Consider the following 144,179-nt stretch of genomic DNA (forward strand, 5'->3'; position numbering starts at 1 on the left):
TTGTGATCACTCACAACACACCCTCCCTTTAGGTTGGAATCTAGCTTTGCTACTTCCTAGCTATGTGTCCTTTGGCAAGTCTCTTAAAATCTCTTTGCCTTCAGTTTCCTCATCTACAAAATGAGGCTGTTGGACGGGATGACTTTTAAGGTCTTACTCTAAATCTTATGATTCTATGTGCTGGTGGAGGAATTGCAGTTAGTGGTTAGGGAGAAGACATTTTGGGTAAGGTTGGGTCCCACATCATACTATACAGCTGGTAGCCAGCCAACCCTGCCTCAGGGCGTAGTCCTTTGGGGAAATGAGGGCATTTTATAATCATTTTGTTATTCTTCCTACAAATACATATTATTCCCAAGGACAATGCATCCTTCTTTCCTTCCTCACCTTCCCTATAGAGTCATTATTTTCTATGGAAGGAGAATTCATCCCTCATCTCCTTGACCTAGTTATCTGTGTCTGCCTGTCTTACTCCTCAGAGATAGAAGGCACCGGAGGGGGTAGGCCAATGCTGGGCAGGGGGCCCCCTTTTCTGCTTGCAGTTTCATACAGTGGAAAGGGTTTAAGAGACAGAGTCAGAGGACATAGGTTCGGATCTTGGCTCTGCTACTTACTAGCTGTGCGACCCTGAGCAGGTCTCTTTCCTTTTCTGGGCCTCAGTGTCTATAAAATAAGGGAGTTGTAGGTAATGATCTCTAAAGTTGTTTAAGCTCTGACATTCTCTGTTCTAAAGTCCCTCCCAGTTCTGACATTTTCTATTTTCTCTGTTCCAAGTCCATCTCAGCTCTGACATTCTTTATTCTAAGGTCCCTCCCAGTCCTGACATTTTCACTGTTCTAAGTCCATCCTAGCTCTGACATTGTCTGTTCTAAGGTCCCTCCCAACTCTGATATTTTCTATTTTCTCTGTTCTAAGTCCATCTCAGCTCCGACATTCTCTGTTTTAAGGTCCCTCCCAGCTCTGACATTTTCTATTTTCTCTGTTCTAAGTCCATCTCAGCTCTGACATTCTCTGTTTTAAGATCCCTCCCAGTTCTGACATTCTCTGTTCTAAGGTCCCTCCCAGCTCTGACATTTTCTATTTTCTCTGTTTTAAGATCCTTTCCAGTTCTGACATTCTCTGTTCTCTATTCTAAGTCCATCCCAGCTCTGACATTCTCTGTTCCCTGCTCTTTCATCCTAGCTCTAAATCTTCTGCCTTCCCACCTTTTCAGTCTCCTTATACTTTATTCTCCTTGTGACTGGCTGACTCCACAGGTACTTGCAGTTCCTCAAACATGACCCACTCCCCCTACCCCCCCATCTTTGTGCCCTTGTTGCTGTCCACCATAGATGGATTGCTCTGCTTCCTTTTTTTTCCACCTTGGCCTTTACAATTCCTTAAGCTGCAAATGCCTCCCCTTTGGGATCTTGTATATGCCTAGTTATTTATATGCTGTCTTCTCCATTAGAATGTCAGCTCCTTGAGGGACAGGGACTATTTTGGGCTTTTCTTTGTATACCCACTAGAGGTTAGCAGAGTGGGAAGAACCTGATTTGGCACGTAGTAAGTTCTTAATAAATACTTGTTGACTGATTGATTTCCCCAAGGGCAAGACTTTAGTTCACTCCTCATCCTTCTCCCTTCTCTCACCCCAGCGTAGAACAATACTCAATAAAATCATGTTGATTCATTGGATATTTCTGGCTCCTTTTGTTCTATACCTCAGGGAATGGTTGGTTTATATGGTTTGGGCCTGGAACAAGTCCTCCTGAGCTATCCTTCCAGTAGTCTTTGGGTAGGCATCAAGTTCTTCGGCTGTTCCTTTCAGTCTAGTGATCCAGGTGGGAAAGATGAACATCAGGGTCCAAAAGGAAGAATAATTATAGCTAGCATTTAAATAGCAGCTTTAAGTTTTGCAAGGCACTTTACCACTATTAACTCTTTTTATCTTGGATTTGAACTCAGGTTTTCTTGACTCCAAGTCCAGTGCTCTATCCACTGTGATACCTCAGAAGCTCAGAGCTGGAAGGGTCCCTGGCTCAGGTTACCCTGCCCACTGCCAGAACCTACCATTGTCCCTCTGGATCACAAGCTTCCATTATTGTTCAGAGTGTTCTGGGATTCCCTCTACAGCATTTGCCAATGTTGTCATGTGATCATTCTGCTAGGGCTCAAATATCTCCAGTGTTGGGAAGCACATAATCCCCAGAATTAACTCTTTCCTTGGTTGGATAACTCTTTTATGAAGTTATTTCTTATGTTTAGTTGAAATTTGTACATTCCCACCGCCTCTTGTCCCCTAACTCCACTGAATCCCCATCTCCCCTCTGATATTACACCAAATGAGTCCTGCTCTAGCCATGGTGCTGAATTGGTTTCTCATAGACTACTCTTCCTTACAGCTATATCTGCCCATGTCACTCTTTTCCTCAAAAATCTCCAGTGGTTTCCTAAAGAGTCCAGACTCTTCTGCCTAGGGCCAGCCTGCCTTTCCAGCTTTATCTCCTATTACTTCCCCTCCAGCACTTGATACTCTAGCCAGACTTGGATGACAATCTCTGATGCACACTCTGCATTTCCCTGTTTACAGGGCTTCACACATTCTTCTTCATGACTGGAATGTCCTCCCTGCCTTTCTTCACCTTTTTTTGAGTTTTTTTCCCTATTATTTAGAGCCCAATTCAAACACCACCCCTCTTTCCAGGAAGCCTTCCCCTCAATTGGTAAGAACTTTCTGCATTGGAGAGCCTTGTCTGCACTTCCCTATACTGTGTTTTAGCTATCTGTACTTGTGTCATACCCTCTTTCAGACTGTGAGCTCCACAAGAGCAGGGCTTTAGGTCCAGATTCTCTGTGCCTGATCCCTAGTCTCTAGATGTCTGGCACCCCAGTACTTATGACTTGACCCTGTCTGATCACTCACATCCTGGACTCCTACTGATCTCTCGTCCCTCCTGTTTGGAGCCTGGGCTCAGGTTGTATTTTCAGCTAAGGTCTCTCACATCCCACCTTATTCTTCTTTCTTTCTGCATGTCCATCTCTCAAATGTCCAGCCTCAAGTCTATATTCTATGTAAAGCCTTTTCTGTCCCCCTCCCCCAGCTACTAGTTATTCCTCTCTCTACCACCACCTTCTCTTTTGAACACTCCTAATTATGTCCATGTTTGTTTCTCCCAATAGAGGCCAGATAGCTCTTGGAGGGCAGGAACTCTTTCATTGTCTATATCTCCAGCACATAGCAGAGAAAAACAGCACATAGTAGATGTCTAATGAATACTTGTTGATTGGTCCCTAGTTCCAAATCCTCAGGTTTAGCCCGGATTCCCAATCAGCCCTTTTCTTATAAGCAGTCAATCTCAGCAGCAAATTTTGGCTTTGCTTAAAGTTAGCACCTAAAATATTTTGCTTAATTACTCATCTCTTTGATGTGACATTTCACACTCTTCCTCCAAGTAAGGGGAGGAGCTCTTTGAAATGCTAACACTTACTCTTCAGTGCAGCAACTGGGAGGATCTGAGAGAGCTCAACTCTGGAGCCTGGTACTTTGCCTTAATCCAAGAGGATATTTGTCCTTTCCCATCCTGGAGGGTGTGTGTTTAGGAAAGGGTCTGGGGTTTGAAGTCAGGAGACTTCTTAAATATCAACCCCCCCCCCCTCATTTTACAGAGAAAAACTGGGGCTGAGCAAGGGGAAGGAACCTGTCCAGTCACAGGTTGTAAGGAGACAACCTGACCTTTCAATTCCCATTTTCTAAAAAAAGCCAGTGGTCTTGCCATTACAAAGACTGCCTTGAGAAAATGGCTAACGACATTGGTAATGTAAGCAAACACATTCCCAAGTTATTTGGATGACTTCTAGGTGATAGATTCTTTGTAGTTTTGAGTGTCTTTACTCTCCTTGGTCTGGAAACTTACCTGGGCCAAGGGGTCAAGTCCTGACAGGCATCTCCCTCCTTACCCTTCATCCCCATGTTGACTTGTCTTCTCTCCCCAGGAAGTTGCAATCCCGGATTTGTCCCTCCCACTGGCCATGAGACAGACATGAGTGGGGGTGGTCCTTGAGGGGATTGGAAAAGGGGCTGGAGGCCCAAGCCCTGAATGCTGGAGCAAGTAGCAGATCATGGTGATATATGCTTAGTACTAAACTCATTTTCCTGGTCAGTACACCTTCTACCTCCCTCCATGTCTGGACTATTTTAGACAGTCTGGAACCATGAACTGACTCTTCTATTGATTATTTTCTATTGATCCTGAATGTATCTTGTCTGTACATAGTTGTTTACATGCTACCTCCCCCATTAGATTGTGAGTTCCCGGAGGGTATAGTCTTTTGCTTTTCTTTGTATCCCCAGAGCTTAACAGAGTGCCTGGCACACAGTAGGAGCTTAATAAATGTTTACTGATTGAGTGACTGACTCCTTCACATACCTGCTCTTGGCTGCCCATGCCATGCAGAGGGTTTGGAGAATGATAAGGATAACCAGATAACACTCCCTTGCACTTGTGTATGTGTTATGGTTTACAAAGTGCTTTCTACACATTAGTTCAACTGACCCCACCAGAGTCCTGTGAATGGAAGGGATTTGCCTAAGGTTGCCCAAGGAGTGAGTGGAAGTGTTGAATTAGAATTCAAGTCAAGTTTCCTAGTCCATTTGGTTTGTGGTCCAATTCTGGAGGAAGGAGCCCTTCCATGTTAGACCCAGAGAGGCCAAGGGGTGAGGCAGGGGGTGGACATGGACATATCTGGGCTCAGAGTCCAAGGCTACCAGAGGCTCTCCTATCCAAGAAGAAAGGCTATGATCGTTTTCATCCCCTCCAGGTGCTGAGGGCAAGATGGCTGAGCCTTCATGGGCAGAGGGGGAATGGGGAGAAGGCATTGCATGCTACAAAGCTCTAATGATGGAACTTTCAACATTGTGACAGGTGAGTAGAGGAAGGTATTTCTCCTCAGAGGTGTCTTCCTGGAGTTCATATCCTATCAAATACTGTAGGAAGCTCTTATAACCCTTCCAGCTATTGTGTCTCTACAAGGGGACCTGCAAGAAAGAGGCTAATAGTAAGTGCAGATAATAAAACCATAGCTTATATTTCCATGTTACTTTTTGGCTACAAAAGGTTGCACATACATCATTTCACTTGATTCTTACAACAGCTCTGTGAGGTAGGTGACAAGTATTATTAACCCATTTACAGATGACGAAACTGAGTCCCAGAAAAGGGAGGTGACTGGCTTAGAACTACACTGCAAGTAAGTGATAGAGCTGGGTTTCAAACCCTGGTCTCCCAACTTTGAATCTAGGACTCTTTCCCTTACCACACATTGAATGTGACATCTCCAAATGTTCTTGCCCATTCCCTATCCTCCGCAACTCCTCCCTCTTGTCTGAGCGGCAAAAAGCCCAAGGAGCCCAGCAGAGAGTGTACAGACTCTCCTCCTTGAATCTGTGGGGAGGTGTATCCTAGGTTTCAGCTTTCTGCCCTTTTCCCACTTCCTCAGTCATATAATAGAGATGGGCTGACCTCTTCTCCTCATTGCTCTGCCATGCAGATTAGCTATCTCCTTCCCATACATATGTGTACAGACACATATACCATTTTACAAACTTCTGCCTTTGCCCAGGCTCTTTCTGCCAAAGGGCAGTTTGCTTTCACCATCTGTGAGTGGCAAAAGGAAGAACTGGTTCCCTTCAGAGAGGGACAGAGGGTTTCTCTCTATCTGTCCAGCAGTTTCCTCCAGGGACCACATGGACTTGCCAAGGCTAGAGAGGAATTTGTGAGCTTCCCAGAGACCTGAGCCCTTCCCACTTATCCCTCTCCCTTGGCCCCATGTCAGGTGAGCTGTGGTAGCTCCTGGGTCTGAGGACCAGGATAGGGGACAGCTCATGGGATAGGACCTGGTTAAGTCTGGGGAACTCCAAGAATGTTTGAGCTTCCAGACCATGGGCTATCTGTGCCTCTGGAAGCCAATCAAAGGATTCTAACAGAGCAGAAGAATCTAAGAGGCATCCTGTCTGAGGCAGGCTTTCCTCCAGCTTACAGTCTTCTCATCTGGAGTGCCTTTTGCCTGTCCCTTGCTGTGAGCAATACTCTGATATATAGGGGAGGGTTGGGCACCCTGGGGTGAGAAGTGCCCTGGTCAGACTAGCGAAAAGTCAGCCTGGAAACTGGAGGAGCGTCGGTCCTTGGGGCTGGTCCGTGTCATCATGGAGATCTGTGTGCTGAAGTTGGAGCCATTGCTGGCCACAGATGGGTGGTGGTACTTGAGATCCGGGCCCAAGAATCGTTCCAGGCGCCACCACCGCCATTTACGTTTGAACTCTGCCTGGACCTAGTGATGTGGAAAGGTTGGCAGAGAAGAGAGAAAGAGAGTCCTTTAGGTACAGACATCATGAGGGAAAATGCTCAGACACTGATAGGGGTAACCAAGAGCCAGTGGGGACTCAGTGGATGCATCCATCTCCATTTTTACTGAGGTTAGTACTAGTTGTGGGTAAGAGGGCAGAGTAGGGCTTTAAGTCAAATACAATTATGGCCTAAGGGAGTAGGGAGCCACTAACAGGCACCATGGGGCACAGGATTTCATTCAAAGCCTGCTATCTTTAGAAATATGGGACTTTTCCTAGCCTTTGACAAACCTTGTTTCCATGACCTTACATCAGCCTACTCGATTATCTGGGACTAGTTACTTGGTTTGCAGATTATCTAGACCTTTGGTTTTATTCATCCCTTCATTCAACAAGAACCTACTGTGTATATATTAGAGAGATATAAAGTTTAGTTGAGACAGGTCCCAGCATTTAGGAAAAAAATGAATTCTCCTCATAGGAGGTTATTCTTTCAAGGAAGAGTTCACTTTACACATGGGGACCCCTTAGTGCCATTTATTTGTTCTATTGAACTGTAAGCTCCCTGAGGTCAGGGATTTGAATATCTGGGAGCTACTCCTTCTTTTCCCAAGTGCTTAATATGAAACCCTGCCCATACTAGGTACCCAATAAATATTTGTTGAATCACTTTTTTACAGACCACTAAGCAAAGAGGCTGAGATGTTTGAATGAATGGGAGGAGAAGAGAGGCAGAAACAATGAAAGGTGAATGTTTGGAGTTCCAACTCACTGAAGACTCATTAAAAACAATGATGTGTCTCAGCAAGAGTCATGAACTTAGTGGGGAAATCCACTTTACATATACTCAATTTATATATATTCGCCTTATAACATACTTGTTTTTACGTGGCTTCACTTTAACATACCCTTATTCAGTTTTACCCAAATTTCACTGTAGGCTAGCCTTTCTGGACACTGCATCAGGGTACAGTGAAGGCTGCCCTTACTTATTCCCATGCCACAGGATCACCCCATCATCTTACCTCCCCGTTGAGGAAGCAGTAGAGGACAGCTACCACAAAGCCCTGATGGGAAAAGAGACAAGCCTTGAGAACTAGATTGGATCCAAGAGGTCTCACTCTTAGCTCAAGGGTTGATGAGGAAGGGGGCATGTAGAGGCCAGTCTGGGAAGTGAGATGGTCTAAGGAGCATGGGGAAACCATTTTACCCAGTTAAGGGGCTGGGAAACTGGGAATCAGGGGTATAGAAGACAAGCAAGGTTGCGATTTAGAGATTGGGGAAAGAGGGAGGGAGTTGAGATGAAGTGTCTTTTTTCCAAAAGCTACCCAGTCCATTGGACTCCTAATCATCAGAAATGAGAGGGAAGGGCAGGGCAAAGGAATAAGCATTTGTTAAGTTCTCATTATATGCCAGGTACTATGCTAAGTGTTGTACAATTTTATTTAATCTGCTCTACTCCCCCATTCTTTTTTGCCACTCCCATCTTCAATTCCCACCTTCCCCATCCCTCTCAGTCTCCTTACTTCTCTTCAGCTCTCATTTCTCCATCCCTGAATCAGCTCTTTCTTCCAGACCCTTTGATTCCTAATTGACCTCCTCCCTTCCTTTTACCTCATTACCATTACCCATTACCAATTACCTCCTCTCTATTCTCTGCTTGCTTCCTTCCCTCGCTCCATCTTCCCCCACCCCTCTCTTCCTTTATGCCTTTCCATTTTGCCTTTCCCTTCAACTCTTCATCTCCTTCTAGTGACCCCACATTCCTAAATCCTCTGCTTTTCACCAGCCCTGAGTTCTCTCCATCTCCTTTTGGTCACTTTCTCCACATTTCCCTCCCTCCTCTTCAGTCTTCTATCTGTGTGACTTGGCAAGTCTAGATTCTAGCCCTCTGGTCCATGAGCATAGGGCCTGGTTATACAGATGCAGCTACACCCGACTCCCTCCTTTACTTTAAGGTCAATTTCCCTGTCAAAGTCACCTTCCCCAGGTAGAAAGAAGGTAGAAAAATCACCTCCACTCTTTCCCATCCCCTCCCCCTTCCCCAATACATATTTCCTTATTCTATAGCTCTGGCCAAAGGCTGGAACAGAGGGCCAGTTATAACCCTTTCCAAATTATGAGCTTGAATTAATTATTCAGGCTATAACAGTTACACTGAATTAAACTCTGGCCTTGAACCCACATCCATTGAAAATCACCAGCTGTGTCCTTTCCCACTCACCCCCCTCCTCAACCGTGGACCAATCCCTGCCCCTGCCCCCAGACTGAGCCCTCAACCTTGGGCCCAGCTTTGTACCTGGAAAGAGCCAAAAATAAGCTCAAAGAACACCTTCACTTCTTTCTTAAAGTTGTCCGGGAAGAAGGCAAACATGATATAATGCACCCCAAAGAGCGGGATCAGCAGCAGTGTTGATTTGGCCAGTCTCCTAGGGACAGAGGTACAAGCAAAGGGTCGGCTGGGGTACCTACCGTGAGTCTGATTAGGTGTCTTTACTACTTGAGAACTTTCCATGATTTCCCATTGTCTTCAGAATAAAGTCAGAGGATTTTAGGATTTAAAGCTTGGAAGGCTCAAAATGGATTATCCATCCTAACTGCTTCATTTTAAAGAAGAGGAAACTGAGGCCCACAGAAGGGAAGGTGTTTGTCCAAGGTCACCGAGCTAGTAAGTGTCAGAATTGAAATTTGAACCCAGCCCCTTGGATCCCATAGACTTTGCCACACTACTTCCCCCATGACGAAGGACAAAGCTACAGGTAGAAAGGTTAGCTGGGTTATCGAAGACAAATTACTTTTCTTGTAGACTGAGCCCCAACCCTGGCCAAAGACTGAGTGGTCTCCAAGTATTAGAAGGGCTATCATTGGAAAGAAAGCTAGGTTTATTATCCTTGTTGCTAAAGGGAAAAACTAGAAGCAATGGGGGGAGGGGGAGAAGGGAGGAAGGGAGAAATTTGCAGAGAAATAGATTTTGGTTCCATGTAAAGAAAAACTTATTAACAACTAAACTTGTCCAAAAGTTGAACTGGATGCTTTGGTAGGTAGTGAGTTTCCCATCATTGGAGATCTCCAAGCAGAGGCTGGATGATCACTTACTGACGCTGTCCTAATAGATTCCTACTCAGAAAGGGGCTGAGTCAGACACTTTCAGAGATCCTTTTCAGCGGCAGCCATTTCAGCTGCTGGTATTTTCCAGCTTGATGCATTATTACTTCTCTGCCTCCTACTGTCTATAGGACCTCAGGCAAATCTCTATTTTCTGGGGCTGTTTCCTGCCCTATAAAATAAATAGACTGGGCTAGAAGATCTCTCTGGTCTCTTCCAGTTCAAAATTCTATGATCCCAGACTCTGTCTGCCCCTACCAAGCCACATCTCTCCCCCTCGTTTCTCAGTGTCACTCTCCAGACCTCCCCTCCCAGGTCACCTCACCAAGGACAGGGCTAATGTGACAAGGGCTTGTCCACTCATATAGGGGCTCCATCATCCACAGCTGGCCCTGACTTCCCTTTCCAACTTGGGATATCTATTACAGGCGGCTGGGTAACATAGTGGAGAGCGCACTGGGTCTGACGTCAGGAAACCTCAAGTTCAAAGCCAGCCTCAGACACTTACTAGCTCTGGGCAAGCCATTTTTCCTTGACTGTGAAATTGGGATGATAATGGCATCTACCTCTCAGGGTTATCAAATGAGGTGATATTTGTAATGTGCTTAGCACAGTGCCTGGGCACACCGTGAATGCTATATAAGTGTTAGTTATTGTTATTATCATCCTTACTACAGCCCCAGGAAAGCCCAAAGACTCAGCCAAATTTGCACCCAGGCGTCATTGTAATGGAGGAGTTGGGACTCAAGCCTAGGTCTTCTCTCTTACTGTTCTTCTCTGCCTTAGGTGACCAGGTTTCTCTCATGAATGCAATTACATTCCTTCCCCACCAGTGCTGGGTGGAGGACAGCATTCATGATCCTAAATGCTTGATACAGGGAAAAATACAGTGGTTCCCTGCTCAGGGATCTCCAGACCTCCTCCGTCTGCCCTCCCTCTCTCCAGCTTTCCTCATTCTGACAGAACATCGTTTCCCATCCCACATATACAGGTCTGTTTGAGTCTGTATTAATTGGTTAGCTATTTCTAGAGCTGGCTGACAGGCTCCATGAAAAAATGGAATTATGAGCAGGCAGGAGGTATAACTTGGGTGCACAGGCACATTATGACATGCATTTTCACCAGGGTCACAGTTCCAAATAGTAGATGACCATTTCTCTTGCCCCAAACCAGGCTGGCCTTGTTGTAATTAGACATAGTTGGAGTAAAATATATCTGCACACATTTTGTAGAATTGAGGAATGGAATACCAGAATAATAGGACCCTAGAAAATCATGGGATGGAATCCCAGGATCCTAAACTCAGCATAGAATACTAGAGGAGAATCTTGGAATCATACAACAAAATCCTAGAATCAAAATAGAACTCAGAATCCCAGATTCCTACAACAAAGATTTTAAGAGACCACTTGGTTCAAATGCAGAAGTGACTAATAAACTCCCTCTACTCAGATGTTCATCCATTCCCTTCTGGGGAGATGCCCTGGGAAGGAGACTACACATTCCTCCCTCTTCCCTCCAGGATTGGGAGGGGATGTGGAAGATGAAGCTGAGGAGCTTGATCATCAATCCTGCGGACAGCTCCAGCTGTGGGTGGGGAGGGGAGAGGTATCACCATACTCACGAATAGTGGCTGTTCTCATTTTTCCCCATGTCTGGGGCATGTAGCTTCTGAACCAGAACTCGGATGATGAAGATGAAGAAAATAAAGTTCACCTGTAGGGCCGGGGTTGGGCAAGGGCATAAAGGGGAAGGGTGTGGTTAGGTACCCTCTTTGCCTGGGGACCTCCCTATGCCTGGGTAGTCTTCCAGGCAACCTATCTGAGTCCAAAGGTATGCCTTGGGCTAAGAGAGAGTGCTTTCTTGCCATTCCTCAGTGGGGGGAATGATAAAGCCTGGATCCACTGAGGACTGATGTGGCATTGATATAGACTGGTAGAGTAGAAAAGAACCCTGGACTTGGGAATCAGAAGACCCAGGTTCTTGCAAGGTACAGGTTCTGTCACTTAGTAGCTGTGTGACCCAGGGTAAAGCACTGTCCTCATCTGTGAGATGGGGACACTTCCCCTTGCACTGATTATCTCACAAGGTAGTTGTGAGGAAATTATTCTGCCAACCTTTAAGAGCTATGGAAATGTGGTATGTTGTTGCAAGTGACATTATTTTTGGTTTTTAATCCCCAGGAACCCCAGGTCCAAAGAATCTGCCTAGTTCTATCTACTTAGGGATCAGGGGGCTCTCAGCTTCTAGGAAGGGCTGGGGCCTTACCAATATAGAAGCCAAAATGGGTACCTTGATGATCCACCAGGATGGGGACTGAATGCTATCCCAGCACCTACAAACCAGCAAAGGGGACTCTGAGAAGGCTGGAGACATGAGAGAAATTAAAGCATCCCATGACCCTCCCTTCAGAAAAGTGGCTTTTCCTAACCCCAAGTGGTACCCAGGGCTAATCTTTTTCCCTTTCACAGTGGTGGGAGCCAATGGGGTATTTGAATTTGGAGTTAGGAGTCTTAGGTTGAAATCCTGGCCCTAACACTTCCTATATGATTATGTGATCATGGGAAAATTATTTTTGGTTTGGGGACTGCAGCTTCTCCATCTGTAAAATAGGGTTAAAACGTGTACCACCTATCTCATTGGTTTAGGAGAGGAAAATTGTTACTTACCCCTCCTCAAAATTCTTCTCTCCCCAGGGCCCTGCTCTCAAAATCTCTTACCCACTCATTTACAATGAAGTATTAGTGACTGAAAATAGACCTTCCTCAGGTCTGTTTGCTTCTTAGAACCACAGAACATCGAGGTTAGAAGAAATCTTAGAGACCATCGAGGCATAATATATAGACATCCATAGCTCTGACTTCTTCCGTGTTTTTATGCTTACAAAGCTCTTTATTCACAGCAATTACATGACTTGGGCAGCAGAAGTAGTATCAACATTCTCATTTTACAGATGGGGAAACAGGCTCAGAGTGAAGAATCAACTTTCCTAAGACCATGTAGTGAATGTTATCAGGTCTGAGATTCAAACCCAAGACTTCTGACTCCAAGCAAAGGGTTCTTTCCGCTAAAATATACTATCTTTTATAATTAGAGCTATATAGGAGGGACCTCATAAATAGAACCACAGCCCTTTAGAGTTGGCTGGGAATTTAAAAGTCTGGCCTCATTTTAAAGGAGAGGAGACTGAGGTCTAGAGAGGGGGTGGAAGGTGCCCAAGGTCACAGAAAGAATCCATGGCAGTCTTGGGCTTCCTAGTTCTGAGGCTTTTCCCACTATACCACACTGCCTCTAGTATGACAGAATTTTTTCCAAACTCATTCAGGGACTCAGGTTCTGTTAAACAGGGAGCTAGAGATTCTGGATCCCCAGGTAGGGGTGAGCCAGGTGATTCCATTGCTCAAGGGATATTCCAGACTAAGCAAAAGACCCAGGTCAAGGAAAGTGAAGGAAATCCATTTTCTGAGCTGGGCAGAAAAGAGAGCTCCTTTAAAGGAAGGGAATAAGGGAATCCACAAATGAGTAAGATGTGTGCTCACCCAATGTTGTAAAAATGGAGTCTGGTGAGTGCCCATGCAGTGATGAACAAGCCAGGGACCCCTGTGGATGAGAGAGAGGGTGAGGGGAAGGAGGGAGGAGGAGAGAGGGAGAAAGGGAGAGAGAGGGGAGGGGGAAGGAGAGGGACAGAGAGAGAGAGAGAGAGAGAGAGAGAGAGAGAGAGAGAGAGAGAGAGAGAGAGAGAGAGAGAGAGAGGAGAGAGAGAAAAGGAAGAAGGAGGAGGAGGAGGAGAAGAAGAAGAAAGAGGAGGAGGAGAGGAGGAGGAGGGGAGGAAAGAGACATAGAGAAGGAGACAGGGAGAGAGGAAAGAAGAGAGATGAGAGAGGCAGAAACAAACACTGGAAGTTAAATTATTCCCTGAGTCTCAGACCAGTCCCTTGTCACCGACCCCACCAGCAAGTAGCCTAATTTATGGAGGAGTAGGAGGGTATCCCTAGGGCCAAATTCGGGCCAGACAGGCACTGACAGTCATCAGTGTTCTGCAGGTGAACATTTTGATGACTGAATCCCTCCTGGATACTCTTCTATCAGTGCCTCATGCTTCTCCTTAGTCCTGTTAGGGTCCTTGGTCGTCTCAGTCTGGAACAGGTCCCTGAGTCCAAGCCCTGGGGGAAATGGAGAGCAGAGTGGAGGAGGGAGACAGGGCTAAGGGGGAGGGGAGGAATGGAGGGAGCAAAGGAGCGAGAGAGAGAGAGAGAGAGAGAGAGAGAGAGAGAGAGAGAAAGTGAGAGACAGAGACAGACAGACAGACAGACAGACAGACAGAGACAGAGAGAAAGAGAGAGAGAGAGAGACAGAGAGACAAAAAGAAACAGAGAGAGAGAGAGACAGACAGAGACAGAGACAGACAGAAAGAGAGACAGAGAGAGAAGAGAGAGAGAGGGAGAGACAGAGAGACAAAAAGAAAGGCGGGGAGGGGGGGGAAGAGACAGGTACAAAGAGAAAGGCAGAGAGAAGAGATGAGACAGAGATAGACAGACAGGCAATAGAAAGACAAAGGCAATCAGAGAGGGAGGACAAATGGTGCCAGAGCCAGAGCCAGAGCCAAGGGGCAATAGGAGGCATGAGGCGCCCATCCCTGTAGCCATCTTATGAGAGAGACCCTTCGGGTCACCCAAAGGCTTTTCCACGCACAGACATGAGGCAGCAGCCAGCAGACTCAGGCTTAGGTGAGCTGTCTCCAAGAGTTTGTTCTCTGGCATGACAGATAAGGCTGACTAAAGGCACTCCCTTCCCATCTTAAAACCACACACTCCTGGAACAGGCAGGGTCCGATTAGGATTAGTGGTAGATTAGGTATCAAGCTAACCATAAGGTCAGAGGTTGTGCAAAGTGTGACATGATTCTCACCCCCCCCCCCACCACATCAACAGTCTCAGCAAACGATGACAGGTTCTGCAAACAGTGACATGAACGTGGTCACTTTTTTGACTATAAGACAGATTTGAGGAGGGAAGAAGAGAAGGGAATAAACATTAATTAAGATCCTACTATGTGTTCGGCACTGTGCTAAGCATTTTACAAATACTATCTCATTTAATTCATTACAGGGATTATCTCTTGGGGGGAAATACAATTTCTCAAGGCCAAGGAATAAATCTGAACTTGATATCAGTGATCTCAAAGACAGAGGTCTTTGATGCCTCTGGTGTAGGTAGCAGGGGAATAGGATCCCTTGTAGGCCAATTCTTACCCAGTGAGGTCATTTCTCAGCATTCCCAGTCTCTGGAACCATGGGAGGTTACTTTCCTTCCCCTCACCTCAAACCCAGGGCCTTATATCCATGCCCCCCCAGGGCCCTGGATTTTGTGGGGGAGCACCCCATCTTATAGCACTCCATCTCATTCCACCCAAGTCTTTACATACCCCAGCCAATGAGGATGTACCACCAGAAGTATTTTCGTTCAGAGAAGAAGGAGATGGCCAGCAGGGTGTGAAGGTAGAGGCCTTCTACCAGCAGCCAGAAGAAGTTGGCCATAATGCAGTATTGGAAGAATACTATGGCGGCTTTGCAGCCTACCTGCAAGACATGCAACAAGGTCATTAAAGTACTTTTTTTTTTAAATGAAAACAAAAAGCTTTATTTGATACATGGCACGGTAGTTTTTTGCTTGTGACAAATTCGAATCTAGGAATCTCATGTCTTCTTGATATATGTATGTCTATATATGTGTATATATATATATATATAATATATATATATATATATTAATTATACATATTTACCTAAAAATAAATTATTTGAAAGGGGAAATGACCAGTCTGGTCTACAGGAAAATGGATGTTGAGATATTATCAACCATTATGTCTGGCCTTGAACTTAAAAACAACCCCAAAACAAACACCATACCAAAAATTACACAATTCCACTTTCCTAATGCCCTGATTTATAAATAAGAAATGGGCGTCATAGTCTCTGTTTAAAGTGAAAATGATTAGGGATTATACTAGGATTTTTATTGTGTCAATTTATCTAGCTTATCCTTATAATTCATTGGGTACTCTCTGCTTCTCCTCCCCATCCCCCAAAACTGGTTCACCAAACACTGTCATTTCCTATGTTGGTCTTTGAAAACCTACCAGTTTGAATGACACGAGAGTTTTCCAGTAGCAGAAGGACTGATTTCAGCTCATTTCCTTTCTTCCTCAATAAATTCAAAATGCTATCAAACGTAAGCATTTTAAATAATCTGGGTATATTTGGACCAGAAATCTGATCCCTCCTGGCCATTCCTTCCATGACTTTCAGGGGTGCAGGGGAATCATTTGGCACCAAGTGAGGCTTGGATGAGTGTGGGATTGGCCATCAAAGTGATAACCGAGGATCCACTCTTTTTATCATCCACTCTTTTGTTCACCTGGCTTGGCTGGATAGAAGAAGAAAAAGCCTAATTTCCAGTTCCAGAGATCTATGTGGCTGTCTTGCATAGCTTAACTTCACCCGCTAGTTAACTGTCAAACCTCTAGCACTGCATGCAGAGTGAATCCTCTGTCTCTGCTACAGACTTACATTGTTTTAATGGTCATACATTGTGGGAATGTGGAAACTCCAATCACATGGTCTTCCCACGTTAGCTCAAGAAGGAAAGCAGGCCAGTGCTGCCAGAGTGTATGTTCTGGCCTAGAGGATGAGAGGCATAAGGCAGGGGGCAGGGCAGGGCAAGAAGTGAGGGATGGAAGGAGAGAGAAAAAGAGACAGGGAAGGGGATGGAGAGAGGGAAAGGGAAGGAGAGAGAGGGATGGGGAGATGGAGAGAGGGAGGAAGAGACAAGGAGAGGGAGGAGGAGACATGGAGAGAGAGGGAGAGATAGAAAGGAAATAGGGAGAGATAAGGAGAGATAGGAAGAGGGAGGGAAAGGGAAGGAGAGAGGGACAGGGAGAGATAGGGAGAAGGAAGGAGAGGGAGAGAGACAGACACAGAGAGACAGAGATGGAGAGATAGAGAGAGGGAATGTGTTTTAGATTATGAGAGAGGCCAAACAAAGTGGGTGAAGTATCTGATGTGTCTATACCACAGGTTCTCAAACTTATTTGGCCTACGGTCTGCCTTTAAAAATTATGCAGTGCCTCCCTGGAAATCTTTAACCTTTTAGCTTATTTTTTTGAAATTTGCATCATCCCCCAAAATGTATAAAATATATATTTTTAAAATGACACATCTTATATTTAATAATTTATTGTAAATTTGTAGTTTTTTCCTGCACTGAAATTTTAATGGTGCAATATTGCATCATGTGATTGTACAATATCGTATTGTAAACAAGTCATTACACACACCTATTTCTGCTGATGAATGCTGGACTTTCTGACAATGTGTGACATGCTTGCTGCCAATATTTGCTTGTTAAGACCTATCGGCGGACTTGACCACTGATAAGTTATACCGTGCATTTTGTGTGTTCATTTGGAAAATAATTTAATCACCGTGACTTTAACTCTGCTACACAACAGAGGAAACATGTACGAACGGTTTTTCAAATTTTCTTTTCTTCTTTCCTTATGCTCTCTACCACCCCCTTATTTTCTTCAATGCTCCCCAATTGTACCCGAGGCTACTACTGCCCCCCAGATCATTCCAGCACCCCTGAGGGGGTAGCATCACCCACTTTGGGAACCTGTGCCTGTATTGGTCCCACCATGGGCCACATTTTCCCTCACCCCTGTATCTCCTACAACTGACTTAGCTTCTATTATCAGTGTTATTTTTCAGGGCACACTTAGATATTGTTTTCCTTTTAAATAAATCTCACTTTAGAGGTGTGGCCTATATTTGTAGTGGATGTGTGTGTATTAGGCCTGCATAGCCCATGTATTGATGGTGTGCCTGTATGCTGGGGGGATGTTTGTGTGGTATGGGGTATTAGGAATGTGTGTGAGAAAGAACTTTGAGAGAGAAATGCAACCTCCTCTCTTTGGAATTAAAAATTCTTCCCAATCTGGCTCCAACTTAACTTTTTTGATTTGTTTTACAAAATGCCTTCCTCACTCATGATTTTCTATCCACACTGGCCTGGTTGCTATTCCCCATATATTACATTGTGCATTGGCCCTGGCTTTCCCCCATGCCTAAAGTGGCTTCTCTCTTCACCACGATCTCTTGGAATCCTTGACTCCATCCAAGGCTCAGCTCAAGTGTCCCCTCTAATATGAGTTCCTTCCCAGTCCCCTTAGTTGTTGGTACTGCTACCCACCCACCCATCCCCACCTTACCTTGGCCACCAAAACAGCTTTGTATAAATTTTGTACTACTAAGTGTATCTGTGTATATGTTGTTCTCCCTTCCCTGGAAGACTATAAGCTCCTCAAGGGCAGACACCGTTAGATTCTTTATTTTTGTATTCTTAGTGCCTAGACCATAGTAGAACAAACATAAATGTTTGCTGAATTGAACTGAATATGGGTAGAGACAAAGCCAGAAAGAGACAAAGAGAAAGAAAGAGACTGAGAAAGAATAGAGAGACAGAGAGGGAGAAAGAGAGAGGAGAGAGAGAAGAAAAGATAGAAAACACAGAGAGGGAGAGATAGAGAACAGAGAGACAGAGAGAGAACAGAGACAGATAGAGAGGAGAGAGAGGACAGAGACAAAAGAGAAAGGAACAGAGGAGACAGAGAACAGAGAAACAGAGACAGAGAGAGAATAGAGAGATGGAAAGAGACAGAACAGAAAGATAGAGAGATAGAGAAAGACAGATGGAGACAGAGAATGAGAGACACACATGCACACAGTGAACAGAGACAAAGAGACAGAGAAAAAGACAGAACAGAGAGATACAGAGATGGAGCTGAGACAGAAAGTGAGAGATGGAGTGGGAAAGACAGAGAGAGGTGAAGTGAGAAGAGCTAGAGTTAAGGAGAGGCAGAAATATGAAAGAACAGATTAAAAGAGGGAGAGAGGCAGGCACAGAGATAAAAGAGACAGGGAGAGAGACAACAGAGAGAGACAGAAAACCAAGAAGACAGAAAAAATATGGAGGCAGAGAGAAATGGGGGAGAGCAGAGACTGAGAGATAGGGAGAGAGGAAAAAAGGATGTTGGAGATGAGGGGTGCCCAGAGCCCCCCAACCTTGGCTTCAGAAATTCCTTGTGTAACAGCTTCGATGCCCCTGGGGATTTTAGCTGTCCCTTACCGAAACCCTAGAACATCCATCAGTCTCGCTGCCTGGGAAGAGGACCATGTCTTTGAGGAAGACGGCAACTGCCCGAAGGATGAAGGATGTGAACAGGTGCATGTGGATGTAGTTACGGGTGCAGTGCAGCTTTCTGCGGGCAGCAAAAGGGCAAAAATAGTCCTACCTGTCCCAGATCCCTCCTTCCCTCCCTTCTCCCCTTCCTCCCTGCCCCCCAGGCCATCCTGCTTGGTTTCTCACCACTTCCAGACCACAGGATCAACCAAGACCCTCTACTGACCTCCCCCAGGACAGAAGCATTCTGAGTGTTTGGTTTCTAAATGAATTATGGTTTAATCCTGATAACACGAGGTAGTGAGATATAAAGGACCCTAAAAAACTACTCTTAAAGGAAGCACTAGAGCTAGTCTTAGAGATCTCACTCCCTCTTCTCCCACACCCCTCCCCGCTCAACCCCAGCCTCACCTGAACCCACACAGGATGACCATGGCTATGGTGAGGGCAATGAGGGAGAGGCTGTGGCCGATGGTGTATCCAGTCTTCACTAAGCCAAAGAAAGATTGCTTCACGTGAAAAGAGGAGGGGGAGGAAAGAAAGATGCATTAACAAAAAGGTGGCTTTGGGAGTGGGGGAGAGTTAGGCCCAGCTTTATTCCTCCCAAGCTGCCCCACCGTACATCTAAAGCTGCCTCACCCCACCGACAGTCAGCATGAGAGACCTGGGCCCTACTATCCACTAGCTGTGTGATCTTGGGTGAGTCTCTTTCCCTATTCAGACATCTGTTTACCCATCTGTAAAATGAGGAGATTGGACCAAATGATTTCTAAGGTTTGATTTCCAACCTTGAAGTTCTATGCATCTATAATTTTGGGGGGATTATTATCTATTTGAGGCAATGCATGTCATCACAGTCCCAACCTGTGAGAATGTATCATTGACTATTGGCTGAATCCAGGCCTGAAACTACTTTCCTAGTTCCCCTCATCATCTAAGACTCAGAGTGAAATGCCCAACATGTACTGAGTATAAGCCTGGAGGCATTCCCCAACAGAAGGCTCCATTCTTTGAACTGACAAATGGTCGTCCAAACTGTGCATTCCTTGAAGTCAGGGATGCTTGTCTTCTGGAAATACCACACCTTGCCTAAGGCTCTTTATATGGCAGATATTTGATAAATAGACATCATATTTGTAGACCACAGATATTATTGGTCCTAATCTACTTCCCAAGGTTGTTGTGGAGAAAATGATTTGTAAGGCTAAAAAGTCCTATCGAAACGCAACTTCTCATTTTCATTATCTGTGCCCTAAGTTTTCTGCCCAGTGAATAAGAAGTACTTGCTACCTGCCTGCCTGCCAATTTTGGTTCAGGGAAAAGAATGTCAGCTACTTGCCCCTTTCTGGTGTGAAGGAAAGGAAAATCAAAGAAAAAGGGAAAAGTAGTAAGCTTCTTCCTCTCTCCTGACCAACCCCCCTCACCCGTCCCCCTTCCCCAAAAGCTCATTAGGCCATGGAGTTGGGTTGAGTGCAGTAAGGGAGATAGCCACAAAAATGCAAACATGTCCCTCCTGCCCAGGGAGTGCAGGCTTACTGTGGTGGAGGGACAGTAGACCCCTTTAGACAGTAGCTTATACGGGACCAAAAATAATTTGAAATCAAGCTTTGTTCTGCATGCTATAAGCTTATAAGCACCCACTCACCCCAGTCTCAACTGCTGCTTAGCAAAGGTCCAGCATCTGGGAAGCTCATGAACCTAACTTGTTTAGGACTCTTGATTTCATACCTAAATAAGACCTTAGAGGTTATCTCCATCACTCCTTAAATTGTGGATCATGACCCCATATGGTGTTGAGAAAAATCCGGCAACAGTAAAAAGTTTCTTAACACACAATGACCAAAAATTAACTAAAAATCAAAAGCATAATGAATCCGAGGTGCTTCTGGCAGCACTTGCCCATGGTTCTTTACACAAAGCGTGTGCACTTTGCACTGTGCATGCTGTCATACCATGCAATGTCAACAAACATTGCTGAAAAGGGAAAAGGGGTCCCAAGTGGAAAAAGTGGAAGAAGCCCTGATCTATGTGACCCCTCCCACTTTTGCTTTCATAGCATGCAGAGGTTTTCATGTACTAAATGCTTTTGATTGAGACTAGTAATGAGTGTCAGACACTGGTCATCGTGAGCTGAAGCTGCAGTCTCTGTCACTGGACACTGGTAAGTCACAGTTCTGGGGGAAGAGGTTGCCTGGGGGCTCAAGGAGGTCTCCATCCCCTTTTCCTGGACAGTGCTGCTTAGCAGAACCAGGAAGCATGGGGTCGAAACTGCCAAGTGGTAAATTTAGCCTTGAAGTCAGGAAAAAACTTTGTAAAGATTGGAGCTGGAGTTCCAAATGGAAGATGTAGCCCCAGGACTTAGGAGTTTCCCACACACCAAAGGTCTTTAAACCAAGGCTGGATCTCCTTGTTGGGAAGCGTACAGAGGAGTACTCCTGTTAGCCAGCCTCTGGGGTCCCTTTCAACTCCCCGATGCTGAGATTCTGGATTTTATCGTGTAATTAATCAGACCCAGAATGTGCCTTAAAGATGGATAAGTAATAGAATCAAAGAATCTCAAAACTGGAAATGACCTTGGAGGGCACTGGGTCCAACCTGCACCAGAAACATAATCCCTCTCTACCATATCCTTGTCCAGTGGCCATCCAGCTGCTCTGCTCCAGGATTTCTAGTGCTAGGAAGCTGCTTCTCAAAGCAGCCTTTTCCACGATGGGGCAATACAAAGTGTTAAATTTTTTTATGTTGAGCTGAAATCTCACACTATGCAACACCCTATCAGTCATAGCTCTTCCCTCCAGGGCAGGCCTGTACAACCTGCAGCCACAGGCTGCTTGTGGGCATGCCAAAGGATTTCGGGGGGTCCACAAAAATGTAGAGGTTCCTCTACATTTTTATGGGCCACCCAAAATCCTTTGGTGGGCCACAGGTTGCACAGGCCTGCTCTCGGGCAGCAAAGGAGTCCATTTCTTCTTCTACGTTCCCAGTGACAAATGATGGCAGTTGGCCAGAGCTGTCCCTCTGGCTAGGATCCTTGTGTTTTTGGTCTTTGTCTGGGTAGAGCTAATCCCTGGGAACTGGCATGGTATGGCAAAGATCACTGGATTTCTAGTCTGAGGACCAGCATTCAATTCTTTCTCTGGGATTTGGAGTCAGAAGGGACAGGTGTTTGAATCCTACTTCTGACGTGGCTTGTGCAATCATAGGTAAGGCATTTACTTTCTTTGGGATTCGATTCCCTCTAGCTTTGACATAGAGCAAATATCTGGTAATTACAAAGCATTTTAAGGTTTACAAAAAGCTTTGCATACATTACCTCTTTTGCTCTTCTCAGTCACCTCAGGAGGTTCGCAGTATGGGTATTATTCTAGTTTTATAGACAGGTAACTGAGGCTCAGAGGAGTTAAGCGAATTAGCTAAAACCACCCAGAACTCATAGGGCAGAGCTGGGTGGGATTTAGAACCCAGCTCTCCTGGCCCTTAGGGTCTCGATGACTATGTTTTCTCATTCCTTGGGGCTAAAGGACAAGATGTGACTCCAAAGTCCCCTGGAGGATAGGGAGAATATTTTGAGAGGAGGGCTCAGCATAACCCACCTTATCACTGGGTCTTGTTGAGTTGGCACCAGAGCTACAGGCAACATTGTAGGGAGCTGGGACCAGGTCTGTCCATCCTTCGATGGTGCAGTTCCTGGTCACATTACCACCTGGGTAGAAAAAGGGAGAAAAGGGTCATGCAGAAAAGGGTCCAAAGCATTGGGCTGTGACTGCACCCATAAATACCACTCCTCCCTACCTGGAAAGACCTGTCTGGTCTGCTTGTCACGCTCCCCACTGGCCCTGGGCAAACTGTTTGATTCAGGAAGGGCAGCCCTCTCTGCAAATGTTCTAAGTCTAAACAGAGGCATTCTGAGGATTGCAGGAGAGAAGCTTGGAATAAATCTCTTCTTTTCAGGGATAACAGCCTTATTGTTAGCCCAAAGCATGAGTTACTCTCTTAGGTAATGAAAGGCCCATCCCTATGGTTCAAGTTCCCTACCTCATCTTCCTACACAAGTTCTCTAGATTTATAAGCATCTACTCAGGTCCTGGGGGCCTTACTCAAGAAGGTCATTTTCTGTCTGGCTCTTCCTGCCCACCTGTAATTCTCTTGGAAAATGTCTAAATATATTCAAACCTAGACACAAAGGTTTCCTTAAATGTGGATCGACAGATCCCTGACTCTTACATGAGCATTCAGTGCACTAAATGCATATTAGGTTCGGGACAGACACATAGAAAATGCAGAGGGCTCATGAGAGCCTGTGGACAGATAGAAAAAACACACTAAGTACCCATACAGCTCATAGACTCCTTGGGAGGTTAGCATACTTTTGGGGTGGCTCAGTAAACACTCCCTTTTACCATGGACCTGCACTGTCTCAGCAGTTCATAGCAACTTGGGGGAAGATTGCCAAGCTCTAGACCTCCTGGCCTTCTGGAAGGCCTGCCTCCGGTCCTGTCTTCAGTTGCCATCAATGAGATCCTTTCCTTTCTCTAAGAAGCTATGGTGTGATTGCAGAAGTCTTCCTCTAAGAGGCTGGTGGTACCCAAACTCTGGGATTCTGGAGCTTTGAATTTGGAGTATCCCATGAGGCAACTCTCCAATGTAGGGAAAACCACTCTCAGGGTATCCCCTCTTAGGCTACTATCCCTCGAGACTTCCATGTCAAGTTGCTGTCACCTTGTTTGTTGCAGCCAAGGTGGCTGAAGCTGGCAGTATGGTCTCCATTATCCCAATGCCAGTCTTGGTCACAGGAGCTAAAGGTGCAGGTTAAGGCCACCAACAACACAAAGGTATAGGACCTGAAAGCTGAGGGCTGCCTGGGCCTGCATGGTGGACTACAGCCTGATTCCCTCCTCACAGCAGAGAGAGGCCCTGGTCACAGTCTCAGTCCTAACCCTCCTGGTCTTGTTACAAATACATTCACAAATGAAACCATCAGAGAGCCTGTGGACAGCTCCAAATGAACCAGACTCCTCCCTTCTGGAGACATAGCTCAGTGCTGTGGTTCTACCATTCTTAGTGAGCTAGAGTCAGTCTGAGTGTGTTCAAAGCAATCCAGCTTCCATTTGGTAGAGGTGCCCAGGCTGTCCGTCATTCTCCTTCTGGCCCTGGGGCTTCCCTCCACACCTGGAGTATTCTTGCCCTGGAATATAGAATCACCTCTGTAGCCTCCTTAACCTGGAATAGCCATCTGCCCCCCTCTCTTTTTGGTGGGTTCCTCCTAGGACATCCATTTTGTGAAGGGGCCCAGGATGGCTTTTATTTCCCACTCTGCCATGTTCCCAGCTTCCAGTCTTCAAAACCACATACCTGAGCTAGGTACCTTCATCGCCCATCCCATTCTCCCTTTTAGGCTCCTTTTTGTGTACTGTCTTCTCCTATTAGAATGTAAGCTCCTTGATGGTAGGTACTATCTTCCATTTTGCTGTATTTGAATCAATCCCTAGTGCTTAGCACAGTGCCTGGCACATATTAAACATTTAATAAATGCTCCTTCCTTTCTTCCCTCCTTCTTTCTTCTTTCTCTTCTTTCTTCCTTCCATCCCTCCTCCTTTCCTTTCTTTTCCTTTCCTCTCCTTTCCTTCTTTCCTCCCTCCCTCTTGTAAAAAGACACCAGGGGAAATTTGTGGCCTATATAATCAATCCATCAATCCTCTCTTCCTCCCTGCCTTATAAGGAGATAGGACCACTGCCATGGACCCTTACTTGTACTACCCTCCTCCTCTACCCACTCCCCTCCATTGTCTGGATAAGCCAAGGACTGCTAAATCTCTCCTTTTGAGTACCCCTTTTACATGGCTTTGAGATCCATGGTGAAAAAACACTCACCAGTTATGCGACCTGAGCAAACCACGCGTTTCTGAAGTCTCCCTCTATGGTTACCTTCCATCTAGTTTATATGTACCTTATATGTATATAGTAATAACTACATTGTAAAGAGAAGCCACCTTAAAAGACTTGGGAACTCTGAACACCACAATGACCAACCACGACTGTTGACACACTGAGGGGAGATGTATTCAGGGGACAGAATGAAATATACATTTTCTAGACACAGCCAAAGTGGGGATTTTTTGTTTTACTATGCATTTGTGTCAAAAGGGCTTCTTTTTCTTTTTAATGGAGGTGGGCAGGAGGGAGAAGGGTGAATGAAAAATTGCCCAAAAAAAGAAAAGAAAGAATAGAGAATCATTTAAGAATTTTGTTTTTTAGATTGCACAGAACAGGAAGAAACATAGACAAGAAGGGAAGTTTTAAAGGTTATGCATTGAAAATATATTTACTTAAAAAGGAATCATTAAGAGAGGTTCACAGCTGCGTGTGCAATTTTCTTTCTCTGTTTTACTTTGTAAAAAGGAAATGTACGTTTTATTTGGTGTTTGTTAAGTTCAGAATAAAAAAAAGTCCATCTGTATGTATTTATTTACAGGTTGTCTCCCTTATTAAAATATTATCTTCTTGAGGACAAGGGCTGTGTTTTTGCCTTTCTTTCTATCCCCATAACTTAGCATAGTGCCTGGTATGTATTAAGCCTTAATAAATGTTTGTTGATTAATTGATCAATCAGGCCAGGATTAATTTCCATTATGTCCTGGGGCTCAATCTGGGTTCTTTTTCAAAGTACTATTAAATTATAACTTAATGTAATGAACTTTTAGTCTCTGAGGGAGAGAAGAGGTAAGTAGAACAAAAGACTACCTAAAGGAAATCAAGATAGTTGGTTCAGTAGGGGAGCAGGCATGGCACAGTGGAACCTAGCTAGAGTTGGAGTCAGGAAGACCTGAGTTCAAATTTGACCTCAGACATTTACTGGCTGTGTGAGCCTGGGCAAGTCACTTCACCCTGTTTTCCCCAATTTCCCCATCTGTAAAACAAACTAGTGAAAGGAATGGCAAAGCACTCCAGTATCTTTGCCAAGAAAACCCCAGATGGGGTCGTGAAGAGTAGGACGTGACTGAAAAAATGGCTGAACTACAAGTTGTGTGTCCCTGAGCAAGTTAAAAAATATGTTTGCCTCAGTTTCCTCAGCTGTAAAATGGGGATAAGAACCGCATCCAATGAGATAACATTTGTAAAATGCTTACTACAGCGCTTAGCACATTGTTGTTATTTGTTCTTCATCTTTGAAGAGGACCAGTGACATCACGGGGTGATCGATGTCTTGACTCGTTCGTGAATTGGATTTAAGTGAGGCCGAATTGCACAAATTCATCAGCCGCAATCTCTCTTCCAGAGTCACCAAAGTCCAGCGGCGAGACAAAAGTCAGGATGACTGGTGCCAGCCTACGATGCAGTGGATGACTTTCATGTCTTCGAGGTCTGACCAGACTCTAAGCGTTCCACAGCGCCTGCTTCACACACCTTTGTGGCCGTTAGAACGAATTGTTCTTATCTGCACTTTCCACTGGGGGAGTCTTCACATGCTTGGTGTAGACACGCCCCAACTCACCGATGGGTTTATGGCCCATTGGTTACCTTAATTTGGCCTGTCTGCCCACATGGTTTACTGGGATGTCTGCTGTGCAGCTTCTTGGAGCCACAGGTGAGAGTTGAGTGCTAGGTGGACCCCAAAGGTGAATGAGTGGCCTTGAAAAGGGCTCAGCAAGCCCTCATACCGGCAGGGCTAGTCCTCCTTGGGCATCCATACACATAGTGGGTGTGAAATAAATGTTTATTCCCTTCCCATTCATAGGAGTTGTTCAAGGGTCCCCTGAATTGTCTTTTTGACTTGCCATATTTTCTAGAAACATTGGACCCGGGGTACTCGGGAGGCCCTGAACGTATCAAGGACAAAGCCCCGCTGGGTTGACACAATTTTTTCCCCAAGCTGAACTCCCTATGTGTCCTTAGGAGTCAAGACAGGTGCCAGCCAGCCTGCACCAGACTGAGAAACTGTTTCTGCATCTGGGCCCCTTGCAGATAAGTGGACCATCACATCTTTATAGTCTAGCAGTTCCTGAGGGAAAAGAATGCAGCTTTCACCATTTTACTTATTCAGGATTTCTCCTCCGCTTTGGGAGGGGATCAGTTCTTTCTCCCTCCCCTATGACTTCCCCTTTCCCTCCACCTCTCGGCTCCTTGGTATAGGGAGTTGCCACTTTCTCTTATCATAAATCCAGCTGCAACACATATCTCATGGACTTGTGATATTGCTTTTGGTTAACAAAGTATAAGATCTAAAGGGACGTTAGAGATCACTTAGTCTGATCCCCTCATCTGAAGAGAAGTTAAGTGACAACCAAAGTCACAGAACTCGTGAGACAGGGAGGATTTGGGCTCTGGTCCTCTGTCTTTAAATCCAGTGTTCTTTCTACTCTATGCCCTAAGAGGGGCATATGACATGAAATAGGATCTAAGCATGTTTGGAAGATTGGTCCCAAGGAATGACAGAAGAGAATCAAGGGAGTGTGTGTATGTGGTGGGGGGAGAGTGTGGGTGTGCGCTTTCCCCAGTCTACAAAGACAGCATCAGAAAAGACAAGCCCAGATTCCCCATGAAAGTGGAGATAAGGGCTGGAGAGTGCAGGCTTGGAGTGATGGCTCATAGAAAAGAGATTGCTTCTGGATGAAGCTCAGAGGTGCCCATTCATAGTCACTGTGAGTCTTGGTGGAATCTGTTTCTGAGCTCTTTATCTCAAAAGCTAGATCCTCATCCACTGAAGGAGATGTATAGGCAAGCTGGACTAATTTCTAAGAAAAACCAATCTTTGTTTTCTTGAGATTAAATAGAAAAACTATTTAAAAAAAACAGGTGGTGGGGGAAACTCTCCCCACCCCACCTGGTCCAAAGCATCTCTGGGTTGAAGGAACAGAGAGTTCCTCACTCTCTCTCTTTGACTTTGTCTCCTTCCCTCTCCTTAATCATGTTGATCAAGGACTGAGGCCAGAAGGAGGACCTTTCTGTATCTAGGCAGGGGTAGAAGGATGTGGTGACTCAGGAGTCAGAAGATCTGAGTTCAAATCCTATCTCCATGACTAATAGTGTGAAGATGGGTAGGTCATTTCCCATCTTAGAATTCAGTTTTCTTACCTCTAAAATGGTTTCTTACCTTAAAGGCTTTTGAGAAAATATATTTGGTAAACCCTCAAGCTCTACCGACCTGGGAGATATCACTGTTGCTATCAGCTGACCTGATGATTGGTCCCTTGGCAGTCCTATGTTCTTCTCTGATCTGATGGCAGGGACCTTTGTCTCTGAAGAGCAGGGAGTCCCCAGTCTTCTGCATAGCACAGGAGCTCCCTGAGGACAGGCACTATGTCTCCCCAACAATATGAGGATTCTCTAAGAAAAGGTGCTATGGCTCCCCCATAGCACAGGACCTCCCTAACGGTGGGCAGGAACTATGCCTCCCCACCCCAGTGCAGTGGCTCCCTGAGGGTGTCTTCTCCCATAGTCCAGGGCTCCATGACAGAGGGTGCCATGCCTTCCCTATAGTACAGGGGCTTCCTAAGTGTGAGCAGGCACCGTATCTCCCCTGTAGTGCAGAGGTGTCCTAAGTCCTGGACCTCATCTCTCATGTAGCTCCACTCCTCAGTCACCCTGCCCTCAATCACCATGGTTTTTAAAGGCATCTTGAGAGGCAGAAACACCATGGATAAAGGGGTAGTTTGTGTGTTTGACACTCTGATTTCAGTTCCCAGCTTTGAAATGAGGCCTCCCCCCACCTATCCACAACTTCTCTTTGTATTGGCAATCAAGATGGGCTCTTAGCACTTAGTCAACCAAGTGCCCTTGAAGAGTTTTGGCCTTTATCTCCTTGATTAAATTAGGAAACTAAGGCAGGGCTCCAGGTGGGGCCCATGAAGGGAGGTCTGATTATATTTTCTTTCTCAAGTAGGCCCAAAACCCCTAGCTATTAGGTGCTAAGTCGATGTGGGCATGAAGCCCTCAAGGTCCTAGAGGGAGGTGCTAACTCCAGAGCCAATAGTGAGAGCTTAAGTTCTGGTGACTCAGATGACGTTTGGTGATGGCTAAAGAGAGCATGAAAAGAGAAGACAGAGCTATTTGCTTAGGGCTCTCACTCTTGGTGGTGTGCTGATGTGGAGACTCTGGGCAGCTGTAGTTAAGAGCCCTCTAGCTAAACTCAGATGTTGATGCTTTTTGGTGACTATGAATTGTATTTGGTCTGTTTGTAATTTGTTTGTATTTGCTCTGAAGTTCAGGGTGCTGGGTTTTTCCCCTGAACTAAGTGGATGACATTTGTATGTTGGATTAAAGTAAGATTGTTAACCCTTTAACATTGCTTTCCTTAGTAAAGCAGATCAAAAGAACCTGTGCTGGCAGCATTCTGTGAGCTGGTTGTTGTTGGTTTTACACCCCCCACAGCAGCTGCTAGCCAGATTGTTGAAACACTCTTTCACAAAGAGAGAAAAGGAAAAAATACAAAGCCTCGGCCAACAGGCTCCTGCCAGATCAGAGAGATCAAATCCCACAGCCCAAGCCTCTGTCACTGCTAATGACTTAGAGCCAGCTCCCTCTTATGAGACTCTTGAGTCAAGTACCCTGGGGAAGAGTATAGTCATGAGCTCTCAGGACAATCGGCCTCTGTCCTTCCAGGGTCCTCAGATGGCCTCCTAGCTACTCTCTGGTGAGAGGAAAAGAAAATGTGTGTGTGTGTGTGTGTGTGTGTGTGTGTGTGTGTGCAGGGGGGTTGGGCATCTCAGAACTTTGAGCCCTATCTATCTATCCCTCTATCTATCTATCTATGTACTTACCTCCCTATCTTTTATTGTAATCGTAGCTGTACATGGGAACTCCCAGGGTGGACACTTCTTCAGTGGAAGGAGGCAAGCAAATGGTTGAGACAGGCAACTCATCCGTAACTTACAGCCTTAGAGAGGTGTCCGAGGCATTGAAAAGTTAAGTGACCATGTCCATGGTGGGGATGGGTGAGAAGCAGGACTTGAATCCAGGTCTCTCTGCCTCCAAGGCCAGCCCTCATTCTACTATGCCACAATGATTCATTATCCATAACACTCTAATTTTGATCTCATTGCCTCGGGTGTGCCCTCCAACATTCACATCATAATAATATAATTTGATATATAATGATACAACATAATATATAATGTGATACGGCATAATCTAATCTATGTCACGTATCATATCATGTTATATCATATATTAGCCATTTTGATGAGCAGTAATATAGCTTGGTGGATGGAGTTCTGGGCCTGGAGTCAGGAAGACATGAGTTCAAATACAACCCCAGACATTTACTAGCCGTGTGCTCCTGGACAAGTCATTTAACCTGTTTGCCTCAGTTTCCTCAACTGTAAAATGGGGATAGAAACAGCATCCATCTCGGGGTTGTTGTGGGGATCAAATGAAATAATATTTGTAAAGTGCTTGGCACATAGTAAACGCTCTATAAACATTTACTCCCTTCCCTTCCTGTTCATATCGTAGCACAAAAGAGAACAATAGGTTCCATGTTTATAATACTTTAAGATTTATAAAGGACTACTCCCACTACAACTCTGTGAGATAAGGAATACCATTATCATTAACCTCATTTTTCAGTGTACTCAGTGTCACACAGCTAAGGAGTGTCTGAGCTTGGGTTCCAGGGCGAACAGAAACAAGGCACCAAGGTAGGATTTTTTTCCAGATACCACAGAAATGACCTCTACTGATACCTCGTCATAGAAGCTGGGGTGACCCCAGGCTCTGTGTGCCTGGAGAGGTCCTACACCAAGGTGAAAGCGCTTCACAAGAGGCCTAGGACTGTCCTAGGAGGACCAGCCTGGTGAAGCTTGGAGAGACCCATTAAAAGAGAGCAAGCCACCTTGTGATGATTAATGATTTTGGGGCTTAGAAGCACAAGAGTCTACTGCGTGGTGGGGGGGGGGCCAGTGTCCAAGCACTTGGAGGCCCAAGCACTCACATTGATGAAGTCACGCACCCCCAGAATAAATACCCCCAGTAACCAATAATAGTCCCTGCCCTAAAGAAGTTTACAATCTATTCAGTAGGCACACAGGGAAGTATGACACAGGATAGGGTGGGATGGTGGGCAAAGACAAGATGAGAAGGGAAGAGCACTTTGTGTGTGTGCGTGTGATCATGGAATCCTAGATCAAGAGATGCACGGCCCCGCAGAAGCCATCTAGTCCACATTTCTCATTTCGCATGTGGGGAAACTGAGGTCCAAAGAGGTAAGCTAAAGTCACATAGGCAGTAAATATCAGAGGCTGAATTTGAGCCCAGGTCCTCTGATTCCTGAATCATTGCTTTCTTCCCCCCTCTCAATGTACCACAAAAGCTGGCCTTTGAAAGAAGAGAAGGCTTTTTAACAGGTGGAGGTGGGAGTGAGGGGTGGGTTCCAGATCTAAGAGACAGACAGTCTGTGAGAATGACTGGCATCAGGAGAGGGTGGGACAGATTCCAGGTCACACAGAGTCATCCCATCTGACTGGAATAAAGAGGGTCCAAAGGGTATAATCAGTGTAGTTTGGAGGCAGATGGTGGAGGATCGAAAGTTTCTATTTTATTCTAAAGTCATCATTCAACAAACATTTAAGCACTTACTGTGGGGAGAGTTAAAAGTGAAATAAGATATGATCTGAGCATTTAAGCACCTAGTGTGGGAAGATTTAGAAGTTAAATAAGACATGATCTGGGCCCAGTTTTCAGGGAGTTGTGCAGTCTAGGATGGGGAGAAGACCCAGGCCCTGATCCTTAAACCTTGCACTACTCTGCCTCTTGGGGCTGCTCCAAGGTAAGTGATTTGTAAACCACCAATCCCCGTGGAATGAGAAGTTAGTTATTCTTATTGTTCAATGGCCAGGGCTGCTCCTTGGGGTTCATTTATTTGGAATGATGATGCTAAGCACTCCTAGCTACCCTGACCACCCCTGTTCCTAGGCTCCCCCAGACTTTAGACCCATCCCATCACCACAGGACCGGACAACTGCTCCCCACCCCACCCCCACCCCTCAGGGCCTGGACAGCTCATCCTAACACTAACCCATGCTTCTTCCCACTCAGAGGTCTGAAGTGGGCAGACACCCTTTCCCTCTCTCTTCTCTAAACCTGAGGTGAGGGTTTGTCAAGGCATTCTTTTACAAAGAAACAAAGAGAAAACAGACAGATGCAAACAGAAGCTGGGGAACCAGGCTTTTGATCTGTACCAAAGGAACCACAGCCCCACCTTGGACAGGTTTGGCTAGTACTGCTTAGGGGACTGCTAGCCTTCATTCTGTTTAACCTCATCTGGGAGACCTGCCCTCAAATCCCCACCACTTCTCACCTTGGACATTCTAACCCCTCCCCTAGCTCAAAGAAGTATCATATAATGGAAAGAACACTGGTCCGGGGTTCAGATCTTGAATTCTACCACTTAAAGGCTATGTGACCTTAAGAAAATCCTTTCCTTACTTGAGTCTCAGTTTCTTCCATTGTACGATGAGGGTATTACACTAGATCGGGACCCTTAAGGATCCTTGAGGGGTCCATGAATAGATTTCAGGGAGTCTGTGAATTTGGATGGAAAAAATTCCATCTTTATTTTCACTAACCTCTCTCTGAAACGGAGCATTTTCTTCAATTAAGAATTTAGGCAACAGTATTAGCAGCTAAGGGAAGCAGCAGATAGAGCTCTGGGGCCTGGAGTCAGGATGACTTGTTTTCAAGAGTTCAAATGTGGCCTCAGACACTGTGACCCTGGGCAAGTCACTTCACTGTTTGCCTTAGTTTCCTCATCTGTAAAATGAGCTGGAGAAGGAAATGGCAAATGGTTCCAGTATCATTGCCAAAAAAACCAAACCCCAAATGGGATCACAAAGAGCCCAACACAACTGAAAAGAACTTAACAACAGCAGTAGTAGAGTACCAAGTCTCACCAGACTGCCTGAGGGGTCCACAACACAAAAATGGGTAAGAGCCCATGGCTAATGAAGATCTTTCTGAGGCTCTTTTGTGTTTTCAACACTCACTGATTCCTCTCTTTTTTTCTCAGTCAGTTTATGGTCTATTACCCATTTTGTGTGACACCCATCCCTGGCCTTAATTAATTAAACCTTGTGGGTTTAATTGAGATCACAGGATCATACATGGATCTGCAGAACCGAAAGATGCTTCAGCCCTTAACATGGTGCCCAGGCTCTTTACAAATGTTTGTTGACTGGAGTAGACCCACCTTCTCACTTTGTAGAAGAGAAAGTTGAAGCCAGGAGAGGGTCAGTGAGTTGCTTGAGGCCACACAGGGAGGAAGCAGAGCATGGATGTGAACTCAAGGCCACACCACTCTGCCTCAGCTCTCTTTCTATCATTTGATCCAACTGCCCTGGGGCACAAGCTCCTCAGTTTTTCCATCTACAAAATGGAGATGTTGACTCTTTACACCACTGACTTCACAGGGTCGTTGTGAGGAAAACATTCAGAGGCTCTGGAAATGGGAGTTATTATGGTTATTGTCTAGGGGACTTCTGCACCCAATCCTGGGGCTTTCCCTTTTCTCTAATCTCTGGGTCTCTGTGATCCCTGAACACTAAATCAAGCCCTCAGCCCCTGTCCCCCCAGCTCCTAGGCTTGGAGCAGGGGTATGCCAGTCTCTGGAAAATGACACATTTTCTGTTTACTTTGCATTATTAACACTTTCTTCATCATTTTCTCAAGTCTAGACAATTAACAGAACAATACATCAAGCTCTCATGGGTGGCATCTGCTGATTTTCTTGTCAATGCTCATATTCAAAATTTAACAATCAGGTTCGAGCTGGCCCCAGCACATTCTACCTCTGGCTCTGAAGGTCACATCTGGTCAGTAATTACCCTTCCTCCTCCTGAAGCTGGCAGCACAATTCAGTGCCCAAGTCTGGTACCTCTTTGCCTTCTAACCCCTGTCTCCAGGGGATCGAGACCAGGGCAAGATTTCTTAACCTGAGGCCCATGGACTTTTTTTCCTTTTAAAATATGTTTTGATGACTATTTCCATAGAATTGGTTTCCTTTATAATATATATTTTTTGTATGTGCATTTAAAAAGGGGTTCCATGGGTTTCACTAGATTGCCAAAGGGGTCCATATCACAGAAAAAAGTTAAGAACCTTTGCTCCATATCACAAGTATTCCTCAGGGTTTACTTGAAAGGGAAAAGGGAAGGTACGAGTGCAGAAATAATACACAAAGGAAAGGCTAGTTATGTAGATAAAAGCAAATGCCCTGTCCCAGATGGGGGTCCCTGAGCCCTCTCAGGGCTATAGCTCCTAGGCTTTCCTTGGCCCCCATGATCCATGTAAGGCTATTCTCTATGGTAGAGTGGACAGAGCTCTGGATCTCTTGTTGAAAGACTCCTGGGTTAAGTCTTAACTACAGGACATTGTGTCCTTCACTGTGTGACATCGGGCCAAACTCTTCCCTTCTGTAAATATGCCACATACCTCTTGGGATGAAAGGACTTTGTCAAACCTAGAGCGTCAAGAGAGGCAATTATATGCCACTGGATGAAAGACTGGCCTTGGAGGTGAAATAAACCTGGGTTGAAGTCCCTGACAAATACTCATTGTGTGACTATGGGAAAGTCTCTTAACCTTACAATGTCCCGGCAACTCCCTCTAAGAGTGTAAATCACATAGGTACTGTCAATCTGCATTAGGGGAGGGAATCTCTGCACTGGGAGATCCCCAGATGAATAAAATCATGGGTCCCACCCCCCCCCCCAAAAGCCCCAAACTATAGAATTGGGAGTGATTATAAAATGAGATAATAGCTATGTAACACAAAGAACACAAACCTGTGCTCACTCAATTAAGTCTGCCTGGAATGCCTCCCCACTTCCCGCCATTTTTGCTGAATCCAGTCCTTTGAAGTTCAGCTCAAAAGTAGTCTCTTCCAGGAGGCCTCCCTGAGGTCCTCCCAGGCCACACCAATCTCTCCTTTTTCTGAATCTGCATTAGCCTTTAGCCTCTCTCTCATGCCCTTTCTTACATTCCACCTTATGTTATAATTATCTATGTGTTTTTTCTCTCATGTTAGACTGTGAGCCCCAGGAGGCTGTTTTATTCATCTCCATCTTCTCCTGAGTGTCCTGCATGTAGTAGATATTTGCAAAATAAGTCCTGGGTTGTTGTTTTTTTAAGTACTTTAAGCGTATATAAAGCACTTTCCTAAAATCGCCCTCTGTGAGATAGATAGCTTTTATGTCAGTTATTTTGCAAACCTTAGAGTGCTACATAAGTTTTAGCTATTGTTATTAGAAGGGCTATTTTTTACAAGTTTTCTTCATTTCTCTATCCATTTTACAAGTAGAGAAACTGAGGCATAGAGATGGAAAGTGACCTGCCTGTGGTGACAGACTTAGGAAGCATCTGTGTATTTTGTGACCATAAAGCTATAGAAATATGTTACTATCATTACGACTCTCAGCAAAATAGGTTAGACTTCTTGAAGTCTTAGAGGCCCTCCTAGGCTTTATGTTTTATGTCCCTAAGACTCAGGTGGAAGTGCCCTCCCTTCAGCTCCAGGAGCGCCCCAGCACATGGGTCATCCAAGCCGGCGTCACAGACCGAATCCAGGGATGCCCAGGCTTCAGAGGGCCATCTTCCTTGGAAACAAACCCTTTGGACTTGGAGGTCAATGCCCACTTGCAGGCCTCCTCTCTGGCATCCTGAGAAGACTGGATTCTCTTACTAGTCCTTTTGCTTTCCCCCCAATTCAAGCTGACCTGTTCATGAATGTTCTTCACAAGCGGTCCTCAGCCTAGAGGAAGCAGCCTAGAGGAAGCATCTGGTTCCTTCTCCCCAGCCCCTCCCAGTCTTCTAGATCAGGGAACATTTTTATTTCCCTCAGATTTAAGAACTCCTCTGGCCCCTAGATACCACAGGAGTCCCCCTAGTCATAGGAATTTGAGCTTGAAGCAGGGCTATTTTAACAACCACTTCTGGTGGAATGGGGGAGGGTGGAGAAGAGAGGGGAAATGTACTTTAGACACCTAGGACACACTTTAATTTGCATTATTAACACTTTCTCCATCACTTTCTTAAGCATAGAAATCAACAAAACAAGAAACCAAGTCCTGGTTTATAGCATTTGCTGATTTCCAAGGTGTAAATGTTACACTGAAAACTGAAGCATTAGCTCTAGAGTAGGTGTGAGCTGGCTCCAGCACCACGGGCTGGAAGGGTCCTAGAGGTCATCTAAGCCAAACTCAGCTGACACTGAGTCCCAGGGAGAGACAAGGACTTAGGAAAAGTCAAACACCTCAGAACCAGCATTAGAAGCCAGGGTTCTTATCACTCCACCCCCTTCCCTCCTGCCTTCTGCCCCAACTCACCTCTGGAAACTGGGCCCCATTCTCACTGAGGTATCATGCACCTGGAACCAATCTCTTCTGGTTTAGCTAAAACGAGGGCAGCGTGGTGTAATGAAGGAGTGGCAAACTCAAATGAGAACAGCCACTAAATGGTGGGTAATTATGGGCTGCATGGTCACAGTTTTAAAATGTATTATGTGTGTTTTATTGCATTTTTATTTATTTTTTGTTAAATATTTCCCAATTACATTTAGGTCTGGTTCAGTGCACTCTGAAGTGCTCCAGGCCTCCCTCATGGCTAAGTTTTTGACATCTCTGGTATAATAGATAAACCCAGGAAGACCTGAGTTCAGATCTTACCTCTGATTCTTATGAGTTGTTTGACCCAAAATAAGTCACTTCACATCTAAGCCTTAGTTTCCTCATACGTAATTTGGGAATTAAAAACTGATCAAACGACCAGGTCATACAGCATACCTTGACAGCACTCAGAGCTCAAGGGAGGTCAGGTACAGTGGTGGTGAAAGAGGGTATTTGGTGGGTGGGGCCTGTAGAAGGTTTGGGTGCCAAACCCAATGTTGGCCCATTTGATTGAGTTCTGGGATTGTCTGACCAACCAAAATGGGAAACACTCTTGAGGATCTGGGCATAAAGGCTATCACCATGGGGATCCCACTAACAAACCTAGCCCAGTAGTGAGGCACATTCACTATTCGGTCCCAGTAGAGAGAGTTCAGGCTGGCCTGGACTCACACCCCTAGGAAGGAGGCAGGATTTTAACCCTTACTACCAGAGAAAGAGCCATCTTCATTCCCGCCTCTCTCCCAAAGTGTATCATTAGTACATTTTCCTCCATACCTCCCAGAACTGGTCATTAAAACCTTCACCAGCTCGCACCCCTGCTTCCAGCTCTAACTCCTATGGCTAGAAGAGACCTTAGAGATCACTTAATTGAACCCTCTCATTTTACAGAAGAGGAAACTAAGTCCCAGAGAAAGGAAGGGTTTTTGTTTAGGGAGCCAAGATCTGACACAAGTTAACTCAATTTTATAAGGCATTTGCTGAGGGCCTACTATGTACAAAGCCCCATGTTTGGTTCTAAGGATGAAAACATAGATATAGAGCACAAGTCTTACTCTAGAGAACCTATGTGTGTGCATGGTGGTGGAGGGGGGAGAGAGAGACAGAGACAGACAGAGAGACAGAGAGAACAAGAGAGACAGAGATAGAGACAGAGACAGAGAAAGAGCGGGAGAGAGAGAGACAGAAAACCAGAGACAAAGGGAAAAGGAAGGAGTGGGAGAGAGAGAGAGACAGAGAGAGAGAGAGAGAGAGAGAGAATGGGAGGAAGTAGGGGAAGGGGAGAGACAAAAACAGTACAGTAGGTCACTGTTCTTTACATTTGCATTGTTGTGGTTACTGGGTACGTTGTTTTCTTGGCTCTGCTTACTTCCCTCTGGATCAGTTCATACAGATCTTTCCATGCTTCTCTGTATTCATCACACACCCCCTTTCTATTCTATTACATCTGTGTACCACAGTTTGCCATTCTCCAATTGATGGGCATTTGCTTTGGGTCCCATTTGTAGCTATCGCAAAAAGTGCTGCTATTTAAATGTTTTGGAGTATATGTTTTTTTTTTCTCCTTATTGACTTCCTTAAGGCTATAAACCCAGTAATGGAGTTTGTGGTTCAAAAGGCATGAATATTTTAGTTATTTCATTTGCATGATTCCAAATTTTCTTTCCAAAATGTTTGTACCACTTCACCGATCCACCCACAATGTATCAGTGTGCCTATCTTCTCTGGGAAGTCTTTACAGCTTTCAAGGACATTACATCATCCAGACAGGCTGACTCTTCATCCTGGATATGCCATGCAGTAGCCTAGCCACAGCAACCCAGTGAGATCTGGGAGCAGATCATTTCCAGAAAATGTCCAAAGGGTAAGCTCAAACTTTTCCCTCCAAGCCTAGCAGGACTCCCTACTGGTCCTTTGGGCCTATTACTAATGACCTAGAAGGCCTTTTTCTTTTAAGTTTGGCCCATGACTTTTATTCTTATAGTCATTTCCAAATATACTGCTCCTTTCATATACACACCAAGCCAGTGAGCTTTCCCTAGTAACTGAGGAAAATAGTTAAGTCACACCAACTGATAAGAGCTATTACCTGCATCTGAATACTGTATGCAACATTTCCCACCCATGTTCCTTCACCTCTCCAGTGAAAGGAGAGAGGCACATTTTCTAGGAAGCTTTTGATCTGGCTCTCCTGGGCAGACTGTTTGTTACCTAACTTACCTCCTCAGCACCCTGCTATTTAAGGACTTCTGCCTATCCATTATGGACTTATAATCTCTGAAAGACCCCTAAATTAGTCTCAGACCAAATCTCTACTATACTAGAGTCCTCATCCCACCCCCAACCTACATGCCAAACATACCAGTATGCACTTTTAGTAAAAAAATGTATCTGGGTAAGATTATGGAAGGGGCAGCTAGGTGGATAGTGTCAGGCTTGGAGTCATGAAAAATTCATCTTCCTGAGTTCAAATCCAGTCTCAGATAGTTACTAGCTATGTGATCCTGGGCAAGTCACTTCACCTGGTTTGCCTCAGTTTTTTCATCTGTAAAATGAGCTGGAGAAGGAAATGGCAAACCACTCCAGTATCTTTGCCAAGAAAACCCCAAATGGGGTCATGAAGAGTTGGAGACAACTGAACAAAAAGACTAAGGATGCCTGAGTATGGGTTACCCACTCTGCTGGAGGAATAAATTCAAGTCTCATGGAGAAAAAATATGTCTCCCAACCTTGGGAGCCCGTAGCTCAGAGGGCCAGGCCCTCATGTAGTGTCTAAAGGAGAGGGGCTCAGCACAATCGTCTCTCATATCTAGCCACATTTCTCCATTTACACAGCCGCCCCTTCCCTGGAACACTGAAATAACTTCCTGATGGGCAACCCCACCTCCAATCTTTTTTCTTTCTGATCTGTCATCCATACAGCTACAAAATTGATCTTCCAAAAGCACCAATCTGCCCATGTCACTCACATGCTCAAAAAGCTTCTTTGGCTCCCCAGTAAAATGCACTCTTCTGTTTGGTATATCATGCCCTTCACAAGCTGTCCAGACTTCCATTCATACTATTCCCCACACACTCTAATTTCCAGCCAATTGGCTCTTTTGCTGATCCCCACACATGACATTCCTTTTTCTTTCTCCATGCTTCATATATAGGCTGTCCTCCATGCCTGGAATGCTCCTCCTCCTTAATTTCATCCCTTGGAATTTTTAGCTCCCTTCAAGGCTCAACTCAAGAGCCAGCTTCTACGGGAGGATTTTCATGATCCCTGCTCCATTCCCTCCTCCAAACCTGCTCAAAGGTGTAAGGGCTCTCCCCACTCCAAAATTCCTTTCCTCTCCAGCCTAAACAGGAGGGAGAAATAGATATTTGAGTGCTCAGAGCCCTGGGCTAAGGTGGAGAAGTCCAGAGCTTTTGTCTCTGTTCTGCCATTAACTCTCTAAATGCCTTCACTTCCCCTTTCTGGATCTCAGATTCTCCTCAAAAAAATGAGAAAGTTGGGCTAGATCAGCGGTTCTCAACCTTTTTTGTGTCATGGACCCCCTTGGCAGTCTGATGATGACAGCCTATAGACTTCTTAGAAGAATGTGTTTAAATATATAAAATAAGATACATAGGATTACAAGGGAAACAAATTATATTGACAGTTATCAAAACACTTACAAAGCAGGTTAAGAAGTCCCAGACTTCTAAGGTCCCTTCCAGCCCTAACATTCTATGTTTTAAAGTCCTTTCCATTTCCAACATTCTGAGTCTATGCCCCCCACTTAAGCTGAGAAGGCGGTTAGGTGGGAAAGCTGGTGGACCAGACTCCTCAGGCTTTGGAGCAGCGACTAAGGAACCGGATGGTAAGAATTGAGAATTTTGTTCCAGAAATGTAGGATCATCAGTCATTAGAACAAGAGGATACCTCAGAGGCCATCTAGTTCAACCCCATCACTTTATAGATGAGAAAACTGAGGCCTAGAGATTTGAACCCAAGTCTTTCTGACTTCCTTATTCACTATGCAGTGACTGCAGATAGCCCACTTTGGGACACAGAGGGTGACAGCTGATGGAGCTTCTGCTCCAGGGCAGCAACCAAGGAGTTAATATCATTTGGCCGGCAAGAAGCCAGGGCCCCTGAGGAGAGGAGAACCTTTCCAAGTTCAAGTAGAAAAAAAAATCAGAACCTTAATGAGAAATTTAATTAGCCCCAACTATTCCAGGAAGCTGAGAGAAGGTGAGGCTAGGGAATTTGACAACCAGCTAATGCTTAGCTATACTGATGCTTTCCAGCCAGGAGACATCACTGCCTTGTTCACTCAGGACCGGAGACAGGTTTGATCTTCAGCTCAACTCCAAAAACATCTCTTCCAGGCTGCCTTCATAGATTACCTCCCACCCCCAACCATGAATCCATAGCCTTCCCAGTTAGATGTAACACAGCACTTTGTTTGCAACCATCTGAGGCTTCTGTAAAATGTATCATGGTGATGGATGCTAGCAGCTAGAAGCTCAGTAAAGGCAGGCCTTCTTTTCCCCTAGTTCTGGGCATAGGGGTTTAATAAGTGTGTTACGTCAGAAAATACCATGGCCCCCCACTTTTTCCTGAACTATTGTAATAGCCTTGGAACTACTTCAGCCCCACCCTTCAATCTAACTACTTCACCTATCACCTGAGTAGTCTTCCTAATACACAGCTCTGACCATGGTGTTCAAAAACCTTCACTGGCTCCCTAAGAACCATGAAATAAAAAACTCATTCTAGATTCTCTACAGCTCCCAGCACACCCATTCCACTTTATTCCCCTTTGAGGATCCTACATTTCAACCAAATTGGATTTTACTAGCCCTCCCCTAATCTTATCTAACCATCTCCTACCTCTGTGCTTTTGCCCAGGCTGGTGCTTATGCCTGGAATTCCATCTCTCATCTTTGCTTAGCGAATGCCTGAGTCAGGTGCTACTTCTTCCATAATCTCTTCCTTCCACAATCTGCTCAGCCCAAAGTGACCTGTACCTCTTCTAATTTTTCTGTTTTGCCTCCTCTTCCTTTCTCTGTATCTCTGTCTACCTTTTATTACCCTTCATTTGTCTACATGTCTTATGCTTTCTGCCAGATTGTAAGTTACCAGATGGCAGGGGATGTGTGGTTTTTCATCTTTGTATTTCTAATGCCAAGCAAGGTCCCCGCACATAGTAGGCATTTAATAAATATTTGTTGAATTGTCTGGTTTGCATTAGCACACCCTAAATATTGCTCCCATCCTAACTACTGACATTTCCATCGAGGACACATTCCTTCAATTTTGTATTTTCCCGACGATCACAGCATAGCATCATCCTAGAATGCTATGGCTGAGCATTTGTGATGCTTTCCAGGAATGAGTTTGCAAGACTGACCCTTCAAAAGGCAGTTAATACTAGGACATCAGACCTGGAAAGAACTTTAGAGAAATAAAGTCCAGCACTGTCACTTTACAGATGAGGAAATCAAGGCCCAAAGAGGGGAAAAAACTTCCCCAAAGTCATACAGGGATTTAATGCCAGAGCAGAGCCTAAAGGCCAGAATTTCAAGTATTAATGCCTATGATTCAGGTAGCTGCTGAAGCCTAGGTTATGGTTTTGTAGTCTATATAGCTGGCCTTTTCAAAGATCATCTGAACATCGGGTTAAATCATATGACTGCAATTGATTTTGCCTTTTTTTAACAAAAATAAATTTTACTAAATTAAATAAATTATATTCTGCTCTATAAACTTTAATTAAACATCTTCTATGAACAAGTATCTGTGCTGGGCACAAGGGATATAAAGATGAAAAATGACATAGTCCCTGCCCTCAATGAGGTTACAAACTTTTTGGGGTGGGTAATAAGTATATATAATTAATAAATTGTAACAATTAAATGATTACAGTTATAAATAAATAATATACAATTCATCGTTGGATTTAAAAAAAACAACTAGGTACAATACAGTACCACTGTTACTAAACTTCCATTGTTATACAATCATCATATAATCTTTTCTGGTTTTATTTTCAAATTGGAATCAATCATTTTGCCTTTCCTGGAATTTCTATAGCACTTACTGTCTAAATGCCCATTTCAATCCTGGGTCACACTCAGTCCTAACTTGTTCCTTCAGAAGCTAGCTCTTTTCCTCCTCTATTTTCCCAGTCTATGAGGTTCCTGAGGGTAGAGTCTCAGGCTGCTATCCCTCTTTCTCTCCTTCTTAGACTGTGAGATCCCCGAGGACAGAGCCACCTCTGCCTCTCCTCTCTGCTTGATCCTCCTCTTTCTCCTCAGATGAAGAGCTCTCTAAAGTGGAACCTAATTCTATCTCTCTTCCTATCCACCTCCTCCTCCTCTCCTTGGTCTCCCACCCTCCACTGCAAACTCCTTGAGGGCAGGGTCTCTGTCTGCTCTTTCTCTATTTCTCTCACACTCTATGTTCACCAAATGCCTTTTTCATTTCTTCTTCTGTAACCCACCAGACTGTAAACTCCTTGAGGGCAAAGCCTACCCTACCCTACCAACTACCTCTTCCACACTGTAGCTGGTCACATCACAAGGCTGGATACACAGGGATCTCAGGAAAGTCTTGATGACAGGTTAATTGAGAGATCAGGTTAAAGCCCATCATGTTCCAGGGATGAGAGTTCTGCATACTGACTGCTAACCCCTCTGCTTGCCTGCCCTCCTCCCCACCCTCAGACCAGACTCTTAATGTGATGTCACTTACCATGGTTTGGGAACAAGAGTTCAAAGATCTTGGGGCAGGGCTTGGTGACCACCTGGCCCCAGGCAGCTGGTGGCCAGCACGTGATATTGTCCCACATGGGCTGGCAGCCTGGAAGGGAAGAGCAAAGAGAGAAAGGAGAGAAAACGTTAAACATGGCCCTGGCCATTCTTGACTATGCAAATCTCAGCTTTGTTATTTATTAGTTGTAGTGCTTTGGGCCAGTTACCTCCTCTCTTGGGGACTGGTTTTTCTTATCTGTAAAGCAAGAGTATGTGGGACAAGGACTAGTCTTGATCAGTGGTTCTCAGTGTGGCCCAGTGATTCCTTGGGTTCCCTGGGACCCTTTCAGGGCATCTGTAGGGTCAAAATTATTTTTATAGTAATAAGATATTTTAATTGCTAATATGGTACATATCAACAGATATAACCTATATAAGCAAAAGTTCTTTAAGGAGTCCTCAATAATTTATAAGAGTATAATAGAGTCCTGAGACCAGAAAGTCTGAGAAATATTGGATGATCTTTAAAATTCTTTCCTTTTGAATGAATGACTTTATGATTCCTCCCCACCCTCTTCTCGTTCTTCCAACCTCTCTGCCTTCTTCCTCAGCTCTTATCCCCTCTGCTACCCCAAGCTCAGCTAACAACATTTTATATAGACCTTGAAAGTTTCCATCATGATTTCCCCACAACAACCTATGTGGTTCATGGGTTATTATCCACATTTCATAGATGAAGGAACTGAAGCCCAGGGTCACAGCTAGTGAGCATACTGGTGAATAATCAGTCCATATTTATTAAGCATCTCCTATGGGCCAGGCACTGTGCTAAGTTCTGGAGATACAAAAAGAGGCTGTGAGCTCACAATTTGATGGGGGCAACAATAAGCAACAAATATGTACAAACAAGCTATTACAGACAGGACATATAGGAAACAGTTAAAGAGAGAAGGCACTAGAACTAAGAGGGTTTGGGAAAGGTTTCTTGTAGTAGATGGAATTTTATTTGTCTCTTAAAGAAAGCCAGAGAAGGCAATAGGCAGAGATGAGAGAGAACATTCCAGTCATGGGAGACAGCCAAAGAAAATGCCTGGAGCCCAAAGATGGAGTGTCTTGTTTGTGTAACAGCCAAGAAGCCAGTGTCACTGGATGGAAGAGTATGTGTCCCTGAGCAAGGTGTAAGAAGACTGGAAAGGTAGGAGGAGGCTAGGTTATGAACACCAAATAAAGGATTTTGTATTTGGTCCTACAGGCAATGGGAAGTCAATGGACTTTATTGAATAGTGAGGTGATCTGGTCAGACCTGCACTCAAGGAAATCCCTTTGGTGGCTGAATGGAGAATGGATTGGAGTGGGGAGAGACTTGAGGCAGGCAGACCCACACAGTAGACTGTGATAACAATCCTGCTGTGATGTGATGAGGGCCTGCATAACAGTGGTGGCAGTATTTTTCATTTCTTCCTCTGTACCCCGCTGGACTGTGAAGTAATAAAGCAGAAGAAATAATGAAAAGGCAGAAGAAAAATATGGAATACTTTGGAGAGTCCTCACTGAGCTTGGTTCTGTGATTAATTTATTGATTTGCCTGTCAACCTGTGGCTTCCCATCTCCTAGAGTGTTTTATAGAGGGCCTACATCACAGTCAGGGATCTTTAGAGTTGGAAGGAAGAAAGGAAAGAAGGAAGGGAGGAAGGAAAGGATAAGGAAGGAAGGAAGGAAGGAAGGAAGGAAGGAAGGAAAGAAGAAAGGAAGGAAGGAAGAAAAGAAGCAAGGAAGGAAGGAAAGAAGGAAGGAAGGAAGGAAAGAAGGAAGGAAGGAATGAGGAAGAAAGGAAGAAAGGAAGGAAGGAAGGAAAGAAAGAAGGAAGGAAGGAAGGAATGAGGAAGAAAGGAAGGAAAGAACGAAAGAAGGAAGGAAGGAAGGAAGGAAGGAAGGAATGAGGAAGGAAGGAAGGAAGTGTTTCCACGATCCGGCTAGCAGCTTCTGTGGGGGTGTAAGATCCACCAACAACCAGCACCCAGAAAGCTGCCAACATGCTGCAAAAGCACAGGTTCTTTTGATCTGCTTTAGTAAGGAAAGCAACGTTAACGGGTTGACAAGCTTACTTTAATTCAGCATACAAATATCATTCACTTAGTTCAGGGGAAAAGACCAGCACCCTGAACTTCAGAGCAAAATACAAACAAATTACAAGCATCAACAGACAGACCCAATACAATTCATAGTTACCAACATATAGGTTCAGCCCGGGAGCTCAGAACGAGGGCTGGCCCAGAGTCACTCGCGCCACCACTGCTGTGGGTAAAAGCTCCAAAGAAGAGGAAAATCAACTCCTGGTTTTATATCTTTTTCAGGGTCAGGGGTGAGTCACACATGCGACTCACCCACGTGACCTAAAATTGTCACAAAGAGGTGACTTAAACTCACGTGGTCTAAGAGCCTCTGATGTCCCAAACCTATCACTCAAACTCATGGTGTAAACTAAGTCCTAAACTAAGTTAGCCCCACTTGGGGCCCCACCTTGGTTACCAAGTCACACCCACATAGGTTTTACACCTAATAGGGGTTTGGGCCTGGGGCTTAGCACCTAGTAAGGCTCAATGAAATACACTGAATTACTCAAAGGAAACAAAAGCCAACTAAGTGCTAAGAGCCCATTTTGCTTACCAACACAGGAAGGAAGGAAGGATGGAAGGAAAGAAGAAAGGAAGGAAGGAAAGAAGGAAGGAAGGAAGGAAAGAAGGAAGGAAGGAAGAAAGGAAAGAAGGGAGGAAGGAAGGAAAGAAGGAAGGAAGGAAGGAAGGAAAGAAGGAAGGAAGGAAAGAAGGAAGGAAGGAAAGTAGGAAGGAAGGAAGAAAGGAAAGAAGGAAGGAAGGAAGAAAGGAAGGAAGGAAGGAAGGGAGGAAGGAAGGAAAGAAGGAAGGAAGGAAGGAAAGAATGAAGGAAAGAAGGAAGGAAGGAAGGAAAGAAGGAAGGAAGGAAAGAAGGAAGGAAAGAAAGAAACATTAAGTGCCTACTATGAGCCAAGTACAGTGCTAAGTGCTTTACAAACATCTCATTTTATCCTCACAACAACCCTGAGAGGTGGATACTATTATTATTCCCATCTTACATTTGAGGAAACTGAGACAAACAGAGGTTAAGTGACTTGCCCAGGGTAGCACAGCTGGTAAGTGCCGGAGGCTGGATTTGAGCTCAGATCTTCCTGAATCCAGGCCCAGCGCTCTATCCACTGCACCATCTGGCCACCAAGGTGTCCACGTCCAACCCAACCATTTACGGATAGAGAAACTGAGGCTTAGAGAGGGGAAGGAAGTAGTCCAACTAGTAAATGGCAGAATCAGAACTCTAACTCAGGTCTTTAGACTCTAAATCCAATCTTCTTTCCACTATTTTCCAGATGCCTTCCTGAGCTCCATCCTATATATAAACACGAAACATAAACACACTCTGATAGTAATGCTGAGAGAGTTGAGAACCAAAGGAAGAGGACATGTTCCCATCCCTATGGAGTATGAGAGAGGGTCACAGTGTCCACCTGGTCTGAGAGGGAGACAGCACACTAATAATAACTCATGAGAGCTCGAAAAGCCATTTAAGGAAAATATCATTAATTCAAACCAAACCGAGCATAATTGAACTTTGTGAGAAGGTCGGAAGCCTTCCAGGAAATGCTGGATGGTTACTTGGGAATGTTGTTGGGAGGGAATGGGATCCTGCTCACATACGGGTGAAATCAGATGATCAGAAGACTTATGGCCAGAAGAGGGATCATCTAGTCCAACCCCTCTCAATTTACAGAAGAGGAAACTGAGACCAGGAGAGGGAGAAGCCTTGCCTGTGAAAGTCAATAGAAAATCTCCCTCCAGGGCAGGGTCCAGGTCTATGCCCCCAGCAATGGGCTGGCACAAAAGGGACCTGATGATGTGAGATTCAGTCTCTCACCAAGAGCCCTTTCTACTCAATATGAAATACACGTGCTTATTTTCAGGGATACAGAGGAACTGTGTTTGGATCGAGGTCAACCCATTCCCCTGAGCAAGCCTGGGTCTCTGTTTCCATCTTTCCCCATTCAATAAATTTGTTAATCTGGCCTTTTTCAAGCCCTCCCAAGTCTCAGAATCTTGCTGGAACCCCACTGAAAACCTGGTTGCTGGGAGCTGTGGTTTTAAGAAAGACATTGGGAATTTAAAAATAAAAAATTGTCCACCTCTGGGGAGGCCCATGAGCAAGTTATTTGAATGTCAACCTAGCTGGACTCTCTGGGGAACTTGCTTTTCCTCAGTTAACCCTTAGATTCCTTCTTTCAGAGACAGTATGAGCCCTGGAGGCTGGGGAGCTCAGTTTGAGGAAGACAGAAGGGAAGGGAAAGGAGAGAAGGGCATAAGTATTCATTAAATGCCTACTATATGTCAGGTAAATACTTTATCCCAGACAGACAAAGTTTGATTAGAACAAGGGTTCTTAAACCTTCCCAAGGCATCTGTGGATAGATTTCAGTGGGTCTGTGAACTTGAATCTTTATTTTACTATAACTGGTTCTTTTTTGTCATCCTATAACTTTCATTTTACGCACTTAAAAATATTATTCTGAGATGGGATCCATGGACTTCACTAGACTTCCAAACAGGTACATGACACAAAAAATCCTTAGATTAGAGGGTTAAGACTCACCTTCTATGAAACAGTAAGAGAACAGGATAAAGACAATATATAATCCAGGGTTGGAATTGGGTTTGAGCCATAAAGATTAGAGGAGGCCAGAGAGGTGGGAGAGACCAGTGTGGGCTCTGAAGATCAGGGACAGCTTCCTCCAGAAAGAAGACCTTCTTCAGGCCTTGCAAAAAAGAGTTTTTCGATAGATGGATAGATGGAAGGATGGATGGATGAGTGGATGGATGGATGGATGGATGGATGCATAGGTAGATAGATAGATAGATAGATAGATAGATAGATAGATAGATAATTGATGCCAGACACTGTGCTCAGTTCTGGGGACAAAAATAGAAACAAACAAGAGTTCCTACCCTCAAGGAGCATAATTTTTAATGGGGGAAGACAACATATTAAAGGGAGGTAGAAAGTGAGGGTGGGAAAAGGTAGTGGGGCAGGGGTAAGATTCCTGGAGATGTAGAGAAGTCCAGAGAGTGAGTTGCAGTAGGGGAGAGCTGAAGCGAGCATGGCTGGGGCCCTTTCTGAAATGTCAGTCCAAACCAAGGAATCAGCAATCAGGAAAGTGGGACCACAGGGAGGAGGTGTCTCCAGGGTGGGAAGATGGTTATAATAGAGGCAAAGTATATCCACAGTGGGAGCCAGAAAATCAAGATTTTAGTCCTGGTTCTACCCCTAACAGACTGTGTTACCTTGACAAACCACTTTTCTCGGCATAATTTTCCTAATTAAAAAATAAATAAAAATTCCCTCATTTTAAAATTGATGTGGTTGACCAAGATGACCTTAAAGGTTCCTTTCTGCTCTGATATTCTATGAGTCTATAAAACACAGCATCTCAGAGTTCTAAGAGACCTCAGGGACCATCCAGTCCCATGTCACTGTATGATAATCCCCTCTGTGACATGCCCAACAAGTGGTGATCCGGGCTTCCATTACCTCCCAAGGGAGTTCATCCTATTTTTTGTGTACCTAAAATTGTGAAGAAATTCCCCCTTATATCTTGCCTATATCTGCCTCACTACAACTTCCATTCAGTGCTATTAATTTCACCCTCTGAGACAGAACAGAACAAATCAAATCCCCTTTCCACATGACATCCCTTCAAATGCTAAAAGGAGGCTACCATGTTGTGCCTGAGTCTTCTCTCCTTCAGACTGAACTCCCCTCATTTCTTAAAGCATTCTTTGTTTGGCATGACCTCCAGGCCCTTCATTATCCTGGCCACTTCATTTTGGAAATTCTGCAACTTATCTACACCATTTTCTAAAATATAGCACTCAACACTGAAAAAAAACACTCCATCTGCGTCCTCAAAAGGCCAAAGCATAGAGGGACTTTCACTTTCCTTGTCCTGGATATTATGCCTCTCTCAGTATAGCTTAAGAGCAAACTAGCATTTTGGGCTTCCATGTTACATCATAGACTCTTTTTTTAACATTAAATTTTGATTTTCTTTTTTCTCAATTAATTACACATAAACAAAAAAATTTTTAATCCATTAAAAAAATTTAGTTCTAAATTCTCTCCCTCTTTTCCCTCTCCCCTTATTGAGGTGAGCAATTTGATATGGATTATACATGTATAGTCAGGCAAAAGATTTCTATATTACCCATGTTACAAAAGAAAACGTTGACAAAAAACTCAAGAATAATAAAGTTTTTTAAAAGTATGCTTCAATCTGCATTCAGATCTCATCAATTCTTTCTCTGGAGGTGGATAGCATTTTTCCTCACAAGTCCTTTGGAATTGTTTTGGATCATTGTATCATAGAGAACAGCTAAGTCATTCATAGTTGACTGTTGAACAATATTGCTGCTACTATGTACAATGATTTCCTGGTTCTGCTCATTTCATGTTGCATCAGTTCATATAAGTCTTCCCAGGTTTTTCTGAAAGCATCCTGCTCATTATTTCCTATAGCACAATAGTATTACATCACAATCATATTCCACAACTTATTCAGCCATTCCTTGATTGATGAGCATCCCCTCAACTTCTAATTCTTTCCACCACAAAAAGAGCTGCTATAAATATTTTTTACATATAGGTCCTTTTCCTTCTTAAAAAATCTCTTTGGGATACAAATTCAATAGTGCTGGGTTGAAGGGTATATGCAGTTTTATAGCCCTTTGGGAATAATTACAAATTGCTCTCCAGAATGGTTGGATCAGTTCACAACTCCACCAACAATGCATTAGTGTCCCTATTTTTCCACATCCCTTCCAACATTTGTCATTTTCCTTCTGTTATATTAACCAATCTGACAGGTGTGAGGTGGCACCTCAGAGTTGTTTTAACTTGCATTTCTCTAATCTGTTATGATTTAGAGTATTTTTTCATATGACTGTAGATAGCTTTTATTTTTCTTCTGTAAACTGCCCATTCATATCCTTTGACCATTTATCAATATTCTTGTTTCTGCTTTTTTTCTTTTAATGATCTTAGTCCCCTTATGTTAATTTCCTAGTAATATTTCCTTTCAAGCTACCTTGGATTGGTTAAGAAAGGGTTTGAATCTGGTGGAGAGAGAGATTGGAAAACCAAGACAACCATTTGACTGCGGACATTGCATTATTTCCATTTAAAAGATGATCATATTGGGTTCTTGGGAGATTTGCATAATTAAAAGAGCTGGGCAGCCATTACAAAAGAGAAGGAGAGGAGAAAACAGCTGAGTGGGAATGAGGGACAGAGAGAGGGGGGGGGGGAGCTGGAAAGGAAGGGCTAGAGGAGGCAAACTTTGGTAAAGAGAAATGACAGTTCTTGCCTTGGGAGAATGAGCCAAACTGGTCCCTTCCTTCATGGGGAAATTATCATTTCAACTTTGAATTGTCTTTTCTGTGGTCATTTAGAGGAAGGAAGGTCCCCAATCTGCATTTAAATGGAATGATTCCAGGAAGCACAGAATTGAGTAAGGGCTCTGTCCCTCCCTTCCCCCAGGATGCAGTGGATATATTGAAATTGACAGCTGCTTTTTGTAAAAGAAAAAGCCATTTGCTCTAATAAGGATTGGTCTTTTCTGCAGACTAGGTAGGTTACTAGACTTTGGCGTGTTGTTTCAGAGGTACGGAAGCTCCCATGTCATCCCACCCCCCCTAAAAATGTCTCCTCCTTCCAATGACTGAAGCTTTCAGTTCCACCATTGTAGTTTTTCAGGCCTTTTGGCTTAAGATTGATGCTCTCTAAATGCAGTAACTGCCAGAGGGAGGAATACATTAAGCTGTTTTCAATCATTTACACCATAGTGTGAGTGGAAAAACTGAGAGACCATTTCAGAGGAAGGGATAAGGAGAATGCATGTGCAAGGGAAGGGAAATGTGCTACAGTGGAAAGGGTTCTATCTCGGAGTCAAAAAACTTTGGCTCAAATCCCACTGATGAGGGTACAGTCTCTGGGAATCCCCTTGAACCTGATGGGATACAGTCTCTGGGAACCCCCTTGAATCTGGAGTACAGTCTCTGGGAACCCCCTTGAACTCTCCTTGAATCTTCCCACTAGATCTGGCCTTTGCCTAAGGCCGTAAGCCTTTCATTATCCAGGCCCAAATCTCTACCTGGCTTAATCCTCTATTTGAGCAATTTAAAAAAAATTTTTGTTATTATTATTTTTCATTATTTATTTATTTAATATGTTTAGTTTTCAGCATTGATTTCCACAAGAATTTGAATTACAAATTTTCTCCCCATTTCTACCCTCCCCCCACTCCAAGATGGCATATATTCTGATTACCCCATTCCCCAGTCAGCCCTCCCTTCTGCCACCCCACTCCCCCCCCCCCATCCCCTTTGTGGAACATTTTATACCATTTTATATCATTTTTGTAATTTCAATAGGACTCAGAGCCTGAACTAATTAACCAGAAGAAGAGTCTGGACTTAACAGTTTCTTTGTTCTCTGAGTAAGCTCAGAGAGCCTCTTCTTATGTCAACACACTCAGATAGAGCCTTCCTTTCTCTGTCCATGGCCATTAAGGGTGAAAACCTTGACCCCAGACACCATCTTGAATTATGTGACTTTTTCTTATCTTAATATTTTATGGGCATATACTATGTTATGGAATGTTAATGGCAAATTAAACACAGAGATCCTAGGTTGTAATTTCAATTGACACTTTGTCAACTATCTGACTTATTGTATTTACAATCTATTCCATTAAGGAAAATCCTTGTCTTGTATCATAATTAACATACATGGGGGTCATAAAAGTGATGTAATGCAGGCTGCTGTGTTGGGACCAAAAAAAATGTGTTTGAGCTTACTCATGTCTTTGTTCAGGGAGTCAGACTTAGTCTGGCCCCCATGCATGCATGTATCCGCTAAGTTTAAAGGGAATGAATAAATAAAGGTATAAGTAATATGAATTTTTCTATCACTTAGCCTGTTGTTTCCTTCAACAAAACTTTCATGTTTAACACCTTTTCCCTTACTTTCTTGTAGGGCAAGATAGATTTCTATGCCCCATTGCCTGTAAATCTTATTTCCTAGTTGCATGCAAAAACTTTTTTTTTTGAACATCTGCTTTTAAAACTTTGAGTTCCAAATTCCCTCCCCTCTTCCCTCCCCACCCACCCTCCCTAAGAAGGCAAGCAATTCAACATAGGCCACATGTGTATTATTATGCAAAACCCTTCCACAATACTCATGTTGTGAAAGACTAACTATATTTTGCTCCTTCTTATTCTATCCCCCCTTATTCAATTTTCTCCCTTGACCCTGTCTCTTTTCAAAAGCATTTGCTTTTGATTACCTCCTCCCCCTATCTGCACTCCCTTCTATCATTCCCTCTTTTTTTATCTCCTTCCCCCTTCTTTCCTGTGGGGTAAGATACTCAATTGAGTGTGTATGTTATTCCCTTCTCAGGTCAAATCCAATGAGAGCAAGATTCACTCATTCCCCCTCACCTGCTCCCTCTTCCCTTCCAACAGAACTGCTTTTTCTTGCCACTTTTATGTGAGATAATTTACCCCATTATATTTCTCCCTTTCTCCCTCTCTCATTTCTTAATTTTATTTTTTTTAGATGATATATCCCTTCGTATTCAACTCACCCTGTGCCCTCTGTCTATACATATATGTATAGTCCCTTCAGCTACCCTAATACTGAGGTCTCATGAATTATACACATCATCTTTCCATGTAGGAATGTAAACAAAATAGTTCAACTTTAGTAAGTCCCTTATGATTTCTCTTTCTTGTTTACCTTTTCATGCTTCTCTTGGTTCCTGTATTTGAAAGTCAAATTTTCTATTCAGCTCTGGTCTTTTCACTGAGAAAGCTTGAAAGTCCTCTATTTTATTGAAAATCCATATTTTGCCTTGGGGCATTATACTCAGTTTTGCTGGGTAGGTGATTCTTGGTTTTAATCCTAGCTCCATTGACCTCTGGAATATCATATTCCAAGCCCTTTGATCCCTTAATGTAGAAGCTGCTAGATCTTGTATTATTCTCATTATGTTTCCACAACACTCAAATTGTTTCTTTCTGGCTGCTTGCAGTATTTTCTCCTTGATCTGGGAGCTCTGCAATTTGGCAACAATATTCCTAGGAGTTTTCTTTTTGGGATCTTTTTCAGGAGGCAATGGGTGGATTCTTTCAATTTCTATTTTACCCTCTGGCTCTATACTATCAGGGCAGTTTTCTTTGATAATTTCTTGAAAGATGATATCTAGGCTCTTTTTTTGATCATGTCTCTCAGGTAGTCCAGTAATTTTTAAATTATCTCTCCTGGATCTATTTTCCAGGTCAGAGGCTTTTCCAATGAGATATTTCACATTGTCTTCCATTTTTTTCATTCCTTTGGTTCTGTTTTATAATTTGTTGTTTTCTCATAAAGTCGCTGGCTTCCACTTGCTCCAATCTAATTTTTAAGGTAGTATTTTCTTCAGTGGTCTTTTGGACCTCCTTTTCCATTTGGCTAATTCTGCCTTTCAAGGCATTCTTCTCCTCATTGGCTTTTTGGAGCTCTTTTGCCATTTGAATTAGTCTGTTTTTTAAGGTGTTGTTTTCTTCAGTATATTTTTCAGTATTTTTTTGGGTCTCCTTTAGCAAGTCATTGACTTGTTTTTCATGGTTTTCTCGCATCCTTCTCATTTCTCTTCCCAATTTTTCCTCTACTTCTCTAACTTGCTTTTCCAAATCCTTTCTGAGCTTTTCCATGGCCTGAGACCAGTTCATGTTTTTCTTGCAGGCTTTTGTTGTAGGCTCTTTGACTTTGTTGACTTCTTCTGGCTGTATGTTTTGGTCTTCTTTGTCAACAAAGAAAGATTTCAAAGTCTGAGTCTGAATCTGAGAGCATTTTCACTGCCTGTTCATGTTCCCAGCCAACTACTTGACCCTTGAGCTTTTTGTCAGGGTATGACTGCTTGTAGAGTAGAGAGTACTTTGTCCCAAGTTTGAGGGGTTGCACTGTTGTTTTCAGAGCTATTTCTACACAGCAAGCTCTGCCACACCAGCGCTCCTCTTCCCCCAAGAACCGCCAACCCAGACTGTGACTCAGATCTAAGCATGCTCTGCACTCCTGCTCTGATCTGCCACTTAATTCCTCCCACCAGGTGGGCCTGGGGTCAGAAGCAACTGTAGCTGTAGCTCTGTAAGCAGCCTCAGAGCTGCACCACCTCCACTGCTCCCAGTGCAGTGGCCAACCACAAACTCCATCCCTGTAGTTTTTCCCACTAACCTTCTTTGTTGTCTTTAATCTGGCAACTGCCACAGCTCACTGATTCAGGGAGCTACTACCTGTTCTGCCTGGCTGCAGGTCTAGTTGGTCTGGGCACGGCCCACAGTGGGCTCTGCTCCACTCCACTCCCAGCATGGTGTGATAGACCTTACCCAGTGACCATCCAGGCTGTCCTGGGCTGGAGCCCTGCTTCCCTCTGCTATTTCATGGGTTCTGCAGTTCTAGAATTTGTTCAGAGCCATTTTTATAGGTTCATCTATCAATATGCTTCTAAATTTGCCTCAGTCCTCTATGTATTTGAAAAACAAGGCCTTTATCAGAAAAATTTACTGCAAAACATTTTCCCCCAATTTTCTGCCTCCCTTCTAATCTTGGCTGTATTGGTTTTGTTTGTGCAAAAACTTTTTAGTTTGATGCAATCAAAATTATTCATTTTATATCCCATAATGCTCTTTATCTCTTTATTTGGTCATAAATTCTTTCCTCATCCACAAATCTGACAGGCAAAATATTCCATACTCCCCTAATTTGCATATGACATCACTCTTAATGTCTAAATCATGTAACCATTTTGACCATATCTTGATATCCAATGTAAGATGTTGGTCTATACCAAGCCTTCTTAAACTTTTTCCACTCATGAACCTTTTTTGATTTAGGCAGTGTTCATTGGTATTGCATGACCTGGGGGCAAGCACAGTGCAAAGTGCACATGCTTTGCGTTCAGAACCAAGACTAGAGTAAAGTTGTTCGATGCAACACAGGCAAGCACTGCCAGAAACACCTCGGATTTATTATGTGTTTGATTTTTAATTAATTTTTGCGAGTTCAGAAACCTGGGCTGAGACCCACAGTTTAAGAAACACTGGTTTACATCTAGTTTCCACCAAACTGCTTTCCAGTTTTCCCAGAAATTTTTGCCAATTTGTGACTTCTTGTCCCAAAATCTTTGGGCTTGTCAAGCACTAGATTACTATGGTCATTTCCAGTGTATTGTGTATCTAAACTTTTCCACTGGTCCACCACTCTCCTTCGTAGCCAGTACCAGACTGTTTTGCTAACGACCACTTTGTAATACAATTTGAAATCTAGTAATGTTAAATCACCTTCCTTTACATTTTTTCCCCATTGATTCCCTTGATATTTTCGACTTTTTGTTTTCCCAAGTGAATTTTGTTATCATTTTTGCTAGCCCTCTAAAATAAATTTTTCATAATTTGATTGGCGTGGTATCGAATAAATTAATTTAGGTAGAATTGTCATTTTTATTATATTGGCTTGGCCTGCCCATGAGCAGTTACTATTTCTCCAGTTGTTTAGATCTGAGTTTATTTGTGTGAAGTATTTTATAATTGTGTTCATATAGTTCCTGGATTTGTCTTGGCAGGTATACTTAGAAGTGTTTCATATTGTCCAAAATCATGTTAAATGGAATTTTTCTTTCTATCTCTTCTTTCTGGACTTTGTTGGTAGTATACAGGACTGCTGATTTGTGTGTTTATTTTATATCCTGTAACATTGCTGAAGTTGTTAATTACTTCAACTAATTTTTAGTTGCTTCCCTAGGACTCTCTAAGTAAACCACTACGAAGAGTTATAGTTTCATTTCCTCATGGTCTATTCTAATACCTTCAATTTCTTTTTCTTCTTTCATTGCTATAACTAAGATTTCTAGAATAATATTATATAATAGTGATGATAATGGACATCCTTGCTTCACCCTTGATCTTACTTCTAGATTATCCTCATTACAGATAATGCTTGCTGGGTGGTTTTAGATAGATACTATTTATCATTTTGAAGAAAGCTCCATTTATTCCTATACTTTCTAGTGTTTTTAGTAGGAATGAGTGTTGTATTTTTTCAAAAGTTTTTTCTGCATATATTGAGATTTTTGATGGTTTCATTATTGATATGGTCATATATGCTGGCAGTTTTCCTAATATTGAACCAGTCCCACATTCCTGGTATAAATTCCACTTGTTTAAATTCTACTTGGTCATAGTTTTATGATCATTGTGATATATTGCTGCAATATCCTTGCTAGTATTTTATTTAAAATGTTTTGCATCAATATGCATTAGGGAAATATACAGGCCTATAGTTTTTTTCTTCTGTTTTTGGTTCTTCCTGATTTAGGTATCAGCACCATATCTGTGTCATAAAAGGAATCTGATAGGACTCCTTCTTTGTCTATTTCTCCAGTTTATAATATTGGAATTAATTGTTATTTAAATGTGTGGTAGTTGTGAATCCATCTGGTCCTGGAGATTTTTTCTTAGGGAGCTCATTGATGACTTGCTCAATTTCATTTTCTAAGACAGATTCAATTTCTTCTTTTGTTAACTGGGGCAATTTATACTTTTGTGAATATTCATCCATTTCACTTAGATAGTCAGACTTGTTGGCATACAGTTGGGCAAACTAACTCCTAATAATTGTTTTAATTTCATTTCCATTGGTGGTGAATTCACCTTTTTCATTTTTGCTACTGGTAATTTGTTTTTTTTTTTCTTTCTTTTTGAAAATCAAATTAACCAATGGTTTATCTATTTTAGTGTTTTTTTTCCTCATAAAACCAGCTTCTAGTTTTATTTATTAGTTCAATAGTTTTCTTACTTTCAATTTTTATTAATATCTCCTTTGATTTTCAGGATTTTTAGTTTGGTATTTAATTGGGGATTTTTAATTTGCTCTTTTCCTAGCTTTTTAGCTGCATTTTTTAGTTGCAATTCATTGATCTGCTCTTTCTGTGTTTTATTGACATAAACATTTAGAAAGATAAAATTTCCCCTAAATGCTGCTTTGGCTGCATCCTATAAATCTTGCTATGTTTGTTTCATTATTGTCATTCTCCTTAATGAAATTATTGATTGTTTTTATAATTTATTCTTTGATTCACTCATTCCTTAGGATTAGATTATTTAATTTCCAATTATTTTAAATCTATGTTTCCCCAGCTCTTTATTGAATATCATTTTTATTGTATAATGGTCTGAAAAGCATTCATTTGGCTGTGAGATTTTTATGCTCTAATACATGATCAGTTTTTGTAAAGATGTCATGTACAACTAAGAAAAAGGCACACTTCTTTCTATTCTTAGTCTGTTTTCTCCAGAGGTCTATGATATCTAACTTTTCTAAAATTATAATCATCTCCTTAATTTCTTTCTTATTTATTTTATGTTTAGATTTATCTAATTTTGAAAGGGGAGCCCTCACTAGTATAGTTTTACTGCCTGTTTACTCCTGTAACTCATTTAACTTTTCCTTTAAGAATCTGGATGCTTTGCCATTTGCTACATATACATTTAGTATTGATATTACTTCATTATCTATGGTACCTTTTCACATCCCTGCTTCTCTCTTTTAATTAGGTCTATTTTTGTTTTTGCTTTTTCTGAGATTATAATTGCTACCCCTGTTCCTTTGCCTTCTGGAATATCATATTCCAAGCCCCCCAATTCTTTAATATGGAAACTTCTAAATCTGTGGCTCCATGATATTTGAATTGTTTCTTTCAAGTTGCTTGCAATATTTTCTCCTTGACCTGGGAACTCCGGAATTAGGCTATAATATTCCTGGGAGTTTTCATTTCAGGATCTTTCAAGAGGTGATTAATGGATTCTTTCGGTTCCTATTTTGCCCTCTGGTTCTGGGGATCGAGACAGTTTTCCTTGATAATTTCTTGAAAGTTGATGCCTAGGCTCTCTTTTTGATCATGGCTTTCAGGTAGTCCAATAATTCTTAAATTATTTCTCCTGGATCTATTTCCCAGGTCGGTTGTTTTTTCCAATAAGGTATTTTCTTCTATTTTTTCATTCTTTTGATTTTGTTTTATTGTTTCTTGGTGCCTCTTGGACTCATTTGCTTCCATTTGACCAATTCTAGTTTTTAAGGAATTATTTTCTTTGGTGATCTTTTGTACCTCTTTTTCCATTTGGCCAGTTCTGTTTTTTAAGTGGGTTTTTGTGCCTCCATTACCATTTGGACAATTTTGTTTTTTTAAGGTGCTATCATCTTCAGAATATTTTTGTGTCTCCTTTACCAAGCTGTTGACTCTCTTTTCACAATTTTCTTGGATCACTCTCATTTATTTTCCCAATTTTCCCCTCTACCTCTCTTATTTGACCTTTAAGATCTTTTTTGAGCTCTACTAGGAATTCTTATTGGGCCTGTGAACAATTCACATTTTTCTTTGAGGCTTTACATGTAGCTGCTTTGACATCATTGTCTTCTTCTGAGTTTGTGTCTTGATCTTCCCTGTCACCATAGTAACTCATTATGGTCAGGTTCTTTTTGTTGTTATTGTTGTTTGTTCATTTTTCTAGCCTGTTTACTGACTTTTAACTTTATGTTAAAGTTGGGCTTTATTCCCAGTTGTGAAGGGGGCACTGTCCTAAGCTTCAGGCCTTTCTAGCTACTGTTTTCAGAGCTAGCTCTGGGGGTCTGTAGATTTTTGTGCTTTCAAGATGGTATGATCTAAAGGGAGATGTGGTCATTCCTCTCTTGGCCTGTGCTCTGGTCTTTACCCAGGAAGGTACATTGCTCCCTTGTAGCCACTAATGATAGCATTCCTCCTGGCCCTGGAACTGTGACCAGGTCCCTCATTCTCCTGCAGCTGATCCCCTTTATCTTGGAATTGAGACCAGGGTCCCTACACTTCCCTGTGAGCAACTGCAAACACTCCTCTCCTCCCTGGAACCTGGACCTGAGCCCTGGCTCCTCTGTGGCCTCAAGTGCTATTATTCCTTTTGGCTCTAGTCTGTGACCCAGAATTGTGTATGGGCAATACAATAGGGCGCTGAACCCAGCTCCAGCAAAGGGTCCTCTTCAATCTCCTTCTGATTAGTTGTTTGCCATCCCTCCCCATTACACACACACTATTGGGGGGCTCAGAGCTCCAGAAGCTGCTGCTGCTACCAATGCAGTCAGCCCCAAGGCATGGGCTGATCTGCCTGAACTGTACTCCTGGGCTCACCACCACTCTGGTAAGACAGACCTTTCCTGTTGATCTCCTGAGTGGTCTTGGGCTGGAAAATTGTTTCACCCAGCCCTTTGCTGATTCTGCTCCTTCAGAATCCTACCTGAGGCTCTGTTTTAGAGTTATTTGGAGGGGAATTTAGGAGAGATTGGCTGAGTGTTTCTCTACTCCGCCATCTTGGTTACACCTCTACACATCATAGACTCTTATTCAATTTGCTTATAGTCCACTAAAGTCCTTATATCTTTTTCACCTTAACTTATGTTTAGGCACATCTCTCTCATCCTGTACTTCTGCAGTTGACTTTTTAAAAACTAAAATGTAGGATTGTATATTTATTCCTATTAAATTTCATCTTATTAGATTTAATCCAACATTCTAGCTTGCTGAGGAATTTTTATATCCTGACTTTGTCATGCAACATGTTAACCAACTGTTTCTGTATGCTCCCCCCAAAATGGTTTTTATGTTTTTAAATACAATAAAACTTTATTTAAAAGTATAAAAACCATTCTTAGCTTCCAGAAGGCCCTACAAAAACAGGGTCCTACAGTTATAGTTTGCCTACCTGTGGGATCCAAATTGATTCATTATGAATCTGTCAATCTACTCACTAATAAATATTCCTCTTGGGTAACACACACATACACATTCACATGCTTACAAAGCCATAGTTGGAGGTTTCCCAACAAGGTCTAGACTTTGACTAACTTCATTGATTGGTTCCCCCTAATAGGAGGAGAAGTCATGGAAGAACATTGGCCTTTGATCCAAGATTGCCAGTGCTACATCCCCTACTTATTTCAGCCCTGACCTTCCCATCTTGTCCACTATTCACTGAACCTAATTCTGTTCATAGGAGAGAGGAGGAATTTCTTTTTCCATTGATCCTTTGGGCAGGGAGGAAGGGAATATGCATTTATTAAGCACGTACTATGCGCTAGGCACTGTGCCAAGTGATTATGTAAATATTATCTAATTTGATAATATTTGTAGATGAGGTCATGGACCTCATCGGCAGATGAGGGCTTGGACTAGGCTATTTGGTAGTTGGAGACAGAACTGTGGCAAAAAAGCAAACCATTAAAAATAATAATAACATTTTAAAAAGCAAACATTAATAACTGTCCTTCAGGTCTGGTCATTCAGCCAGTTCAATTATCTCTCCATCTTGTCCACAAGGAAAATGTGAGACTTTGTCAAATACTTTTTTAAAATTTTTATATAAACTGTATCTACAACATTCTCCCAATCTACCTGTCTAGTAACCTCGTCAAAAAAGGGAAATGAGGTTGCTCTGTCATGGCCTATTCTTGGAGTCCAGTGACCACAGCCTCCTTTTCTAGATGTCATTTACTTCAGTAATACTTTCTAGAATTTTGTCAGGAACCAAAAAACAAATTCATTGACTTAGTTTGCAGTCTCTACTGTCTTTCCTTAAAAAAAAAAATCAGGCTCTTTACTCTTCTCCAGTCCTAAAGTTTCTATTCTTCACTATCTTTCAAAGGTTACTTACTGACAGAAGCTCAGCAGTTCTCTCATCTAACTCTTTCGGAGTCCTGGAATATAGCTTGTTTGGATGAGCTCACTTGAATCCATGGAGGACAGCCAGGGCTCTCTCACTATCTCCCTACTTATCTTGGCTTTCAACTCCCTACCATCTTTTCAGTCCTTGGGCTTGTTAGAGAAAACAGAAGCAAAAAGAGAGTCCAGTAGCCATTATGCCTTCTCTTTGTCATCCAAACAGGAATACTAACCCTTCTTTGATCTTTCTCTTTCCCTCTGAAAGCTCTGTTCGAAAAGCCTCTCCTACACAGTGTTATGAAACATGTCTTTTTAACCTGGAGTCCACACATCTCCAATGGGATGAGGAGAGATTTCAGGGAGTGGGCGGGTCTTGGATGGGGAAAAAAATGCATCCTTACTTCCACTAACTTAAATTGACATTTCCTTTAATTATTTAAAAAAACATTATTCTGAAAGGAGGTCCATAGGATTCACCAATTGACACAGCTATCTATCACCAACAAAGAAAAAAAGTTAAGAACCCTCAATATAGAGGCCGTGACCATCTCCTTAAGAAGGAGAGATGTTAGCTAGCTGCAATAGAAATTGTCATTCCATCAGGTGGTTCTCCCTACAGAGGGGGAGGAAGAGAGAGAGAGAGAGAGAGAGAGAGAGAGAGAGAGAGAGAGAGAGAGAGAGAGAGAGAGAGAGAGAGAGAGAGAGAGAGAGAGAGAGAGAGAGAGAGAGAGAGGATAAAGTATGAGGAAGACTGAAAACGTGAGGAGAAACTTTTTTCTCAGAACTATCTTAACTATTATTTTTGTGAAGGAACATAAAGAGAATTTTAAGAAGCATGAGTCTGGAGAGATTTTTTAATAAGAACTTGAGGAAAATTTAAATGATTGTTTTCCTGTCATGGGTGGAGATAAATTGGAGAAGTCAGAAGGTGATATTGGTCTTTCTTTATGAAACTATTGTACCCTTTATATTTCAAAGAGATTCTTTGGAAGAAGGGTGTTTTTTTTTTATCCTGAAAGAACTAAATGGCGTGGGTCTGTATTCTCAAAAGTGAAGAGATGTCATCTCTAGTTACAGTGAAGCTTTGAGGCCACTCTGGCTTTGATCTTTAACACAAATAAAATATTTTTTAAAATTATCTATAACTTTGTTTTACTATTGAGCTCCCTGTTAATGCATTATTGATTAACTGCATTTAATATTTATTTAAGCCTAGATTAAGGGATTTAATATAAAGCTATGAGTAACTACTATTGGGAAAGGGAGTTTCCTCAATTTATTAAATAAATAATTTCTGATGAACTCAGGTCAGAGCTCTGAGCTTAGTTGATTAGTTTAGAGATATGTAGAGATTTTATTAATTAATGAAGAAATACACATTTCTCTAGAGTTTGGGATGATGAAATAAATATGGGAATGAGCAGTGCTTCAATATGGACTGAGAAATGATTGACAAGTGAGTTTGGTGGTTCATGTAACCCTGTGACAGATGGGTTGTCCTTCCTAACCCTACTATACCTCAATACAGATATAAATATGTTTTATACACACACATATACACATATATGTGTGTATTTTTTAAATACAGCTATATACATCTATCCCAGTTCTAATAGTTCCTAGCAGTCTGACCCTAAGAAAGTCCCTTCTTCCTCCCTGGGCCTTCATCTGGAAAATGAGACTGATAATACTTTTATTAACTCTCTCACCTTAAAATGCCACAGAAATGAGAAGTCATCATTTTTATCTTTCACTTGTTTGCTTATATCTGACACTCTCTCTCTTTCACTTTTTTGCTTATATCTGACTCTCTCTCTCTCTCTGTATATATATATATATATATATATATATATATATAAAATATATATATATATCATATATGTGTGTGTGTGTGTGTATGTGTGTGTGTGTTTATGTATTCCATCATTCTTATGTAGCATTCAGAAGTCTCAAATCAGGGCAACTAGGTAGCATAGTGGATAGAGTACCGGCTCTGAAGTCAGGAGAACCTGAGTTCAAATCCAGCCTCAGATACTTAGTATTTGCGTAACCTTGGGCAAGTCTCTTAACCTCTATGTCTCAAAAAGAAGAGAAAGAAGAAGAAAAGGAGGAGGAAGAGGAGGAAGAGGAAGAGGAAGAAGAAGAAGAAGGAGAAGAAGAAGAAGGACATGTTCAAATCCAATCTATACCTGAGCAGAAACCAAGAGCTCAAAGGTTGGCTGGAGAGGCAAGACTCACCTTCTGAGAATAGTCATGAAATAAGATAGGCCAGTGTGTTTAGGTTTGTGAGGGATGCAGGAGGAAACCAGAGACGGGGGAGGGCTCAGCGTGGCCTGCTATGGTCAGGGGACAGTCGGTAGGAGGTCACACTTGAGCTTGGCCTTGAAGGATTCTGAATATTAGGATAGACATCTGGACCAGCGTGATAATAACAATAAAACCAGCAGCTCTTGTTGATAGAACTGAGGGTGTTAAGTTTCACAAAGTGCTTTTCTCACAAGCCTATGAGATAGGCAATATTATTACCTCCCCTTTTAATGAATTATTACCCCCATCAAAGGAGGAAGTGATTCTCAAAGGTGTTAAATGACTTACCCAAAGCCACAAACACAACTGTAAGTTGGCAGCTGGATAGCCAGGAACACTTGAGTTCAAATGCCACCTCAGAACCTTACTAGCTGTGTGATCCTGGGCAAGTCACTTAATCTCTGTCTGCCTCAGTTTCCTTATTTGTAAATTGGGGATAATAATATAGCTCCCTCCCAGGGTTGTTGTGAGGATCAAATTAGAGCTTTGTAAAGCAATCTGTAAACCTTCAAGTACTACATAAATATTATTGTTATTATTGTATCAGGGTGGGAATCTGGAGCTTGGTTTCTTAACCCCAACTTCAGTGCTTTTTCCATTGCACCTGACTGCCTTTCCACTCTGGGCATCATGGGGCAGTGAAAAGAGCCTTTGACTGAGAATCATGAGATATCACTTCTAGTCCCTCTGCTTTGAAACTCACTAGCCAAGCAACCCAAAACAAGCCATTTCCCTTCTCCGGGTCTCAGTTTCCCTGTCTGTAAGATGCGAAGGTTGGGGGGCAGGGTACTTAATGTCTTAGAGTCTCTGACTGTGATTCCAAGTAGGAGAGGATAAGCATGGCATTAGGGTAGGTTTGGGAGGCTTTGTGTGAGGAGTGTAACCTTGGTTGCCTCTATGGGGCCTGCAAAGAGTCCCTGGTAAGAGGGAGTGACTGGCAGGAGCTGAGCAAGCTGAGATTCTCAAGTCCAGGTAATTGGATCCCCTGGAACAAGGCCACCTGCCTGAGGGGCATTTCCATTAACAGCCTTCATTAGAGGGGAGCCGGATCCAGCGTCTGGATGAGTCACTTAAAGGCCCCTTGAGGCAAAGCTGGGTGATTTTTGGGTACCTCTGGGCCAGCCTGGGCAGGGATGGGCATGGCTTTGTTTGCTGGGCTCCAATCAGAAACAGGACACAGTGAAGTGAACTGACCTGTTTCTTCCCTGTCATTTTTTATGCACACACTTGAACATATTCATACGCTCTCATGGTTATCTACTCCCAACAGGCTGACATGCTTACGTACACAAGTACACATATTTACAGCACACACTGAGGCATGCATACACAGGGACAAAGACCAGCGAAGACTCACATGTATGTATCTCCCTACACCTACAGTTACTAAGCAGCGGTTTGTGTCAGGGCGTGGGAGCATGAAACTACAGAGAAAAGCCAAGGATTACATCATCAGGGAAGGGAGTCACGAGGCAGGCTTGCCTTCCATGCCCTCCTGTGCCCTGGCTGTGTGACCTGGGGCAGGTACCTGATCTCTGCATCTGGGTTATACGGGGATGGGGATGGTGGAAAGATAAGGTTGCAGAAGGCTGAGGGCAAGCTTCAGCAGGCCCCCAGATGTCACCCACATTGTTCCTGGCCTTGTTATCCCTCTGTCTTCTAGGCTCACATGCCCCCAGCCTGCAGCATTGGCTGCCAAAGCACCCAGCTCATTCAGAGATGTCAGCCTCCCTGGTCTTTCGGCCCACCCAAATCATTTTGGGCCTGTCCTGATGCACGGATCAAACATGATGAGGGGGTCAGATTAGCCCAGCCCTAGAATCACAGAGTATTAGTGCTGGAAGGGATCTCAGAATACCGGAGAGCAGAGCTGGGAAGAAACTTCCGAGACTCGCCTAGGGTCACACATCTGGGAAGTGTTAGAGCCAGCACTTGAACCCAGATCTTCTGACTCCAGCACTCCCAGTTATTGTGGGTTACCTTTGGGTCATTTTTGGTCCCTCCCTATGACTGTCCAAGCCTTCTCCATAATGGCAGAAAGGATGCTTTAGTTGGGTCTGTGGCTACTGTGGCTGTAGGGAGCTGATTACTGAGGCAAAGAATAGGTCAGGATCCTTAGGAAGGAGTTTTCAGGATTAGGGAAGATCAGGGATGCTCTGGCTTTGGTCCTCAATTCAATAAAAAAATTTTATTAGATGCCTATAATAGACACAGCGTCCATGTTTTTGTGTATGTGTATGCATATATACATATATCATACATATATGTGCATATATATATTCATCCATATATGTGGATATATTATATGTGCCCATGTATTTTGTCAGTTCACTGAAGTGTCACTTCACTTCACTGTGTCCCGTTTCTGGTCCATGTATTTTTATACACATGAAGTGCTCTGATCCAAGGGAATACAAAGACAGATGCATAAAGACAGAGAATGACACTGCTTTCAACAAGCCTACAACCAAATAGGAGGAAAGACATGTATACAAATAAACTGTTACACAAGGGAGGGAGCATAAAGGAGAGATTCTGGCAAATCTCTGAGAGAAATTTCAAGAGGAGAAATTAGAGAGGGCTTCATGGAAGAGGTGGTGCTTGAGCTGGGCCTTGAAAGAAGGGAGAGACTCCAATAGACTTTACAACTGATTGAATATAGGTGGTGATTAAAAGAGAAGAGTCAACAGCTTCATTCACTCTTGACTTTTCACTTCTTGGCAGATGACAGCAACAGTTGTATCTCCAGTCCTGACCTCTGTCCAGAACTCTAGTTTCCTATTTCCACTGGCCCACTCGATCCCCCCATCTGGATTTCTTGCCTTTAAACTTCATGTATTCCAAAATGAATTTATCATCTTCCTCCCCCTAGACTTGATCCTCCCCATAACTTCCCTATTTCTGTTACTGGTACCATCATCCTCTGAGGAGCTGGGGTTTGAAACATTACTTATAAGGAAACTGAGGCTCATAGGGGATCAATGACTAGATACTAAGGGTAGTAATGGGATTCTATCACTGGTCTCTCCTTACTCCAAATCTAGTGGGGAGGGAGGGGAAGAAAAGAGAAAAGAGGAAGAAGGGAGGAGAGAAAGAAGAAAGGGGGGGGAAGAAAGAGAGAAGGGGAAAAGGAAGAGAAATAAAATGAGATAGGAGAGAGAAAAAAGGGAAGAAAGAGAGGAAGGAAAATGAGAGATGGAGGGAAGAATTGGAGAGAAGAGGAAAAGGAAGAGAAAGAGGGAAGGAAGAATTAGAAAAGGAAAGGAGAAGGACAAGGGGTGTGTGTGTGTGTGTGTGTGTGTGTGTGTGTGTGTGAAAGAGGTAGTTACATAATCCCCCAGCTGGGCTCAAAGGGAAAAAAAACTGATTTGGAGAGGGTGGAAACAGCTCTCAGGAAGACATGATTATGTAACAGTTGGATCAGCTTCAAGGAGGTAACTTCCAGTCGGCAGATGAAGAAACCCTGGGGCTGTGGGTACATAGGAGAGAGATTGACTGACGAAGGAGAAAAGAAGAACCAAAAGACAGACAACCAGAGACTTCACGCAGAGACAGATAAAAATGAATTCTCGTTTAAGCATCCTAGGAAAAGGCATGCCCCCCCTCACATATAAAAACAAGAGGAAAGCCGAGCACATCTTTTCCATTCTAAACAGGCAAGGGATGAGAGAACCAAAGCAGGACAGGCTGAGGCCCACTTCCAGAAAGACCCTTCTGACACTTCACACTTTTCCATTTAAAAAAGCACTTTACTCACAACCTTCCTTTGAGATATGAAGTGCCAAGATTTTCATCCGGAATTTATACTCAAGGAAGCTGGGGGCCAGGGACTGCCCAAGGTCATATAGCTAGTAAGTGAGAGGTCCAGGACTTGAACCCAGATCCCCAGGGTTCTTCCTAATGTCCCACAATGCCTCTCTCTCACAAGATTGATCCAAATGCAAGGACAGGCAACTCTAAGGGGCTGTGCAATGTCTGCCCTTGCACATCACCAAAGAGAGAACAAGCAGTCATTGATCCTGGTGGGGGAGGGGGCTTAGAGGGGAGAGTAAGACTTACCTGTCTGCTCCCAGGTGATTTTATGTCTATAAATAGTCCTATTGCCATCTACTCCCCTCTACCGACACTTTCCCTACATATCACTCCCTCCTCCCTTACTCCCAAGACTACCTTTACCCTAGGGATTACTCTCTCCCTCTGCCTCCCTAGAGCCTCCTCTGCCTTTTAGATGCAACAAGGTGGTATAGTGGAAAGAGTCCTGGACTTGGAGTCAGGAAAAGCTGAGTTCAAATCCAGCTTCAGACACTTACCAGCTGTGGGACCCTGGACAAGTCACTTAACCTCTACATACCTACCTTTCCTTATCTATAAAAAGCGGATAATATTTACTCTCCAGATCTGTTATGAGGATAAAATGAGATATTTATAAAGTGCTAGCTATCATTAGTCTTTCTTCACCCTATTCTACACTATTCTTTTCCTCCATCTTCTGACCTGGAGCCCTTGAAGTATGTATGACCCATCACTACAGCCCTCGGTTATATACTGTCGTGCCTTAGTCTCTAACTGTTCCATGCGTATGCATCTTTCCTCCACCCCCTCACCCTCATAACAGATCATGAACGCCTGAAGGCAAGACTCAGATCTACTTTCTTTCTAACACAGACTGTAACTTCTCTGAAGGTATGGGCCAAATCCTCTCTCCCAGTTATCCCCACAGTGTAGTCCAAAGTGGTTGAATTATTTGAATTCATACCACATACTTCCATTGGGCTGAAATAAATGACCATATTTTACCTAATCATAACTTCAAATAGTGTGGATTTGAATACAGGCAACGACTTCAGGGGATTCATTATTCTTACTAACAAGGATCTAGCTATAAGTACTTGGTGTACTGAAGGCATCTGTAACCCTAAGGTACGCTCCTCTGCCTCCCCAGGGATCAAGGTTCTTTCCCTTACACCATATCCTGATCACACCAAGCATTTAAGACACAGATTTTATGCCTCTTCAGTTCTTAACACCAAGTCCCGCTGAGCCACCCCAGCTCCTGTGTGTGATGGTACCTAGAGATTTCCCTCCTACCCCAGTACATGGCTAGCAGAGCTGACTATCCCCTCCCTGCTCCAAATCTCACTCCCCCATCTCATCTCCCCCATCCCTGGCCTAAACCATCTACTAACATCTGGCAGCATCTGCTGGGCTGTATGCAAAGATGTGATTTTAATCCTGCTCAGTTAATTAGGAAAGATAATGAACTGGCTCTTCTAGCTAATCAGCCAACTCATGGGGTGGGGTGGGGGTGTAGGGGTAGAGAAAAAACAACAAGGATGTTGTATGATAGCCCCAGGGTGCAAGTCTAAATGATGATGTTCTCAAATGCTTGGTGGGGTAACGAAAAGAGCCTTGGGCTAGAAGTTAAGAGATCCAGGTCCAGGTTCTGCCTCCATTTCCCTACTGTGCCATGTAGGTGACTGTACCCATAATTCATATTCTCCCAGGGCCCCCAGGCTTCTGGTACCAACACACACGTCAATCTAGTCTCTCTCAGTCCTCTCCCACTAACGACCACCATCACCGAGGAAGGAGTGGCACCCAGCTGGCTCTGATATCCCTTAGTTCTCAGCCCCAGTCTTGGTGCTGGTCATCACTCCAGGGAGTATTAAGGGGAGTCAGTAACCCAGCCCCAGATCTCCAGGGTGTTTCCTTTTTCTAATACTCTCAACAAAGTTACCGTTCAGTTTACTTTTCCCTCAGGGAACAGTCCTTCTGATAACCCTAGCATACTAATATGAGCACTGATATGTTACAGGTACATTTTAACAGGAAGATTTCCGCAGAAGACAATGACTCTCTCTAATGCTAAAATTTCCAGGTCAGGTAGCCGATAGAAACAGAGATGTTTGGGGTGCCAGCTTCTATGTGTACAAGCAAGGCTGGCTATGGTCAGCTTACCTCCCCAGAAACATGGGGCAGCCCTTGACTCTGTCTTCCCCTGAGATCCCTGAGGGTAAGGACTGGTCTTCCTTCTCTCTGACTTCCTTCTGGGCTCTCACGGGTGCCCGCCCTAAGCCCTCCCCTACTCAAGGAGGACTGGTTGGGGAAGGAGACAACCTCTCACCTTCAGTCCCATTTTCCATTTGTTCAAGCTCCAAGCACCTTTCCCTGTCCAACGCCATGCCCTGAAGGATGATACATTCTTCTTGCAGGAGGGTGGCTACCTACAAGATAGAAAATAATCCAGGTTAGTGGCCCAGGAAATCCTAGCCCCTGGCCTCTGTGAAGAAAGGGCCAGCTCCCTCTCCTCCCCCAACCCAAGGCCCAACAGGCCTGACACTAACTTGCTACATGGCCTTTGGCAAGTAACTTGGCCTCTTGGGGCCTCAGTTTTCCCATCTATAAAATGAGGGAGTCAGATTGGATGATCCAACTCTAACTTTCTGTGGTTTTATAATTAGAGAGATTAAATACAGGCTGACAGAAAAAAAAATGAAATTCCTGGCATATAATAGATGTTTAATTAATGCTTTTTGACCAATTGACTCTAATGCAGGAGTGGGTTTTGAACTATATATTGTCTTGTGTCATCTGGGATTGGCAAGGAGATGCCCATGGCACATCTCGCCCTGACATCATTCAGTTGTTTCAGTTGTGCCTGACTCTTCATGACCCAATTTGGGGTTTTCTTGGCAAAAGTACTGGAGATTTCCTTCTCCATCTCATTTGACAAATGAGGAAACTGAGGCAAACAGGATTAAGTGACTTGCTCAGGGTCACACAGCTAGTAAGTATCCAAGGCCAGATTAGAACTCAGGAAGATGAGTCTTCCTGACTCTAAGCCTGGCGGGTGGATCAGCTGTGCCACCTATGACTCATCTGTAAAAGGGAGCTTAAGAACAAGTCTTGCCTCTCCCTGCCTTCTTGCATGGCCTGTGTTGTCCCCCTCTTTCTTTAAAAGCACACAAGCACTTTTCACTGAGGTCAGGAGGACTTTGAAATCCCTTGGTCTGTCGCCTTCAGTTTCCTTGGTGTCTGGCACAGCTGGCATTGTCTTGGCAAATTTATAAGAATAGCTTGCTGTTTTCAGAGCCTCTGCGTTCTATGATGGGTTGAGAGGCAATCCCTGCTAAAGGTACCAGCATCCCTTGTGGTATCAGGCCGCATTTTCTCCAAGCTGGCACAGTTTGAGCTCAGACCTGCATCATTCACTAACTCACCTAATTCAGGAAATAGGTCCTCTCTCCCAATGTTGTCTAGGAAATCCTTTCTTACGTTTTCTCTTTTCATTTGACAAGCATTTACAAGTTCCTAGTTTTTGCCAAGTACTGGGCTAGGCCCTAAAGATGCAAAAATAGTGCCTGCCAACCTACCAGTACTTGTACCTGCTTGTACTTGGATAAATGATTGTGAAATAGATACAAGTAATTTCAAGGGGCAAGGAAAGCACTAGTAATTAGGGAGGAAAGACCTCATTTGTGAGGTGGCGTTGAGTGATGCCTTGGGAGTAGGGAAGGATGCCACAAGATAGAGGTGAGGAGGAAGAGTATTTCAGCATGGTGGGGGATAGCCTGTGAAAGAAATGGGAACGACAAACAAATAGGCCAGTTGGACTGGAATGGAGAGTTCACAAAGGAGGGGTAATGTGTAATCATTCCAGAAGGAGATGGTGGAGCCAGGATTTGAAGGGTTTTAAGTTTCAAACTTTATTCTAGGGGTAATAAGGAACCACTGAAGCTTCCTGACCAGGTTGTGACATGATCAGATCTGTGCTTTAGGAATATCAGTTGGGTGGCTATAGGAGAATCATATATATAGGAGGAGAAAGTCTACATTCAGAGACATCAATTATGAGACTGTAGTAACAGCCTAGGCAAGAGGCGATAAGTGCCTGAATCAGGGAGGTGATGGTGTGAGAGGAGAGAAGGGGAAGGATATGAGGTATGTCATAGAGGTCGAATCAGGGAGATTTGGCAATGGACCGGTCATGGCAAATAAGGAAGATGTGAACCTGAGTGCTTGGAAAGACTTCGATGCCCTTGGCAGAAACAAGAGGAGAAAGAAAGGGGTTAGGGAGACAGATAATGAATTCAGTTTTGGACATGTTAAGTTCAAAATACTTCTGGGATGTCTTAGAGGAGGAGGAACTGTCCAACAGCTAGCTGGCGATACAGGACTGATACTCAGCAGAGGGATGAGGGCTGGATATATAGGAAATTATCTGGAAATATAGATGTGTGTGTGTGTGTGTGTATATATATATATATGAATGAAATATATAGGAAAGTATCTGGAAATTATCTGCTTGGAGCAGAAAAGGGGCAGGGCACATATGAGATGATGAGATGATTGGAACAAAGAAGACCAAGAAGGAATATTATGGAGGTAGGAGGAGACCAGGCAGCAACAGTGTCATTAAAACTCAGGGAGGAGAGAGCGTCCAGCAGAGTTATATCACATGTTGCAGAGAGGCCAAGAAGGATGAGGATTGAGGAAAAGCTGTTGGATTTATCATTGAACAGATCTTTAGGAAGCTAGAAGAGACCAGTTTTTGTCGAGTAGAGGGATTGGAAGTCAGGGTTCGAGGGGCTGAGAAGTGTGTGGATATTTGTGTGGAAGTGGAGGCAACGATTATAAACAGCTTTTTTTTCTGGAAATTCGCTTATGAAAGGAGAAGCATAGGATGACAGCTCGAGGTCATGGCTGGGGCTGGGCATGGTCATGAGGAAGGAGCCAGTAGATGTCTGGACAAATTGAAGATTAGTGATGGGATCAAGGGCACACATAGGTGGAGGGGTTGGGCTTGGTAAGGAATAAGAATGTCTCTTCTTCTGAGATCAGAGTAAAGGAAGAGAGAGAGGAAAGACAACAGGGTATTCGAGGCATTGTACTGGGAGGAGGGGGAGTCAGCTCACAACAGATGGTCTCGATTTTCTCAGCAAAGTATGAGGCAAGGCATTAACTTCTGAATGCTTCAAAAACTGCTAAATCTTAATAAAGTCTCAGCAAATGGGCAACTATGTGGAAGATGGACTGGTGAGAAGAAAGGCTAGATGCATAGATTCCTCAATCAATAGCTGCTGAGAATTAGGTTAATTTGAGAAGAAATCCAAGGGCGGAGGCTGCATGGTAGGTCATGGGGAGTGTCTTCTGACTCCTATCTGGTTTCTCCTTTCTCAATGTTCTCTCTCCTGGATATATCTTGTCTTCTCCATTACAATGGGAGTCCCTAAGGCCAGGGCTCTGCTTCCTCCCATCAGGGGTCCCCTATCCCCACCCCTGCATAGCCCAACTCTGAATAGGTGGAAAGACTCCTTCCCTAGCCCTTGAGACATACAGCACACCAGCACATTCTCACATCAATGCTCATCACATTACATCATACCACATATACCATACCATACCATACCATATCATGCCATGCCATACCATTCCACAACATGCCATATCATGCTATGTCATATCATCCTACATCATACCATACCTTATTATCCCATGCCACACCATTCCACATCATACCATATCATGTAATGCCATGTCATCCCACATCATACCATATCATATCATGCCATGCCATACCATACCATATCATGTAATGCCATATCATCCCACATCATACCATGTCATATCATGCCATACCATACCATATCATACCATACCTTATCATGCCATGCCATATCATTCTATAGCATACCATATCATAGATGAGTCAGTAAAGAAAAGGGATATCATACTATTTTGGGTTTTGAGGCAATGAGAATTGTGCTAGCTTTCCCTCAGCTGTGAGGATGTGGGTAGTTAATTAGCCAATCAGTGATGAATAAGCCAGAGTGGAGTAGAAATAGAGTTGACTGCGGAAGCCAATGACTACTGGTATAGAACCTGGTTCATGGGAACTTCATGACCATGGGAATTCTCTGAGCCTCAGTTTCCTCCATTGTGAAATGAGGATATGGTAGGTCCCTTCCAGCTCTAACTCCTCTGCTCTATGAGCTAAGATTTTTTTCTGGATGGGTCAAGGCTGGGGACTGGCTGTCACTAGGGTAGAACAGCAGGCACTTTGCCCCAAGGCACAGAAGCTTAGCACTATCCCGGGGTGCATTCCTCCTACCACACCCCTTGGGTTCTTTCTTGCCCTCCCTTAATGACTAAAGCCTCATCCCAGGATAACCCCCCTCCTCTGGATCCTCCCATTCCCACTTCCCCAGAAGCAGTCAATTCTTTAGCAGTATAGAAACTTTGAAGTGTCCCAGGGCAGATATTCTCCTCAGCCACTGTAGCCCAGGTGAGCTTCTCCCACCCCATTCCTTGACCTTCCCCCACTTGCTTCAGGTACAAATATTCCTAGTTCACACTTTGCCCCCAAACACTCACGGACATAATTCTGTGCCTGTTAATGCTGGAGAAATACTTATCTCAGCAGAAAGACCACTTGCTCTAGTATCAGAAGACTTGGGTTCCAGCCCCACATCTGATCCTACCTGGATAACCTTCGACAAGTCACTATGGGCCTCAGTTTCCTTATCTATAAAATGGGGGAAGGGGCTGGACTCCACGGCCTCATACACCTATGTTCTCCAAGGCTTCTCCTTTCTCTCTGTTCCATCTCCTGGCTGTATCCTGTCCTCTTCATTATAATGGAACAATGTCCACGTCTCTTTCCATCAATGAATATTTCCCCCACCATCCCCATACAGCCCTATTCTGGATGAGCTAAGCTTCCCCCCTCTGCCTCTACACCTTCAGCACATACAGCCTCTGAGGCTCCTCACATACTCACATTTACAGTTATGAGATAGCACATAGGAAGCATCTTCACAAACCTCAAAGTACTATATAATGCTACTTTTTATTATTATCATTTATTATTAGAAGGGGCATCAGAGATCATCTGGTCCAACCTCCCCATTTTACAGAAGAAGAAACTGAGGCTCAGAAGGAGAATTCAGTTCTCCAGACTTAATCCCCGCCTACTTTCTTTGGGCCTCTCCACATGATTAGTTTTAATAGTCTGGGGCTGAGGCATTCCTCACCTCTAGCCTTCCTCACCAACCCACCGGATTACAGCAACAACTTCCTCACACATATCTCCGAGTCCTCTCCCAGAAGAACAGTGGAAAGAACAGTGCACTTGAGATCCAAATATCCAGCCAGGGATGGGGAACCTATGGCCTCAAGGCCACGTGTAGCCCTCTAGGTCCTTTGATGGCTGTCCTAGAGGCCACATATGACCCTCTAGGTCCTCAAGTGTGGCCCTTTGATGTCCTTCCTAAAGGCCACACGTGGCCTCAAGGCTGCAGGTTTCCCAGCCCTGATCTAGATTGAAGCCCAGGCTATGACATTTACTGGCTCTCTGCCATTGGGTAAGTTACTTCCCATTATAAGGCTTCAGTTTCCTCCCATATAAGATGGGGAAGACCGATACGGTGGCAAAAAGATATGACTTTGGGAATGTCACTTAAACTCTCCAGGCCTCAGTTTCCTCAGATGTAAAATGAGGTGGTTGGACTAAATGATCTCTAGTACTCAGTTCTAACATTCTATGAATCTGTGATTCCCAAACTTCCCAAGGATTTCTTCTTTCTCTCCGTTCTTTCTTCTAGATGCATCCTGTCTTCTTCATCGTAATGGGACATGTCTCCTTCCATCAAGGGATCTTCTCCCCATCATCCCCACACAGCCCTGTACTGAATAAGACCTTATTCACTCCTCTCCCACTCCAGACTTGAACTTGAGATGGAGGCAGAGACACATTGGGATCCTCCCTGGAGGGAAGTTTATATTGGAGACAGATTTTACATGAGAAAGAGATCTAGAGACAGGGAGATAGAGAGAGAGATGTAGAGAGCCAACCCAAGAGTAATAAGACTGAAGAACAGACAAAGCAGAGTCCATTAGGACACAGAAAGCTGCCTGAGGGCACCTCTGCTGGATGGCCCAAGCTCTTGGAGACTCAACTTCCTCATAGGCCAAATATTGAGGATAATTCGTCAGCCTCCTCCTCCTACATTTCACCTCTAACCCTGGAAATTTAGCATCTATCCTCAACCCAAAATATCTACTGTGAAGATTCAATGAGATCAGAGATTCAGAAGGGAATGTCAGGGTAATTTGGTCCAACTTCCTGCCCAGTGCAGAAATAATAATGGATTTACATACATTATTTCTTTTTTTATTTTCTTTGAGGCACTTGAGGTTAAGTGACTTGCCCAGGCTCATGCAGCTAGTGAAGTGTCTGAGGCTGAATTTGAACTCAGGTCCTCCTGACTCTTGCCTATAGCTCTATTCGCTATAGGGCCGCTTAGCGGCCCCACTTTCATTTGATCTTCACCTTTTTATTATCGCCATTTTACAGGTAATGAAACTGAGGCTCAGAGTTAAATGATTTACTCAAGGCCAATACTATCAATACAAAGATTATCATTCCCATTCCACACACGTGGAAACAGGACCCAAAAAGAGAAGTAATTTGCTTACGGTCACCATCTAGTCCAGAGGTCAAAGTGTAACCGAGTCTTCCAGGTCTGTCCAGACTTCTATCCCCCTCTCTACCTACACTGACTTCACAGCTTCCCCAGGAGAAAGTCATCCAATCTTTGCTTGAATCCTTCCAGTGCTGGAGAGCTCATTCCCATTTCATACAACACTCATTGTTAGAAAATTCTAACCCTATGCCCCAGTAACTCAGGTCCACTACTTCAAGCCCTCTCCTCTCTGAGGCCAAGTGGAACAAAACCAATCTCTCTTCTAACTCCAAGATTCTATTATTTTAGTGTGATGCATTTGTTAAAATAAAAAAAAAACCAACAAAACTAACCCGATGTAGACTACATAAATAGAAGCGACCATACTTCCCTATTCAGCAGAAAAGTGGGGGGCTAGGAGTGTGGAGTGTTGCGTGCACTGTCCTATGAAGTCAGCTGCTTCTTTTTTTGTTACAAGAGAAGGTTCTGTAAGGGGTAGGGCAATATTAGGAAACCACTGTGGTTACATCGATGACATTTTTAAATAAATAAAATGTCCAGAGCAGGAAGGTGATTGTCCAGTAGTCCTTTCCCCCTTGCTCAGATTGCAGGGTGCTCAGATTCTGGGCACCACATTTTAAGAAGGACATTGATAAAGGGAGTCTGTCTGGTGATGGGCAGGGCGCCTGAAACTATGTTATATGAGAAAGAGTTGAAGGAACTAGGATTGTTTAATCTGGAGAGAGGCTGTGGGGCTGGGGCAGGGGGTGGGGGTGGGAAAGGGAGTCTGAAAAGCTGTGGAAATAGAAATAGATTTTTATTTATTTATTAATACTTTAATTGATAGATTGCTCCAAAAATAGAACTAGAAACAGTTGCTAAGGAAAGTGTAAGTATAGTAGGAAGAGTCACAAGTACTAGGTTCTACGTAACTTTGGACGAGCCTTCTACCCTCTTTGGGACTCAGTTTCCTTAGCTGTAAAATGATAAGTTTAGACTGGTAACTCTGATATTCTGTGTTCTATGTTGTAAGATCCTTCCGGGCCCTGGCAGTCATCTAGTGGATGGGTTTGGGTTGGGTAGGGCCAGATTGGGGTGGTGGGGAGCTGTCCACCGTTCTGCCCAAAGTTAAGTGGCAGGCCTACCTCAGATCTGCCTAGGTTGCCTGGGTTGGAAACTGCTTTAAGGCTAGGCCTGTCTGAAAGAGGGAGGGGCAGGTGATGAACTAATGATGTCTCAGGGCTTCTCCTGGGATCAGAGAAGCTACTATCTCTTCTGCTTCAGTAGGAAAGGACATCAGAGAGGGACATTTGGGGCTTACCTTCCTTTCCAGTTCTCAACAGCCTCGGGGGAGCTCCCATTATTGGCCTCTAGGCTGTCTCTATTTCCTGCTGTATTCTCATTCTATAGAGGCCCTCTTTCCAGGTCACTGACAAGCTGGGATGTGATGCTTCTTGCCCCCATAAAGGCATCGGGATGACCGGAAGCCTCAGACCCAACACCCATACCTCTGCCCTTCAAGCTTCAATCATTGGCTCTCCGTTCTCCCCTCCCTTCTCCTCTCCCCACACCTCCACCATCTCAAGGAACCTGCTGCTCCCAGAGAAACAGGCCAGGCCACCGTCTCTAGGCCTCATGGAACCCCTGGTCTGAGAGGGAAGACATGGACCTGCCCTCAGATAGCCAGGAAAGCCTGCCAGAAATCCTCACCCTGCCATGCCAAAATTCCATCTTGGCCCACCCAGGCTCAGTTTCCCCAAGGATGCCCAACCTTCCCTCTTCTCAGTCATCATCACCTCAGCATTAGTGAATGTGCTCAGCTGATGCCTTCCTGAGACCTGGTGTAGGGAGTGGAGAGAAGAGAGAGCTCCCTCAGACAGAAACAGAGGTGTCATGGCGAGGATGGGAGACACGGGAAAGCGAGACTGGGAAAGCCAACTGCACAAATTTGGGGAGGCCAGGACCCCATTGCTTAAACAGCTGAAGAAATGGTGGTTATTTCAGAGTAGGGATGTAACCTGCCCCCAGCCCCACAGCAAGTGCATGGAGGGACCCACTGCCCTCTCCTGACTGACAGTCTGAGGACACGCTCCGCGGGCCCCTCAGCCACCCGCCTGGCTAATAGGTCAACAACCAACGGGTTGTTAATCAGAGAAGGAGCAAGAGGCAGCTTTTTCCGTATCTTTTATCAGAAGGAATTTAGGCCTGGACTTTGGACTTCCTCTTAAGTATTTCCTGATTCTAAACATCCTCATTATCCCCACGCCTCTGGGCTTACACACTGTGAGAAAAATGACTGCAATCTGTTCCCTCAGGCAATTATAGAAGTGACTGGGACATCTCTCAAGTCTGCCTAGTATTTGCTCCCAGGATACCAACAACCCTGGGATGGAAGATTCTTCTCCCCATTTGACAGGTGGAGACATCGAGGCCGAGAAAGGGTGAGAGGCTCGACTGCTACATGTGGCACAGAAAGACCCCGGAGGAGCTGGAAGGGACTTCAAAGATTATCCATCCATTTTACAAAGGGAAAAGCAGAGTCCCAGAGAAGGGAAAACCTAGCCTAAGGTCAGACACATGTAAGAGCATCAGAATCAGGATTTTAGAGATGAGCTGTGGAACACGTCTGACTCACACTCGGCCCACACCCGGGAGGGTGCCGCCCAAACCAGATTCAATTGTAATTGGGAAATGTTTCACAAAATAAAAATGCAATAAAACACAGATGATATCCCATTGTAAAACTAAGTCAATATGCAATCCAAGGGGATCCTCACGTACTCGGCTCCCATCTCTATTTGAGTTTGACACCACTGATTTTAGAGAAATGATTTCTCACTCTGAGTCTGCCTTTCCATGACCCCTACTTTCATGAATGTCTGGAAAATAGGCAATAAGGGTCTCTTCTCTCTACTTCTCTCTCCTCCTCCCAGCCCTCAGCAGCAGTGTTTCTTGGTACTTTTGTTGTTTGGTTGCTTCGTTGTGTCTGACTCTTTGTGACCCCATTTGTAGTTTTCTTGGTAAAGATACTACAGTGGCTTTTGCCACCTCCTTCTCCAGCTCATTTTACAGACAAGGAGACTGAGGCAAAAAGGGTTAAGTGACTTGGCCAGGGTCATACAACGAGTAAGTATCTGAGGCTAAATTTGAACTCATGAAGATAAGTCTAGAGCTCTATCCACTTTAGAGATAGGAAAGTCAGGGAGGGGAAGAGACAAAGCTGATTGTGATAACTGCAAGAAACATAGGTTTTGGGCACTCGGATATTCGAGAAGGAAAAGATGGTGTCCCTTTTTTGGGTAGTCCCAGCAGGAAGGGGGCCCCTTTTAAAATTCAATACCACAAGCATTTATTAAGAGTTTTCTGTGTGCAGGGGTTATACTGGGGGGAAAATAAAAAGTTTAGATTAGATATGTTGGGTGGGGGTGGGTGGGACTGCTTTTAAGGAATATCCTAGTAGAGAGATGAGACACCAACAGGAAAAAACCATGATGCACAATATTTTATGATAGATGCATCAGAGAGGGGCAAAGTGCTGTTTAAGGGCCCAGGGGAAAGGCTAAGGAGGGAGAGGAAGCAGGAAAAAGCTTCCCAGAGAAGGTAACCTTTAAATTGAGCTTTAAATAGCCGGTGGGAAGAGGAAGAATTCCAGCTGTACAAATTAGCAAGAGCAAAGTCATGGAGTCAGGGAAGTCCTGTGTGTTCTGGGATGGAGCTGTCCCGTTTGACCGAAGCAGAGAATGAGTCAATGGAAGTAACAGGAGGTAAGAACCAAAAGAGCAAGCAACAGAAGATCACACGAGGTCTTGATTGCCAGGTAGAGAGAGGAGTTTAAACTTTATTCAGTAATCAATAGGGAGCCAGTGAAGATTGAAGAGAGAAGTACCATGTCTAGGATAAGGATGGGAATGGACCTGTACCTTCATTAGTATAAGGAACTCCTAGGTAAAGAAACCCTCCCTTTTCTAAAGTAGGTCTGCCCATTCTCAGAAATTAATGATCTAAGCAGTTAAATGACTTGCCTGGGGTCACACAGCCAATGTGTGTCATAGGCAGCACTTGAACCCAGCTCTTTCCAGCTTTGAGATTGGCTATCTACTGCTAAGCCACGCTGCTATGACCAGGTCTATTCAAAAGGAAGTTTATTCTAACAGCATGTGAAGAAGTATAGACCGTAAACCTAGGAGGACAGTGGCAACAGAAGAAGCAAACAACAACCAGATATTGTAACTCAAAATTCTAGGCCCTAAGGGGCAGCTAGGTGGTGAAGTGGATAGAGCACTGGCCCTGGAGTCAGGAGTACCTGAGTTCAAATCCAGCCTCAGACACTTACACTCACTAGCTGTGTAACTCTGGGCAAGTCATTTAACCCCAACTGCCTCGTCCCCCCACCAAAAAAAAAAAAGTCTAAGTGGTCATGATAGGAATAGATTCATAGGATTTAAAGCTAAAAAAGACGTTGGAAACTAATGATTCTTAAAGATAAAATGAAGTAACATTTGCAAATTTTGGCAATATTTGTAAAGATAATATTTGTGTACAGTGCCTGGAACACAGTAGGCACTTAATAGATGCCTGTTCCCTTCTCCTTCCTTTCCCTTTTGGCAGTCAGGTAAAACCTACTGACCCCTTCTCTGGGTTTTTCACCCTTCTGCTGGGGAGTGTCTGCTGGGCTCAGTAAGAAGCCTCTGGCTCTGACCTTCAGGGGATAGAGAGTTGGCCACTGCACCAAAAGGGGAAATTCATTGATCAATCAAGTCTCTTCTCACCCCCAACACCTTCCTGCCTCCCCTCTTCCTTCCTTATTTGCAGGTGAGACCCAGGCCAGGGAAGGGACTCCCCCGGAGATGGTGAAGAAAGAGGAAAGAAGAGCTGGATCCTCACCTTCCAGGAATAGTAATAATTGCGGACAATCTTGTAGGACCTTTAAAGTTTATGAATCACTTTCCTTAAAACAATCCTGTGAGGGAAACAGTGCAAATGTTTTTATTCCCATGTTACACATGAGAAAAACTGAGCCTGAACAACTCATCCATACAACAAAGAAGTAGCAGAGCTGGGATTTGAACCCAGGACTCCTGATTCTTTCCACTGGACCACAACTTGGGCGAGACAGCTCTGGGGCTACCTTGACTTGGCAACAACCTTCCAACAGACAAAGAGTTGAAAGTGCAGCAGGCTGAGTTTATGGGAAACAAGAAGAAATTCCTGTTTCTAAGGGCTGGGCACCCCTGGAATGCAGGGGATTCTCTGGGAATTCTTCAAAAGAGGGTCCCACCTGCTAACATCAGAGCTGGTTTTTACAGGGGGCCCGGGAATGGGCCCAATGACTTTGGAGGTTCTCCAACCCAAGAGAAGGGTCGATTCAAGCCACTGGACAATGGGGGTGGTTCAAAAAACCAATAAGGGGTGTAAGGAGGAGGGATTGAGAGTCAAGGAGATGAGGGTCACTATGTGACTTGGGGGCAGTGTGGTGCAGTGGAGGGGGCATAGAGTTTGGCCACAGAGGGCCCAGCTGTACACCCCATCCTCACAACCTGCTTTAGGACCTCAGACAAATTAGTTCCTCTCTCTAGGCCTGTTACCTTGACTGTAAAATGGATATAATACATTAACTATCTCACAGAGTTGTGAAGGAAGGGCTCTGTGAATCCTGTAGAAATGGGAGCTGTTATGGTGAAGGTTACTGACCAGATGGGTGGCCAGGTCCAGCTGCTTTCTTTGCTTCTCAGAGCAGAGATGGAATTAGAGGGTCTTTAGGAATTGGGAAGAGGGGAAGAGAGGGGAAAGAAGAGAGAGGAGGGGAAGGAGGGGAAGGAGGGAGGGAGAGAAAGGGGGAGGAAAAGGGGAGGGAAGGGAGGAGAGGGATAGAGAGGGAGAGGAAGGAGGAGGAGTGAGGGAGGGAAAGGAGGAGAGAGGAGAGGAGGAGAGAGAGGGGGAGAAAAGGAGAGAAAGGGGAGAGAGAGGGAGGGAAAGAGAGGGGGAAAGGATGGGGGAGAAGGAGAGAGGGGAAGAAAGGGGGAAAAGAGGGAAGGAGAGAAGGGGAGGAGAGAGGGAGTAGAGGGAGAGAAGAAGGAGGAAGAGGGAAGGAGAGAGAGAGAGGAAAAGGAAGAGGGAGGGGGAGGAAGGAAGGCAGGGGAGACGGGGGAAGGGGAAGGGGGAAATGGAGAGGGAGAGAGGGGAGGAGCAAGAAAGGGAAGGCAGTATAGATCAGTAGAAGGAACCCTGAATTTTGATTCAGAGTACCCGTGTTCAGATCCCAGCTCCCCAGTTTATAAGTTGGGTGACATTTCCCCTCTCTCAACTGAACTAGGGCTCCAGGATCTCTACCAACCCTAAAGCTATGCCCTGTGTCAATTCCACTGAGCATCTTCAGGCACTGTGTGTGACTGAGCCCTCCCTCCGCGCACACTCCCTCCGCACCATGTCGCAGACAGAGCCCTGGCCTGGTCTACATAACCTTGAAGCCACTCATGTCCCTTCCCCGGGCCTTGGTTTCCCCACCTGTCTGACATGGGCCATGTTCCTAGCCATGCCCAGGGATGAGAAGAGCTGAGTGTGCATGACTTCATTACTGTGTTATTTTTCCTTCCCGTACCTTCCCTCCCTAAAGCAACCAACCCCACCCTGAGAGTCTGGCAGCTGTGATGCCCTGGGCTCTGCCTTGAGCTGCCTCTGTTTGCTTTCTCTCCCATCCCATAGGAACTCAAACAGGGTCACAGAGAACGGCATGTTCCCCCAGCTAGGCTCCCCCACCAACTCCCTGGTGCACCTGCAGCCAGGGTTCCAGTCCTAGCTCTGACACTTTCTAGCTGTGTGACTTTTGACAAGTCGCTTTCCCTCTGATTCTGTTTCCTCCCCCATAAAATGAATAGGTTCCGCTAGACTGGCAGTTCTTAACTTGGGGGTCTGTGGACCGTATCAAGAGGTCAGGTTCTGTGAACTTATTTTCACTTTCCTTTGTAATCCTATACATTTTATATTATGCACTTTAAAACATTCTGAGAAGGGTTCATTGGCTTCATCGAACTGACAAAGGGGTCTAGCATGCAGAAAAAGGGCTAGGAGCCCCTGCACTGGACAACCTCTAAGGTTCCTTCCAACTCTGAATTCATGGAGTCCTAGTGTAGACAACTTACTGAATGGAGAGAGATTCAGACTTTTCAGGAGGCAGTGACATCTTACATTGGCTAGAGGATTGGACTTGGTATTAAGACTTAAATTCAAATCCTGCCTCAGACACTTTAGCTAGCTAGCAGTGTGACCTTGGGCAAGTCACTTAAACAAACGCTAGCTCTTATGGTCATACAGGCTAGTATTTAGATAGCACTCTGAGGTTTGCAAAATATTCAACGTGTTATCTCCTTTGATCCTCACAACAACCCTGTGAAATAGAAGCTATTATCACTCCCACTTTACAGATGGGGAAACTGAGGTAGAAGAAAGTTAAATGACTTACCTGGGGTCATACCTCTAAATGTCTGGGGCAAGACTGAACCTAGGTCTTTCTGACTGCAAGGCCACCATTCTCTCCACAGTCCCACCTAGTTGCCTACACACGAGGAGGAGGTAAGGAAGGGATATTGGCCTTAAAGAAAAGCATCTCACTTGATGTTATTGAACAATACTCCAATTTATCAGCACTTGGTTTAGGCCTATAATTAATATGTGAATCTATTAGATCGTAAGGCAGGGGTTCCATCTTACTGAAAAAACAGAGACACAGGGGTCTGCACATATAGGCACCTACTAAATGACTGCTGAATTTACCCAAAACTGTTCTAAATTAATTTTTTTTTCAGTTAACAAGCATGCATATTTTTTTTGCCCCTCCCTCACTGGCACAACATAAAAAGAAAAAAACAAAACTTCTATAATAAGTAGGCATAGTCTAGCAAAACAGATTCCCATACTGGGTGTCTCATTCTGCATATTTAGTCCAAGAAGGAGACACCTAGTTTGGGAAAGGGCCAGTCTGGGAATTTTCTAGGAAGCCTTCTCTGGGAGGATGGAAGTGTTTTATAGGACGGATCACTACTTGACAACAAAATGGGGGTGGTGGTAGGGAAGGCAGAGAGATTCTCATTAAAAATATCCATTTCAGCGCCAGCCCCGGAGTCAGGAGGACCTGAGTTCAAACGTGGCCTCGGATACTTGACACACTAGCTGTATGACCTTGGGCAAGTCACTTGACCCCAATTGCCCTGCCTTCCTCTCTCCAAAAAAAATATAAATATAAACATTCATTTCAATCCTCTGTCCACTTCAGATTTAGCTTCTATGATGCCTGGAGGGAGAAGAGGATTTGATTATAAATGTTCAATGGATATGAGACTGCCAGTGTGGTACAGTTGGAAAAGTACTTACTGGCTGTGGAGTCAAAGAACCTAGGTTCACATTCTTTCTCTGATTTTACTGCCTCGGTGACCTTGGAAAAGTCCCTTAACCTCTGTGGCAGCAGCCTCCTTATCTTTAAAATGAGACTAGATGGTCTCAAAGGTCTCTTCAGGCTCAGGTAACTCAACTTTGGTGCAGTAAAAATAATTAATATTGCTCCTCTGTCCCAGGCAAACTGGTCTTCTCGTTCCCTGATCTCTTCCATTTCCCACCTCCAAGTCTTTGCATATAGGCTTTCCTTCATTTCTAGAATGCTCTCCCTCCTCACTCTTACTTCTCAGGAAAATCCTTAGCTTCCTTTGAGGCTCAGTGGTGTAGACATGGCATATGGAGACAGGGTTGAAAAGTGAGAGGAATCAGATGCCAGGCTTGCAAATCTAGGCCAGATCCAATAACCCTTTCTTGTTCCTCATCCTCCTGGACCTCTCCACAGACTTTGACTTCCGGATGCTCTCTCGTTTTCAGGTTTTCATGACATTGGTCTCTGCTGAGTCTTTTCCTGTCATTCTTTCTCAGTTTCCTTTGCTGGATCTTCATCAAGATCATGTCTACAAACAGCGGTTATCACCCAAGGCTTTGACCTGGGCTCCCTCCATACTGTCTCATTGGGCGATCTCATCATGGGTTCACTTATCTCTGCAGATGATTTTCTGAATTATTTATCTAGGCTTACCCTGTCTCCCAACCTTTAGCCTCTTATTCCTAACTGCCTATTGGACTTCTCAAACTGAATGTCCCCTAAGCACCCCCAACTCAACATGTCCAAAACAGAACTCATTATCTCCTCCTTCCTCCAAAAGCACCTCTTCTTCCCAACTCTCCTATTCATGTCAAGGGCACTACTATCCTCCCAGTCACCTAGGCTCTCAACCAGGTATCATCCTAGACTCCTCATCCGCACTCACCTCCCATACCCAATCTGGTGTCAAAGGCTTGTCTTTACCACCTTCACCCTATCTCTTCTGTGTGTTCCCCTTCTCTCCACCCACACTTTGGTGCAGGCCGTTACCTCTCACCAATCGGTTTTCTCGTGACTCAAGGCTCTCCCCACTCAAAGCCATCTTCTACTCAGCTGCCAAAATGATTTTCCTAAAATGCAAATCTGTTCATGTGTCTCCATCATCACTAAACTCCAGGGGCTTCCTATGACCTCAGGACCAAATACTAAACCCTCTCACTTCTAAAGCCTTTTTTTGCAACATGCCTGCCTTCTATTTTTTTCCAGTCTTCTTACACTTTGCCCTCCAAGTTCTCTATGATCCAACTACTTGCTATTCTTTCCACATGAGCCTCTCTCCATCTTCATCTCTGTGCCTTCACTGTGGCTGTCCCTATGCCCAGAATGCTCTTCCTCCTTACCTCCATCTTTCAACTTCCCCAGCTTCCTGCAAATCCCACCTTCTGCATGTGGCCTTTGCCAATCTCCCAGCTTCTTTTCCTGTGAGATTCCTCATCTTCCATTAACAATGTATAGATTTTGTATGTACATAATTATTTTCATATTGTTTTTCTCATTAGAAGGTCATCTTTGGGCCAAGAAATGCCTTTCTTTGTATCCATAGTGCTCAGCCCAGTTCCTGGAACACAGTTGGTGCTTAATAAAGGCTTTTTGACTGACTGACTTGGACAGCTAGTTATGCTAGCCATGATAGAAGAAGGGAGGAAAGTGATTAGGGATCAGGGCAGAGCCCATTCTCTGAACCCAGGGAACCAAGTATCATGTTCAAGAGACTCCAGGTCTTCATTGGAGTTCATGGAAGCTAAGGTGTAGACAGAATGAGGTCTGGGTCAAGAAGAGAGAGAGCCCACACTGATGAGATCATGATCTTTAGAAGCTCCCAAGCCTTTACATACCAATGCCACACTTTTCAGACAGCCTTCATGTTAGTCTCTCATCAGTCAGGGCATGTCTTGATGCCCCAATTTTACAGATGAAGACACTGAGAAATGAAGGGGTTTGCCAAAAGTTGCACAGCAAAGCAGTGGCAGAATCAGGACAGGAGCCTGGCCCTCAGATCCAAGTCCAGGGATTCCTCCTACTGCTAGAAGTCTCAGCAACATCTAGAAGAGATACAGTCCCACACAGAACACTGGAGAAAGGAGGGCACAGAGTCCTCAGAAGGAAAATCTCAGCATTTCCAAGGCTGAAACCAAACTCATCACATGCCCAACTCTGTATTGGCCATAGGGTCTTAATTGCATTAGTCAACAAACTGGAAGGAAAATACTCAGCTGAACCCGCTGGGCACCTTCTGTTTCTATGAGCCCGAGGCCAGGAACTTGACCTGGGGAACTTATTCTCTTCCCAGGCCTGGGGAATTTGTTCCCTCTCTCTCCATCTGGGCATGATCCATCTGGGAATGCCAAGGAGAGAGTTAAAGCCCACAGACTGCTTGACCAAGGGCATTGGCGGTGGACCCTTAAGTAGGATAGAGCTGTCAGAGCTCTGCCCCAGGAATGTGAAGTTTGGAGGTCCCTAACAGTACCAAGGTTGGCAGTGATCCCTTCACCCCCAGCTTCTTTCCTGTCTGCCCCCTCTCAGTTACAATGGTCTCCCACTGGGATGCTTCCTTCCTTTCCCCTTAGCTGAATGATGAGATCAGAAGCATATTGCAAAGGAAAAAGAGTGAGAGGGAGAAAGTGTATAGATCGATTATATCTATATCTATCCTATCTCTCTATACCAAGTATAGACAATGTTTTATGGGAGTTTGACTGAGAAAGAGAGGAAACATATAAGAGTGAAGAACAGTAGGATCTGGTGAGAGTTTGTTAAGGATGAGGGAGATGGGTATGTTAATAGGCAGGAGGGAAGAAAGAGAGAGGCAGGAGAGAGAGAGAGAGCAGAGAGGGAGACAGAGAAGGGGAGAGAGAGAGGTGGGGAGGGAGAGGGAGAGAGGGACAGAGGGACAGAGAGAGAAAGAGATGGACAGAGACAGAGATAGACAGAGAGAGAGAGACAGAGAAGAGATGGGGGGAGGGAGAGGGAAGGAGAGAGAGGAGGAGACAGAGAGAGAGGAGAGAGAGAGAGGAGACGGGGGGAGAGGTACAGAGAAAAAGAAAGAGAGAGGGAGAGGGAAAGGGAGAGGTGGAGAGAGGGAGAGGGGGGGAGAGAGAGAGAGAGAGAGAGAGAGAGAGAGAGAAGGAAGATTAGTGAGAAAGGAGATGGTAGTGAGAGCAGTCTGCAATCTTCACCAAATCCAGGAACAAACAAGGAGATGATAGATGATGATATCAAGGGGTTGAGGGATGAGGAGAAGGGAAGAAGAAGGAAGTCACAGTAAATGGCCCTAATTTTCTTGGTAGATTATGAGAACAAGTCCTCAGCTGTGAGGGTGGGGAACAGAGGATGCTGTGGGATACTTAAGGAGAGAAGAGGAAAGTTGGGACAACTGCTCCGTTGGGTAGGATAAAGAATCCATTATAGACTGCCTTCTGCATTGAGTGCCCAGTTATGATTAGATACTGTAAATTTGTAATGGAGTCATCCTACACTTCCTCCAGCTAAACAGTAACACATAAAAGGGAATGAAGGAAGCAGATGGGAAGGGTAATTCAGGGTAGACGGTTCGCAAATAGTGAAGGACCATGGAACAAGGCATCAAAGGATTCGTGGGTGGAAGATACAATACAGGTGACTTGGTACCCTAAGGGGCAGCTCGGAAGGAAGACGCTACCTACCCCAACGACAGGTTTGAGGCCTGTCGGTTACCCTCCACCTGGTTCAGCCCATCTGCTGAGATGGTTTTACCAGGGTGTAGCCATTGTGTATGCTACAGTTTCTAGGAGCCACAGGTAAAAGTTGAGTGACAGGTGGGTGCCAAAGGTGGATGAGCAGGCCTGAAAAGGGCTCAGCAGCCCTCAACACCCTATATACACTCCAACCCTCTCCCCGTCCAGAAATACATGGAAGAGAAATGGGGGAGGGGGCCGGTTCATGGAAGGGATAGCACCTGAGGCGATCCCTGAAGACAGATGAAAATTCTAAGGGCAGAGTGAGGTGAAAACATCTTCCAAGCATAGGGCAGGTCCAGGGTGTCTGAAGGTACCCCAAACATGTGAAGATTTCCCTTGGTGCAATGAGTGGATGAGAACAATTTATTCCAGTGTCCATGAAGGCAGCTGAAGCTGGTGCTGTGGAGTGCTTGGAACTTGGTTAGACATGTAAGATGCCAAGGTCATCCATTACAACCTAGGGCCATTGCCAGTCATCTTGACTTTTGTCTCGCCACTGGATGACTTTGTGCAATTCTACTTCACTTAAATCCAATTTGCGTGCAAGTCAAAATATCACCCTGTGATGTCACTGGCCTTGGAAGATTAAAGATGAACCATACCCCTGCAGGGGTCTGTCACATAAGAGCAACTTACAAATGTTAATTGGATTAGATTGTTGGTGACTTTCCAAAGATGACAAGTTTTAAAGATGGGCTGCAGGGAGACAGTCCTGACACCTTCCATATGTTTGCTCTATCCAAATTTAGCACCCAGTCCAGATCCTGGTTGTTATTAACTACCAGCCCCCAAGACATTCTCCTTTTCTTAACAAAATCACTGTTTGGCCCATAGTCTCTCTTTCTCCACACCAATTTCTGTCCTCATACTAGGGTATTTTGACATAGATATGGATGCTCCCTCAAATACCCTCATCTCCTAGTTTCTCAGTTTGCTCCAGAGCCATGGCCTACTCTTCTACTTCAGCTCAGCTACACCCAGGGGTCATCATACCCTTGATCTTGCCATCACCTACAAGTGTTCCATAAATGAGAACTCAGAAATTCTTTTCTCTGATCTTAATCTTCTCTCATTTCATCTGTCCCTATGCCTTATCCCTTCTAAGCCTATTGTTTCCCCTTTTCATGACCTCTAGTCCCTCAGCGCTTCCCCAGATCATCAGCCCTACTCTGGCTATAAGATTTAGGCAACCGATTGACTGGCTCTGATGTGAGGCAAGAGTGAAGGAGGACTCCAAGGTTGTAAACCTGGAAGTATCATGCTGAACTTTCAGGAAGTTAAAAGGAAGAGCAAGTTTAGGGAAAAAAGGAATTAATGCTGTCTTAGACATGTTGAATTAGAGGTGCCGGTGGGGCATGCAGGAGGATTCAATTTCAGGTGAGAGGGAAGGCTTGGAGAGATAGATCTAGGCATTGCCTACAGAGGGATGATCATTGAACCCCACCGGAGCGGATGAGAATCACCAAGGAAGAAAGCATAAAGAGGAAAGAAGAGGCCTCAGGACACAACCTCGGGGGACACTCATGCTTAGGGGCAAGACCCCAGTAATGATCTGGCAAAAGAGACTGAGAAGCCTTTAGTAAATACTTGTGGCTGGAATGACTGAGAAGAAATGGGCAGACAGGTAAGAAGAGAACGAGAAGAGAGGGGACTGTAAGGAAATTCCAAGAAGGAGAGACTATCCAGGAAGAGACAGTGTAAAAGCCACAGAGAAGTCAAGTAAGATGAGAACAGAGAAAAGGTCATGGGATTTAGCAGCTAAGGCATCATTGATAAACTTGAAGAGAATAGTTTCAGTCCAGTGGCTGAAGCCAAATTGAAAGAGTAGGAGTGAAAGATGAGGGAAAGGAGGCAGTGAGTGTAGATGCTTTTTTTCTAGGAGTTTGACTATGAAAAGGAAAAGAGATTGGGAATAGTGGCTTGAAGAGATAGCAAGGTCGAGTGAAGGCTTTTTTAAGCAAATGAGTGAAAAACCTAAGTGTTTTTAGGGGTGAGAGGGAAGGATCTGTAGAGAAATAGAGAAGAAATGATGGAAAGGACAAATCCCTAAAAGAGGCAGGAGGGCATAGGATAAAGTGCACAAGTAGAGGTTTTGTCCTGGGCATAAGGAAAGACCTCTTCTTCCTCGGAGACATGCAAAGGCAGAAAGAATGGGAGAATGAAGCAGAGGGGTTTTGAGGTATAGAATGGATGAGAGGAGAGAGCAGATGACAAAAAAGGAAAATTACAAATGTTAGCCGAGGGTAGGGAAGCAGGCACATTAATGCCTTATTGGTGGAGACAAGAATTAATTAGTCTAGCAATTAGTCAAAGCAATTTGGAACTATGCCCACAAAGTCATTAACCTGTGTACAGCCTTTGACCCAGAAATACCTCCCTCCCTTTTCTGCAGAGCTAGAGGGATTCTGGGTACAGAATGCCAAATATGAGATTCGGTTAATGTATTGGTTATTTTTGCTAACCTGCTCTTTCATTTTCTACCTTTTCTGTTTGTTGTTACAAGGGATGGATCTCTGGGTAGGGGAGGGGGAAAAGATATATTTGGAAAGAAAGGTGATATAAAATCAGAAGATATCAATGCCAGTGGTGGGGAAAACCCCATACCACTAGTGCGGGCATTACCAAGAACACAAAGGAAAGGAAGTCAGGGAGAGTTAGGGGAGGAACAAACAGGAAGTGGTAGCAAGGAAAAGCAATTTTTGTTGCAGTGGGGGGTGGGGGGGGAGGAGAATGACCTGAGAGAATGCCCAGAGCCAGGTGAGAGTAGGACCAGTAGCACAAAGAAGCCCCAGTTTAGTTGAATGTAGACTAGTGGGAAATAAGGTTGATAGGTTGGAGTCCAATAATGAAAGGCTTCGAATGCCAGCCTAAGAAGCAATGGGGATCATGGGGAACCACTGAGACTTTTGGATTAGGGAGTATCATGGTCAGATTTGTGAATTGTGGACATCATTATGGTGACGTGTGAAAAGGGAAGAGATCAGAGGCAGGGAAGCCAATTAGACAGATCTTAGGACTAGGAAGTACCCCTTCCAGACAAAAAGTGATAAGGACCTCTCCCAGGAAGTTTACCTGGACCATCCCATAAGACTTAGAGTCTGGTTCCCATTCCAATACAGAGTGGGCTGCATTGTTCCCTAATGGTTCCATAGGTCAAAGTCTTATCCCATTCAGCACATTGTTCTCTCATAGCCTCAGAGTTTTACAGCCTGAAAGCCTTCAGGATCATCTAGCCCTGCCCCATCATCATTTTTACCGAAGAGGAAACTGAGGCCCAAAGGGATTCAGTGATTTGCTCAAGGTCTCATATAGAGAATGATCCAAGGTAGGATGGTCACCCAGATTTTCTAACTCCTAGCTCTGTGTTCTTCCCATCATACCACACGGCCTCCACCGGGGCTCCCAAGTTATAGCTCAGATCCCTTTCTAGAATTTTTATATTCCAGCTTGCATTCTATTTTAAAGTTTCTATTCTGGGATTGTGGGATTTGAGTGAGGATTCGAGGATTTGGTATAGAATGCAGTAGTCCAGCCTTGTCTTTGATGTACCAGTTGGGCAGGTTTGGGGACAAAGAGGGCAGGAGAAGAAGGATCTTATAACCTCCTGTAATCGCCTGGTAGAGAATCAGGTATGGTTCAGAAGGACAGGTGAAACCCATTCTCCATCCCTCAAATTGCCTGAGTGAGAAAGTATATCCGGATTCAGTAGCCAATCTAAAGGATATGTTTAAGTATTGGAATAGGAGAGCCTTTTTTTGAGGCAATCAGGGTTAAGTGACTTGCCCTGGGTCACACACAGTCTGAGGCTGGATTTGAACAGGAGGGACGTTCTTAAAGGAGGAGAGGAGAAGGGCGCAGCAACATTGTCCGACTCTAAAGGTCACTAGGTGGTAAATTTCCCCCTGCAGCCATCACTGACTTTCATATACTCCTGCCCCAAGGGGCCATGTAGGTGACTGGGCTTCATTGCCTTGAAGTGATAGCTCTTGGGCCTTGAAAGGCTGCTTGCTTGGGGGAAGGCTTCCTTCTGTAAGTAACTAGTAGAAGAGACCATTTGGCTGAGCCTGGAAACTCACTGATCTCTGCTCAGAGTTTCAACCTCTATCCTTCCCTGACTCAGTTAAAGCCCCAGTCCTCTTGCTCATTTGGGGGAAGTTAGAGTCATGCAGTAGCAAAAGCACGGGATTTGAAGTCAGAAGACCTGAGTTAGACTCCTATTTCTGCCCCTCACTGGTTCCATCTCCTAGCTGGGTAAAGTTTGGGGCCTGGAGTCAGGAAGACCTGAGTTCAAATTCGGCTTCAGACACTTACCAGCTGTGTGACTCTGGACGAGCCATTTAACCTCCATTTGCCTCAGTTTCCACATCTGTAAAATGAGGATTATAATAGCACCTGGCTGTCAAAGGGTCCAATGAGATAATATTTGTAAAGCACTTAACCCAGCGCCTGGCATGTAGAAGGCACCATAGAAATGTTGGAGATTTTTATTATTATCTCTCTGAACTTCAGCTTCCTCAGCTGTAAAATAGAGGATCTCACTACTGACTTTCTAAACCTTCAAGTTTCATTGATGTGTGAGTGGATCGTGACACTGGGCAGTCCAGGAGAATGGGGGTGAGGGCAGAGAGGAGGCAAGCATCAGAGCCTCCCACGCCAAGAGGAACACTTCTTCCGGGCTCACTTCCACCAACAGGCTGTGGCCTCAGCACAGGCTGGCAGCTTGTCAGTGTTTAGGCAGAGCTGCTGGGATCAGGGTTTGCAGTACCACCGAGAAGGGAATTCCTTCTTAGGAAGGACAGGCTTCTGGATATGAATCACATCACTCCCGGCCCTGAGAGCCAGGCACCGGCTAGCACCAAACCCAGTCGGAGGCTGTAAGTTCAAGCCAGGTCTACCCGTGACTTGCTATGTTACTCACATCCCTCACATCAGGCACATCCCTCGTCCAGACCTCATTTCCACTCATTTCTACCTCCACCCTCACCACCCCTCTAAAACAGGGCACACTGTTTAACTACAATAAGCTTTTACTGAGCACGTCTATAGGACCAGCCCTTTGTTAGTCTCCACTGTAGGGGTGAGGAGACAGATGTGGCCCCTTGCCCTACAGGAGTTTATATCTCAGATTCAACATGCCCTAGACTCAGCAGTGTGCTAGTAAATGTTTAACAACCAGATTTCCAGAAAGAAAAAAAATCTGTACCCACACAACACAGGGGTTCGTAACCTTTTCTGTGTCATGGACCCCCTTGGCAATATCTGGTGAAGCCTATGGATCACTTCTTAGAAAAATGTTTTAAATGCATAAGATAAAATACACAAGATTACACAAGAAATCAATTATACTGACGTATGGTCATCAAGACATTTTTTTTAAACAAGTTCATGGACTCAAGGTCAAGAACCTGCTCTAGTCTCTCCTTGTCCAATCCACCCTTCAACTGCTGCCAGATTAATTTTCCTAAGGCATTAAATGTCTGACTTTGACTCAGCTGCTCAAAATTATACATTTCCCAATGTCTTCACAAGAAAATACAAACTCCTTAAACTGGCATTCAAGGCCTTTTATAATCTGGCTCCAAATGCCCTTCCCTGCTTTTCCTCCAACTCCTCCAAGCACTCTTAAGTCAAAACTAAATACTTGCCAATTTCCAAAACAGGCCTTCCACTCTCCAGAGCCCTTTCCTTTGCTCATGCTGGTTGTCTAGGCTTGCAATGTCCTGCTCACCCTTCAGGGTTCAGATGCCACCTCCTCAGTGAAGCCTTCACTGATCTCTACCTCCACTGAACTTTATTTATTTTTAGTTTTACAATCTTCTCATGCATTTAACTATTATATAAAAAAGAGGATTGGGGGCAGCTAGGTGGTGCAGTGAGTAGAGCACCAGCCCTGGAGTCAGGAGGACCTGAGTTCAAATCCAGCCTCAGACACTTGACACACTTACTAGCTGTGTGACCTTGGGCAAGTCACTTAACCCCAATTGCCCTGCCAAAAAAGCAAAAAAAAAAAAAAAAAAAAAAAGAGGATCCCATCTGTGTGCTATATAGTAGACAGAGAAAAATCTTAGAGCTAGAAAGACCTGGGTTCAAGTATTGCTTCGGAAGCATACTGACTGTGTGGTCTTGAATAAGTCCCTTAACTTCTCAGTGCCCCAAGTAACACTATAAATAGCAGAGAAGGAACCCATTTGTGTTGGTGGAGGGAGTTTCTTCCCTGGGACTTCCCTAATATCAATGAAATCACAGGTCTAGTCTTAAAATGGACTTATGTATGTGTACATATATATGTATGTACACACACACACATCTTTTTCTTTTTTGGAGGGGGGGAGGCAAGGTAATTAGGGTTAAGTGACTTGCCCAAGGTCACACAGCTAGTTTGTCAAGTGTCTGCAGCCGGATTTGAATTCAGGTCCTCCTGACTCCAAGGCTGGTGCTCTATTCACTGCACCACCTAGCTGCCCCACCCCCCTCCACACACCTTGCAGTACATCTACCTCCCTTCTACCCAGAGGACTTCTTGAGGGAAAAGACTCTTGCTAGTAATCTTTATATCTCCACAGGACCCTGAACTTAAGAGGTACACAATATGAATGTCAAGTTGTGTTTTCCGCCACTCGACAGGGATGTGCCAAGGATACAGTGATAAAATGGATGAGAAAGGGCCTTGACAATTACTTTTAATCACACAAAATCAAGAGTCTCTTATGACTGTGCTCATTACCGCCCCCTTCTGTTGAGGTACCCAGTGGGCATTCTCTTTCCACTTAGCCAGTTCAAATCTCACCAGTCCTTCAGGCTCCATCTAAAATACTGCCTCTTCTCAGAAGCCTTCCAGGAATGCCCCTGGACCCAAAGGGGTCTCTTGCCACTCTGAACTCTTGCCATCAAGCTAGTGTTTGATCATACAGAGATTTGGATTGTATCTAACTGTTTCCTCTATCAGTCATCTTCTGTGGACCCTGTGGCTACTCCTTAGTTCAGGCCACCAACTTTTCTTGTCTAAACTATTGCTACCCAATGGCCTTCTAATTGATCCTCCTGACACACAGATTGCCCAAGGACTCTTCTTAATACACTGCTACGATCCTGTCACTCCTTGGCTCAAAGGTTTTCTATGGCTCCTAACAGCCTATTGAATAAAAACTCCTTGAATATAAAATTGAATATAAAACTCCTGATCCTGGCATTCAAGGCCCTCAATAATCTGGCTTCAATCTAGCATTCAGTTTTATCTCAAACTACTATCCTTTCTGTACTATTTCAACCAAACCAGGCTGCTTTCCATTTCTTGCTCCCATCCTGTGCTCCCCCAAAATCCAAGGCTTTTTTTCACTCTTCCTTGTACTTAGAATGGATTCTTTCCCTCCATTACCTTACTGAAGTCAGAATTAGGGGTTGAGTTAACTCTAACCCTTCCCCTAATCCCCCTTCTCCAGGTGCTCCAGGCTCTCCCTTCCTTGAAGGTGGAGCTCAGTTACCACGCCCTCCAAGAAACCTTCCTTGATCCCGCTCCCAAGCTAGAAGTCATCTCTCTCTTTAGGGCTGCTTGCCTGGCCCTCTCTTCCGCACTTACTGTATCTTATTCTCATTTGTATGAGTTATTTTTGTACAGGACATCTCTGCACCCTGACTCCTGGAGTAAAGCGTAAACTTCTTGAGATTAGATTCTGAGTATCCTCAGGAGTGAGCACAGAGCCTTATGTGCTAAAGAGGCTTAATAAATATTTGTTCAATTCTTCTATTTGCCTCTTAGCCTAAACACATGGATGTGGTAGAGAACCAAGGGTAGATGTTTTTTTGATCTAATTGAGGGCTCTTGGTCCCTTGCTAGGTAAAAACAGGACAGGTAGACAGACAGACTTGGGAAGATACAGGGTGGAGACAGTTAATGGAAAACTCAGAGGCTGCCTAACCTCATGCATTTTAGCAAGACTTCCTCTAGATATATGCTCGCTATTTTTCTTCTTCTTTTCCCCTTTCTCCTTTCCTATTCTTAGACTTTCCCCTTCCTTCCTAAGGTCATGGGGCTATAAACAGAGTTGGTAAGGCCAGCCCCTACCCCCAAACCGAACTTTGCATCTGGCACTTTATGACTTTGCTGATTGGCACCTGAAACACTCTGGGAGAGGACAGGCTTTGCCTTGTAATGGCTGGGCCAAAGGGGATGGAACAGAGGAAGTGAGAGAAAGAAATGTCCATTTCTGTCTGACCTCTGACCTTCCTGGGCCTGAAAGAGACCCTAAGGATCATCTAGTCCCCAGGTCAACTCCTATGCCCTCCTCCATTTTCAAATAAGCCACTTCCAGTCTTTCCTGAGACAACCTTATGCCTCATCTATAAAAGGAAGAGGTTGGACTAAATGATCTCCTAGGTCCCTCCTAGCTCTGATATGCTATGAGTCTAGGCCAAAGAAAGAAAAGAAATGGAAAGGAAAACTCTCTGGAAAAGCTAGGACTTGAGGGGCAGGGAAGAAAAGGAGAGGGAGAAAGCAGGAGGAAATGCTTCCCAGGAAAGAGGAAAGAGCATAGAGCGTAGAATGTTAGATAATAGAATAGAGCTTAGTATTAAGGTCAGACACCTCCTCCACTATCATCCCCACCCCCACCCCCAAATCATACAGATGGGGAAACAGAAGCCTAGATGGGAAGGGATCCTGATTCAACTAGAACACAGGATGATAGAGTTTAGACCTGGAAGGTACATCAGAGGCCATTTAGTCCAGCTCTTGGCTTCTCCAGGTGAGGAAACTGCGGTCCACAGACATTTAGTGACTTATCCAAGGTCTTATCCAATGGACAACTAGGCAGTGCAGTGGTTAGATAGAGTGCCAGTCTTAGTATTAGGAAGACTCATTTTTGTGAATTCAAATATAGCCTCAGACACTAGCTGTGTAACCCTGGGCAAGTCACCTGTTTGCCTCAGTTTCCTTATCTGTAAAATAAGCTGGAGAAGGAAATGGCAAACCACTCCCATATCTATGCCAAGAAAACCCCAACTGGGGTCACCAAGAGTCAGACACTGAACAATAAAATCCATGGTCACTCAGGGATTTCACCCTAGGCTCTTTGTCTCCAAAGCCAACAGGCTTTCCACTGTGGTAGGCTGCTTCCCTAGCGTACAATGTGCTTGAAAGTAGAAATTAAAACCCAGGAACCAAACTGTTCTTTCTGCCCAGGAGCCTTTGAGAAGAGTCTTATCTCCTCCTTGGAGGGTAAAGGAGGGTAGCTGGGTTAAATTAGAGAAAGCCTGTCCCACTGCCCCACTCCTTCAGTGGGAGCCACTAGGTCTTCGTCCAGCGTGAGAAAGCCTTACCCTTGTGTCTTGAGGAGGGCTGGCCTGGGGCTAAAAGATGTGGGATCTGAAGCCAGAGAGAGCAATCTGGAGATTCACCAGATCCCTGGGGAGGGTGGGCCTCACCCCACCTCACCCAGTCACTTGCTGGTGTGTTTTTGCCATTGGTTATACGTGTGTATGTATCTATACACACACACACACACATATACAAACATACATGTGCACACACATATATATTGGCTCAACTGTTTTGGAGCTATTGAAAGGGGTAGTTGGTGGTGAGCAAATTGGTGGGGACGAGGAGAACAAAACTCCAATCACCCAGCAGGCTCTGAGCATGCTAATACAAAGAATGACAATCCTACTCTCAAAGAATTGATGTTGGAGTAGGGGAGACATTGAAAACAAATTGACCATAGACTGCTCCAAATCCTCAGTGCAGCTCTAGGTTTTAACCTTCTTTCAACATCGATCTTTCCCCTAAATTTGTTGCGGGGGGAGAGGGGGAGGGAGGGTCTTGAGTTTAGAAGTTTTTGCAGCAAAGGGTGAGAGATTGGAAGCTGGAGGACCCAGATTCTAGGTCTGTATCTTAGCACCTGTGTAAACCAGAGCAAGTTATTTTTCTGTTCTGATCTTTAGTTTTAAAGTGAGCAGATTAGACTCTCTGAACGCTCAAGTCTCTTCTAGGCATACATTCTATAAACAAGGTACAAACTGGATTGTCAACCCTCAGCACAATAAAATCAAGAGCTGCCCAGAGGGTTCCTGTCCATGAACCACAGTCCTTTACACAACTGTCCACCCTCAGTCATTTGGAACACACACAAAGACGCCATGACCCCGCCTCCTATGCATTGCCAACCCTACAGGATCAGGGCCAATTGAAATCACCCTCCGAGACGTACTGGCTTTACCTGGCAAGTCGCCAACCCAGTAAAAGAGGAAAAAACCACAGGCCCATGAGAACAGGGATGTTTGCTTTCTCAACTGCTGGCCAGGCTTTCCTAAAGCTACACATTCCACCTTGGATTTAGAATGAGAGGACCTGGGTTCAAATTCCACTTCTGCCATTTACTACCTATATAACATTGGGCAACTCACTTATGCCCTTCTCTGGGCCTCAGTTTCCCCATATGTAAAATGATGAGGCTGGAACAATTAGGGGATCTCAACTTGGAGTCTGTGAACTTCCAGGAGGGTCCAGATCTCTCCAGATGCTCCAGGGCTTCTCTCTGACTGCCTTCCTTTCTGATGCCACCAGTCACCTGTCCCTTCTCAAACATCTACCTCCATCCCATCCCTTGCAGCCCAATTGAGCTTAGAGACTCATTAGATTCCTTACTGTGAGTCTTTATCAACAACAAAAACACAAGAAGGACACAGTACAAGGTTCCTAAAGAGCAGAAAATGGAGCTTCAGAAGGGAGTGGAGCTCCTAGGGGCACAAGGCTAGCATTGATTGCATCCAGGATGTGGACCCACTTGTCCAACTCCCAAGTTCAGTGTGTTCCTTTTACCATCCCCTACTATACTTCTGAGGATGAGAGCCTATGCCGAAGACAGAGAAATAAGGAAGAGGGAAACATTTGGTGATGATGGCTCCCTACCCCCTGGTCATTAGTGAAATGGAAAGGGCCCTGAAATGAGAGGCAGGGGACCCAAGTTGGAATAGGGACTCTGCTACTTACTATTGGAGTGAACTTGGACAAGTCAGGTGCCTTTTCTGAACCTCAGTCTCTTCTTTAGAAGCTCTAAATTCAATGATCCCTCTTCCAAGGACTGGGGGAGGGAGCAGGCATTGAAGGAGGCAGCCAGGCCCGGTTGTCTTTATTTCTTCCTCTTTCCAAGGGCCTCTGAACTAAGTCCTAAATGATGTTTTCCTTGATATATGACAAAGCTTCCTTAAACTTGCCCCATCTTTTCCCTAACAGGAGGCTGTAAGTTAAGCCCCACAGTTCCTTCTGCTACTCCTGGCCCCCACCTATACAACAAACAAACCTACAAAGTTTAGAGTTAGAATAAACCAGCTAGCCCAACCTTCTTATATTACAGTTAGAGAAACTAAGGCACAGAATGGTGCCCCCCACAACTGCCCGAGGTCACCGCCAAGGTGGTCAGCAGCACAGCTAGGGTCACACTCACATCTCCCGATTCTTAATCTAGTGGTGTTTTCATCACACCAGGCCGTGTTTCCTTGGCGGAGAGGAAGCACAGAAAGGAATAGAATCTAACCTCAGTCTCTTCTGCTCTGGCAACTATCCCTTTTCATTTTACCCCACCACCCGCAGGGAATATGGAGGGGAGGGGAATTGATGGGAGGAATACCAGAGTTAGCATTTGCAAGCATGGTTTATTTTTCCATAGGGGCTAGAGGGCTCTCCCTGCGTCTTCCCCAACTCGCTCCATTAGATGCTGAGCTAGAAGGGAGTCGGTGGAGGAAGGGGAAAGCCAATAAAAACACTCTGCTGGTGCTTCATCTCTTCACATTGTCCTCCCCCCCGCCCCAAATACACACATAGTGAACTAAAGAAGCCTCAGGAAAGACAATGGATTTGGAGTCGGGAGTAGTGTTTAAATACTGGCTCATTTACTCGGGCAAGTTACCCTATAAGCCTCAGTTTCTCCTCAGAAAAGCCATCTCTAAAGGTCCCTTCCAACTCTAAATCTGTGCTCTGAAAAATGGGCACAGAGCATAGAAGAGCTGTAAAGAGATGAATTCTTCATTGGCCGATTTAGGCGTGAAGAGAAGACCTACCTTTAGTGGGAGCCACCTAAGTCTAGCGGCATGGGGACCCAGCCCCGCGAAAGTGAGGGGAACAACCTTTAGCACTTGGGGGTGAGAGGGAATAGGAAGAACGCATCTTGAGCCCGGTTTGGCTCACTGGCTTCTGGATCTACTTGCCCCGTCCCGTCCCCGTCCCCCCCGCCCCCCCAATCGTGGGACAGTAATCTGGACAAAGTCACTGTAGTTCCTTCTCGATAACATACCACACAGGGAAGAAGGAATGAGGAGGGAAAAGCAGGGCTGAGATAGATACAGGTTGAGGGGGGAACAAGGGTAATGACAGATGGGTGAGGGGGCATCTGAAAGCCTTCGGGTACAGGTGGAAAATAAAGTGGGAAGTAGAGAGAAGGTCCAAGGAGGAGGTGGGGGTGTGTGGCAGACGGAGAAGGACAGGAAGGAAGACCTACCGGCGGGGAGGGCAGGCACATGGAAGCGGGAGAGTGACACAAGGGAAGCCCCACGGGGAGGAGCGGGGGTAGACACGAGAAGGGGACCTGAGGTGCAGCGGCCGATAAGGACAAAGAGGAAGTCCCACCGGAGTGGAGTGCGGCGATAAGGCATAGGGAAGTGATAAGAAAGAAGCCGCCGAGAGGGATTTGGCTGACCAGAGGAGGGATTCCGGGGAAGCCCCGAGGCGGGGAGGGGACTTGAGGACCGCAGGCGCTGGTCACTTACCGCGGGACCGAGGAGGGCGCAGACCCACAGACACTTGAGGGTCGCCTCCATGGGGCCGGGAGCCCCTGCTCGTCTCTGCCCAACTTGGCTGCGGAGTGAGTCTGACCTGGGCTTGCTGGAGAGATGAAGCAGAGGTTCTCCTGGGCGCCCCCGCCTTATTCTGGGCTGCGCCTCTGGCCAGCGGAGGCAGAAGTGAGCAGATCAGTACCGGGACTGCTTTAAGGCTTCTCCAATCTCGCTCCCTCCCCCTCGCACCCCCGCCTCCTCCAGCTCTTCGAAGTGGGAGGACCCAAATGGGGGCTCGCCTGACGAACAGTGCGCACGGCCAATAGAGTGTCGGAGTTGTGGGACTCCGGCCAATGGCCAGGGAGCAGGTGGGGCCTCCTTCTGGCTGGGCTCTGGCTCCGCCAAGTAAGAGCCTGTGTCTCCGGGATGCCGAAAGGGGCAGAAGAGGGGGCTAAGGGAAGAATGGAGAGCGAAGGCTTCATTGGTGCCGCTCACCCAAGTGAGCCATCCTTCAGCTCCGCGGGCCAGACCAGATCCCTTCCCAAGGGCTGCCCAAGCACGATGGCTCCCGCTCCCCAACCCACCTTGGCCGCAGGAAGGGATCTCAGAACTCAGAATATGCCATAGATTGTCAGAACTGTGGAGCCTCCCCTAAGCTAAGGTTCCCAAATGATCCCGGATTGGACCCAATCTCTGACTGCCGACCCTGGTCCCTATTGCGGAGCCACGGTCTGCTGACCTGCTGTAGGAACCCTGGGACCGGGGTGATGAATGAGTGTGACCCAGCACAGATGTCACCAGGCATCTAACCTCAGTTAGATGGAAATCGCTGAGACGCAAATTTCAGGATGGAATAGGGGAAAATATGTCCGAAAACGGAATGGGAAAGGTAGTGAGCTCTCCATCACTAAAGGTTTTCAAGGGGATGCTGAATGACCCATTGATGAGAGTCACTGTAGAAGAGATTCCTGCTCACGGAAGGGTTGGAATAGATTACCTCTGACATCTCTTTATTCTGTTGAGATTCTGTGATTTTGTGATACCTAACATAGGGACCTAGCCTCTGTGTCTGGCTTCTTCCAGAACCTCCCTTTAAGGAGAGCGCCGGGGCTTGCCTTGTCCCATTCCTTTGTTGTTCCCTCCCCCGCTCCCGCCGCCCCTTTTCAAATGAGATAATATTTGTAAAGCACTTAGCACAGAGCTTGGCATGTGGTAGGTGCTAGATAAATGCCTTATTACCTCCCTCCCCACCCCCCGCCCCCCACCAGGCTGCTGGTGTGCAGTAGATAGAGCACTGACCCTGAAGTAAGGAAGACTCATCTTCCTGAGTTCAAATCCGGCCTCAGGCACTTACTAACAGTGTGGCCCTAGGCAAGTCACTTAACCCTGTTTGCCCCAGTTTCCTCATCTGTAAAATGAGGTAGAGAAGGAAATGGCAAACCACTCCAGTATCTTTGCCAAGAAAACCCCAAATGGGGTCACAGAGAGTCAGACACGACTGAACAACAACTCTTCCCGCCCGGCTCCTTCTGCTTCCTTGTAGTATTGGCTTCCTCCATTAGAAGGTAAGCTCTCTGAGGGTAGGTACTGTCTTTCTACTGGTATTTGTATTCCCGGTGCTTAGCATAGTGAGTGGCACCTTGCTTAATGCTTGCTGCTGCTGCTGCTGCTACTGTTTGTCCTTCATTCTTGAAGACCAGGGAGGTGATGTCTGGATGTGCCAGTGAATTGGATTTAAGTGAGGGAGGGCTGTGCAAATGTTAGTTGACTGACTGGGACAAACAGACCCTTTGGTTCCCCTACCTCCTTACTGCCTGCTGAAATTTGGCAGCAGATTCTTACTAGCCTAGCCACTTTATTCTGTTGAGTCCTAGCCCTAGCCCTAGCCCTAGTCCTAGTCCTAGCCCTAGCCCTAGCCCTAGTCCTAGTCCTAGTCCTAGTCCTAGTCCTAGCCACTGCCATCCCCTCACCTGGATGGGACCCCCAACATAACCCGCACCAGGCAACATAAGCACTACCTCATTTTTTCCTATCAACAGCCAGGAGGGAGCCAGGGAGAGATGAGAGATGGCAGAAGACAGGATTTCTTTAACCAAGAGTCTTGAGTCTTTACCAGCAAAAGGAGACTCGATTAGAAAATTGTATTCTGATAAAGCTTTGGCTACAGCTGCCTCTGATCAGATTGAATGCAATGCCTTTCGCTGACTGCAGCCCCGGGGAGCCCCCTGTAATGTTATTGGCCCCATTAAGAGATAGATTGGTAAGGGCCTGAAGCCAGGAGGGACTGACTGGCTGGGGAGGACAGCAAGCTGGACCCAAACAGAGAACAGACTGTCAGTAGCTGCCAGGGACTGTAGAGAACATCAGGTCCAAACCCCTGCTTTACAGAGGAGTACACTGGGGCCCAGAGAGGGGACGGGGCTGGCCCCAAGGTCACCCAGCAAGTCAATGGCCTGGCCAGGACTTAACCCCAGATCTGCTGACAATCAGGCCTGTGCTCTGTTCATCTTCATCATCACAACTCATATTTACGTGGCACCTTTAGGTTTTCAAAGTGTTTCACTTATAATTTCCTTATTTTACAGATGAAGAAACTGAGGAGGATCAGAGGTTAAGTGGCTTGTCCAGTGTCACCCAGTATCGGTGGCAGGATTCAAATCCAGGTCTTCCTGGCTCTAAGTCACTAGCTGGGCTGCCTCACCTACTGGTCCAGGAGTCAGAATAACTGCCATAAAACCCGAAATCTAACACTTACTGTGAAGTCACTTCTCTTCTCTGTCAAATGTGGATATGTTTGATGGATCTATGATCTCACGTGGGTGGGAACTCCCAATGGGCTATGACTTAGGAGATAGGGTGTTACCTGAGGCATAAAATAATCTGTCCAGGGACACCAATGGGTGGTATGGTCAAGAGGTGGTATTGGAACCTGGATTTCACTTAAAGGTATTAATGACCCATAAGGGTACCTCCTCCCTACACTGTGAGAGGATTTATACTTTAAAGGTTGTTGGTTAGTTGTGCCTGACTCTTTGTGGACCCGTGGAGTTTTCTTGGCAAAGACACTGGAATGGTTTGCCATTTCCTTCTCCAGGGGATTAAGGCAAACAAAAGTTAAGTGACTGGCCCAGAGTCACACAGCTGGTGAGTTTCTAAGGCTGGATTTAAACTCGGGTCTTCCTGCCTCCAAGTCCGGTGCTCTATCCACTGAATCACCTAACTGGGTTCAGCCATTTTTCAGTCCTATCCTACTCCATTTGGGGTTTTCTTTGCAAAGATCCTGGAGTAATTTGCCATTTCCTTCTTCGGCTCATTTTGCAGATGAGGAAACTAAAGCAAACCAGGTTAAGTGACTTGCCCAGGGTCACACAACTTACAAGTAAGTGTTTGAGGCTAGATTTGAACTCAGGTCTTTCTAACTCTAAACCCGGTGCTCTTATCCACTGCACCACCTAGCTGCCCTCTTTAAAGGTGCACACTCTTTAATTAAAGGACTGATTCTGTAATCCTGGGACTTCAGCATTAGGCCAACGTATGGAGGAGGCATTTGGGAGATGGAGGTTGAGGTCTTCTCAGATCCTTTGAAATCACACCTTGCAAGTGGTTAGCTGTTGTTTTGTTTTGTTTTGTTTTTTTCTCTGCCCAGGCCACGAAGAGTTGGACATGGCTAAAAAGATGATTGAACAACAAAAGCCTCAGTTTCCCTATCCATAAAAATGGACAAGAATCCTGAGATTCACCTTCTTTCCGGGAAGCTGTTTCCCTATTATCTTACTCAGACTCAAAGGATCTGCATTCAAATCCTAACCCCACCTGTTACTAGCTGTGTAACTAGCTAGGTGGACAAATCACTGACCCCCACCATTTCCACCTGTGTTGGTATCATAAAAGGAGTATTAATTATACTAAGAGTAAGGCAGCCTGGGTTCAGGTCCTGGTTTTAATATTCACCAGCCATATGACCTTGGGGCAAATCAATTCATACCTAAGCCTCTGTTTCCTTCTCTGTAAAATGGGAGGAAGGGGGGAAGGTTAATAATACTTGCACTACCTACATCCCGGGGATATTATGAAGATCTATGGAGTTAATAAATGTAAAGGAAGCAGTAAAGCACCATATAAATGTCAGCTGCTGCTATTATTATGGTAACCCAAGTTTAGCATCCTCCAGTTCCCAGCCTCTCACTTCTGCTTTGAGGGAGCTGGCTGGCTGGGGAGAGATAGTGGGTGTGAGAACACGCAGCTAGCTCTCTCTTCCATGTTCCTCTCCTCCTTTGCCTCGATTAGGGGGGAGGAGGGGGGGCCTCTCCCCAAGCTGCAGGCTCCCCCTCGCCGGAAGGAGACTTCCATTTATTTCAGGAGGTGAAGGCCTCAACCTTTACCTTGACATTCATGTCCTCGATAAAGAGCTTCCATTTATAGAGCAGTAAAACGCTTTATAAATATGATCTCATTGGACCATCCCAAGAGCTCTGGGAGGTAGATGATACAGGGATTATTATTCCTTTTTGATGGACGAGGAAACTCTGGATGGATCTGAGGAAGCTCAGAGATGGGACTAATTTAATGGGTTGCTTTTACCTCCATTTTATACGTAGGGAAGCTGAAGCTAAGAAGGGGAATGACTTCCCCAAGATCACATAGCAAATTAGTAGCTGGGTCAGGACTCCAACTCAGCTAGGTCAAGGGCTTTCTTAAACTGGACTCCAGTTTGTCCCTTCTCACTATCTTATATTCCCTACTCCCAGCTCCAACCTTGACTGTAACTCTGGGCAATTCCCTTAACCCAGAGGTGGGGAACCTGTGGCCTTGAGGCCACATGTGGGAGAGATTAGTCAGTCAAACATTTTTTTAAGCACCTACCATGCACCGGGCACTGGGGATACAAAAAAAAAAAAGGCAAAAGACAGTCCCTTCGCTCATGGAGCTCAAGGTTAACACAGGAGAAAATATGGAACAATTATGTACAAATGAGCTAAATACAGGATAATTTGGAAATAATCAACAGAGGATAGGTTCTGGAATTAAAGAGGATGGGAAAAAGCTCCCAGTAGAAGTTGACTTCTTAGTTGACTCTTAAAGGAAGAATAGCGCTTCTTTCTACATCACTTTAAAGTTTACAAGGTGCCTTTTGCACAAGAAAGGTAAGTGCTTGCCTTCCTGGAAGGAAGGTAAATCTCAGGATTCTTGTCCATTTTCATGGATGGGGAAATTGAGGCTTTTTGTTGTTCAGTCATCTTTTCAACCATGTCCAACTCTTCACAGCCCCATTTGGGGTTTTCTTGGTAAAAAGGCTGGGGTAGATTGCCATTTCCTTCTCCAGCTCATTTTACAGATAGGGAAACTGAGGCAAGCAGGGTGAAGTGATTTGCCCAGGGTCACACAGCTAGTAAGCTTCTGAGGCTGGATTTGAACTCAGGAACTCTAGGCCCAGCACTGTATCCACTGCTCCACCTAGCTGCCCCCAAATGAGGCCTAGAGAAATGAAATGATTTGTTCAAGGTCACACGACTATTAAGGGTAGGAGAGGGGCTATAAACCTAGGTCCCCTGACTTGAAGATTTCAAATGTAGTGCTCTTTCCACCCGACAGTGGGAGCCACAGGCATCTAATCCCGGCTCGACAGATTCCCCACCCCCATCCCTGCACTGCCCAACAGCATCCCAGAGAACTCTGCCAGGCCCTACCAATTATTAACTTTATGACACCGGGCAAGTCACTTACCTCTCTGAGCCTCAGCTTCCTCTTCTGCAAAATGAGGGAGTTGTACCAGATGACTGCCAAGGTCCCCTTCTACATCCAAATCTACGCCTTCCCTGATCCTCAGTTTTCCCATCAGAAAAAGAAGGATAATCATTCTTGTCCTGCCTTCCCCCACGAGAATGTTGTCAGGCAATCACTATGAAAACTGTCAGATGCTTTAGAAAAGGGAGCAGCAGGGCTGTTGGAGGAGGAAATGTAAGTGTGCATATTGAAGCTCTTTGAAATTGTAAAGGCAGGATTTTTAAAAAAAATGGAAGGAGGCGGGGCAATGCTGATCACCAAATTGTTACTCCCTTTCAAGGAACTCATTTACATCCTCAATTAACAAGAATTATTAAGGGTCTATGAGGGGTCAGGTGCCTAGCTAGAGATCTGGCTTCTGAGTGAGGAAAACTGGGATCTCAGTCCTGCTTTTGACCCATCCTAGTTGCGTGACCCTGGGCAAATCACCCTACCTCTCAGTGCCCTGGGCAATTCGCTAAGACTAGAAAGTCCTGATGCGCATCGCTAGAGGAAATTCCTTCCTAGAAGTTCCCTATATGGATAAAATCTGATTTTTTTTTTTAATGCCAGATTGGGAGTGGGAGTGATAGAGGAAGGGTGATAGAAAGACAAAAAACAAAATAAGCCCTGCCTTTGGAGTGCTTATGCTGAACCAAGGGAGAAGACACATTCACATTTAATTATCTAGCTTATATAACTACAATTATTCACTCATATGTACAGGGTGTCCCAAAAGTCTAAGAGCAGCTGAAAACTACACTAAGACTTTTAGGATATCCTGAATATATCTACATGTCTTGACTCTGCCTATGGCTGTGTCTGCATCTGTGTCTATTACTATGTCCATGTCTATGACTATGACTATGTCTATGTCTATGACTGTGTCTGTGTCTATGTCTATGACTATGTCTGTGTCTGTGTCTATGACTATGTCTATGTCTATGACTGTGTCTGTGTCTATGTCCATGACTATGTCTGTGTCTGTGTCTGTGTCTATGTCTGTGTCTGTGACTATGTCTATGCTTATATCCATGTCCATGGCAATGTCTATGTCTATGTCTATATCCATGTACTGTTATCTCTTCCACATCAGGGGGTTAGGGGTGCAATGATCTAGAAAATCCATGTAAAATTTTTTGGCTCACCCTTCATACCAGAGAAGTCTGAATTTTTTTATGTAAAATTTGGGTTAAGCATTTGGGCATAGGTTCTGTGTCGTCTGCTGGCCTCCTCATGTCATCTGAGGCTTCTGCAAAACTCCCCAAAAATTCCCATTTAATTTCTTATGTTGACCCAGGATATATTGAAACTACGATGGGGAAAGTTGTGATGTGGAAGGAATAACTACATACACACACACATATATATGTGTATATATATATATATATATATATATATATATATATATATATATATATATATATATATATACATATATACATATATACATACATATATATGCATATGTGTATGTATATGCATATGTACTTGTATATTTATATTATTTTGTTGTTCAGTCACTTTCAGTTACATTCAACTCTTCGTGATCCCATTTGGAGTTTTCTTGGCAAAGATACTGAAGTGGTTTGCCATTTCCTTCTCCAGTTCATTTTGTAGATGAGGAAACTGAGGCAAACAGGGTTCAGTGACTTGCCCAGGGTCACACAGCTAGTAAGTGTCTGCGGCTGGATTTGAACTCAAGATGAGTCTTCCTGACTCCAGGCCTGGCACTCTGTGCACTGTGGCGCCACCTAGCTGCCTATATATATATGCATACACATATGTACATGCACATGTTGGTGCATGTGTGTGCACGTGTATATGTGTGCACATACATAAGTACATGTACATGTGTGAACATGGCCCTTAATAAGACAGTGTCCTAAACCAGAAGAATGCCTTGGGATTGCCATGGGTTTTAGACATTCCTTAATTCATTCAACCCTATAAGGCTTTAGGGGTGATTTGCCTTTAATTCCTACCAGCCTCTACGGAAGGTCATAGATTGGGAGGAATGTCAGAGGTCATATAGTCCAGCTCCATTTTACAGATGAGCAAATTGAGGCACAATTGAGGAAGGGCCTTATCCAAGGCCATGCCCCCGATAATGGCAGAATATGGATTTGAACTCAGGTCCTCTGACTCTAAAACAAGTACTCTTCTTCCTGTGCAACATCCTTCCGCAGTGTGAGAATAGAAAGGAAATGCTCAGGAAAGGGAACCCCCCCACTCCCAGTAGATTTCAGTTCAATCCCTCATGCTTTTCCTGAGTCACGGGTGCACCAAGTCCAGTGATCAATTATCCGGTCTAAGAGTGATGTTCCTAAAATACAACTTTGATCATCTCAGTACTTTGCTTAAGAGTCCCCAAGTCCGTCCTTCAAATGGCCAAGGGGACAAAGTTACCCCAGTGTGGTGGGAAGACCTTTATTTTAGTTCTGATTCTGCCACAATGAGTAACCCTGGAAAGGTCACTTCTGCTTTCTGAGACTCAATTCTCTCATTTACAAAATGAGATTTGAACCGACTGGTCGCTCAAGTTCCTTTCACCCTGAACAATCTCTGTTCTATATTCTAAGTCTTTCTTCCTCTTAACATTTGACATTCTACATCCCAGAGGAGACCTCTTCCCCCAGCCCTGAGGTTCTACACTCTTTCCTAAGATCCCTTGTGGCTCCGGTATTCTGTGTTCTATGTTCTAAGGTCTCTCCCAGCTTTCATGGTCTGTGTTCTATGTTCTCTGGGCCTCACTTTGTAAGCTTATCTGTAAGGATAAAGGAGTTAGGTTTCCAATTCTAAATCAATGACCTTATTTAGGAAGGTAGGAAAATTGGAGGCAAATCAGTCTCCCTAGAGTTCCCTGAGGCCTTAAAGAATGGGCTTTATTAAATGATCAAATGAATGAATAAAGGCCCCTCTGTCCTATGACCCCTCCCAGCTCTTGATGCACTGTGTTCTCTGTTCTAAGGCTCCTTCTAGCTCTGACATTCTATGATCTCCGTTCTAAGTCTTTTCCCAGCTCTGATAGCCTGTGTTTAATGCTCTAATATCACCTTCAGCTGTATTAGTCTATGTTCTCTTTTCTTTCTTTTTAAAAAAAATTTAATATTTTCTCTCCCTCCAGTTACAGATAAAAACAATTTTAACATTCATTTTGAAGAAGTTTTGATTTTCAAATTCTCTCCTTTCTCTCTTTTCCTCTCCCCCTCATTGAGAAGGCCAGCAATTTGATATAGATGTGCAGTCATACCAAACATATTTCCATGTTAGTCATATTGTAAAAGAAAACATGGACAAAAAAAAACCCCAAGAAAAATAAAGTGAAGAAAAAGTATGCTTTGATCTGTATTCAGACTCCATCAGTTCTCGGGAGATGGATAGCATTTTTCATAATAAGTCCTTCAAAATTGTCTTGGATCATTGTGTTGCTAAGAATAGCTAAGTCATTCACAGTTGATCATCATACAAATTGCTATTACTGTATACAATGTTTTCCTGGTTCTGCTCATTTCACTTTGCATTAGTTTGTGTAAGTTTTTCAGGTTTTTCTGAGAGTTTGTAATGGCAAGCAAAGTGGGACTTTTCGCTGTTTTTTCTTTTGGAGTGCTTCTCAGCACTAAGGCAATCAAGTGCCTTTGATTGAGCCTTGCCTTTGAATCAAGGGTCTTTGATGACCTGCTTAAGTCACAAAAAAGCCTAAGTCACCTGAGTTTGAGTCACATGATTGTGAGGCCCTCTGACCCTGAAGAAGTATACATATACTTGGAGGTTAGCATTTTGCTTTGGGGCTCACTCATTGGAAGAGTGGCCAGACAAGACTCTGGGTAGCCATTTAGGAGCCCCCTGGCTTTGAAAACGCAGATGTTGGTGCTTTGCTTTCTGGTAACTACATACATATTGCTATGGACAGACAGACAGACAGAAGCCCTGTCTGCTGATTTGTGTTATTTGCTCTGTTTATATTATATATATGTATATATATATATATATATATATATATATATATGTATGTATGTATGTATGTATGTATAATTTCTGATTGTAATTTCTGTTTGTGTTTTCTCTGAAGTTCAGGGTGCTGACTTTTTCCCCTGAACTGAATGAATGATATATGTATGTTTGATTAAAGTGAGGTTGTAAACCCCTTAAAGTTGCTTTCCTTAGAAAAGAAGATCAAAGAACCCGTGTACTGGTGTTATTGGTCTTACCCATCCACAGCAGCCGCAAGCAGCGTTGTTGTTACAGAGTATCCCATTCATTATTTCTTATAGAACAATAGTATTCCATCACAACCATATACAATGGCTTGTTCATCCATTCCCCAATTGATGGACACCTCACTTTTCAATTCTTTGCCACACCTAAACAAGCTGCTATAAATACTTTTGTACATAAAGGTCCTTTTCCTTTTTCCTTGGTTAAATACATGGTTTTATAGCCCTTTGGGCTTAGTTCCAAATTGTTCTACAGAATGGTTGAATTAGTATACAGCTTCACCAATAAGGTAGGAATATAAACAGTTCAACCTTATTGAATTCCTTATGATTCTATTTCCTGTTTCCTTTCTTACGCTCCTCTTGAGTCTTGTATTTGAAAGTCAAATTTTCTATTCAGCTCTGGTCTTATCATCAGGAATGCTTGAAAGTTCTCTATTTCATTGAATATCCATTTTTTCCCCTAGCTCTTTTCCCCTCCAGAATATCATATTCCAAGCCATCTGATCCTTTAATGTAAAGACTACTCAATCTTGTGTTATCCTAACTATGGTTCCACAGCATTTAAATTATTTCTTTTCAGTTGCTTGCAATATTTTCTCCTTGACCTGGGAGCTCTGGAATTTGGCTATGATATTCCTGAGAATTTTCATTTCAGGATCTCTTTCAAGAGGTGATAAGTAGATTCTTTCAATTTCTGTTTTCCCTCTGGTTCTAGAATATCAGAGTAGTTTTCCTTGATAACATCTTGAAAGACGATGTTTAGGCTCTTTTTTTGATCATGGCTTTTAGGTAGCCCAACAATTCTTAAATTATCTCTCATGGATCTATTTTCCAGGTCAGTTGTTTTTCCAATGAGATATTGCACATTTTCTTCTGTTCTTTTCATTCTTTTGATTTTGTTTTATTGTTTCCTGGTGTATCATGGAGTCATTAGCTTCCACTTGCCCAATTCTAATTTTTAAGGAATTATTTTCTTTATTTATCTCTCATACCTCTTTTCTATTCTGCTTTTAAGGAGTTCTTTTCTTCAGTGAGTTTTTGTATGTCTTTTTATATTTGGTCAATTCTGTTTTTCAAAGCATTCTTCTCTTCATTGGATTTTTGTGCCTCTTTTACAATTTGTCCTATAGTTTTTTAAGCTGTTATTTTCTTTGGTATTTTTTATGTCTCCTTTACCAAATTGTTGACTCTTTTTTCATGATTCGCTTGCATAACTCTCATTTCTCTTCCCAATTTTCCCTCTATCTCTCTTCCTTGACTTTTAAGATCCTTTTTAAACTCTTCCATGGCCTGAGACCAATTCATATTTCTCTTTGAGGCTTTGGATGTAGCAGTTTTGATATTGTTGTCTTCTTCTGAGTTTGTGTTTTGATCTTCCCTGTTACCATAGTAACTTTCTATAGTCAGGATCTTTATCTGCTGTTTACTTATTTTTGCAGCCTATTTCTTGACTTTTAATTCTATGTTAAAGTGGAGCTCTGCTTCTGGAGTGGAGGGGGCAGTGTTCCAAGCTTCAGGTATTTTGTGTAGCCATTTTCAGAGAAAATTCTGGGGACCTATGTTTTCAGTTCTTCCAAGGAGAGGTATGTTTACTACTCTTCTGGTCTGTGCTCTGGTGTGTGAGTGACCAGAATTACTCTTTTCCTCCCTGGAACTGTGACCAGGGTCCCAACTTGCCTGCAGCCACAAGCTCTGATGTGCTAGTGCTTCTCCTTGCCCTGGGATTGAGACTCAGGACTGTGATCCAAGTATGGGCAATGCAATAGAGTCTTGCACCCAGTGCCAGCAAAGGGACCTCTGTAAACTCCTTCTGGTAAGTTGTCTGACTCCCTTACTGTCTGTGGGCTGAGAGGTCCAGAAACCACCCCTGCCACCACTGATTCAGTAGCCCTGAAGGCCTACCAGTAGTTTGCTGGGGCATGGCCTACCCTGGACTGCACTCCACTCTCACCCAGGTTTAGTAGACCTTTCCTGCTAACCTTCTAAGTTGTCTTCGACTGGAAAATTGTTCCACACCATCTGAGAGCTCAAGCAAATCCCTGCCTTTTGTCTGCCATCTTGTTCTCTTTTCTAAGATTTCCCTCCAAATCTCCACCCCCACCAGGCCTGATATTCCATGTTCTCTGTTCCAAGGCCCCTCCCAGCTATGACATTCTGTGTTCTAGGTGCTCAAGTGATAGATTTTGTGGTGTATACAATATGCTTAGAGGAGAAAGATCCTAATGGGCTTGGGGCAGTCAAGAAAAGCTTGCCAGATGATTTTAGACTTGTTCAGGCATTTTGAAGGGCAGGTAAAATTTAACGAAGAAGAGATGGGCAGCCAGGAGGATGTTGCCAGCTGCTTGTTGGCAGAGATGTTTTAGCAAGATAATCTAAATGAGCTTGCTAGTGTTCTATTGCAGGTGGTCCCAGCCCAGATATCAGCAGGGGTCATTCTTAGCCATTTGGATAGTGCATCATGCAGGGGAAGAGAACTCCATGGCTGAGATCTCAGAAGAGTCTGCCAGGAGACCTTGGGAAGAAGCAGAACCTTCAAGCCCTGCTGAGAGGGGTCTAGCCATACCCTTCCCCATCTCCCTCTGTCACTTAGCATTTGTGTATCCTTGGGCACTCTGGCCTCAGCTTGCTCATCTGTAAAATTAGGAGATTCAGCTAGATGAGTGGTTCTCAAACTTATCAGTCTCAGGATACTTTTACACTCTTAAAAATTATTGAGGACCACTCCCCACCTCTCCCACCAAGAGCTTTTGTTTATATGGGTCATATCTATCAACATTTACCATATTAGAAATAAAAACACCTTAGTTCATTTAGGTTAGGATTCTCTGGACCACATCTTGAGAGCTACTGGACCAGATGATCTTTTAGAATTCTTGCAGTTGTAAATGAAGAAATGAGGGCAGTCAAAAAAAACTTAATGCAGTCTTAAATTGTTTTAATCTTTGAGACACAGATTTAGAGTTGGAAAGACCCTTAGTCTGACTCATTTTTAAGGTGAGAAAACCAAGGCCTTGAGAGATTAAGTGACTTGTTCAAGGTGGTAAGCAGCAGAGCCAGGATTTGAACCCAGGATCATAGATTAAGAGGTAGAAGGGACCTCAGAGGCCATTTAGTCCAAATTTTTCATTTTACATGAGGCCCAGGGAGGTTGTGATTTGGATGAGATGGAGGAGAGGCAATAGCACCACTTTGCCCGGCCGTGGAAGACACATAGCCATCTTCTCCAGGGAGCCTACCCTGCACCCAGTCATTGGTAATGACCTTCCTTCCCCTTCAACCTCCACATAGTTTGCTGCTACTGTTTGTCCTTTATTCTTGAAGCAACCTCTGTGAGCAGAAAAAGAGCTGCCCACTGGGGACAAAACTAGAACTGGCCAGTTGGGCAACACAGTTTCCTTTCTTTCTTCCTTTCTTCCTTCCTTCCTTCCTTCCTTCCTTCCTTCCTTCCTTTCTTTCTTCCTTCTTTCCTTCTTTCCTTTCTTTCTTTCTTTTTTTCTTTCTTCCTTTCTTTCTTTTTTTTCTTTTTCTTTCTCTCTCTCTTTTCTTGGGGTTTGAAGGCTATATTTTTTTTTCTCTTCCCTACTTATTTCTTTTATCTTTTTTTTTTAAAATTGGACAATTAATTCTCTTGTCCCATGTAGTTTCATTCATGATTTCTTGAAACAGAGCTCTGGAAAATGAGACTTTGATAAAGCCCATTGGAATTCAAATGCATCTACTTGACTATGCCTTAAACCCAAATCACTTTGGCTCCCACAGATCAGCCAATAATAAGTCCCAGCCCAAGCCTCACTTGGTCATTGCTTGGATCTTGGTGGCTCAGAGTGAGTGTAAACAGCAACTGTTTCTGTTCTGTCCAGAAATCTTGAGGGTCTTCCCCTCCCAGATGGATTTTTTTTAAAAAGTACAAGAGGCCATTTTTTTGGCCTTGTTTCTTACCTAGCCTTAATTGTTGAATGGGTGATGCCTCAGACAAACTGAGACTTGGGAAAGACTTTAGCTTAAAAAGGCCACGGTCTCCCACTACATCTGGGGCTATATCCAGTTGTCCAGACCTATGTCTTGCCACTGGATCCAGATAGCTCTGGAAGAGAGAGCAAGGCTGGTGACTTAAGTCCAGTTCACTTGCCAGCCAAGACATCCCCCTCCTGATATCTTTGGTCCTCTTCAAGAATGAAGGACAGATAACAACTTCTCATGTAATATCATATACTTCAAACTGTATTTGTGTTCTATCTTCCTGCCAGATTCTGAGCTCCATGAGAGCAGAGACACTGACATTTACATAGGATCACAGACCACAGATTTGGAGGGGGCCTTAGGGGGCATCTAGTCAACCCATTCATTTTTAAAAATAAAGAACTGAGGCCCAGCAGTGACTTGTCCAAAGTCACACAGGTGATTTCTCCTTAAGCATCTAGAAAAGAGACCTTCAAATAATAAGTACTTTCTAAATATTGGTTGAATTTCAATTTAATGAGTAGCTTCTTCCTTAATCACCTGCAATACAACAATTATGACAACAGCAACAACAATAACTGACATTTCTATAACGCTCGGAGCAGCTAGGTGGTGCAATGGATAGAGCACCAGGCCTGGAGTCAGAAAGACTCATCTTCCCAAGTTCAAATCCTGCCTCAGACACTTCCTCACTGTGTGATCCTGGGCAAGTCACTTCACCCTGTTTGCCTCAGTTTCCTCATCTGTAAAATGAGCTGGAGAAGGAAATGGCAAACCATTCCAGTATCTCTGCCAAGAAAACCCCCAAAAGGGTCACAATGAGTCAGACACAACTGAACAACAACAAAAATATAATAATAATAAAATAAAGTAAAATAAAAATAATGATAAAGATATATTGTGTGCCAGGCATAGTGCATCAGTTCAGGAAGCATCAACACTGATAAACACTTTACAAATATAATCTCATTTGATCCCCACAGCAATCCTGTGAGGTAAGTGCCATTAGACCAGAGGTTAAATGGCCTGCCCAGGATCACAGAGCTAGAAAGTATCTGAGCCTAGGTTTGAACTCAGATCTCCCTGACTCCAGGCCTAGCATTCTATCCACTTTGCCATCTAGCTGGCCCGGTTCTTCCTTTCTTAATTTCTTCCATTCATAGTCCCGAGCTACCTATCCCACCCAAGAAGGTCCTGAGAGACCAGGCAGACCAAACACTGAGAGTCCAAGAATAATGCAGGAATGACGGTCATGGCCCTTAGGCCTCCTAAAGAGTCCACTCATTCAACAAGAATTTTTTAGAGCAACTTCTGGTAGCAGCTTGGGGTTCTGCCTAGTACTCTGCAAATAGAAATCCCTGCCTCAGCCATGGAGAAGTAGAAAGAGGGTATGAATGACTCAGAAGGTCCAAGGTCCCTTCCAGCTCCGCCATTCTACATCATGAGGGAACTTCCACCTATGACTTTCTGATTTATGTTTTAAGGGCCTCCATGTAATTTTCTAGTTATTTCCAAACCATGCCACCTGGACTCTAATCATTCTACTTGTCCCTCTCCCACCAGAATTTGGACTCTGGCTCTGGACCCTGGGCTCTTATGAGCCTTCATTTTTCTCTTGCCTGGAACCATTTCCAAACCATGGTACCTAATTATCCCCTCCTCACTTCCACCCCACTCCTAGTTCCCTTTTATTATCAGATATAAGCTCCTTGAGGGCAGGGATTATCTTGCTTGTATTTGTACCCCCAGATGAACATGGAGCCTGACACATAGCAAGCGCTTAAGAAGTACTTTTTCATCCATTTATTCGCTCTAGAATTCTGTGTCCTATGTCCTAGTCTGCTAAAGCTCTGCTGGTTTGCAGTCTCAGGATTGTTCCATGCTGAGGATTTCCACTCTTTTCCACCACTAACGATCTCTGTTCTATATTTAAAAATTTCTATTCTCAGGTTTAAGGACTCAGGGATTCTTCAGTTCCTGTCTTCCAGTCTATTTTGTCCTATAGAATCATAAAATCTCAGAGCTGAAAGGTCATTTAGCTGAACTATACTGGGGGAGGACCCCTCTACAGTGTCCCTGATAAATGATCATCCTCTGCTTGAATACCTTTAGTCATGGGAAATTGGGGGCAGCTAGGTGGTGCAGTGGATAGAGTACTAGGCTTGAAGTCAGGAAGATTCATCTTCCTGAGTTCAACTCTAGCCTCAGACACTTAGTAGCTGTGTGACCCTAGGCAAGTCACTTCATCCTGTTTGCCTCAGTTTCCCCATCTGTAAAATGAGCTGGAGAAGGAAATGGCAAACCACTCCAGTACCTTTGCCAAGAAAACCCCAAATGAGGTCCCGAAGAGCAGGATATGACCAAAAAAAAGGTCTGAAATATGGGAGACTAACTAATTATTCTAATTTTGAACAGCTCTCATTTTAAGGAAGTTTTTCCATAAACCAAGTAGAAATCTACCTCTTTGTAGCTCCCTTCCCCCTTCTCAATTTTTCCTAATTTTTCACTCTATGTTTTTGCTGTCTCTTGTTTCCCCTCCACTCCCCACAACAGGGGAGACAAAGCTGAGCACACAGGAAGGGATGGGCAACTGGATGGGTTGAGAAAAGCCTATCGAACTGAATAATCTGGTTTACCCTCCTGGGGTACAGGGCTCCCTGGCCTCCCTCCTTCCAGGGGAGAGGAAGAGAGGAAGCAAAGGAAAGGGACCCCCTCAAAAGCACAGCTCCCCAGGGCTAATTCTGACTCATCTCTGTTTAACAAATCACCTCCAAATGGATTTGAAATTGCGTAATTATTTGCCATTGGGCCTCTTTGTTCAGACTGTGTTTGCAGGAGCACAGCCCAAATGCCATTTGTCTGCCTGGTTAGCATTAAACACACATGGAGAAGCTAGAACTAGCTCATTTACAATTTAGGTTTCCACTCATCCCATCTAGTGTTCCAAGTCTCTCTCCCTTCTTTTCTCTCCCCCTCCCCAAGGTCTCTAGAATTTGGGGGGAAGGGTTTAAAGTCTAGCTGTAGGCCTGCCCAGGGAACTTAGTATTGTCCCCCCTGCCAGCAAAGCATTGTCCCCTTTCAGCCCTCAGAGAACCGTGGTTCAGAATGGGAAGACACATCCTCTGCCTTCAAGGAGCCTTAAGTCTGAGGTTGTAGCAAGGGGTGCCCTGTCCTCACAGAATCTCAGAGTTGAAAGGTACTTCAATCAGTCAATCAGTAAACACTAAAGCTCCCACTATGTGCAGGGTGCACTAGACTATAGCACTGGGATACAAAGAAAGCTAAAAAACAGTCCCACCAAAGTTAAATGTGTTGTCACTTAGATAGGCTACAGGGTCTGGTGCTAGAGGGGAGAAACATTTCATTCCCAAAGTCCCACATATATCTTCCCACTCCCCATCTTCCAGGGCTGGGCAGGGGTTCAGGGCTGAGGCACAATCAGTGGTCAGTGGCCATGGGAGGCTCACAGGAAAAGACCTTTAGTGTTTACATGTCCCTACCCTCCTTCCTCATTTCCTAAGGATATCTTTCTTGAGACATGGGATGAAGTCCATTTGGCACTGTTTCTGTGTATGTTTATCTATATGTGAATCTTTCTTTGTATGTTCTTGTGTGTTTTTGTGTGCATGTGTGTGTGTGTATCTTTGTGTTTCTGTGTCTATGTTTTTATTGTATTCATTTGTGTGTTAGAGATTGAGAGAAAAGCTGTCTTTCCGAGCATTTCTCATCTGGGAATCTATTCACCACCTGCTTCTTCTCTGATTCTGTCCCATTTATACTTTTTGAAGACCTTGTTTCTTTCCATGGATCCATTTATCTGCCCTGTTGGGAGCCAACCTGCAAAGAGAGCACACCAGAAACATGGACAGCACAGAGGGTTTAAGCCCTTAAGCCCTGCCTGTCCCATCAGACTCACCTTATTTCCATGGTGGGCAGGTGAGTGGCTAAGCAGCTGAAGTAGAGTGGGTCAGGGAGGATTTTGGGAAGGAATATACGTCTATCTACCTACCTCTTGTGTATGAGGATCACCAAGTACACTTTATACACCCATCTTACAGAGAGGTCCTGCCCTCTCCCGGTTAAGTAATACATTGTAGGGGAAAGAAGACCGAACCTGGAGTCAAGAGACTTGGATTCAAACTTGTTGTGTGTCTTTTGAGCAAATCATTCCTCTATTTAAGCCTCATTTTCCTTATCTGTAAAATGGTATTTGCACCATCTCCTGCCTAGGCATGTTGTGATGAAAGTATTTTATAAACCTTATTGCGCTATAGAGGCCATATGTGCATGTATGTATGTGTATATACACATGCCTATGTACATATATATACATGTGTGTATGTGTGTGTATTCCTTCTCTTAATAGTGCAGAGTTGACCCTGGTTCTTGAAGGCTATGCCAGTGGAGTTCAAGCTCTACGTCCTACCAAGCTAAAAAGGTCTTATCAAGTAGATAAGTGATTCCTGGTGATGGAATGTATGTCTACCACCTAAAGACCAGGGAAGCTAAATTCTGAGAAGTTTAGTGCACCTGACATTGGGGGTGGGGAGGGTGCATTTTGGTCACAGTATTTCCAAAGACCATCTATGAAATTGTAAAAAGGTATCATCAGGGGACCCACACTGATGAGATCACAGGCACATTGTAGCATCCAAATGTTGACAACTACAACAAATGATGATGGTGACTTTTCTTTTGGTATGTAACTGTGTCTTCATCCCCATAGGGAGCCCCGCAGTGTGAAAACTCAGACATATACATACATACATATATGCACACATATGCATGTATATATACACATACATGTATATATGCATATGTATTTATGCAATTCTTTTGTAATTTCTAATGTTAGTGAATTACATGAGAGAATTTAAATGACTTGCCTATGGTTACACAACTAGTATGTGTCAGGAACAGTCCCCATCTGCTATACTAACAACAAAAGCAGCAGCCACACAGGACATGGTTTCCAATCCTTTTACCATCTTGCTTATTGTCCTCTGGACTTACTCTAGCTGTTCAGCGACTTTCCTAAAATGTAGCCCCTAACATGTTTCAGCAGAATCAGACCAGAATTGGGCACAATATTCCATATGCGGATTGGCCAGGGTATAGTAGCCCCCCAGTTTGATCCCAGACTGAGCCTGGACTCTGCCTTTTCCTTTGCATCTCCATGTTCAGAACAAAAACAGAGATCCAAAGATGGCCTCTCTTTAAAAAAAATAAAAAAAGATGTTTTGATTTGGTGAAAGCAGATGGTGAGTATGATCCAGGGTTTGGGTTTGTCAAGATGTTATTGGTGATATGAGAAGGGGGCAAGTGATTCTGGAATAGAGGATAGTATAGAGTTGAGTTGGTTCAACCAGGTGTCAAGATAGGGGTGAAGGGGTGATGGCTGAGGAAATAACTGAGAGAGGGAGTGTAGGGCATGGTGAGGATGATGAGCTAGCCGGGGAGGGGTCATAAACTCTAGGGAAAGATAGAATAATAAAAGATTGTGATAAGATAAAGAGGGAATGCTTATGGCAAGATCAAAGGCAAGATACTATCCTCCGGTCATCTCTTCCTCGAGCTCAGGGGGAGTGGAGAATCAAATCATGGGAATTAACAAGAATGCGGAACTAGGAGGTTAGGGCATTTGAGGGAGTTTCGATATGAAAGTTGAAGTCTCTAAGTATGGGAACAGGAGAAAGGGAGGAGACGAATGTTAGTTTGGCACTGAAGTCTTTGAAGAAGAAAGAGGAATGTCCTGAGGGTCAACAGATAATGTTCACCCTCAATTGGATTGGATGATAGATAGTGTGAACTTCAAAGGAAGTACCCAGAGATGAACATGATACTCAGGCCTTGGTCTGACCAGGAGTGACTACAACAAGGCTATGAATCACCTCATTCATTCTGCACATTAAACTTCTATTAACAGACCTTCATTTTATGTTCTGTTATGTCACACTATTGACTCATGTTAAGCTTGAATTTATTTTAATCAATCCTATTTTAAATGTATTTGTGATTTAGCTATTTAAAGGAGCCCTGTGGTGACTGTCTTTTTTTTAAAGTAAATAACCACCCTCCGTTTGTCTTTTTTATAAATTTATTTTAATGCCTATCACATTTGCTTAAAGTAAAACAGATCTTGCATTTGAAAAAAAAATGTTTATCCATCTTTTGTTTTTACGTCACCTAAATATTCCCATATATTCCTCTTCTCCTCCTAGAGAGAATTCCCTTATTACAAAAAATTATTTTTAAAGAGAAAAAGAAGAAAAAAATCATTCAGTAAAACTGATCAACACATTTAAAAATTGATGTTTTAGGCAACGCTTCCCCCTGTATATCCCAAGTGCTACAAGGGAATAGAGAGGTGTGTCTTCTCATATCTCACCTCTGCAGCCATGACTGTTCTTTCTAATTTTGCAACATCCTGTCCCGATTGCTCTGACGTTTTATCATTGTTATTCCCATTTATATTGCTGCCCCAACTAAATCCCATCTTTTACAGGAAGCCTTTCCCCCCTCCTCTTAATTTGAGTGCCTTCCCTCTCAATTAATTCCTGTTTATCCTGTATATAGCTTGTTTGTAAATATTTGTTTACATGTCTCCCCCATTAGATTGTGAACACACTGAGGGTAGGGACTATATTTTGCCATTTTTTTTGTATTTCCAATGCTTAACACAGTGCCTGGCACATAGTAGGTGCTTAATAAATGTTTATTGATTGATCAATTGTGGTCATTGTGCATATCATTTTCCTGGTTCTGTTTACTGCACTTCACATCAATTCATCTAAGTCTTTCCATGCTTCTCTGAATTCATTATATTTATCATATATTATCATAGCAACATTCCATTCCATTTAGCTGTTCTCCAATCAATAGGCATCTACTTTGTTTCCAGCTTTTTGCTACCACAAAAAAGTAATGCTATATTTTCCACTGATAGTCTCTTTATACTGTTTCCTGATTCTTACATTCATTTCTCTTGCAACCCTGAAGTAGATCTTCACAGTTGGGTTTTTTGTTTTGTTTTGTTTTGTTTTTTGAGGTGGGAAGTTCAGAACATTTGATTTCATTGCTCTAGGGAGCCTCCAGTGAGGAAAAGCCTCAACCAATGCAAATATGCATCTGTTCTGCAACATAAGAGTCCTCTAGAGCTGCTAGAGCCACTTCTAGTTAAGTGACTGGCCCAAGAGAATCACACACTCATCATGCGTCAAGAGACAATGCTTGAACTTGGGCCTTCCTGACCCCAAGCCTGTCTCTTCATTCACACTATACATGCCACCTTTCACTGGATATTATCCCTATTAAACCTCATCTTTTTCAATCTACTTCACTACACACATCATATTGCATACTATCTGCAAGAGCCCTGAAGTAGATGAACAAAACACAGTCTTTGGCTCAGAGCCAACTAAAAAGATAATATACAATAACCTAGAACAAAAATGCTAAATACTCAATCAAAATACAAAGGCAGTTCTAGCAGTTTCTTGAAGAGGAAAAGACCATCTTATTAGGTTCAATCCATTAACCCAAGTTCTAAGAAATTCTTTGGATCCTAACTCCTGTCAACCAATGTGCTAGTAGTCCCTCCCAGTTGTATATCATCTATATATAAGATGAGTCTGGCAAATATGCCTTTACCCACTAGATTGTAAGCTCCTGGAGGGCAGGAACTGTCTTTTGATTCTTTTTGCATCCCCAGTACTTAGCACAGCGTCTGGCATATAGCAGGCATTTAATAAGTGTTTATTGATTGATTGAACTGATAGAAATGCCGAGTGGAACAGAGTCTTGGTACAAGCCATTAGAAACCTCAATTTACTTCAAAGAATTTGATTTCACTAATATTTATTAAGTGCTTATTATGTGCAAATCCCTGTGCATGGTACTGGGAATACAAGATAGATATACTCACAATTCTTGCCCTCAATAAGTCCTGTAAGTGGGTAAAGACAAGCACACAAGAGAGGGTGATACAAGGGAGAAAGGAAAATAAAAAATTGAGGGTCCAGACAAAATGCTAGGGGAAGAATGGGAAGAGAACTTTCCTCCCTAGGAGTGGTCAGTGTGAAGGAAATTTTCATGAGCATTTGGGCAGGACTTTGAAGGAAGAGAGGCAAATGGAGAAGGAAGAGAGAGAAGTTGTGTCCAGGCATGGGGAAATGTGCAGCAGCATGGAACTGAGAGAGAGTAAGAGATAAAGAGAACAGAAAGTCAACAAGCATTTATTAAGCATCTACTCTGAACAAGGCTAAAGAAAACAATAAAAAAAATAAAATAAAGCTCCTTGGGGAGTTTCCTGTTTTGTGTTTGCTGTTTTCCAGTTTTTCTGGAATGTAGAGTACCTGAGGGGGAGTAATAGGCTGAAAAGATAGGTTGTGGAGGATGTCGAATATCTAGTTGAGTTCATACCTTATTTGGTAGGCAGTGGAGAGCCGTGGAAGGATTTTTTGAGTAGAGTGGTATGATCAGAGAGGTCCATTAGGAAGGTTACTCAGGCATTAAGTGATGGGTAGATTTCAGGGAGAGATAGTGGAAGCAGGAAAGACATTTAAAAGGGTAGGCAGATTGTCTTGGTAAAACTAGACAAAGGTCAGAGAACAGCGGCTATAGTGAGATGAGAGAAATGATTTTTTCTCTCTTGTATTAATAACTAATTATTGCATTAGGACCAAGGTTTTTCCCTTTTTCAGAGTTGATTGCCACCCTCAGGAACACCTGCTCTTCCAAGGTCATATAAACTGTGAGCCTGCCACTATTAGGGGTCTTTGGTTTACACCTCTTAGGAGAGATGGCCAAATGACCATCCTTTTATTAAAAAACATGCTGCCATTATCAATAAAATGATTAAATTACCCAGAAACCATGACTCAAATGCCAGAGAGATTAGACATTGAAACATCAATCCATGACTCAAACTCTCCTTGGGTTTGATCAAATCACATCAAATCCTTGATCATTTGACAACTTCTGTATTGATCCAGCCATACGATATTATCATCTAGCCTATCCCCCCTCCTTATTTTCCACCCTTTCCTCCTGATGCCTCATTCCATTCTCCTTATAAAAATAAAGGAAAATCCCAATGCTTGGGGGCAGACAGCAGCACTGGACTTAGAGTCAGAAGACCTGGGGTCATGTCCTAGCTCTGACACTTGCTGGCTGACAGTTGCCACAGGAAAATCACTTCCTTCTCTTAGCCCCAGTTTCTTCATCTACAAAAGGAGGATTTTGCTGTTTTCCCTCTCTACCTCCCAAGGCTGTTATGAGAAAAGTGCTTTGTATTTTTTTAAAGTTCTAGAGAAATGAGCTGTTATGATTATTATTGCTATGGTAGAAAGCAAAAGGAACATAGACAGAAAAATAGAAGAGGGTCCAAAACAGACCTTTGAGGGATACTTATGTTGGGGAGGGGGAGGAGTTGATGATAATGATTCCTTGCAGGAGATTGAGGGGTAGTCGAACAAGTAGGAGGAGAAACAGAAGAAAACAGTTTCATGAAAACCCAGGGGACATGAAATACCCCAAAACAGAGAATGCCTAACAGTGTCAAATGCTAAAAAAAAGTTTAAAAGGACGAGGAGAGAGAAAAGGCAAGCAGATCAAACAATTAAGAAATCATTGGTAACCTTGGAGAGAGCAGCTTCAGTTGAATGGTGAGGTCAGAAGTCACGGAGTTCTTAGAATAGGCTAATAAATGAATGGGAGGAAAGGAAGTGGTGGCAACAATTATAGGCACCTCTTTCTTTTTTTTAATTAGCAAAAATCTATTTTCTCTTCCTCCCACCTCTCTACCCTTCGACGAAAGAAAAGAAAGAAAAGAACTCTTGAAAAAACAAGCACAGTCCAGCAAAATGAATTCCCACATACATTATGCCCCAAAACTCTGTCTCATTCTGCCCCTTCAGTTCATCACCTCTTTGTCGGGAGGTGGATAGCATGCTTCAATATCAGTCCTCTGGGGTTGTGGTTAGTATAGACACCTTCTTTTAGAAGTTTGGCTATGAAAGGGAGAAAATATATAGGATGATAGCTTAAGGGGTTGGCAAGGTTGAGTGACCTGGGCATATTTGTAGGCAGCAGGAAAGGAGCCAGGAAAAGACTGAAGATAAGAGAAAGGAGGGGCGAATGATTGAAGTGGTAAGCTGCCAGAGGACAGGAGCAGATGAGACCTAGGATGCAAATAAAGTAATTAGTCTTATCAAAGAAAATGGAGGAATTAGTCTTATTAGTGAAAAGGGAGAGAATTAGGGATTTTGGAGCATCAAAGAGAGGAAATCTCGTAATAGATGGCCTCTAGTATCTCAGGAAAAGATAAGAGTCATTTTCCAGAGGGACAGGTTGTAGGAGTGTTGAGGAGATCAAAAAATAGGAAGTTATGATCAGAAAGAGCCTCAGTTCCAGAGCATGGAGGTAGTACAGTAAAAGATGTTGAGATCGAGGAAATAGAGTGAGTGTGCAGTTCAACGGCAGTTAAGAAGGTTAATGAACAAGGAGGGCAGTGTGTTTGAGAGGACATCAATGTGTAGACTAAAGTCACCCTGGAGAAGAAGACTTTGAACAAAGTACTGCACTCCTCTAGAAAGGAGAGAGTGTGACCTGGAATCTGGTAGATAACCACCATCAGGGACTCGGTAGGGTGAGGTATCTGGATGGCATAAATCTCAAAAGGGAAGAGTTTGCTGAATGATGTTTGGTAGAGGGAACCTCTGAAAGTGTTGCAGAGAAGGAAAACAGTATGTTTAATCTTTCCCCTGCCTCAGTGTGTCAGAGGAGACTCAATCAAGGGTACATTTAGTACTACAGAGGGTAGCAAGGGCTCTCCTGTCTTTTGGGTAATGCCAAGTATCTGTCAGCTTAAGGGGGAAAGGACTAAGTTCAAAAGAAGTGTGTCTATAATAAAATGGGATTTCCAGAGGGTACAATGGAAGGGAAGGGACAGCTCAGGATAGGGAATTGGGAAGGGAGGGCTGAGGGGGCTGGGGAGGAGAGAGAAGGGAGGGGTTTTACCTCCTGTATCAATCACAGAGCTTAGGAGATGAAGTGGAAATTTGCTAGCCATAAGACAGTGAGATAGTATATTTTGACTGGGACTGTCCCCTCCTCCCTTAAAAGGTGTCATGATGATAGAGGGTGATATCAGTTCTTTGGTTTTTTTTTCCTTTTTGGGGACTAGAGGCATGATTTTATTCGTTTAGGTTTTCTTTTTATACTCTCGCTGAGATGGTAAGCATATAGATATAGGTTACACATGTGCAATCATGCAAAACATATTTCCGTATTAGTCATATTGTGAAAAAAGAGACAGACAAAAAAAAATCACGCACACACAAAAAAAGAAAATGAAAAATGCTTTCATTGACATTCAGACACCATCAGTTCTTTCTCTGGAGATGGATAACATTTTTCATCATAAATCCTTTGACATTGTCTTGGATCATTGTATTGCTAGTGGCTAGGTCATTCACAGTTGTTCACCATACAATATTGCTGCTGCTGTGTACAATGTTCTCTTAGATCTGTTCACTTCACTTTGTGTCAGTTCATCTAAGTCTTTCCAGGTTTTTCTGAAGTCTGCCTGCTCATCATTTCTTATAGCACAATAGTATTCCATTACATTCATATACCACATCTTGTTCAGCCATTCCCCAGTTGATGGGCATCCCCTCAATTTCCAGTTCTTTACCACCACAAAAATAGCTGCTATAAATGTTTTTGTACAAATTCATCTTTTTCCATTTTCTTTGATGTTTTGAGGATACAGACTTAATAGTGGTATTGCTGGATCAAAGGGTACACACAGTTTTATAGCCCTCTGGGCATAGTTCCAAATTCTCCAGAATGGTTGGATCAGAGTCAGTTGTTTCTCAAGCACCAACTAAGAGGAGAAATTGGGCCTGGTGTGAGAAGCCAGGGCAAGGGTTCTGGGTTCTGAGGCCCTGGTCCCAGGCTTTGTCTAGTAAGCAAAGGCAATCTTGTCAGGTCTCAGTTCAAAGGCAACAGAGAGTTGTCTATTGGAGTACAGGGGTGGGGCAGGATAGTATGTCAAATCAATAAACAATAATTAATAAGCTCCTCCCTATGTGCTAGGCACCCAGCTGAGCACTGGATAAATAGCAGCAGATTCCAGGTTACTGGGTTGTAGGTAGGAGAAGGAGCCAGAGAATCCATTCTGCCCATGTAGACATTGGCTCAGTTCTCCTGAAGTAGCTCGTAGGAGTGGTTACAGCTCTCCTGTCTCCTAACCTTCCTCTTTTTTGAGCCCTCATGGTCTTAACTCTGACCCAATTCCTCCTAGTTCTACCACCCCTCCTCTCCCCCCTGGGGCCAAACAGCACACAGAATCCCTCTTCTGCATGATAGCCCTACAGATGCTTGAAGGCAATGATCATGATCCCCCTAGTCTTTTCTTATCCAGGCTAAGCCTCCCCGCATCCTTCAATGGTTTTCTGGTGGCCTGGTTTCCCAGGGCACAGATGACCCTTGGTTGTCAGGCCATGCAGGGAAGGCAGGGTCTCTGGAGCCCGGCCCACGCTTGGGTCAGCATTCATACGTTCATGCCCATGTGGTATAATTGCCAACAAGTAGTGATGCTTATTAGAGCTGGAGCCAGGTTAGGGGAGCTAAACTAAGAGAATCTGATCATCTGCAGACAGGAGGAAGCATTCCAAAGCATCTTCCAGGGCCTGGGGAGGCCAACCTAACAGCCTTTAGTCTTAGTATTCATAGGATTCATAGAACCCAACCGTGGCAGGGAGTTTAGAGGGTATTATCTGGTCCACCAGCCCTCAAATGTTTTTTTTGGTTTCAGGACCCCTTTTCACTCTTAAAATTATTAAAGAACGGCCCCCCTGAAGATCTTTTGTTTACATGGGTTATATCTAGTAGTGAGCTGGTAAATGTTTAACATCCCTACACCACACTTTGAGAATTACTGGTTTAGCCTAAAACGTTATTTTACAGAAAAAGAAAATAAGGCTGAGAGAGGGGAGATTTGCCCAAGTTTGCACCAGAGCTGGGATTCAGACCGTGGTTCTCTGACTCAAAATCCTCCTTTCTTTCCACTCCACCATCCTGACTCTTGACAGATCTGGCGATCTCAGTTGCTGCCGCTACAGTGTAACAGAAAGCACCTAAGAATGAAGAGACCCAGAATCGAAGGCCTGATTTGCTATGTGCCTCAGTTTCTCCATCTACAAAATGAGAGAGGAGAAGCCTAGGATTATAGATCATAGCTTTAGAGCACGAAGGGGCCTTAAAGATCACTCAGTCCAGCCCCACCCCCCACCCCCCACCTTGTTTTACAGGTGAGGAAAGTGAGGCCCAGAGAGATTGAGTGATTTCCCCGTGGTTATGCAGCTATGAAGTGTCTGAGGCAAAATTTAAATTTCAAGGCCCTTTGACAAAGTGATCTTTAAGATTCTTCTCAGCCCTGGTGCTCTATGGCCTATGACACTGGGACACAGTGGAAAGAATGATGGATCTGGAGTCAAAGGACCTAGGTTCGAATCTCAACTCTTCCCCCTTCCTACTTGTCTGACCTTGGAGAAGTCCATTCCTTTCTCACAGTCTCAGTTTCTCCATTTGCAAAAATGAAAAGGTTGGGCTCGACTACTTGTAAAGTACCTTCCAGCTCTAAACTCTGATCCTAAATTAACATTGAAGATGAAGAATTATTTCTGAGGGATATCCCTGGTCATCAGTGTATTACCAAGTAGTGTTATGTTGGCCATCTGTGTCACCTTGAGCAAGTGCCTTTCCCTCTTAGGGCCCTCATCCTTCATGTAAGGAACTACTGATGAGGGGAGGCAGACAGGAGTGCTGGAGGCAGATGGAGCAAGCAGGATGCAGGATGTGAGCTATGGGATAAGATGCAAGACGCGACCAGCCAGAAAAGTGATCTAGAAGACTATACATTGAATTCCCCCCATTGTAGACATCATTATCTGTGTGTTTTCACAGAGCACCCCCAACCACTTGACATTCCAGAACAGCTCTTCCCCTTCCCTTTCCTGTTCCCTTTGTTTGTCTGTTTGGAGTATGTGACCTTCTGGAGCAGCGCTTCTCCTCCCCTTCTCCTGCTTCCTTTCCCCCATCCTGTCAAACTGTACGTAGACCAGATACCTAACCCCGCTGGGTACTCCCATAAGGAACAGAGCCCAGTGGGTGCATCACCCCAATAAGTGCCTTGGAGACAGTCTGAGTGAATTCTTCCAGGACAGATGCTGTGACTCACACCGATTCTTCATCATTCTGGTAGCACTGGTATGGGGACCTGTCTTTTGGCTCGGACTCATCTTAGGTAAGACCAGTCTTGGGGCTGGGCCCTTTAGCAGCTGGCCAGATAGTCTAGGGGGTACAAAGGGGCTCAACACCATTTTCTGGAGATTCCCTTAACTCAAGGGATGCCTTGTTCAGGAAGCCTCATCTTATTCCTTCCCTCTGTGGGATGCTGCAGTGGGGAAGTGATTCAGGGGCCCTAAGAAGAGTACTAAGCTTAGGTAAGACCTCTCTTGCATCAGGGCTCCCTAGCAGCCAGATAGTCTGGGGGAGGAGGTACAAAAGGGCCAAATCTGTGGCCCTAGAGAACACTAGCTTCGGACCTTTACATTATGCGTCAGTTTCCTTCTGTGTCTAGGAGCTCCCCTCCAGGTTGCTTACTCCAAAAGTGGGACAAGTTTAGTGAGAAATTTGGTCTCCAAGACTTAAAGAAACTGGCCACACCCTGTCAGCATTAAATCAAATTCCTTAGTTCTCTGCCTGGGTCAAAAGCAGCAGTCCTAGTATATATAGCTTGAAATTCCTGGGAAGATGGAAATAGAGAGTTGGAATGCTTAGGGCAGTTCTTTATCTGATAAGTCTCTGATAAGGTAAAAGAGATAGGGAACTCCAGCTCTTTAAGGAAGTAGAGGAAAAGGTTAATTGGAGCTGGGAATTGTAAAAGGTGGGGAAGAATATGTGAACATATTTAAACTTTGTTATTGTGATAAGGCTAATTTAATTGAGTACTTCTTAGCCTATAAAAACTGAATTTCCTCCTCATTTCAAACACCTTTTTGACTAGAAAATTTAGGTGACTAGGAATTTTGTGGTAATTAGGAATTTAGTTTGTTATAGTACTTTGGCGATTTATTTTACTTAAAACACATTTTACAGCAACTTAGTTTTGATGAATTCCAATTTTTTAAGGTTTCCAACTAATTTACTTCATAAAAGTTTAGTGATTATTCCTTTTAATATCAGGATAAATTGTAAATTGTTTTTAAGAAGGGGAAGTAATTTTATGTAGAAATATTTTGCAAAATCTTTTGTGTGATTTTTAGAAGGCCTACTAAATTTCCATTTGCAAGCTAATTTGTTGCAATAATAATTTGATATTGATAACAATTATGTCCAAATCTACTGTTAATTTCTGAACTTCATTCCTAGGTTTGTTGTGTCCTTGGACCAGCTTTAAATGGATGTTTTCAGAGAAATGGAGTCAAGAGTCATTCCATTCCCTTTAGTCAAAGGGGTATCTCAGTGTGGAGATTGCAACCTCTCCCCTCCCCGACCTGGTGAAAGGAAGGAGTGGGGAAGGGCAGCAGCTACAACAGGGGCCCCAGTGGTAATGACCCTGGCCCCTGAAGCCCTGTAGACTGCCCAGAAGACCTGGAAGTATCATCTAGGTTCAGCACAGCAGTTGCAAACAGCATCTGCAGCCCTGAAGAGAGAGGGAAGGGGCTGGGGGTGGGGTGTGTTAAGACGTATGAGGTAAGAAGCCAGTCAACTTCTGCACTTGGTACGCCTGCCTTTCTATCAGTAATTTTTATATGATCTAGAAATGTGATTGATGTCATCTGAAGTTTATCATTTGTGTTACAGCTAGAACAGTTTGGCTATCATTTATGAAAATTGTAAAATTGTTGGTTATTGCTTTAATGTTAAAACCTAAATCTGTGTGTGTGTGTGTGCGCGTGTGTGTGTGTGTGTGTGTGTGTGTGTGTGTGTGTGTGTGTGTGTAAAGGAAGTAAAGCCTTATCCAGATTGGTTCTGCCCATTCAGAGCAGGCCTCAGGGCTAGTCAAAAAGCACAACCACAACAGCTCTAAGGATATATGGGGTGAATAGGCAGCACCTTCTCTGGGGCTCCTGTCAGTTCCCCTTGTTTTGTAAATTTGCCCCTAGGTTCCTAGAAACTGTCTGTGTGGGCAAGGTCATCAGCCCTGGGAAAAAGAGCTTGTTTGGGTTATGGAGTTCCTAAACAATGAACTTGGCTTGCTGAGAATTTTCAAGCATATAGAAATGATCTCTAGTGATTGGCTTTTGCACAAGGACAAGTTTAAATTTGAGATGTGAGTCCTGGTAAATTTTTCCCCAAGCTGTGATCAGTGAAACTTGCCACTTGAAGTAAAAGCTCTTGGGACTATAACAGATTCTGTTTTGAGTTGTCTGATGGATCATAATAATCTATCAATAATCAATAGTCAATAATCCACCATCTGAGAGAAATGCCACAAGCTACTCAGAGAGAATACGACTATCAAAGGTAGAGGTCTGCATCTGGGAAAAACTGGAGGGACAATCTAGGATGGGATCCTCCTAGCTCAGTTTCTCCATTGCGTTCCTTTGAAAAGGAATGTTTCCTACCTGACTATTCCTGAGTCTGGCTATGAGATGGAATTGATACTGCATGGTTGGAAAACTGATTTTTTTTTCCTGTTATTCTTGGTATAGTCATTTTTCTGCTTTTTCCTTTTGTAGAAAATTTCTATAAACAGAACAAGTGGTCAGTAAAAGCTATGGGGCACAATGCAAGTATGTGAAATCTTGCTGTTTTCGATCTGAATGTACAGTTATTCCATATCCCAAACAACTGAGTAAATTAGTACTCCTGCATAGTCACGTGAAAGATTAAATTCCTGGAATAGAAGATTCTTTCTGAATGACATGGGAATAATTAGACAAAGGGAAAAGAAGTTTGTGAAACAAAGGTACAAACATAATGTTGAATCATTATCCCATAGACTAAGGCTGGGATATATCTGAGCTAATATAATAAAATGTGTGTTTAAGATCTGAGCTATTCAGCAGATGGTCATGCAACAAGGATACCAACCTGTTCTACACTCTTCTCACCCCTAGATGCTGCTTCAGCCTCATTTTACTCCCCTCCCCATCCCCACACAGGCAGGGACAGCTCTACACCCCATCCCAGCAGGGGGGAGCTCCAGAAGAGACATTCATCCCTCTCCCAAAAGCATTTGGGTGGATATTTCATGAAGGGGGAATGATGAGGTGAGGCAGACAGGAGTGCTTAAGGCAGATGGAGCAAGCACAGGATGCAGGATGTGAGATGTGAGATAAGATACATGATGTGACCAGCCAGAAAAGCGATCAAGAAGACTATGCATTGGAGCCCCCACAATGGACTTATCTGTGTTTTTACAAAATGCCCCCCAACTACCTGACATTCCAGAACAGCTCTTTCCCTCCCCTTTTCTGTTCCCTTTGCTTAACTGTATGGATTAGGTGACATTCTGGAGCAGTGCTCCCCCTCCCCTCTCCGGTTCACCTTCCTATTTTCTTAAACTGTAGTAACTTCCCCCTCTCCCTCATCCTGTTAAACTGACTATAGACAAGACACATAGCCTGACTCAATGCTCTGCCTCCCATGGGGAGCAGGGCCCACTGAACACATCACCCTTCTATTGGTGTTGCAAAAACCCTTGTCATTTGACTAGAAGAAGGTTTGAGTGCATGAATTCATTCCAGGCAGACACCTCCCTGTACCCTGACATTTCAGGGTTCCCAGATCCCCAAACCACATTATAAGGGTGGTGTGAAAGGGGATATAACCTATACAGAGATGAGTATAATCCAAAGTAGAGTAGGAAAGGGGCCCAGTAGCACCAGAAGAGATAAGGGAAACACAGCAGTACACAAGCTAGCAGAAGAGTTGTTACCTAGAATAGAACTAACTAATAAGGCAGAGAGACCTGGTAAGAAAAAAAAAATTGATGGTACAGAGTACTGAGGTAGAGGATCAAACCCTGAGTCTCCACATTTTTGTCAGGTGCCCCACCCAGGTTAGTACTGTGAGTCTTGGCAATAATACACTTCCTAAGGGGCTGGGGAGGGGGGCACAGAAAAGGGGGAAGGGACTCTCAAGATGACTTGTAGACTCAGATTCTCTATGTCCTTACTGTGTAAAAACAAATTCACTTTGAACCTGGGTTTCCTCATCTATAAAGTGGATATAATAACACTTAGAAAGTCTGCCTCATGAGACTGTTGTGTGCACTGTAATATAATCAATGTTTTTCATGTGAATTTTATCACTGCAGTGACAGAAATGTTCAAAAATTTAATTTGATCAATGTAGAATCCCATTCATGCATTCAAAAATTCATCCCCTTTAAGCAGGGAATTGCTGGTAAATGTTTAACAACCAGGGCTTTAAAAATGAATGAAATGCTTTTAAGTTTAATCTGCATTATTAAAATTTAATTCTTCATTTTCTTAAGTCTAGGCAATCAGCAAAGCAATAAATCAAACTGTGATTGTAGCATTTACTAATTTCTGAATAGGCTGGTGCACACCCTTGCCTTTAAGGTACTGACTGTCATATGGAGCATTCTGGTGCTGAGAAGGGCAGAACAATTACTTTGCATAAAGAAAAATAATTAAATCAAATGGTCAAGGATATGAAATATAGGATGTAAAGTTTATAAGTGAACAATTTGGTGCCTAAAAGGAGAAGAATTTTTGTTTACTTAAGACCTGGTAGAATCTCTATGTAAAGAAACACTTTCAGATAATCTATGAGCAGTTTAAATAAAAAGGGGACAGAGAAAAACTGTGGCATAAATATAAAGGCTTAAGTCTTTTATTTTAAAAGAATGTTTTTATTTTCTTTCAATTACACATACAAACAATTTTAACATTCATTTTTTATAACTTTTGGCTTCTAAATTCCCTCTTTCCCTCTCCTTCCTGCCTCCTTGAGAAGGCAAGCAATTTGATATAGATTATACATGTGCAGTCATGCAAAACATATTTCCATATTGGCCATATTGCAAAAGAGAACACAAACCAAAAGAGGGGAAAAAAACGTCGAGGAAAGAAAAAGAAAGTTAAAAAAAAACATGTTTAGATCTCTAGATCTAAATAAATAGACTCTATTAGTTCTTTTCTAGAGGTGGATAGCATTTTTCATCATAAATCCTTCAGAATTTGTTCAATATTGCTGTTACTATGCACAATGATCTCCTGGCTCTGCTCATTAAGTCACTGTTTAAAGGATATAGAGTAATGCCACTTTTGTATGTGAATAGTTTGATTATTCAAAGCAGACATGTCAAACTCAAAGCCATAGACTGCAAACAGCCTGCAAAACTCCGTTGGAAGTAGATTAAAATGTAATTAGGAAACATTGAACAAAATAAATAAAAATATATTAAAGTAGGTAATGTTAACTTGTCACTTCTAAATGAATATGCAGTCCCAGGGAATTTGACACCCCTGGTTTAAAGGGCCAGGAAAAAAAAGAACTTTTACTTATTTAAAACGTATAAAATGTAAGTAAGAAGAAATAGTTTTCAAAGACATAAATTGAAAGAGGACTCCTTTAGGAACAGATAAATGCCTGTAGCTGTAGGGCATTGTGGTTCCTTGACTCATTTGCATATGACTATTTTAAGACTTAAGAGAATACAACTTACAAAACAATTTGTAAATCATGTAAGTGTTTGGAGACTATGGAATGTTTATATAAGGATTGTCAATTTCACAGGGGGAGATTTTATGAGTTTTACCTCTCAAGTGAAAAGTGAGTCACTGAGTACCCAGAGGTTGATTTGAGCCATTGAAAGCCTATCTGAAGTGGTCAAGAATGGACAGAAAAACTCATCAGGAGGTAGAAAAATTAGCTCTCCCTTAGCCAGAATGTTAGCAGACAGAAGGCTTCAGCTACTCGATTCCTATTCACTAAAGAGCCGCTGGGAGAGCATTGGGTTGAAACTTTCAGGGTTAGCTATTGTCCCTTTGTGCCACCTAGAATTTGAGAAGTGAAACCTCTCAGAAATGTCTATTGTTCTCTGCTATCCTCTATGTTTTAAGAGGGAAAGGCAGAAAGGGGAAAGACAGGTTTTGCAGCTGCTTTGCTGCAAAAGGAAGAGATACTGACATCTACTTCTATAACACAAAGCAAAAAGCTGCTTGGATATGTCTGCTTTGTTTAGCGAGTCAACTTGAGCTGTCTGCTGTGAGTTTGGCTCCAGAAGACAGAACTGGGAGCAATGGGGAGATGTCATATGTATAGATTTTCCCCAACATAAAGAAAATCCTAAAAACTAGAGCTGTGTAAGTCAAATGGGCTGCCTCAGAAGGTTGTGAGCCACCCATCTCTAGAAGTATTCACCAACAACTTATTTAAGAAGTAATAGAGAGAATTCCTGTTCCAGTACAGGCTGGACTGGGTACTCTTTGAAGTCCCTTCTAACTCTGGGATCCTGTGGTTTAAATCTACCTTTGCCTCAGTTTCTTCTTTCCAGGAACCAAGAAGGAATTAATGTGGGTTGGAGGAAGGGTCGTGCTTCCTGAAAAAACCTATAATCTCTCTTACTCCTCTACATGGCAAAACCGAGACAATTAAAGCTCCTTAGTGCTTGTGGGAAAATTGGTTGAGGAAGGAGAGATTCCACAAGAGACAAAAAAAAAGCATTCTTTAAATACAGCTCTTGAAAGCATTTTTTGCTGACCCATTAAACATTTTTTTAATTATTAATGAGAAAATTACCAACAAACAAGACATTTCTATATATAAAGGTCAGAAAAAGAGAATTTTTATGAAATAATGAACTATTATATACATGTTGTGTTTTTTTTAATTAAATCTAATGTGGTAGTTCCAACATTGCCCTGCTTTTTTTTTGAACTTTCTTCTCCTCTCTAGATTGTATTTTCAAAATGCTTCATTAATGCTCTTTTCTTCTATTTTTGGTGTCACCATCACTAACTCCTCACTCTCTTTCCCATCTCCAGAGAGAGAACTGATGGACTCTGAGTGTAGATTGAAACATATTTTTTCTCTTTATTTTCCTTGTTTTTTTTTAATGTGGCTAATGTGTGCATTTGTTTTACATGAATTCATATATATAATGAGTATCATATTTCTTGACTTCTCAATGAGGAGGGGTAGAGGGAGGAAGAAAATTTAGGACTGAAACTAAAAATTTTTAATTTTAAAAAACCTTTTTCTGAGATAGCATCCATAGGTTTCACCAGACTGCCAAAGGAGCTGATGACATAGAAAAGGTTAAGAACCTTTGTTGGAAAGTTTGGTGGAAAGTATATTGTCTCCACTAGAGAATTACATAAGAGTTAAAAAGGGATTCTCTCACTGCAGCTGAACAAATCTCTCCCACTTTTTGTTATGATGTCTGAAATAATACTGTTAGAAATGTACTCACATTGTCTAGGAATAAGCAAGACTCATTGGGAAGTCAGGAACATTTTAATTATAATTTACATTTATTCCCCCTGAATAAATGGGTACCTCCCCTGAACAGAATACAGGAGAAAGTACAAAGGACTCAAAAAGATGCCAGTCCTTTAATAGACCATCACCTTGAATCTCCCACCAGGCTCTTCATTGGCCAGATACAACCCCCTGACTGCCTACATCATGCCCTCCTCAAATGGCTCATTTAAGCATGCATACAAGCCTCTGACCTTTCACCTGACCAACGTGAGGCCTGGTTTCTGCTAAAGCTAGGGTGGGAGAGGGGGAAAGGTACACCTTCAATTCTGTGGAAACAAAACTCCTCCTCCCATTTCTTACAATACCATCCAATCTTGTGGGTCTTGTAAGCTTTTTAAACTTTGCAAAGATTAGATAGTTTATGGTCAGCAAGACCCCTTGGGAAAGGGATACAGAATTGGTCACCAAGGGTGGGGATGTCCAGGAGTGCGGTGAAGCACTTATTAAGTGTCTACTACATGCCAGGTGCCATGCTAGTTTTGGGGATATATTGATAAAAATGAAATAGTCACTGTTCTCAAGGGGCTAACATTCTATCAGGGGGAAGAAATGTGTGTCTTTATAGACATATACAAAAGGTTTGAAGCACAGGCTTGAAAGAAGATGGTAGGGGGGCTTTAAAGACAGGAGACATGATGGCAGAATGTCAATGTGTAAGGACTGGAATAGGAGTCAAGAAACTTGGAATTGGACCCTAGTTCTGCAATTAATACATCGTGTGACCATAGATAAGTACCTTAGTTTCCTCAACTGTAAAATGAGAGGAATGGGCTAGATGTTCTCTAAGGTGTTTTTCTGCTCTAACAATATATGAATAATAAAATTCTATGAGCATTCTGCTTCTTTTCTCTCTCTCTTTTTTCTTTTATTACAAAGAATGGTTCACTGGATAAGAAAAGGAGAAGGGACATATTGAGGTGATGAAGGCGATTTTTAAAATCAAACCCTAAAAACTCTAAAACAAAAATATAATAATAACACTTTTAAATTAATAAAATAAAAAATATAGTCTAGGTTTCCAGTCAAGCCTGGAGCACTTTGCATGAGACTCTCCTCATTGGTAGAGAGAATACCAATGATTCTGCATGCTTATGTGAGAGGCAGAGTTAGTGTGAGAGTTTTGAAGAAGTAAGATATTCTCCATTTCTCAAAATTTCAGAATCTCTTCAGGGTTCACTCCAAGGAGGATGAAGAGAAAGGCTTTTTCCAGACATGTAGGAAAATATAGCTACCCAACAAGTCCCTGATTTCCAGCTTACCTCCCTAGAGATTTCAGGGAATTTCTCCTTAGGTAAGATTGAGGCCTCTCTTGGTTGAGCCCAGAGGTAGATTTCCTTCATTCTATGTGTTTTCTAATATACTTTAATCTGCAGAACTTCTCCAATTTCTTTTCTTTTCTTTAGTAATAAATTTATTTTTTTATTTTTAGTTTATAACACTCAGTTCCACAAGTTTTTGGGTTCCAAACTTTCTCCAATTTCTGTTTACTTTCTGCTTAGATAAATGGGTCTACTCATTATTCACTATCTGTGATGCTCTTTTGTGTAGCCAGCTTTTGACAGGAAGAAGCCAAGCCAATGGGTAAAATCTTGGGGCACCTTCTCTCCTCAAGAGATAGAGGCCAGGAAAGCAGATTTTTGTTTTGAACCAAAATTGTTCCCTTAGACCAGTAATATTTAGGGAGGCAGACAGATTTATTTCTAGTCCAGTATCCCTTTCTTAGAGGAGAACAGAGTGGGCAGTGACCTGTCCCCCTCGAAACAGGAATCTGAATCTTTTCTGGAGAGGATTGAGTAAGATTACAGAGACAAATGAGGCAAGTTTCTCTGATAAAGGACTGATTTCTCAAACATATGTAGAACTGACTCAAATTTATAAAAATAAGACATTCCCCAATTGATAAATGATCCAAAGACATGATCAATTTTCAGATTAAGTAATCAAAGCTATCTATAGCCATATGAAAAAATACTCTAACTCACTATTGATTGAGAAATGCAAATTAAAACAATTCTGAGGTACTACCTCATACCTATTAGATTGGCTAACAGGACAGAAAAGGTAAATGACAATTATTGGAGGAGATGTGGGAAAACTGGGACACTGATGCACTGCTGGAGAAGTTGTGAACTGAATCCAACCATTTTGGAGAACAATTTGGAACCATGGACAAAAGACTATACATCTGTGCATACCCTTTGACTTGGCAATACCACTACTAGGTCTGTATCCCAAAGAGATTTTTTTTTTTAATAATAATTTGTCTTTTTATTGAGCACCTTAACAAATCATGCCTTAACAGCAAATTTCCGAAGGGGGTACAGGCGTTCCTTCCTCCGCTGTTTTTTGGTCTTCAGGCTTTCCTCGTGCTTATTAAGCCTGCGGCGCATGGCACGGGTCTTCTTGGGCCTAAGGTCCAGAGGCTTGTATTTCTTGCCCTTATAGAATTTCCTGAGGTTCTCTTTCTGTGTCTGGTTGATGACAGTTAGGACGCGGGCAATAGATTTTCGGACAACTCGGATCTTAGATAGCTTGGATGCAGCTCCTCCAGTGACCTTGGCCACTCTCAACTGGGAAAGTTTCACCTTTAAATCATCCAACTGTTTGAGGAGCTCTTCCTTCTTCTTCCCACGAAGATCCCTGGCCTTGATTTTTGCATATGTACATGCTGTCTCCCCCACTAGAATGTAGCTCCTTGAGGGTGGGGACTGTTTCATTTTTGTCTGTATTTCCAGAGCTTAGCACAGTACCTGGGGCCGGCCTCTCCAGCGTAAAGCAGCCTCCTTGCCTCCCTGCTTCCAGCCCCCCCAAAGAGATTTTTTAAAAAGGAAAAGGACCTATATGTACAAAAATATTTACAGCAGCAACTTTTGCAGTGGCAAAAAATGGAAATTGAGGGAATTCCCATCAATTGGGGAATAACTGATTAATTTGTAATATGTGATTGTAATGGAACACTATTTTGCTATAAGAAATGTTGAGCAGGATGCCTTCAGAAAAACCTGCTTTTCAGAAAAAGACTTACATTAACTGATGAAAGGGAAGTGAGCAGAACCAGGAGAACATTGTACAGTAAAAGCAATGCTGTATGTTGATCAACTATAAATGACTTAGTTATTCTCAGCCATACAATGATCCAGGACAATTCTGTAGGACTCATGATGAGTAATGTTATCCACCTCCAGAGAAGGAATCAATGGAGTCTGAATGCAGATTAAAGCATACTATTTTCGCTTTATTTTTTGTGAGTTTTTTGTCTGTTTTCTTTCACAACACGACTAATATGGAAATGTTTTGCATAATTGCATATGTATAATGTATATCAAATTGCTCACTGTCTCAGAGAGATGGTAGGGTATGGAAGAAGGGAGAGAAATTGAAACTCAAATTTTTTTTAAATGTTTAAAATTATTTTACATGTAATTGGAATAAATAAAATATTCCAAGTTTTAAAAATGAAAAAAAAAGATTCCAGAGACAAAGATCAATGCCTTTCTTTGAGCTTCTGATATATACATTGAGACATCCCATGTGGATATAGAAATTCTACATGGACAACACACACTTTACAAAAATGAAGATGACCTTTTCCGCCCAAAATCCTGTTATCCTGGGAATTCCTGGCTAGGCTCCTGACTGTCTCATTGTTCCCTATCTAGGCATTAAACCTAGGAAGATGGAAAGCAGCATCAGTGGAAGCATGCAAGTGACTCAAGGGAGCCAAGATGAAAGTCCAGGTCATCACCTGACACTTTCTTAGCACCCTCAGTACCCTTTGCTCAGACTTGGAGAGTCCTGATAACACCAGCGGAGTCAGCATGAGTTTCTGTTACTTGTATCAAATGAAATAATATTTCTAAAGAGCATAGTACAGGGTCTAGCACACAATCGGCTTTTAATAAATGCTTGTTCCCTTCCCTTCCTTTTTCAGGTAAGCCAACTAGATGCAGAAGAAAGAGCCCTGGATCTGGACTCAAAGGATGTAGATTTGAATCCTCCTTCTGCTACAGGTATGATGCATGGCCTTGAGTAAATCACTCCCCCCTCTCTAAAGCTCTATTTCCTTATACGTAAAATGAAAGGAGTAGGACTAGATAGTCATTAAAGTCCTTCCCAGCTCCCGTGAAAGAGGTGGCATTTGAGCTGGTTTTCAAAGAATGGGTCATAATTCAACAGGTAAAGATGAAGAAGGAAGAAAAAACAGGAACATGCTATAAGAAAGCACATGGGAGGATGAGAACACAGCGAGTTTGAGAGGCAGGGAGGAGGCTTGTTTGGCTGGATCATTCAGTGCAGGGAGGGCAGTAGGATAAAATGAGATGGGAAAGGGAAAGGAAGGTACCAGATTAGGGCAAACCTTAAATGCCACATAAGGAATTTCAACTTTACTCCAGAAACCATAGGATTCAAGATTTTTGAGCAGAGAAGTAACATGGCCAGATCCACACATAAGAAAGATGCATACGGCAGTGGTAGTAAGGATGGCTTAGAAGAGGGAGGAAGTGGAGAGATCTGTTAGAAGGACAGGACAATAACTCAGGCAGGTGGTAATGAGGGCCTATGCCAGGATGGCAAGGGCTGAAATACAGAAGAGGAGATGTTGGAGGGGACAAATCAACAGGACATGATAACTGATTAGATATGGAATAGGGATGGATGGGGAGGGAAATCAAAGATAATCATAATGATAACTCACATTGATATGTCACTCTGGTTTTTACAATACACTTTACATACATCATCTCATTGGATGCTCACAACAATGCTGTGAGAGAGGGGCCATTATTAGCCTCATTTTACAGATAGGGAAACTGAGGTACAGAAAGGTTAAATAACTTACCCAGAGTCATATAGTTGGCATATACCTGAGGTAGGATTCCAACCCAATACTTCCTGACCCTAAATTCACCAGTCTATCTGCTATGCCGAAAGGTCAACCCAAGGTTGGAAGAAGAAAGGTGCCACTGAGAGGAATTCTGAAGGCAGAAGGAAGAGCAGGGTTAAGGGAAAGAGAATGAGCTCAGCTTGGGACATGATGAGTTTAAAACTAAGGCTTATAGCAGGAAAATGTCTTGCTAAAGTTCACATATGGAATCTATAGCAAGAGTTCACTTTACCAATGGCTCCCCAAATACTAACTCCCACCAAGCAATGTGTAGTGGTGTGTTTGTGTGTGTGTGTGTGTGTGCGCGCGCGCATGCGTGTGCACGCATGTGTGTGATTTAAGGGAAGGATAGAAAAGAGGTAGAGGGTAAAGAACCCTTTTCTGAAATTTCTTCTCAAAAACCCCATTCTTAACTCCCACTCTACTCAGGCTCTGAAATCGTTGATCACTAACCCCAACCTTAAGCTGCTATGACGAGCTCCAACTGTGGTACTCACAGAGGATGAACTAATGAGGGAGATAAATGCTGCCTCTGGATTCAGAAGAGACAACATGATGTAAGAGGGAAAACACTGGATTTAAAGTCAGAGGGCCTGGGTTTGAATCCTGACTTTGCCACTTACTACCTTGTGTGACATTGGGCAAAGACCTTTGCTAATCTGGGCTTCAGTTTCTTCTTAGTGACAGAATTGGACTAAATGATCTCCAAGATTTCTCCCAGCACTAAATCCTATGATCCTATAAAGTCAAGTTCTTTATTAGTAATATTCAATAATTGAAGCATGTTATTTTTCACTTTCTTCCATTTTTTTATTTGAGTTTTCCTATACAAAATGACTATTGTGGAAATGTTTTAAATAATTGCACGTGTATAACCCATATCTGATTCCTTACCATCGGGGGGGGGGGGAGGGAAGAGAGGGATGGATAGAATTTGGAACTCAAAACTTTAAATAAAAACGTTTAAGAATAAAAAACAGTAATATCCAGTGCATTCTCTTCCTCTTCCCCCTTCTAACACTGTGGTTTCTTCTCTCCCTGTTTCCCCTTCTTCCCCCTTCCTCATGCCTTTTTATTTCTAAGAAGGTTTATAATGTAATGGAGTACAAAGAGTACCCCTGAGTTTGAAGTTGGGAGACTTTGGTTGGAAATCCCAGCTTTGCCACTTATTGGCTGAGTGACCTTGGACAAGTAACTTCTCTCTGGGCTTGTTTCTTTATGTCCAAAATAGAGATAATTCTACTGGCACCTTCTACCTCCAAGGGATGTCATGAGGAAGGGATGTAGAAGCGATTATTAATGCTTCCTCTCCTTGCTCCTACCCTCATCTTTTCTTTCCTCAACTCTTCTAACTCTGAGAATCATCGTCATCATCTCTCTGTCTTCTTTTCCTAAGGATTCCTCAGCCCAATCTGAGTCTGGGTTCTGGATCTGGGCTGCTTGGATGGCTGTGGATTCTAATCACTGGGGGACAATTATACTTCCCTAAGAAATAGATTAAGGAAATCAAAGGCCTACTGCTTTGCAAAAGAAAGATTAATGTCTTTCAGTCAATGCTCCCAGGCCAAGCTGGAGAGAGCTTCATTTTAATTCTGAATTATGGGGAGTGCAGAACAGAAAATAAGTTCATTAAAGAGGTGTGAATAATGGGCTCTGAGATTTAATCAGAGGGAGAGATCACTTATACCTTGTTTAATGTCAAATGAGTATCTATGGCAGGATAAGACAAACTAGGATCAGGTCAATGACAGGAACTCTTCATTGCAATGTGCAAAGACGATGCCTCCAGGTATTTTTCATTACAATGCCCAAAGAGGGGGTGCTTCTCTGGTTTAGGGACACACAGAAAGGAAGTCACCAAACTGAGATTAGAAGTTGTAGCGCCAACATGCCAAGTCTCCAATGGCACTTGCCACCCCTGAAAAGTCAAAAGAAGAACAGGTAGCAAATCCATTAACTGTCTTTCTACTGATGCTTCTGTTCTCAAGGCTAACTGGATCTGTTTAAGTAAGAGCCACTATCTCAGTGACCATGGCCTTTAATAATAAACAAGAATTTGTTTGTATTTCAGGAATATCACAGTTGGCTGTCTGACAAATGCACATGTGTTATGGCATCAATGGCTAATAATTTAACTCAGTCAGCATTTGTGGAGCATCTACTGTGGTCAAGGCCCAAAGGGGTTCTTGGTCACATGGACTGGGATTTTTAGTGTGTATCTTTGTCAGAGCCAATCCTGTGAGAAGGTGGAACAGCATGCTGCCTATGTGTGGAGTATGAAGGGAGGGTGCTGAGAAAGTCCTCCCATCTGGTTCTAAAACATCTTCTCCACCACCTTGTCACCATGAAATGGAAAGGAAAAGTATTTATTAAGCAGTAAATGCTCACAATGTGTCAAGCATTGTGCTAAGTACTAGGGATATAAATAACAAAATGGGACATCCCTGATTTAAAAGAGCTAGAATTCTAACTGGCAGAGAACACATATAGAAGTCACTCACTACTCCACTAAAGAAAAAAACACCACCATTAAAACTTCATGCTTTGGGTTTGAGAAGGGTCTCCTGAATATGTTGAGTTTGTGGTGCCAGTGGGACACTCAGGTTGACATGTCCTATAGGCAGTTGGACATTAGGGTCTGGAGCCCAGCAGAAAGGTCCAAGCTGATATCATTTGGGGTTTCATTTGCATAGAAGTCATCATTGAATCCAAGGGAAGGGAAATAAAAGGGGAGAGAGAGAAGGAAAATTAATCAGCAAGCATTTATTAAGGACCTATTAGGTGCTAGGGACCTGCTTAGGTGACTCAGTGGATAGAATGCTGTATCTGGAGTCAGGAAAACCTGAGTTCAAATCAGGCCTCAGACACTTAATAGCTATATGACCCTGGGCAAGTCACTTAACCTCTGTTTGCCTTAATCTACTGGAGAAGGAAATGGCAAACCACCCTAGTATCTTTGCCAAGAAAACCCCATTGACAGTATGATCCATGGGCTCACAAAAAGTTGGACATGGGGGGGGGGGTGTGGAGCCAAGATGGCACTGTGCAAGGAGGGAACTACTTAAGCTCTCTCACAAATTCTGTCAGATACATCTAAAAACGTAAATCTGAGCAGATTTGAGAAAGTTAGAAGCCACTAGTAGACTGACAGGGGCAGGAGCGCCGGGAAGCGGAATGACACCAGATGATACCAACAGGGAACAGCAGAGGAACCCAGCCAGCATGTCAGTCTGGGAGACCACTGGGAGAGCAAAACGTGGGAACAGGAGCAGGCCCAGGGCAGAAGTATCGGCTACAGCAGTGATAGAGCCCCAGGCCTCTCAGCCAAGGACTGGAGTCTGTCTGAGCTATGGGAGACACCAGCGCAGAGCCTGCAGCCTCAGAAGCATCTACCCCGGAAGCCTCCAGCCCACAGCCTAAAGGTTTGAAACTTGCCTTCTCAAACTTCCAGGATTCATGATGGTCAGGTAAATTGTCTCACCCTCCCTTCCTCACCCAGAAAATACTCCCTCAGGAGAAACAGAGGAG

The 144,179-nt window shown here is 43.7% G+C and overlaps 2 protein-coding genes across 3 annotated transcripts; both read right to left on the bottom strand.

Annotated features, from left to right (window-relative positions):
* Nucleotides 1-5,042: 5,042 nt before the first annotated feature.
* VIPR1 (vasoactive intestinal peptide receptor 1) lies at nucleotides 5,043-100,478 on the bottom strand. Of its 2 annotated transcripts, none has more exons than XM_036738747.1 (13): nucleotides 100,287-100,478; nucleotides 69,059-69,158; nucleotides 42,772-42,879; nucleotides 22,263-22,372; nucleotides 19,081-19,178; nucleotides 18,616-18,748; nucleotides 14,855-15,008; nucleotides 12,970-13,030; nucleotides 11,723-11,765; nucleotides 11,055-11,146; nucleotides 8,625-8,754; nucleotides 7,351-7,392; nucleotides 5,043-6,309 (listed from the first exon to the last, which is right to left on the bottom strand). In XM_036738747.1, exons 1-13 carry the CDS (start codon nucleotides 100,335-100,337, stop codon nucleotides 6,118-6,120), a joined length of 1,314 nt encoding a protein of 437 aa, XP_036594642.1. In that variant the 5' UTR covers nucleotides 100,338-100,478; the 3' UTR covers nucleotides 5,043-6,117. The 2 variants fall into 2 exon arrangements, with proteins under 2 accessions (XP_036594642.1, XP_036594641.1); XM_036738746.1 differs by having other exon boundaries at nucleotides 11,699-11,765.
* A 37,557-nt stretch (nucleotides 100,479-138,035) lies between these two features.
* Nucleotides 138,036-138,498, bottom strand: LOC118831658 (60S ribosomal protein L35-like). Its single transcript, XM_036739065.1, has one exon. The coding sequence runs from the start codon at nucleotides 138,481-138,483 to the stop codon at nucleotides 138,055-138,057; it is 429 nt and encodes a 142-aa protein (XP_036594960.1). The 5' UTR covers nucleotides 138,484-138,498; the 3' UTR covers nucleotides 138,036-138,054.
* Nucleotides 138,499-144,179: the final 5,681 nt, after the last annotated feature.

The sequence above is a fragment of the Trichosurus vulpecula genome, chromosome 9 (genome assembly GCF_011100635.1).
Source record: "Trichosurus vulpecula isolate mTriVul1 chromosome 9, mTriVul1.pri, whole genome shotgun sequence".
Classification (NCBI taxonomy): Eukaryota; Metazoa; Chordata; class Mammalia; order Diprotodontia; family Phalangeridae; genus Trichosurus; species Trichosurus vulpecula.

Coding starts and splice junctions, on each gene's coding strand:
- LOC118831658 (XM_036739065.1), bottom strand. CDS start 138,483: ATGAAACAGTCCCCACCCTCAAGGAGCTACATTCTAGTGGGGGAGACA.
- VIPR1 (XM_036738746.1), bottom strand. CDS start 100,337: ATGGAGGCGACCCTCAAGTGTCTGTGGGTCTGCGCCCTCCTCGGTCCC. Junction 11,147..11,698: donor CCATTTTGGCTTCTATATTG/GTAAGGCCCCAG, acceptor CCGGCCCTACAG/GTGAACTTTATTTTCTTCAT. Junction 8,755..11,054: donor AATGAGAACAGCCACTATTC/GTGAGTATGGTG, acceptor CTCTGTCCCTAG/GAGACTGGCCAAATCAACAC.